The sequence below is a fragment of the Dermacentor silvarum genome, chromosome 3 (genome assembly GCF_013339745.2).
Source record: "Dermacentor silvarum isolate Dsil-2018 chromosome 3, BIME_Dsil_1.4, whole genome shotgun sequence".
NCBI classification, from domain to species: Eukaryota; Metazoa; Arthropoda; class Arachnida; order Ixodida; family Ixodidae; genus Dermacentor; species Dermacentor silvarum.
This window is the reverse complement of record NC_051156.1, coordinates 78,643,700-78,787,878: the sequence shown is the minus strand read 5'-3', so window position 1 is coordinate 78,787,878 and position 144,179 is coordinate 78,643,700. Positions and strand designations below refer to the sequence as shown.

Sequence of the window (144,179 nt, the reverse complement as noted above, 5' to 3'; positions counted from 1 at the left end):
TTCCGCGGTTCGCCATGTGAAGACGCCGAAAGCTGGCTGGAGGCATACGACCGGGTCGCTACGTTCAACAAGTGGGACTGCGACGAAAAGCTGCGCCATGTTTACTTCTCTCTTGAAGATGGCGCCAGAACCTGGTTCGAGAATAGGGAACGTTCACTAACAACCTGGGACCTCTTCCGAGCCGCCTTCCTGGACACCTTCACGAGCGTCGTCCGTAAAGAAAGAGCTGCAGCCTTGCTGGAAAACCGTGTACAGCTCCCGAATGAGGGCATCGGTATCTACACTGAAGAAATGACTCGATTGTTCCGGCACGCCGATCCAGCTATGCCCGAAGACAAGTTCGCTTGCTCATGCGGGGAGTTAAGCAGGAGCTATTCGCCGGACTGGTACGGAATCCACCAACAACAGTCCAAGACTTTCTCTCGGAGGCTACGACGATCGAGAAAGCACTGGACATGCGCAACCGGCAATACAATCGCCGTTCGACGCCACACTACGCCGAAGTCCAAGGACTTTCCGACGACCTACGAGACACCATCAGGGCGATAGTACGCGAAGAGCTGCGGAAGTTGCTACCGTCGTCGCAGCCTCAAGTTCCTTCCATCGCCGATATCGTGCGGGAGGAAATCCAGCAATCGCTAGGACTTCCCGAATCGCCGCAACCCCAGCCGGAAGTGATGACATACGCCGCCGTCGCCCGTCGTCAAGGCCCCCCTCCGCGCTCGCGCCAGGGCCCCGTAACGCCGCAATTCCGTCGCCCAGCGCCGCCGCCGCAGCCAGCACGCCCGCCCGTCGCCCAGCGCAGCTACCCGAGAAAAACGGACATTTGGCGCGCCCCCGACCACCGCCCGCTCTGCTATCACTGCGGGGAAGCCGGCCATGTCTACCGCCGATGCCCATACCGCGAGATGGGCCTACGAGGGATTGCCGTCAACGCGCCACGTCCACAGCTTGGCAAGCTACCACGTGACATCGCCGACTACCTCGCCGGAGCTCAGTGGCAACCACGACGACCCTCACGCTCGCCGTCACCAGGCCGCTACATCTCGCCCCATCGCCGTCATTAGACCGGTCCCACTCGGGGCCGATCTCCCAGTCCTTACCCGGGAAACTGAAGGCAGCAACCGATGGAGGTGCGGTTGCTGTACGACGCAATACCGAAGATCCTCCGCCGCCGACGAAGAAGATTCGCGAATCACCACGACGAGGTATCAGCACACCGCCTGGCAAGAGCCCTAACGACAACACTTCGCCGCCGAAGAAGACCTACCGACGCGACGTAGCAGCAGCGGAGCAAGCCGACGCAGCCGTGATCCGACGCCACGACTTAACCGCAACGCCAGACGACGGTCTACCGACTTAGACGTGCTAATCGATGGTCATCACGTCACTGCTCTCGTCGACACTGGAGCCGACTATTCCGTCTTCAGTGGCCCGTTCGCCGCCAAGTTGAAGAAGGTGAAGACTGCCTGGCAAGGACCCGATATCCGTACAGCGGGAGGCCACCTAATAACGCCGGCTGGAATCTGCACAGCACGAGTCACTGTGAACAACCGCACTTACCCGGCGAGCTTCGTAATCCTGCAGCACTGCTCCAGGGATGTCATCCTAGGCATGGACTTTCTAAACCAACACGGTGCAGTCATCGACTTAAGGTCCAAGTCGGTAACGCTTTCAACGCACAACGCGATACCACCGGATACAGACATCAGTTACCATGCCTTGAATGTGCTAGAAGAACAAGTCACCGTTCCGCCTCGCTCCAGCGTAATGATTTCCGTCGGTACCGAAGTGCCTGCAGACATGGAGGGCGTCATCGAGGGCGATCATCACTTACTGCTCGACCGTGAAATTTGCGTCGCTAGAGGCATAGCTGAGCTACGTGCAGGGAAAGCAAGGGTGATGCTCACGAACTTCAGCCCCGAATACAAGCACATTAACAAAGGCACCACGGTCGCCTACATCGACGAAATAGTACAAGCCAGCAGTGCTTTCGCCTTCACAGATTCCAGTGCACCTGCAACGACGACTATAGTACCTGAACCAACTTTCGACGTCAATCAGAACCTTCCCAGGCATAGGAAAGAACAACTAAAAGCTCTGCTCCTGCAATACAAGGACTGCTTCTCGTCGTCAAAAGTTCGACAAACCCCTGTCGCCAAGCACCGCATCATAACCGACGAAAATGTCCGCCCACTCCGTCAGAGCCCGTACCGAGTTTCGGCGCGCGAACGCGAGGCCATAAGGCAACAAGTCGACGAAATGCTACGCGACGACATCATCCAGCCGTCCAAGAGTCCGTGGGCGTCCCCCGTAGTGTTAGTGAAGAAGAAGGATGGAACCCTACGTTTCTGCGTCGATTATCGTCGCCTCAACAAGATCACGAAGAAGGACGTATACCCCCTCCCACGGATTGACGACGCCTTGGATCGACTCTACAACGCAAAGTATTTTTCGTCGATGGACCTCAAAACCGGCTACTGGCAAATCGAAGTCGACGAGAGGGACCGGGAGAAGACTGCCTTTATAACATCAAACGGACTGTTCGAGTTCAAGGTCATGCCGTTTGGTCTTTGCTCGGCACCTGCGACTTTCCAACGCGTCATGGATACAGTACTGGCAGGCTTGAAGTGGCAGACTTGCCTCGTGTATTTGGACGACGTCGTTGTGTTTGCCTCAAGCTTCGAAGAACACCTGCGGCGCCTTGAAACAGTTCTTCAAGCTATCAAGACCTCCGGACTCACGTTGAAGCCAGAAAAGTGCCGCTTCGCATACGAGGAGCTCTTGTTTTTGGGCCATGTCATCAACAAGTCTGGAGTGTGCCCTGACCCACAGAAAACGGCGGCCATCACTGACTTTCCTCCGCCCGCCGACAAGAAGGCAGTGCGTAGATTTCTTGGCCTGTGCGCCTATTACAGGCGCTTCGTCAAGGATTTTTCACGGATCGCCGAGCCACTGACGTACCTCACGAAGGCCGACGTCGAGTTCAAGTGGGAGACGCCGCAAATCGAAGCATTTGAAGAACTGAAGCGACGCCTACAATCGCCGCCCATCCTTGCGCATTTCGACGAAAACGCCGATACCGAAGTCCACACCGACGCAAGCAGCGTAGGACTCGGCGCCGTGCTTGTGCAGAGGACTGACGGACTAGAAAGGGTTGTAAGTTACGCTAGCCGGTCGCTATCGAAGGCGGAATCAAATTATTCCACAACAGAAAAGGAGTGCCTCGCCATCATCTGGGCTACATCAAAGTTTCGCCCCTACCTCTATGGCAGGCCCTTCAAAGTTGTGAGCGACCACCACGCCTTGTGTTGGCTAGCTAACTTGAAGGATCCTTCAGGTCGCCTCGCACGATGGAGTCTGAGACTTCAAGCATTCGACATCACCGTCGTTTACAAGTCCGGGCGAAAGCACTCTGACGCCGACTGCTTGTCTCGCGCCCCCGTCGAACCGCCGCCACAGGATGACCAGGATGACGACACTTTCTTGGGACCCATCAGTGCCGACGAATTCGCCGAACAACAGCGAGCCGACCCGGAACTAAGGAACCTTGTAGATTACCTGGAAGGCAAGACCGTCACTGTGCCGAAGGTGTTCAGGCGAGGATTGGCGTCGTTTTTCTTGCAAAACGACATTCTCCTAAAGAAGAACTTCTCGCCTCTCCGAGCAAACTACCTCCTCGTGGTACCCTCAGCATTGCGTCCAGAGGTTCTGCAAGCTCTCCATGACGACCCAACGGCTGGACACCTCGGTTTTTCCCGCACGCTCGCGAGGATACAAGAAAAATACTACTGGCCTCGCCTCTCTGCCGACGTCGCCCATTACGTAAGGACATGCCGAGACTGTCAGCGACGCAAAACACCGCCGACAAGGCCAGCCGGACTTCTACAGCCGATCGAGCCACCTCGCCGACCGTTCCAGCAGATTGGGATGGACTTACTGGGGCCTTTTCCGACGTCGACGTCCGGGAATAAATTGATCGTCGTAGCTACGGACTACCTCACCCGCTACGCCGAAACAAAAGCCTTGCCCAAAGGCAGTGCTGCCGAGGTAGCCCGATTCTTCGTTGAGAACATCCTCCTGCGTCACGGTGCCCCAGAAGTCCTCATCACCGACAGAGGTACTGCCTTTACGGCAGAACTAACTCAAGCAATCCTGCGATACAGCCACACAAGCCATCGCCGGACCACCGCCTACCACCCGCAGACGAATGGCCTCACCGAGCGCCTAAATAAGACCATCGCCGACATGCTGGCAATGTACGTCGACGTCGAACACAAGACGTGGGATGCCATCCTTCCGTACGTGACCTTCGCATACAACACGGCCGTGCAAGAAACAACGCACATGGCGCCGTTCAACCTGGTCTACGGAAGGAACCCGGCAACGACGCTTGACGCCATGCTACCGGACGTCACCGACGAAGAAAATCTCGACGTTGCCACCTATTTGCAGCGTGCCGAAGAAGGTCGACAGCTCGCCCGACTGCGCATCAAGAACCAGCAGAGGACCGACAGCCGACACTACAACCTTCGACGACGCTACGTCGAGTACCAGCCCGGTGACCGTGTTTGGGTCTGGACTCCGATACGCCGACGAGGACTTAGCGAGAAGCTGTTACGTCGCTATTTCGGACCATATAAGATCACCCGACGTATTGGCGCACTGGACTATGAGGTCGTGCCAGACGGCATTTCGCAATCACAGCGGCGCCGGGCACGACCTGAAGTCATCCACGTGGTGCGTCTTAAGCCTTTCTACGCCCGCTGACAAACTTAGGTACTTTGTTACTTTGTTATTGTTATTTTGTTTATTACGCATGGTTTTGTTTTCGCTTTCGTGTTTGTTTGTAGCATCGGGACGATGCTTTTTAAGGGGAGGGTATTGACACGTACACATGTTTATCTTTCACCGGTGGCCGCTTTCAACATTGGCTGACAAATGTTAAACGTTATCGCTCGGCGCAGGACGCGCCTGCATTGGAAGCTTCTCGGACGTTATCAATGCTTCTATCCGTCGTCTGTGGTCACCGACGCCCATGTAATCTGATTGTATGAGCGACGCGAATTGTCTAGAACTTTCTGGAAGACACGCGGGCATCAGGGATTAATCTGGAACCTTCGATGACTCGGGTATAAAATCCGACGCGTTTCGCCGCTGATCAGATTTCGACGATCGCCGACTGTGTTCACCGCTATCGTTGTGCTTCAAGTGTAACTTGCTTTTGTGGGCACAGGTTCGCCCAATAAAGAATCAGTTTCGTCATTCACAGTTTTACGACTGTTTGCTTCATCGTCACTACTACGTGACAATATTCTAGTACACTCTAGTTCCAACGCGTACGTCTGGTTGGGGCTTTAGGCATGCTTGCAAGGACTGCGGGCCCCGCCGTCCTCCAAACTGGCACCCAACATGGGGCCCCTGCTACGTCCCGGGACAGGCCATGACCGGCGGGAGGGCGTAGATTCCGTTCGATAGCAGGTAACTACTGCTTGCTGCCCCTGCCTGCAGGATGAGCTCTTTGTTGCGACCTACACGTCTAGCTTGTGACGAGGTTCTCATTATCCTGGGCCTCCTCCTCCGCCGTCATCTGGTGTGGCGCGGGACCCGTGGGCGCCGCCTGCAATGCGCTGGTGCGGCTTCTGGCGCCGCCATAGGAAGAAGTGTGCTACCGGCGCGCAATAAGTCACCGACGCGATGGGGCAACTCTACGGTGCAGACTTCCGTATAATAATGGACTGGGGTGTATTGTAGTACCTGGCGACGTATTCTCGGACGATCACTTTCGGCGACACTATCGCCTTGGCGTGCCTTAGTGTTCAACCAGCCAATCAGCGGTTTTGCTCAACCAGCCAATCATCCGGTTTTGCTCAACCAGCCAATCAGCGCGCTCTTGATGACCGAGGTGATAATGTCGCCCAAAGTGATTATCCGAGAATACGACCCCAGGTGAGCGGTGTTGAGTGTTTCTGCGAGCTCCAGCTTCGAGAGCTCAAGAGGTAATGGTCAGTGGCAGAGGTGGTGGCAAGGTATTGTTTTACCCACGGGCGCTGGCCAACTTTGTATCCTTGCAACGTCACTCCAACGAACCTTTGCTCTCGAGATGAAATGCGTGTGCAGGCGAGGATCGCCTGCACACTTCCCTTTGGTGACTAGTTGGCTAACCGCTCTTGTGGTGGCATGTAAAAAAGTAGGGGGCTGCACCTACCGGCTACTTGCTACGTGCATTCTATAGAACGAAGTTGGGGAGGGAGACCAGGTGCACGTCCAGTAAGCCAGCCAGGTTTAGGAGTTTCAGGCTCCTGGAAGACCTTGGCGACTCGGACATTACATGCTTCGTGGCATCCACGTTCGGTGCGTCAGTACGCAAGGTTTAACCCGCCAGCGGGGTGCCGCACCGTCGCTGCAATCCACCATCGGGCAGTGCTATCGTTGGAGGGGCGGTGTAGGAACTGCCGCCGTGCTATTCCACATCGAGGCTAGTGCTAAACGAGAATTGAATAGAAACACGCGAGCGGTGGCAAGGAGCGTAGCTGGACGCTGCTGCCTGGGAGTGCTGGGCCGTGCCATCCCCAGGTAAACTCGCAGAAACCAATTAGCTAAGGATAAGAGCAGGTCAAATTTCATATTGAAAAATACCAGGTCGCAGCTGTTGCGTCCCGAATCGGCCGGGCGCATTCTTTGATTGTTTCCCATCTAGACAGGCCAACAACTGAGTAGTTTGAAAAATCGACCATGGCAGCAAGCACAATTCAGATCCTTGAGGTAATATATATTACACGACGAGCTTCAAACGAAGTCGAAACTCGTAATAGACTAATAACGAAAACCTGCTGTTTATATTTTACGCTAATTTCTCTACGGTACAGGTTGCAATTTACGAATTGTAACCTGTGCACTCTGAAGCCGTGTCCACATCATACGGATTCTGAGGACGACACGAGTTTCGAGATAAGTGCTCTCACTATGTGGGACGAAATACATGGGCGTAGCAGATATTAATATGCTTCAATGCTGAACGCTGTGGTTTGATGAAAAAACGTAACTGAGTCAACAGGGCATTTTTATCGGTACTATTGTGCTATTGTGACCATAGAGCAGCAGAAAAAAAACTTGCATGCTTGCGATATCAACTGGGTCGTAGACCGCAAATGTTTGTCCCACAATTCAGGTAGCTTACTTGCGCACGAACAAGCAATGTGCAATTAATCACTATTTGCCACATCCGATCGCAACTGACAGCGCCAATCAAAATATCGGTGGTTGCTGACAAAAGCCTTCACAAGTCTGTGTTCGCTTCAAGGCATTGTTCGAATCGGTGCCTTGATACCACATCCACTCGACATGCACAGACCATTGAGACCACGAGTGGCCACATTGTACAGCCACTTAAACAACGGGACAATGCCGAGCCAGACAAAAGCCGAGTATTCGCCCATCACTAATGTAATGAGCCGACAGATTCTAGTAGCGTTTCCCTCGTTTGATTTCACTGCCTTTCATTTTTTTTCACTTTATATTGCGTTGCACGCTTCTTAACTCGTCTTTATGGGGCCGCGTGCTTCCACCTAAACCACGCTTCTCAGATTGCGGGTCATAACCCCCAAATGGGTTACGAGCCTCTTTCTGGGGGTCATTGAGGGCCCAACTATATGCGAATTCTGCTTGCCAGAACAGGGATTAATTTTCAGTCGCGGTGACCATACTCTTCCCACGCTCTTTTCTTTAAGAATGATATCAGTATTATCTCTCTTGAAATTGTGTATTTCGCAAAGCGTAATATTTGTTTGGCCTTACGGTGGACGGCGAAGCGACAAGACAAACGATGATATAAACCTTCGGTCGCAGCTGTTCCGTCCCGAATCGGCCGGGCGCATTCTTTGATTGTTTCCTATCTAGACAGGCCATTTCATGAGCGTCGTCCAGACGGCGACGGTGCCAGACACCGACGAGACGGGCAAACAAGCGCCCCAACTCGGCAGTGCCCATTCTTTGGGTGCTTTCCCCGATGCCACCCCTTTCATCAGCGTCGTCCAGACGCTCACTTAGAAGCGACCGACCACAACCGCCACCCTTCGTCAGACGCGGGGTAATGTGCAAAGGCCATTCTCCCGACCCTGGCAAGATGACCGTCGGAGGGCAAGAAACAGGTCACCGACTATCGTGGAAGGAGTGTCAATCCCCTGTTTTCAGATTGCCTCGTCCTTGCTTCGAAGGTGCAATATTAGAGGTGGAGTTCAGCGAACAAGACGGCCTTTCTGATTGGCCGCATCAAGGTCATCTGATTCCCTAGTCGAGTCAACTAGGTAAGACCGATGTTTTATAAGGAGACACCTTGCGTGCAGTGGTGTGTCCTGACCTGTTCTGATATGTGCTCAGACATGTAGTGAGCTGAGACTCACAAAGTGCTCCCCCCATGGAGTGGGCTTCCATATTTGGAGCTACTGTAGATACTGTAGAATAAACCCCATTTTTCTCTCGCTCTTACTCCCGGACGTACTCATCCCTTTGGCTGAAGGATCACCGGCCTAAACGCTACCCGAGTCTCAACAAACTGGCAGCAGCGGCGGGATAATCTCCAACCCGACCCGCAACAACTGGATGGCAGCGCTGAGATGAATCCTAACCCCGAGCCGCGAGCAACTGGATGACCGTGGTGAGATCGACCCTTCAGTCAACGTCAGTCGCCGGCATCTCGTTCGCGACCAACTGGATGGCCGTGGTGAGATGGACGCTGCAGCCGACGCCAGTCACCCAACAACTGATTCACGAGCGACAGGATGACAGCGGCAAGATGGAACCTGCAGCCAACGCCAATCGCCAACTGGTTCGCGAGCGGCTGGATGAATGCAGCACATCATGACTGCACGGTACAGGGTGAGTGCCTGGCTTTGCGCTTGAGTCATCGGATCTTTTAGCCTAGACTTTCTAAAAACCGATGAAGCGTGTACAACTGCCCATTTGATACTGTGATTGTTGCGCATCCAAGCAGAAAGCAGCTTTCAGCATAGATCCGAACCAGGTACTAAAGCCAGACCTCATTCTTGTGTGGGAGTAATTGGGAAGTGGAGAAATACCGTAATTCTTATCATTTAAAGGCGGCCCAGGCTTTTCGTCTTCTTTGAATTGATTCGATGCGGTGGAGCAGTACTTGGGGACTTGGTACTACTTCTGTGCGTAGGCGTTTGGTTTATGCTATATTTTCCAGGCTTCAAGTTCTCTTGGGAAAACAGAACTGAACCGCTGGTAGTTTTTTTTTTACTTGCATTGTGATTTGTGCGGGTTTTGCAGCAAGTATTGTCAAATAGCTGAGAATAAGCCTAAAGTAGTGACCATGGAACTCATAAGTTTGACGAGAGCTAGCTTGTTGCGGTTCTGTGAAAAGCTCGGCGTAGAAATAGAGGATGATAAATCAAAAGCCGAAATTAGAGCAATTTTAGAAAGCAACAGTGATCAGGAATACTTTGAATACTTCGGCAACTCAATTCTAAAAGAGCAGGACCAGGAAGCAATTGAGAATGAGTTGAAAAGACAGGATTGGATTAGGCAACAACACGAAGAGATAGAAGCTCTCAGTCAAGGGGTTGGAAGATTGGAACAGGGTTTTGAAGTGGAGTAACAGAAATGTCAGGCACCCGTAAAAGTAGAGCACGGAAAGTGCAAACAAGTAGCACGCACGGTTCTACCGATGGTAGAAAGCAAGGCTGATGCCCGTGAGCCTAAAGGTATGTTCACAGGTGTGGACAGATCCGTAGACCGTGGCGTAGTTCTTGAGAAGCCCGTTAATGGGGACCGTATTGAGCGCGACGAGATACTGTGCCAATGGAATACTAGAGAAGCAGCGAGGCCAGCTGTGGACGATTTGACACAGTTATCCAGGGAGTACGTCGCGAAGGTAGCTCATGCAGAAGCCCGAAGTGGCCCCGAGTCGTCAGACAAGAGCACCTGTGCAGAGTCCAATCGGTCAGGAAAGTGCGCAAAAGCACAATGTAGGCAGGGCACTGCAGTTGGGGTCAGCTCCCAACTATGCGAGCTAAGTTGCGAAAAGGGAAATAGCTGCATTGTTCCTCAGTGTTTGAAGCTCTCCGCCAGTCGAGGTAGCATTGAAAATAATGATTTACCCGCAAATCATTCAGACTGTGCGGTTGAGATGGAAATAAAGACCGATGAAATAAGTGCCGGTCAGCGCGAGATTCAAGCGGAAGGCTTGAAAATGAGCACTAGTAAACTTCCTAGGATGAAACGGCGTCGCAAAGTCGGGAATGCGGCAGACAGGGCAACGCGGCCGAACAAAGGCGCTAAACCCAGTGGGGAGCGCAGTCAAAGAGTTCGAACGGCGCGTTTGTTCCTTGGAATGTTTCCAGATCCGTCCGATCCGCCGGGCGAGAAAGAAAAGAAAGGGCCGTTCGGCACGAAAGTTGACAAAAGCGAAGGTGGTGCGAAGGGGGCAATTATGTTCCCCCTCGATCGGTTCTTTTCGAAGTGTGTTAGGCATGACACTGGAGAGCGAGCCGCTACGGCGACGCGAATCGGTCACGCGCGGCAGCGGAGACGTCGCACGGCGCTCAGAAGGCATGATGCCTGCTTGTGCAGTGTCGAGGGTAGGCAGTGAGGAGATTAACCTAAGTGCCCTTTGTACAACCTCGTTAACACGAAGAGCCCTCAGACCGCGCCCACCTAGAGTACGGCTTAAAATTAGGTCGCAGCCGTAGGCTATTCGGAACGAAAAGCGGCGATACAGGTTTTGTGGAAACATCATTTTGTTTGTTTGTTTCTTTATTTTTAGTGTTTGGTTATACGTTTTGAGATCTCCGAAACTAGAGATCATTTCGATTTGCACGTCTCGAGCTTTGTTTAAATTGTTTGTTTTATAAGCTCATCGATACTCTGAAAGAGATGGCTCGCGCGCCTAAATGTTTGTGAAACTTTTTTTACAACGTGTCATGCCTTTCCAAGCAGATAGGCTTCTTTTTTGTAGGAAATACGCTTGCAGTGTCAAGTACAGGCTATTTGTTGAAGCATGTAGTGGCACGCTTGATTATCACTTCACTTTTTAGAAATGTTCGCGAGCCTTGTAGTGTTAGCGTGTAATTTACGCATGACTTTTGTTGTTGTTTCTTTAGTGTATATCCTATATGGACAAGAAAAAGATTTTTAGTGCGTGATTCGCACGTATTACATGTGAGTTTGTCCGCAAAGTTAAAGCGACTCTTACAGTACATCCATGATGCAAATGGGGCTCGAAATGGCACTATAGCATGTGCGACACTAGCGGATGTAACACTCTTCATCGCGTTTGTGCTGCGTATGATATTTCATTTATCAGTTATTTAGAGCATTTTCGAGTATTATACCTTTGCTCTCTGCAGCACGACGATCTGGTTTTGGTGAACTCCAAGGTTCATGAAAGCTCGCTTTGGCGGCACAAAATTTTGGTTCCAAATTTATTGGTTCAAGCGAAGCCTGGTGGATTTAACGGATTTCGGGCGCTTGAGCGCTATGTGGTGCTTTGTCACCAGGACTGCTCTTCTGTGTCGGAGGTTGCGAGAAGATTGTGAATTCTGGTCTAATCTTAATATTGTGGGCTTCAGCGAAAGTTTGGTGATTTGATGGCTGCTTTGGTGGTATTATTAGATAAGGACAGGTGCGTTGATTTTTTTGCTAGACCCGATGGCTCTCAGTGCGAGCAAGGCGGTTTCCTGTGCCCTGTGGTTCGTGTGTGTGCTTGTGTATTACCAGGGGGAAAGCCACAATGAGGTTAATGCTGGGACCTCATGCTCGAGTGCGTCATCGGCCACCATTTCAAGAAGAAACCCCGAGCTCTCGACCGACCACCGACGCTTCGGCAACCTGACAGCTGGTCACCCTCAGGTCGGATCTTCCGGCGGGGGAGGAGTCTGTTGCGTCCCGAATCGGCCGGGCGCATTCTTTGATTGTTTCCCATCGAGGCAGGCCCTTTCATGAGCGTCGTCCAGACGGCGACAGTGCCAGACACCGACGAGACGGGCAAACAAGCGCCCCAACTCGGCAGTGCCCATTCTTTGGGTGCTTTCCCCGATGCCACCCCTTTCATCAGCGTCGTCCAGACGCTCACTTAGAAGCGACCGACCACAACCGCCACCCTTCGTCAGACGCGGGGTAATGTGCAAAGGCCATTCTCCCGACCCTGGCAAGATGACCGTCGAAGGGCAAGAAACAGGTCACCGACTTTCGTGGAAGGAGTGTCAACCCCCTATTTCCGGATTGCCTCGTCCTTGCTTCGAAGGTGCAATATTAGAGGCGGAGTTCAGCGAACAAGACGGCCTTTCTTATTGGCCGCATCAAGGTCATCGGATTCCCTAGTCGGGTCAACTAGGGAAGACCGATGTTTTATAAGGAGACACCTTGCGTGCAGTGGTGTGTCCTGACCTGTTCTGATATGTGCTCAGACATGTAGTGAGCTGAGACTTTCAAAGTGCTCCCCCCATGGAGTGGGCTTCCATATTTGGAGCTACTGTAAATACTGTAGAATAAACCCTTTTTTCTCTCGCCCTTACTCCCGGACGTACTCATCCCTTTGGCTGAAGGATCACCGGCCTAAACGCTACCCAAGTCTCAACAAACTGGCAGCAGCCGCGGGATAATCTCCAACCCGACCCGCAATACAACAAAGAAAACTTCACCTAACACGGCGTCCCGACCGCAGCCAGTGTGTCACCGAACCTTTAGAATTAGGGTTCATCAGGTAACGTTGTATGAAGAAAGCTAATGCATATCCTTCTCAATAAAGTACATGATTAAATCAATCCTTGTTTAAAAAGTCACATCATCTCACACTACGGGCAATCCATGGTGGGATGCGAAAGCATCGCGGGGTGTGCGCATCGAGTTTCCGTTTCGTTTCACTTGGCAACACAACCCAATGAAAGTTAGAGTGAGAGAATGTATTAAGAATAGAGGAGACGTTTGTACGCGGGTTGTTGCGTCTTTATTTAGAGATCGTACTTGATTACTAGCGTCGATGCGCGCGGTATATTGAACACGATGGCTTTGTGGTCGGTGAAGTGTAGCGTCAATGGGTCTTGCTGCAGAGGGTCAAGTTTGAAATTTGCGAAGACGAGGTGTATGCACGTTCCGCTGATAGTGGTGGGTTGATTGTGATCTTGGGAAATGCATCGCAAAGAGTATACGTCCTTATGTGCTGCACCAGCCAATCGGTTGTCAGTATGTCTACGTTGAAGTCCCCTGCGAGTATGAAGGGCGCGTGTCTGTAGGTCTTGGTGTACTCTACCATGCGCCTTGCGAGGTAAAGTTCGACGATTTCTCTTTAGATGTTGGGTTTCAGATACAGCGATGACGATGTTGTTGTCACCGTGGAAGGATAGTCGGACGGCCGAGTGCTCTCCGTTGTGCCTTTGAGTGGTGACCGGTATGTCTAGGTCCTTTGCATTTGCGTTGAGAGTGCGTTTCACGTATACGGTGACACCACCGACTCGGCTTGATAAGGCTGACGTTCCACTTCGGCGTGCCGAGCCCGTGTTGCTTCCGTAGAAGTTTTCTGCCGACGTTGACGTTTACATTCGGGTTCCCTGGCCCGAAGTTCGGGGTCCGCTTGCCGACGCTGACGTTTACGTTCGGCTTCCCGAGCCTTCCTCTACTCGGCGGCGGTGGCGCTGCCGCTGCAACTAGCTCCTGACGTTGACGTTGTTCATGGCGTTTCGCACATCGTTGCCCAGAGAGAGAATGACGGGAGCACAGCGAACGCGCGCTTTATACTGCGCCGCGACACTTGCGCCGCCTACCGGCGTATCCTTAGAGAGAGAGGGAGAGAGTGAGAGAGAGAGTTATATGCAATGATTTGCTGCGCCTCACCTGTGGCGGAGAAGGGGAGAGGGGAAGAGAGAGCGCACACCTGCGTAGGAGAGCAGAATGAGGGAGAGTTGCGCATGCGCCGTATAGGTGCGGACGCCGCAGAACGGACACTGCCCCGAGCAAAAGATGCTCTCGCATCTAAAACAACAAGTATTTTTGGTAGATGTGTCTGTTGTAGGTAATGTCTGTTAAATAAATAAAATGCAGATATATCTATGTCATAAAGGTATGCTTGTGGGGATGGAGGGTGGGAGCCGTGGTAGGTTTGGTATTGCTAAAAGCGGTCATATACTGGAAACATTTGAGAAACACTTACCTGAGCGTTGCTTTCTACAGAGTCCTTTTCTTTCCTTACGCCTGTTCACTATTAATGAGTCGGCTCCTTCTTTTCCACCTTTGTTATACATGACCGTTGATGAAGGAAATAACTAGGAGGAAAGATTGCGCAACACAATTGAAGCCAAGACAGTCGGCCCAACATGAGTTCGTGTCGCCGTAAGTTTAAGAATCTTCTAGCGCCGCGCTAACCGCTCTGGACAAGCGCGGGTGCAACGACATGTGGCTGCCTCAATCGCGCGTTGCAACGAAGACCATAAATATACGCGTTGCGATAAGCGACTGTAGCTGCACAAGCATATTTGGAGACAACGTGAAGCAGTGCGATTCGCGAAGAACTTGAACAAGTGGGCGTCAAATAAAACTTACCTGGGACGAAACACACTGGGCCGAATGCGCCGAGCAGAGGGGCCCGGGTATGGCTGACTTTTTGGGAGAGAAAAGGCGAAGTGGATGGCATCATGGAGAGTGGGCTTGTGAAGACTGGCTCCATGTCGTAATACTTCATCTTAGTTTATTTACTTTTCCCATGTACTACAAATAACCTAGCGCCCACACAACACACATTGTAATGTGTGTACGCCAATATGAAATATGTGAAGCTAAACAGCTACAATACCAACATGTCTTACGCTGCTCTCTTCATTCGTTCCGTTTTGACTCATGTGGAAAAAAGGCATAACTAATATTGTTTAATACGATACAAGCGGTTTTCTGCATCGCAGAATGAACCATAAATCAAATAATGGAAATGAACGTTTTTGTGACATAGTGGGTAACTTGGGCAATTATGATATGATAGTCATTATCGTCCGTCAGTGCCCGCTGTCTTCGCACATGTCAGTGCTCGAAAGCGAGAATATAAATTCTCTGATTCTGTCCCTTGAAAACCAGGCTCAGGAAGACCTCCAGCGGCTGTCCAGCACATATACAGTGAGCTGGTGGTGGCACACACGGATGTAGCTGTAGTTGTAGATATGCATGTTGCTTGCCAACAGTTTGTCCTTTAGACCCCCCCAGGTGGTAGCTAACAATATTGTTTCACGAGCTGATAACCATTTGCTCCCTTTACATACCAGCCCAATTATCAGCTCTGTAAAACAATTGTACAGCATCATTGACCTGCTCCCAGAGCCTTAGAGTATCACCGGCGACTTTAGCGCGCATAAAAGCTTCTGGGAGATTCCCGGTGTGACAAGAGAAGCCGAATGATTGGAAACTTTCTTGTAATCTCACGCTCGTACCTCTTTAATAAGTGAGAGCCTACTTACTACAGAGTCTAGCATACTTCATATTATTCAACTAAATTAGCATTTCCTTCTGCGGTCTTCCTAGCCTTCTTAGGAAACAGCGCAATAATAGAGACTAAGAAAGAATAAGAAATTTTTGTAACGTCAAATTGAATACGAATGCCCTCCAAATGCGCCTCGATGGAAACTTGCCTCCGCCGATAGGGAACATTTTATCCAGTCTACTTACTTACCGCGATATTTTATTACCGATTTTAATATACGTGCCGCTATAGTGCATTTTACTGGTTTTATCATCAACGCAGTAAACGCACATCAAAAACACGTGGCAACTCATGCAAAAGACGAGTTCGTTGGTATAATCACGACTGCAAGAAGACGCGAAAGAAACAAAATAATGCACGGGGCATACACCGACGATCCCAAACCACAGAACATCGGATCGAATGCAAACATTAAATCACAGCCCTGAAGTTGGACAAGACGACTAGATAGGAGGGCAAGCTGCAAGAGGTTATATCGTGCATTAGCTCGTCCACACAGGGAGAGAAAGTATGGAATGGGCTAAGGAATCTTAAGGGGCAGCAAATCCACCAGTTGGCCCTAGTGGATTGACGAAGGAAACAAGTTGGTAGACCAGGCCGATGCTTTCGAGCGTGCGTGTAGCTCGATCACTATTCGCAGTCACTTCTGAAATACAAAGCAATAGCGTAAATTAAGCTAGCTAATTGTATTTGTAGCCTAAATGAACCTTATAACCGGTATTTCAGCGTTGCTGAGCTGAAAGCTTTAATGATCACATGTCAGAGCCCTGCACCGGCTCCTGACAGAGTTATGTACGATATGATTAAATACCTTCAGACAGACACGCATATCACTTTACTCGCACTTTTTATAAGTATCTGAGCCGCTGGGCATCTTACATACACATGGAACGACGCGATTGTCGCTCCGGTTTTGAAACTGCGTAAAGATACTGCCCCAGTAACAAGCTATCACCCGATAGCGCTAACAAGTTGCCTCTGAAAGTGGTTTAAAAAAATGATAAATTGTCACTTTTACCTTTTCTTGAATCCTACAAAATGCTTGATCCATACATTGTGGATTTAGCGAAGGCCGGCCGGTAACCTCGTGCTTGTCGACGCTGAAATTCGTGATTTTTTTCATAAACAATTAATTTTATAGTTATTTCTTAACATCGGAAGGGGCCTGACACTACGCGGCACTGTGGAATTCTTTGAAACCTCTGAAGAATAGGTATTCGAGGAAACATGCTAAGTATTATCGAGAGTTACTTATCCAAACGAACTTTCCGCAGTAAAATTAGATAACGCATTCTCACGTCCTTGTGCGCTGGAAATCAGGGTACTTGCAGGAATGCGTGCTCAGCTCTACGCTTTTCATTGTGAAAAGGAACACGCTCCGGTTTCTCATCCCCTCCAGCCATTGTCTATTTTATCTACGCAGACAATGTACAGATAGGTTTAAAATCATGTAACATTGCAGTCGTTGAGAGCAAGTTTAGCTTGGGCTGAAGAAAGTGTCCAAAGGGGCAGAAAATAATGGGTTCAAGCTCCATCCCCATAAAAGGTCCTGTCTCCTCTTTAAAGGCACGAGTTGCAAGGACAGCACATTCTAGTGCAACAAAAAAAAACTACTACTTTTGGGCATCATACTCTATTCACAACTAAGCTTCATCCTCCACATTAAATACCTCACGACCAACTGCTTAAAAACAATGAACATTCTGAAAGTTCTGTCGCAATTGGGCAGTGCCAGAAGATGCGAATGAATCTGTGCTCGAGTCTTAAGCGAGCGGGTTAAGACTACTGTGCTGCGGTGTATTAGTCTGCTACACATAGCACGCTAAAGATGCTCGACCTTGTCCTCTAGTCCGCCGTTTAGACATCCGAGTTGCCACAGGAGCCTTAAGAACAGTCCCCGTAGTAAGTCTTTATGTCGAATCCAATGAGTAGTCACTCCATCTGCAAAGGTGGCACTCTAGTTTTACTTCTTCTTTTCTGAAAGTACACTCCAACCCTGAACATCCTTCTTACCCAAGTATAAAAGATTTGACATATTCCACACTCTTTCATAACCGACCTGCAGTAAGAGAGCGCTTCTCTTTTCCCGTGAGGAAACTCGGTGCAGAAATGGGTTGCTCACTCCTTCCACAAGGTAGGATGGCCCCAGAGAAGCTGTTACCTCCATGGCAATGGCAGGTCATAGAATGTGACACATCTTTTGTAGAAATCACAAATACGCTCATGAGATGCACCTCTGTATGCACTTCCTGGAAAGCAAGGAAATGTACTCTTGCCCTGAACTTTATACCGACGCATCGAAGTCACATGCCGGCGCATTTTATGCAGCAGTAAGGTCCGTCCTCGGTGCTCTGCGTCTGGAAACAAGTACCTTTACGGCTGAGGCCTATGCACTACTGTCGGCTCGGAAGCACATCAAGCAAATAAAAATAAAACAGGCGACTATATTTTCTAACTGTTGTCAAATCGTTCATGTCTCTGCGATAGCAGAGGAATCCTGTGGTCAATGAACTATTTTCAATCGTGTGCGCTATGTATGCATCTAAGCAGCCTGTCGTAAAATGTTGGCGTCCAAGGCACAGAGGCATAGTGGGTAACATGCTTGAAGACAAACTTGCTACATCCATAGCAACTTTGAGCCTGTAGCTTTACCGTAGCTATTTCTCTCACAGTATTGAAGCCTTTCTTGTGGCAGAACCTGCGAAAGTACGTAGAAATAAGGTTGGACACTCAAATATCAAGTAAACATAATTTAATCAATCCCCATCTAGCTAACTGGGCGTCGAAAACAGAAGTGCGACGAACTGATATCCAGTCCTGTCGACTGAGAATAGGGCAAACATATGGTACCCATTCTTGCATCTTGCCTTGCAGTGAACTTCCCATCAGTGGTAGATGTAGTGAGAGACTGACGGTACTTTTCGTCATCGTGGAGTGTCAGGAAGCGGGAGATCAAACGAAAAAGGCACTTTCCTCTCGCGTACCACCAGCACATTCCCCTCCATCCGGAAATGTTCTTGGGTCAGAAGCGTCTTTGGAAACCGAATAACTAATGAAGTGGTGCTACCTGTAATTAGACCGAAACATTCATAGCACATCCTCTCACCAGAGGACTCCACTGAAAAACCGTTTTGCGGAGCACGTACCCCTAAGGAGGCTTTGCGTTTAAGGGACATGGTGAGGCAAGTGTGCTACTGACGTTGATAATTTTTATAATATATTGGCATTCAATACATATCCTTTTCGCACCCATATAAGTCATTTTCATTGTTTTAACATGTATATATGTTTGAAGAACTTATACAGAAACCGATTTTAGGCCCATAGAGGGTCACTTTACATTTACTCTTTGTCATGGACCACACAATTACTAGTTAGCTCATGGCGCACATTTCAAAATATCATTTATCACGCACGCACACACACACATGCGCGCGCGCGCGCGCGCTGCGCTCTCCCTATTGGATCACTCTCTACCAGCTCGGTCTCCAGAACCTCCAAAGCCTACCGGCCAGGAATGTCGAATCGCGTGTTGAAGGGATGGGGACGCTCTAGGACGGGATTAACTTCAGTTTTATTCTACACGTTTGCATTATCTGAGAAGAGACAAACATGAAAAGAAACATGAATTCATCTCGAAGGAGCTACGGCAGCAAAACGGCCACTACTCTCGAAGTCAGGAATCCTCTCAAACATCGGCACTGCTGCTTTTAAACACTTTTTCCCACGTGGAGGAAAAAGGTGCTGGAAAAAATGAGGAGGACGCTTAAGCTTCGCCGTTAAGAGCGGAACGCGATAGCATTCGAAGATACCCGCCGTGGTTGCTCAGTGGCTATGGTGTTGCGCTGCAGAGCACGAGGTCGCGGGATCGAATCCCGACCACGGCGGCCGCATTTCGATGGGATCGAAATGCGGAAACACCTGTGTACTTAGATTTAGGTGCGCGTTAAAGAACCCGAGGTGGTCCAAATTTTAGGGAGTCCCCCACCACGGCGTGCCTCATAATCAGTTCTTGGTTTTGGCACGTAAAACCCCATAATTTAATTAAATTTTAGCATTCGAAGATTCCTGACTCTTTGTCAGGTATTCGCAGTGAAATTTGTAGCGCGCACAATAGACCGCCCATAGTATGAAATTTGTATACGCGCACTTAGGAAGAAGAAGAACAAGTAGTTTATTGATTTGAAAATGTAGAGAGGTCGGCCGGAATATAGAGCATCTGGCCTGCTACTCTACGTAAGGGAAGGGGGAAGAGGGGAAGAAAGAGGGTCACAATGGGGGATGATAATGGGAGGAACTAGGTGAAAGGACACATTGCATAAATGATTATCACAAGCGTGAGTCCAGGCCCGTGTCGCTTTAGAAACGTGAAAAAGCACGCATCGCCTCTATTGTCTGCCAACTCTGTGGCCCTGCGCCTAGCAAGAGGTCCTCCGACAGTGCTCTATTATATAAGCCTCAAGGTGGCTGCCAGTGTGAGTCTTTCGCGCACATACTCAGGGCACACCACGAGAACATGGTCTATTGTCTCCATAACACCACACATTGAACATTCCGGGGACGCACATAGGAATCGCGTCGATGAACTTGCTGAGAAGCACAGCGGTGTATTGTCAACGTTTGGATCGCTTATAAAACGGCAAGCACACTTCGCGGGACGAGAAGACGATAAGCCACACCCCCTCATATTTCGTGCATACGTGCACAGGTTGCTTGAAGGCCAATGGTACGCAGTTTGACCTCGTTAGGTCAACACTCCCCGCCATCTAGCACAAGAGCTTTGCAGCGTGTGTGTGATGGCGAGTGATTTCTTGTATGTAGCCGCCGCAGCAGGCGCTTGGCTGGCCCTTTGTAGCACACGCACGCACGCACGCACGCACGCACGCACGCACGCACGCACGCACACACACACACACACACACACACACACACACACACACACACACACACACACACACACACACACACACACACACACACACACACACACACACACACACACACACACACACACACACACACACACGCGCGCGCGCGCGCGCGCGCGCGAGCTCTTAGGACCGGCGGCACGCTATGCTGAGTGGTGCGCTATAAGAAAGGTGATGACGTTGCCACTGGGCTCATATGATAGCGCTGTAATCACTGCGCACAGACCTGTCATCAACATCAGCCTATACTATGTCCACTGCAGGATGAAGGCCTTTTCCTCTGATCTCCAATTACCCTTGCCTTGCGCTAGCTGATTCCAACTTGCGGTTGCAAAATTCCTAACTTCATCACCCCACCTAGTTTTCTGCCGTCCTCTACTACGCTTCCCTTCTCTTGGTATACATTGTGTAACTCTAATGGTCCACCGGTTATCCATCCTACGCATTACATAGCCTGCCCTGCGCCATTTCTTCTGCCTAATTTCAACTAGAATATCGGATATCCCTGTTTGTTCTCTGATCCACACCGCTACCTTCCTGTCTCTTGACGTTAGGCCTAACACTTTCGTTCCATCGCTCTTTGTGCGGTCCTTCATTTGTTCTCGAGCTTCTTTGTTAACCTCCAAGTTTCTGCACCGTATGTTAGTACCGGTAGAAAACAATGATTGTACACTTTTCTTTTCAACAACCGTGGTAAGCTCCCAGTCGAGATTTGGTTAATGCCTGCCGTATGCACTCCAACCCAATTTTATCCTTCTGTAAATTTCTTTCTCATGATCAGGGTCCCCTGTGAGTAATTGACCTAGATAAACGTACTCCTTTACAGACTCTAGAGGCTGGCTAGCGATCCTGAATTCTTGTTCCCTTGACAGACTATTGAACATTACCTTTGTCTTCTGCATGTTAATATTCAACCCCACTCTCACACTTTCTCGATTAAGGTCCTCAATCGTTTGCTGTAATTCGTCCCCATTTTACCTGCACAGACCGGTACTCACGTATTATTTGATAATACTTCGCAGGCTGTCTTTTACACGCGGTAAAAAAGAGCCACGCAGAACAAAGTCAGAGGTACTTAGGTGTCCCTACGTGGATGAATGCGAAAACATTGCGACGGCCTCGTTCGCGTATTTGCGCGGACGTCCAAAGCAGCCGGGCGCAGCTACTGACTGAAATATCGAAGGTTCGGAGCGCATGACAGAACTCACCAAAATCGCTGCACCGACTGGCAGCGCAGCGATGCGCGAGGCTATACAGGGTGTCCCAGCTATCACGCAGCACAACTTAAAAAAAGAGGAACGGCGTTACGCGAAGCCAAGCTAGTGCGCATTGTTTCCAGTACAGTGGAGTAGCCGCCAGTAATTTTTTCGTTACTGAGATTTAATTAGTGTCTTGTAATTAATTTTCTAACTCGAGAAATAACGTTCTAATTATCAAAGTGTCAATGACAAAGTTGTAGAGCAACATGAAAAACTCCCGATACAGCTTTCTGTTGCTCAATACGTGCTACATAAATGTGTTTTTCTGAGTGCGAAATGAGCCGCGCGAATACACGCAGAATTGCCGCGCGACTGGCCGCTCGAGGCGCTTTGCGTGTATTCGCAGGCATCTTTCACGCTCAGAAAAACACATTTATGTAGCACATATTGAGCAACAGAACGCTGTATCGGGAGTTTCATGTTGCTCTACAATTTTCTCATTGACACTTTGATAATTAGAACATTACTTCTCGAGTTAGATAATTAATTACAATTAACTAATTAAATCTCAGTGACGAAAAAATTACTGGCTGCTTCTCCACTGCACTGGAAACAATACGCACGAGGTTTGCTTCGCGTAACGCCGTTCCTCTTCTTTTAAATCGTGCTGCGTGATAGCTGGGACACCCTGTATATTCTTGACACAGGCCGGTCCCCGGCCATAATCTCCTATACTTGTTTGTCACCATGAAGTCCTCTTTCTCCCTGTCTGTATATATATTCATGGCGACAATATATATATTTATATATATATATATATATATATATATATATATATATATATATATATATATATATATGTTGTGTGTTTGTGTTTCTCTGTGTTTATTGTACGCCGGAACTAGGGGTGGCAACTTCACAGGCTGAAAAAAAAAAATCGCCGCCCCTTCCACTCCGTGAAGATGACCGAACAGCAAAGTTGTTCATTCGCGCGGGCGCTTGGCTCCATCGTGCGAAGACCGCGCTGCAGACACCTTATACTGCTTAACTCCCGAGGAAGAAGCCGCCCGACGTGAGCGCCAGGAAAAGCTTGCTCACGTCGTGAGGAACGCGTTAGGAACGCCATCACCCGTGGACGACTTCAAACCCTAGCGCCTCTCCTCCTTCTCCACGGCGTGCGCTCCAATTCGTCGGCTCCTCTCTTCCCGGCGAGCGGGTCACGTGAGCTTTACAGCGATGCTCCTGCATGACAGCGGCCGTCATCGCCGGCGCATGCTAGACTAAGAACAGCTCCGCTGTTAAAAGCAATCCACTAGCACACAAAAGGGGTGACCAAGCAGGCAGTGCAGTTAATCAATCTGCATGGACGAGCCAGTCCGTGCAGTACGTGCGTGAGTGCTCTCCTCATGAACTTATTAACTACTGTGGCTCTGTGTTTATTATTTGTTAGCGGTGCTTACATAGCGGTAAACGATTTTATAATGCTTGTCGCGCTAACGACTGGCAGATTTTCTTTAATCTGCAAAAAACACCGCTGAACATGCATACAACCGACAATCCTTATTAGACTAAATATATCCAGACTGTCGAGTCATCCCAGCACGAGCGTGGAGTACTTACAATGACGGGGTTGCCCATCTTTCAAAGAACACTACAGTGAAGAGAATACCGCCGATAGCGGGACCGGCTCAGAATCTTTCGTCATATTGTTGTTACAGAGTGGCGCATTTCCTTCCGAACCGGTTGAATCCGCACTGAAGAGACCGAGCTACAGGTGCTCAAATCGCCAGAGAGCTCTCGTGCCATACGGCGTCGATAACACGGCTCCGTTGTTTCTTAGCGGCCGGGAATTGTAAGATCATCGCTTGGCGGAGAAGCACGTGTCTCTGTTACTGTATATCTCGCACGGCGATTTAAAGGAAATAATCTTCCTCGCACTTGGTGCTGGCGCTACCGAAAGAGGCGAAGAGAGGAGGGTCGCATCGATGAAACGGGAGACGCTCCGTATCTTGTTACGCTTACGTGTTTGGCAGAGGGAGCTTCCGATCGAAAGAAGGATCGAGGGTGGGGGGGATCAATTGCACAATACGGAGAGCATGCAATGGGGCAGCAATTCAGCTTGTCAGTCAAACTGCGATCGCCTCTACTCTGGGACGTGCGAAAACGTTTTGCACGGGAACACGGGACGGCTGACGCAGGAACTTGAAGAATGCGAACGAAAAGTTGGACTCCGGTAAGCGGCCTGCACACTCGGCATTTCTATTGGGGTCGGCTTTCTCACTGCACATTCTTTAATTCGGATGGCCGGTCTGTAGCAGAAAATATTCCAGGTAGGCTAGAAAATTTTTCACAGCAGTTACGAAGCCGGAACGATTCGCGCTTTTACATAAAACACTTCTCAAGAGGCGCCGCCAAAGGAGGTATTATCTCCTCTTCCATATGTGGTAAAAACGATGGAAGAGACAAGTGTTTTCCTTTATGTATTACACTGTTTGTACGAATGCAACAGTCTACACTAAAATTTTCCTAATATTGCGTTGGGTTTCAGTATGGCTTTGAATATCTGAACTTGTATGTTATGTTCTCGAATCCAGACACATAATACTCATTGACAATGCATGTGCCCAACAAAATCGAGATTTACGCTTAGGAAGATACCAATAAACAAAGCTCTATTCATAAAAACATTCTTATTTTACAAATGTCCCTTTGTGAGCAAAGGCCGCTGGCAAAAAGCTCTTAAAAATGAAAACATTGTGTATTTAGTCTTGGCATATTGACCAGCTGACGTGTTTTGTGTCCAACTGTGTCGAAATTTAGTGTCATTTGTGTAGGATACAGACCACGAAAGAAATGTGGCGCTTACTGCATTTGAAGTTTCTTCGAAGCTATCTTTCTCTGGAATTTTTCAGGAAGAAAGGATTGACACCTAAATTGGCAGATTTAATTATGACTAAAGCTTTAGCCGCTGCTGCCTCGGAAAAGTTCACAGATATTTGTTTTATGAATTGGAATCGAGCGTTTTACGAAAAGAAATTCTTCGTGTCCGTACCCGTATATCCTTAATGGTCACTTCCGTGATTCAAGAATACTGCGGTGAATTGCGCGAAGCAGGCAGAAATCACACCAATGAATCAATTTATCTCTCAGCAGCGGAAGTGTTTTTTTAGAGGTTACTTCATGCAAATGAGTAATGTGCATTTTGGCGTCGACCTCTACGTCGCATGGGACGCATGTACACTGTCCAACTCAAATACAATTTGCAGAGATGAGCTATTGAATTAGGTTTGCTTACTTCCTTGACGTCAAGCGATTTGGCCTGTTTAATGCGGTGTCATGCGGGTATGGAATAAAAACTATGGAGATCCGACGCACAGATTGCAATCGATGTGAAGCGGAGATTTCGTGAATGGGTAGATAAACGGTCGTACAATTATTCTTTATTCGCATCGTATGCGCCGTCTGATTATTTGCAATGTTTATATTTATGCTCCGCACTGGCAGAGTTTTAATGTCATACAATGTTTATTTATGCTGGATGTTTCTACGAAAAGTTTAAGTAATATTTGAAAACAGCCATTCGTAAATAGGACGGTTCCGATGGAGACATTGTGTGAGCAGTGGTGACCATTGATTGGTCGCTCATTAACAAAATCAAGTAATTTACTTTTCAAGTTTTAATTTCAGCGAACGCATCGTACAAGCCATATGTCGAACTTTTGGATCGGGGAAAATGCGATTGCCTGCGGAACTGTGGCACGACAAACTACGAAAGCGCCCGAAACAGAAACTGCCAGGTTGCAGCGCGCTCGTACCACTCTGCACCCAGCGGCGAGAAACCAGCGCGCTGCGACAGCCTGGAGCACGGAGCCGTAGCGTGCTCGCTGCCCGACGCTGGGTGACGTAAACAGAAAGTCAACCCGATGGGCGAAGCTGGCCACGAGAATGGCGATGAAATAGACGAGATGTGCAGTTGTCTTACTTTTTGTGCCAGATAAGTGGTGGGTACCTGCTGGGCTACCTTCAGGAACTCTCCGTTATCGATGTGATAAGGTTACGTAAAGGTTGGATTCAAGTATAAGGTTTATGAAACGCTTTAAGGCGCTGAGAAGGTAAGGAGGGCGAAATATAAGTACACAATTGGTTTGTGATTACAGCCCTAAGAAACACTGTCTTTTGAATGTATTTTTCGCTTTCATAAGGCAGTCAGTAATAAGAACTGACTTGAAAAACGATTATGCATCTTAGAGTTTTTCAGTTCTCAGCAAGATCTGCGTAGTAACCAACGTGCGATGACTTGCTCGGCAACCAATGCAACAGTGAGAAGACGAACAAAAGTATAGCCACCACTGGGATTCGAACAAATGACCATCCGGCACAGGGCACTTGAGTGGTGGGCGCGCTGACCACGGTGGTATCGCACAGCTATGGTGAATGACAATTTGTGGGCCTTATTCCGTGCTACAGAGACAATAAGAGTGGACGTGTCTTTGAGTGTGTTTGAGGGACCAAAACAGGCAATACTGTGGCGTACGAGTATGGCTGTGAGCGTATCGAGAAGATATGTTCATTAGAAGATGGTGGTGTTGGCAAAGTCGGTAGTGCCCGCTGTGAGTTCAACTGAGCGGGGATTGTCGCTGAAGTCATCGGATCGCTTTTATCTTTCACTTATTCACGATGCATGATATTGAATGCTTTTGATGGTTTTGCGGATGAACAGTCGGAAGCAGAGTGACGACCGCCATATTCGACCTGTATACTTCAAGGTGCTATACTAGATGCGGAGGCACTACTTCGATGATGCCCTCCAGTACAGCTGCGTGATGCGTACACTTCTAAGACGCCTGACTAACACTGAATATGTCGGTCCCTGAGCGCACATGAATCTGGTTATTCCAGGCCTAGACACAGTGAACTCCCGTTCAATGCGAAATACATTTTTATAATCAGACAAATTTACACTTACGGGACTTCAGCGATTTGTAGGCTTTCATTTCTGCGAGGGTGACAGTGTTCGCGGGCAACACAACATAGCTAACGATGTCGTCACGAATAATCGCCAGAAAGACGCTGGCATAGGCAGTCGTGCCCGCTGCAGGTATCAAATTTGCTGATCAATGTTGTCGCTGTGCCGCGTTTTTCCCTCGTCGTGGGAACGCGTTGTTACGATCAGCTGTGAGCAGTATAGCGCATGGAAACATTGCTTACTCGAAGTTGGCGGCATTCTGAGCGAAAGGCTGGGACGCTGGTGTCATACGAACACTGCCATTTTACCGCTGCCGTCCCGGTCCGAGCCGTTACAGGGGTTCATAAAAATGGCTGCTGCATGAACAAGCCGGTGCATGTAACGTCGCATGCATGCCATATATAGCGGGTCAGCACTTTGATTCAAGGCGACCGCTCAGTTCTCATTTCTGTCTTCCGTGGCTCCGCATGCCTCCCCACGCTTCCATTTTCAACGCCTAACCTGAAGTCAGCGTTTGTTTTCTGTGGCTTTCATTGGTCGCAGGAGCCCCGGGATGAGCCCTTGAAGCCCGTGGCCAAGAGCGATGAGTCGGCGGAGAAAAAGGAAGAGGCAGCGGATGCTGGAAGTCCTCGGCATGCCACGCCATCTTCCGGCCCCGACGGTTGCCTAAGCTGGTTCATCGCTGCGCTCTGCTTCCTGCTAAACCTGCTCTTCTCCTCCTTGTTCCGCTGCGGCGGACTCTTCTTCACCTCGATCATGAGCACGTACGAGGCAACACGCGGCTATGCCTCCCTTCCGTTGAGCATGTACAGCGGATTCACCAACCTATCCGGTGAGACAGAGCCCTGGACGCATTATAGAGCTGCCAAGTGTAGGTTCTCTCTGATTAACACCTCTCTCTCTCTCTTTCTGTGTCTCTGTTCTTCCGTTATGTCTGTTTGCCTAGAGGGTCAAAAGTGATTTCAGGGGTCACTGTGCACTATAGCTGCAAGAAAGCGATTGTCACGGCCTAGCATAACATGCGTTTCGATTGGTTGGGTAACAAGGCTGCTGAGCGTTAGTGATGGTGGTGTAGTGTGTTGTTTTCCTCTGATACGAAGCCACGCGCATAAGACCTACGTTTAGAATAGAAAGGCACAAGGATGTGCTGGCGCTATTGCTGGCACTAAAGCTGTATTAGCCGACGTCAACTGGTGCCTATGTTCGGCCGTGCGGAGCATGCAGAAATATATGGCAGCAAACCTCCCGCACATGACGTCATCGTGATTTATATCACCCTAACATATATTGTTAAATTGTTGCAGCTAGGCAACACTCGTGAAGCCACGGCTTCTGCGCCGTTCGCAATCGGTGGTATTGTCAAGGATGGAGGTCTGTCAAAATTTCGAGGAAAAAAAATCGAAAGAAACTGTGAAAATATAAGCTTAGTGGTGCGCTTTCCAAAGTTGAATGTTGGTCTAATTCTCTAACCAGTTCAATTTGCTTTCAAAAATTTTGACAGAACAATACGCCACGCGAAATGCCTAAGCACAAACACGAAAACTGCACGTATATAAGTATGGTTGTGTGGGCTTCACTCAAAATGAATGGCCTGCACATGTGACCGTTGTTTTGTTTGCGCAAGTGGCATACACTTACGATGGATTCTACCAAGAGGTACTTGGACAAAATTCGTTTAAGAGAATAACAATAAAGGCAAACTGATGTACTGATCGAGTAAAGGCGTATTATTGAACAGTGCATCTTCAGATGTGCTACTGCCGGCGAACTCAAAAATATTAGATATAAAAATGAGGTGTCAAATAAAATTGCTTTTTTAAAGAGTGGTGATGCGAGCCAGGAATTAAATATTCCATAGCCTTACAAAACATTCCGACGGCTCTTCGCCAAGGTGTCAGCTCCAAAGGAAAGGCGGTGAAGAATTAACACATGAACTCTGCGCTTGTGTTTTGTCCCACATTCACAGCCTTCGTTCTCTGGCGCTGTTTTATGTTTTATGAACATGAACGAAATATAACCCAAGCTGCCAACCTGCCGTACACTCAGCACTACTGGAAAAATGACAACTTGTAAAAATGGGCAAGTTGGTAAACCTTATTGATGTGATTGGAGAGCAGAAACGAAGGACGAATAACAGAGGTGCTTGCATTTCATAATGTTATTCTTCCTTTGTCAGTTCCTGCGCAGTAGTCACTTCAATACGGGAAAAACGATCGATGCATCGGCTCGCCTTACCCTTACTTATTGAGCCTGCCAACAGAGTTACTTCCCCGGTGCACCAAGGCTGCACCGCTGTTGCATTCTGTACACCGCTCTCAGGGCGCTTCACGGCACCCGGTGTATACTCCCTTGCTAGCGTAAGAGGGACAGTGGTAGAATCGAAAGCTGGGCGAGTTGGTAACTGTTGGTAACTATACTGTACCGTGCACAAACGACGAGTGCAGAGGCTGGTTAAGAGGGCCTGTTTGTTAACGTGCCCCTGTCATCGCCTTCAGTGCGTACTGCAGCGTAATAAGGAGCTTCAGTGGTGGTACCGACCGCGTTGCAGGACACAGAAACCGGACGCGATAATTCGGGCGCTCGTGGCGCGCCTTCACGGCTGTCATTTGTATCGCAGGTCTCGTTGCGGGACCACTAATCCACTGGTTTGGCGTGCGCGTGGCGGCAGTGCTCGGCGGCCTACTGATGGCCACGGGCTGCATGATTTCCTACTTTGCCACCGGTGTACCCTTCCTCGTCGGTTCCCTGGGAGTCCTTGCTGGTGAGAACGCTTTCATTCGAGCACGTCAAAACAACATTTTCGCTTTGTTCAGGGGCCTTCGACGTTTTACCAATACTTACTAATGTTCGGATACATCGCTGTCACGCGCAGGTCGAGCGCTTGGTAGGAAACAGATAAAGGTCTGTTTAGACAGCAGCTTTCGTTCATAAAAATGCATATTACTATTATTGTTCTTTAGTAACATGAGCGGACTTCGCGAGGAAAGTAATTGATGAACAGTGCTCCCAGACCACTTTCTGCTGCCGCAGAAATGTAAAATAATGTAAAATAATGTACACTTGGTCATGTACAACGTGTCATGTGCAATGTACAATGTGTCATGGCTTGTGGGTTCTGTAAATAGGAGCTTGCTTTCATTTGGTTGCGCAGGCCGAGCTGGAGGCTAGCTCGTTGTCATTTTAAGCCAGTGTTAAATGCTGACTCACGAAGACGTTGACTTGCCAACTTGACCGAAAACGGCGCTACAATATTTCAGAAAGTGATGTGAACAAAGTGTTGACTCGTATCAAGTACCGTTCAGTACACGCATGTTGTCATGTTCTGGAACAACATGCATGCATGCATTCGAGTTCTGTATGGTCGTCTAACATAAAATAATTCCGTTTTGATTTTATTCCAATCTCCTGACGTAGAATATATGAACCGTCGACGCAAGCATAGGACGGTGACCCGGAGCGTTGCTTCAACAGCCCAGTCAAAAGCTCTACTCGTTTTTAGAAGCGTGCGGGCACCAGCGATTACGCTGGAAGCTTCGACGGCTCATGCATAAAAGCTGACGCGCTTGACCCGCTGATGAGATTTCGGCGATCCCCGACTGTGTTTGCCGCTATCGTTATGCTTTGAACGTCACTTGCCTTTAAACAGTTAGTTAGTCATTCACAGTTTTGCTACTCTGTTCTTGACCGTCACTACAACGTAAAAATATGAGCAGTTTAGAATAGATTTGCGTAATGGTTCCTCTAGTCGCACAAACTTGTTTGTTAGCAGAAGTACGACTTGGCTGAATTTCTAGGTCCATCTAAACAAAAAACGTTACATAGACACGAAGTGTTGCCAGAATTCTACATAAACGACTGTTGTCCTAACATATACTAAATATAATAAATATGTAATAAACCTAACATATAATAAATATTGTAGATGGGCGCCTGAGCGATTTTGAGCATTGAAGTTTCTCTAAACTGTGACAGAATCTGAGTATTGAAGTGCTCTCCCGCTGTTCCGTCGCCGACATTCGCCTGCTCTCGTTTGGCTCTAGCCGAAAATATAACGCCCACAATCAGAATGTCATGGCCCTCCAAGAACGGCTCACACTATGAAAAAATGTAGCAGATCGAATGTGTCCTGTTGGAATCTATATACAGCGAATATAACGAGGCAGAGTTCCTGCGCAACTTCTCCTCTGGTTAAAGGATGCCCCGAACGAGGAGCTCTGCAATGCACTGCATCTTTGAATGCAACCAGTGTTATCGAAGTTGAAAGAGGCGCATGGGTTGGGCCTCGTTTAAAGTCAGAGAAGCGCAGAGCAAAATAAGTTTTCAGGCAAAACTCGGGAACATGGATCAAAATATGTGGTCGGCTGAAGTGCACAAGCATGTCTGCCTAAATAGCGTGGACACAGAATAGAGAAAGGTAAAGAAATTTGGCACCAAGTGCAGGGTAATTGAAACTGTAACTAGACAACCACGATTATTCAGAAAGAAAATGAGAGAAACAGACACAGCGAATTGGATGGAAAGAATGGAAAAATAAGGACCGCGGAGATTTACACGAATGAGAAAGAAATGATAAAAGAAGAAGCTTTAAGGGAAAATCTGTAAGATAGCACGAAGGGAAGGGCTTTGCTATTTGAGGCTCGAGCTGGTTGCCTACGGAAAAAAAAACATAATGGAGCCGATATTCGCAATTAGATGAGGCATGTCCATACGGCAGCAAAAATCCGGAGACCACTCAGCACATCGTAGTGGAATGCGAAGGGATTCACCCAGCGAGATCTGTACGTAACGCACAACCTCAGAAGCGCTTGGAGACGGAAGAATTGCAAGTGTCTCAAGAGAAACAGAAGCAGTGCTACAACCTCCGTCACCATGATGTCTATTTTGCGCCCGGCACCCTAGTGTCGCTTTGGTGACCATCTCGTAAAGTTAGGCTTTGTGAAAAACTGCTCTCCTGTTACACAGAACCATATCGCGTCCTCCCGCCAAGTGGCCGATGTCACCTATGAAATCATTCTAACCAAGCCCACTACATCCTCCGTTGTGACAACCAGTGACATTGTCCACGTCGCCAGACTCAAGCGCTACAGCTGTCCACGCGTCAGAGATATAACAGCACCGGGACGGCGCTTTTGCCGCCGTGGGGTAGTATTACCATACCATCGATAGATGCTCGAGACGACCCGCCGCAAGAAAGAAATCTCTTTGGTGTGTGTCTTTCCACACGTAACAGTATCAACCGGTCAACAGTCGGGATAAGCTAGTGACGTTTAGAGTATTGGATGAAAAAAAGCAGGGGAGAGACTGATACGACCGGATCCATTAAAGCCATTGGCAATGGTACAGGGTAGATAAAGAAGATTAAAGAGATGTATACAGGTATGCTAGAAGAAAAAGAATTGATATCATACCTGAGTAAGTCAAGCAGGCTAGGTGACTATTTGTCCCCACACCGTTACAAAGGGGATATGCGTAAATCATCATCCTTATCACGTGAGGGCATTTCCTCCGGTGCCCTCACTCCCGTCTCATCGCGCCCGTCGCCCTATCCACCAGCGGCCAACGACCCGCATGCGCAGCCCGGCTTCCCCCCTTTTCCTTCCACTGCTGCGGGCGAAGTAGTGGGAGCGATCGCTCCTATACGGCGCCGCTGTCCCGCAGCCGAGCGTGAGCTATTCGCCGAGAACAAACGAGCAGCAGCCAGCAGCAGCAGGAGGCGGCAGCCACTTTCAGGAAAGTCAGGGATGGTTTGCAAAAAAAAGAGAGAGAGATAAATGAGATGCAAAAGGCAGGGAGGTTAACCAGGAGATAAAGATCCACTTTGCTACCCTACATTGGGGAAGGGGTAAGGGGAGATAGAAAGATAAAGAAAAATTCCCACACATAGAAAGAGCGGGAGATAAAAAAGAACAAAAAAGCGCTTAACCTTGCATTCGGCCGCAGAACGCTTGAAACAGCGAAGCTGGGCGATCGTAGCCTAGCATTTTCCGGAAGGGTGCACGAACTTTTCATCTTATTACTCATGATGATGATAATTTCTTTTCGCGCGTCTCGGACTTAGGCCGTCACTGCGCGTTGCAAAGCGCAGCCTGCAACACCGACACCGCGTTCCGATGCCGACACCGCTTTCCAGGAGACCGCCTCCGTTAATGCGTCTCTCTCTCGCTCTCATAGCGCGCAAAACCTCTTCACCTCGCAGAGCACGAGCGTACGGACGCGCCAGCTGTGGACGAAGACGACGACGCTCGACAATCACATGGTTCGCATAAATGCACTGTCTGCAAGCGTGGCTCTATAGCCTTGTAGCATACTGGAAACGTGTGACGCTGATTTTAGGAAAGTCGCTATGTTACAAATTGATTTAGAAAAGGCATTTGACAGAGTATGTCATGATCTCCTATTTTCAATTCTTGATTATGTAGGTGTTGGATCATTGATAACAGAGGGAGTTAAAATGGCATATAACAATTGCACAACGAACCTCATTATCAACCATGAGCTAACTGAAAGGATTGAAGTGCGTTCATCTGTGCGTCAGGGGCGCCCCCTGTCACCTCTTTTGTTCGCGTTATACCTAGAGGCTCTATGTAAAAAAATTATTGATAGTCCGGATGTGCGTGGTTTCAGCCTAGAAGGATGTGAAGTGCGTTTATTAGCTTACGCTGATGATGTCGTTGTTTTCTGCACTGATAAGGAGAGTGTTCGAACTTCTATGAAAATTATGCGTGAGTTTTGTGACATGACAGGTAGTAATATAAACCTGAATAAATGTGTTGGTTTGTGGCATGGCCAGTGGCAGACAACGCCACGTGTTTTTGAAGGTATGCAGTGGACGCTCACTAGAGCACTGCACGGGCCGATTTTTGCGTTTTTACATTGGGCGGCCCGCCCGAGCCCGATCAAAACTTTTATGGCGAGACCCGGGCCAGGCCCGGGCCCGACTCGAAACCGGCCCGAACCCGGCCCGAGACCGAAAAATACATGTTTTTCAGAGTTGAGAAGCCCGAGAATAACTCGCAGAAAGCCCGAGCCCGGCCCGGGCCCGCGTCAGAAAACCCGAGCCCGGCCCGAGCCCGGGTCAAAAAGCCCACCTGGGATTTACCTTGGTGTACCGTTAGGGACTCATCGAGACACCAAAGATTTGTGGAATGGAAAAGTGCAGGAATTGAAAGCTCAAACTGACAAGTGGGCCGGGCGTGACCTCTCAATATTTGCACGTGAAGCAATTTGCAGAATCTTCTTAGGGAGCAAGCTGTGGTATCTCATGCAAGTTCTGAGCTGTTCCCGATTCAATTTTAAGAAATTTCATAGAGCATTCGCGGTGTTTGTGTGGCAGTCAGAATATGAAAGAACAAGCAGAAACAACTTGTTTCGCAAGTTAGGTCAGGGAGGCTTGTCATTACCAAACTTATTCTTAAAGCAACTGGTTTCTAGATTCTTGTTCTTGCGAGACACGACAAATCCTTTCTTGCGAACAGTTATTCAAGTCCGATTGAGCAATGCTTTACCTAACTTTGTTGTCTCGATGAGGGAGGGTGGGTGTTACGCAAAGAGTAAATTTCTACGTGAAGTGGTCGTGGCGTTTAGATTTTTAAACCACAACTTTTTTACTGAATATTTGGCTACTGTAACACGTAAGCGTATAAGCGCTGATTTAATAGACATTATGTTCCCAGAACCATTGTATCGATTATTGTACCGTGAAGGCCAAGGAAAAGATGTGCTAAAACGTGTGAAACGAATGATGGTTCCAGGGGGAGTGAAAACGTTCTTTTTTAAACTACATACTAATACCGTGCCTGTAAAAACATGACTAGAAGAAAAAGGGCATTATTTACCATGGGGTACTAACTACTTAATTTGCAAGAAACCAGAATCTATAAAACATGTGTTTCTAGATTGTTGGAGTGCGGTCTTCTTCTGGGAGATTATGCAAAGAACTATTAAAAAAGAATTACCGTTAACACCCCATGGTATTCGATACTTAACTACTGGGCAAGGCAGTATACCTTATGACACGTTCTTTCTCCTCGGCCTTCACACCATCTGGAGAAACCGCATGGCTGTAAGGAATTGTGACATTAATCCGAGAACAGTAAACTCTTACTTTACTGAAAATGTGAGTAAACTTCGTGAAGTGTTTAAGAAATTAGGTTATGAAGATGAACTATTGTTCTTGATGGATGCTCTTGTCAAAATGAAAGTTTTGTAATCTCAACCGCAAGTGAAACATCAGCGGTGGGAAAGTGAATATTGTCAGCTGATGCAGTAGTTTGTATTATTGTTTTTGCCGAATGTCCGGAAATAAAGAAAAAAAAAGTGGCTCTGTAGCCTAGTAGTTACGACGCTCGGTTTGGGACTGGGGGTACGCGGGCTCGAATCCCGCCTCGGCAAGAAAATTTATTTTCTTGCTTGGTTAGTGTTTTGCTACGCACCACGAATTACGGCTGGCTTAAACAGCTTCGCTGTTAAAAGAAAACACAGACACAAAGAAACTCAGGAGTGTCACAGGCGTTCAAACAGGGTGCTTGACCGTACTTCAATTCAACTTCAGTAGCGCCTTCTTCGACTTTTGGTGTGAAGACCGGATCAGCCGGCAAACCAAAGAAACCTTCGCTTTAATATACAGTGTGTCGCAACTATGAAGCACCAAGATTTTAAAATATTCAAATGCCGCGTAGCTGCACAGAACCAAGGTAATGTTGTTTGCCGTCGCTTGTGGATTCTCATATTATGTTTTAATTCCGCTTAATAAGTGGGAAAGAAGCCCACGAATAAACGCAAAGTGCCTCGTGCGGCCAGTCGCGCGGCAATTTTGCCTGTATTCGTGGGCTTCTTTAACGCCCAGAAACACACTTTTATGTAGCACGTATTGAGCACCAGAAAGCTGTATTGGGAGCTTTGCATGTTGCTCTACGATTGTCTCATTGGGATTTTTCATCTAAGTAAACTATTTAAGAAGTTGATTCATTAATTAAGAATAATTATGTAATTATTAGAGCAGCCGCCGCAGACAGACATCCGCTCATGCAGCGCTTTGTTTTGACGCGCTCGCCGCATGCCTTATCGATAGCATCATCGGTGAACAGGGCCGTTATTTTGTAGCGATGCCTTATGAATTATTCTATACTAGTCTTATCATCCACTGCTCACGGCCGGCTGATCCCCTTGGTAATGCCAGCGGACCGTCGCTCTGACCACTGACAAAGCGCGATTAGCGCGAAAAGGCATTAGCACCGGGAAGGCATCGCTACAAAATACCGGCTCAGACGACGCGCGCTACTCTGATGCTATCTCGGAGCGATAGTCGCCGCAGAAAGCCCCGTACACACTAGCGTTAAATGCATGCGGCGCGCCGCCAGCTTTAAAACGCAGCTGCGGCAGAACGGCCACACCAACTGGCGGCGAGCCGCAGCTGCAGTCACGTGAAACCATGAAAATCTGGCCTCCTCTCTGTAGGTGCGAGATGTCGCGTGCTTTTTCCTTCGTCTGCTGACAGGTCGGCAATGTGTTTGCGTTCTTCGTCATTCGTTGTTACGCGAGTCATGTCTTAGAAGATGAGTTACACGTCGTTGCCACTAATCATGTTGGTGTGCTCCCTTCTGTTGCGGCGTCGCCGCGTTCCGAACTCAAGGAGAATGAGGTACTGGCTATCGCCTCCGCGGCCTTTTATTCAGGGTGTCTTTTATCGTACAGAATTAATTCAATTAGTAAGTACAAGTAATTTCCTCTATGTTGTCCTTGGTGTATTTGTTTGTTGGCTTCTTATGATATGAATAATATTAATCGGGCCCCTCGGTTCCCTTTCTTCTCGTTCATTAGATAACGAGGGCTCGAATCCGGCAACATTGATGCCTTCAGGTAGCATATGTGGGTTTATTGACCAGTTGTCATCACCCCAAAAAAGATCACGTGCTCGTGAAGCCTGCGGCAGAAAGAATGTTCCACATCCGCCACCATGGTTTGTGAGTGGTGGCGCTTGCTAACACTCCCAGGGTTGGTTCTAGTTGTAAAACATAAATACCCCAGAAAGTGGACGGGAAAACGGCTCCGTGGTAGCTCAATGGTAAGAGCATCGCACGCGTAATGCGAAGGCGTGGGTTCGTTCCCCACCTGCGGACAGTTGTTTCTTAATCCATTTTTATTCCCATTAATTTATCATTTCTTTATTTCAATTAGTAAGTACAAGTAATTCCCCCTATGTTGTCCTTGGTGTAATTGTGTGTTGGCTTCTTATGATAGAATAGAATAAGGCACACTGTCTCCAAAAACCTTTCCATCAGGACAACCCGGTTTCTGACTCAATATTGTAAAAAAGCACCAACAAACCATGACAATCGCAACAAGCGCGAACAAGAGCTGACGCGAGGAGACGATAGTACGAAACGAGCGGTCTTGCTGAGACCAGGGGCGCTATAACCTAAAATGATTCCAAACTGTTTTGATTGCAATTTCTGCAATCCGCCTCCACGATTGGTCATAACATTTTTGGGCCACTCCCAACTTCACCTGTCTGTCACGCGACGTCACGAAAACCGCGATAGCTCCCCATCTGGTATAACGTGTACACATTGATTATGCATGATTAAACCGCACAAAAGAAAAATAATCATTCCTGATTCGACGCCTTTTCACCATTAGCCCTCTGCTGTTGGTCCAATGTTTTCTGGCTACGCCCAATTCGCCTGTCTGTCACGCGACCTCACAAAACCGCGAAAACTCACCACGTCAAAGTGACGTGTACGCGAAAAAAATGCATCAATATGCCGAACAAAACTGAAACTTTTTCTGAATAGCCACAGACTTCCCCGTTCCTAACGGAATAAAAGATGGCTGCCCGCCGATCGCCCAGGCCCTCGTTACTCGCACCTGCCGGTGAGCATGTATTTATTTGCGCATGATAAACCATTTTGCGTGGCAGTAAAACGTTATCGAGCCCTTTCACCATGCATACGACAACGCTCTGCCAACTCTTCCTTGATGAGGATCCGTTTTTGCGGCATTCTTCTCCTTCCGTTGTACACTGCCGCGATTTTCGACCAGCCACCGCAAGCTAAGTTAGGCGAAGCGGACCAATCGGAGAAGCCGGCTCCACCCTCTTCATGCGGTTATCTATTTTCACTGTGCTGGCTCGGCCCGATCGAAACCCTCTCCACTAGAACCTGCTCCTCGCCTCTTGTCAGCCAATTAGACAAGAAAAACCGCTGAATGTAGACAATGCTATTGGTTTTGAAAGCGAAGAAAGGTGACCTCCTATAAACGAGGAGAGTGTTTGATTAGGTTGTTCAGACAACTCTCCGGGTCACCACCCGATGCTTGCGTCGGTTATTACGTAAATTTGACGTCAGGAATTTGGAATCAAAACAGTTTGGAATCATTTTACGTTATAGCGCCTCAGATAGGAGTAGGCATCGAGCGGTCGGGTGGGTTCGTATGACCCAGCTTCCCGCGCGCACGTCACTGAAGGGGCCGCTATGATTGGCCTCCGCCGTTCGCTGCTCGCGTCTTTCATCTCCCGTAAGGCGTTCGCTCTTTGATCTTTCGCTGTGCGTGCTTTCGCTCTTTCATTTTTTCCTGCGTTTTTCGACGAAGGAGCGGGCGTCTAATAGCTGTGTTCTAAACTTATCTGAGTATCTCCAAGCGACGTAAACAACATTACCTTGGTTCTGTCCTGCTACGTGGCATTTGCATATTTTTAAATGTTTGTGCATGATAGTTGGGACACGCTGTATATTACATCCGTGCCATAAAGACTCAGGACACACGAAACCAGCTTGGCACGCCCTACTCACACAGGCTGATCAAATGCTTAAATTATCTGATGCTAACATGGGATAAACACCGAAGCGGCTGCCATCAATGACGTGGCTGATTCAAACGCTGGTCCACATCGAGGTATCAAGTATGTATACGCATTTGGAATAACACTGCAGTGGATTCATGGTCACGTGCTCTAAATTATTCTCGTATTTGAAAAAAAATGGTACACATTATTTCCTACCTTGAAAGAGAAGCACAAGATGGCAAAAAAATGACGACCTAACTTACGTCAGTTGCGAAATTTTGAGGGTATGCCGGACTAGACGTACAGTGCAGCAACATGATGCAGACGAAGCAGAGCTCAGAGTGCTGCTCCTGACCGTTTCCTGTTTCTGCGCTATGCGTCTAATGATGAATCACCAAATCCACCTATTCACTGTATAAGGAAAATGTCTTGCGAAATATTTGCCTGACTGTGTAGAATGTGTTCGCTTGACGGAACCACACTATCAAGCGACAGGAGCTTGCGACACGAGTGTGCTTCCTGTGGCAATCTACAGCTTCTATTTGACAAAGGTATGCTTGTTTTATGCATCTCCTGTTTAGGCTCCGGTCATGGAATACTCTTCAGTTGCGTCATCGTGGCCATCAACGAGTACTTCGACAAACGCCGGGGTGTAGCCTTGGGCATCAACCTGACTGGTGCAACGGCAGCGTCATTTGTCTTCGCAAGTATTTTCGACCTGCTCCTGGCGGAGTATGGCTTGCACAGAACTCTGGCTATTACAGGAGCCCTGCTACTCAACATTTCGGTGCTAGGCTTCCTTTTCCGGAAACCGCCATGGCAGGAATCACCGATTGAGACAAGCGAGGCAGTTGAAAAGTGTGCGCAGAAATTTACCGTTGAACAGATCACATGTTCTGTCAAGAACCTCCACGCTGACGATGGAAGGCCGTCCACAGTGGCCGCCCGTCACACTATCTCATTCAACCGCAGAGGAACACACGTGACCGTACCGAACGAAGAGGCAATAATTCAGAATAGACTTACCTTAAATAGTCAGCCAGAAGGTTTACCTAAGGAAAACCCCATGGTCGAAGGCGGCCTACATGGCACAACTGCCGAAGATGAAATAAACTTGGCGTGGTCGAGGAGAGGGACGCTTTTGAGCGTTGCTGGGTCTTTGATTGACGAGGAGAAAACATTGTCTTCTTCGAGGCGAGGAACAGTTATAAGCCTAACACAAAAGGGTTCTACCATCGGCGAGCTGGACCTTAGAAAAATCGCCCTTCTTCAAGAGGCGGTAGAACGCTTGACTACTGTGAACGCACCTCCAGCAGTCTGCGAGGAAAACTCAGCATTCCTCGGAAGCGCGGAGACCACAGAAGAGAGATCGAGGGTTGGAAGCGAGCTGAGTTTTGTGGGACGCTATGATGGTGCCAGTAGTCACGCCGTCGCTTCAAGGCGGAGCACGGTCACTAGCCTGGCATCTCGATGCCAGATAGAACTGCCCTGCAAGACGGACCAGCCTATCCGCATACTCATCCAAGAAGAGCAAGACCGCTCATCGGATTCGGCTCTCAATAGCGCCAAAGAAGTCCTGCGACTACCACGCTTCTACTGCCACATGTTGAGCTATTTCTCCTACGTCTTCTTCCTGGACACATTCCTCGCCGTCGCAGTGGACTATGCTGTCGACGTCGGTATTGACAGTGCGAGTGCCGTGTTCGTGCTCACTTTCTTTTCGGTGACGGACACCGTCGGCCGGCTATTGGTTCCCTTGCTCACGGACTATAAGCTTGTGTCGCCGCTTACCCTCATGTGCCTATCGTACCTAGCGATGGCTGTCATAGCGCACTCAATGCCGTACGCGCAGAACCTCGTCCCATTCTGGGCATGCATGATTACGCTGGGATTGCCCGTCGGCTACATACTGGTGGCTGTCTCCGAATCGATTGCCGTGGAAGTTGGCCTTCGCAACTTGCCCATCGCTTATGGCTTTGTGGCTGGGTTGACTGCTGTCGGAGCCTTCTTGAGGCCAGTGATCATAGGTGAGTCTTTGACAAAAAAGAATTACTGTCATGAAACGCATGATTCCCGTGCGTGTGCTTACAGCGAATGATCAGTAAACTTTCGCTTCAACAGGCGTTTTTACCTTAAAATAGTCAGTGAGAGAGATGAGTGTCAGTACGAAGTAACTGAAGGGGCCATGACTCGGTCCTCCACCGATTCTCAGTTTACCTTGGTAACTGAGACTTGACGGGCCAATAAGGTAATCCAGTACACAAGAAACTGGGCTTTCAGAGCACAAATTATCTCGAAATTTCAATTTCAAATGACTGCCTCTAACCCTATACTAGCGACAGCGACTGCTGTTTTGGCATGTACTGCGTGCCATCAGGAAGTGTGAGTCATCACGGTATCGACTGATTTGAAATATTCCAAAACCACATGAGGCGTCCTGCTCCGTACTTGCTGGAACCAAATTGCAGAGCAAGGACTTCGCCATTGCGTTGTGCCCTGAATTCTTTCACTCGCGCGATAAAAGCTGGATAAACCAGAAAACGCCTGCAGAAATTGTCTCGGTCTGCCCGGCGAGGCGCACATGCGAAAGCAAAGCAACGCATGGCGACAACGACGTATTTCCGGTTTTCGCAATCAATTGCGGTGCTTGCATGCACCGGAAGCGGCGTTAGAGATCGGCTTATGTTACACCGAGAGAGCTGTAGCTAAGTGTGCTATTCCTCTATTCACCGGTTAGTGTGACAGTTTGCTGTATGGTTGAACCACGATATAAACAAATTCAAGTACAAATTTTCTATTTCTCTGAATGTGCTCACATACTACCAGCTTGCTCTGGCACGTGCATGGTTTACCATGACGTTTGTACTTCAAGCTCCAAAATCTGGTGTCCTGGCCTGCCGGACACCAACGGACTGCCGCTTTAGGCCTGTAAGACTTCTCACACAATACCCTAATATTAACTCCTGTGCCTATATGCCATACGCGTTTTCAGATATGAAGAAGCTCAGGTGTAGAAAGACGGCGTATGTGGCTAATATTATCGGCACTCCTTGGTTCCGGGGAGTGACTCTCCTGCGTCATGAGAAAAGGAACTAAATGATAGTACAACGGGTAATTATGTTCAGGTAATCTGACTTGAAAATGACGCTGTTTGGAACAATAATATAACACAAAACAGCCGTGGTACCGTTCTGCAGCTGCCGCTAGAATTGAAGCACACGAAAAAAAATAATTTCTATTTTTGCTAGAATACTTGTTGTTAGCACTGTTGTCTTCCCATGCGGTTTTTTCTAGCGGAGATCACGAATAATACTTTGTGCTACGTCTAGCTGAAAATGTTTTATCAGTAACAAACAGTTGATGAGTGCTTAATACCTAACGTTTTTTGCGCAGCGTGATTCAGAAAAAGTTGACCAGTTTGTCCACACTGTAACTAAGCAAAAATGACTTTTAGGCTATGTGTTCTTGTCATGGCTATCCTCATGATAATTTAAAGGACACGCGCCTATTGTCCATCTAATTAATTATTAGTGGCTAAATAACTCAAAAGTGTCAAAGTGAAATTGTACAGCAGCATAAAAAACTCCCTATACAGCTTTCTGTTGTTCCATACATGCTACATAAATATGTTTTTTCAAGCGTGAAAGAAGCCAGCGAATACCGCAATGTTCCTCGAGCGGCCAGTCGCGCGGCAATTTTGCGTGTAGTTGTGGGCTTTTTTCAAGCTCGACAAAACTCTTTTATGTAGCACGTATATTCAGCAACAGAAAGCTGTATCGGGAGTTTTGCATGGTGCTTTACAATTTTCTCATTCACACTTTCAGCTAATTTTAAAATTGAAGAAGTTGAATAATTAATTAAGAAGGATTATGTAATTAGGCAGAATGCGAAAAATAATCTCGGTATCTCCAAGCGATGACAAAGAACATTACCTTGGTTCTGGCCAGCTACGTGGCATTTGCATATTTTGAAGTTAGGCAAAATTTACGTGGCACACCCTGTATACATAGAATTATTATAGCCAACTCTAGAGGAAAAGCTCCCCTTAACGCTCATGCCTTGAAATCGGTCATCGCAAGGACACCGTCATGTTACTCCCCTATGCAGGCGCGCAGGCGCAGATGACGAATTGCGATTGCGACGAGACGCACAATCAACGCGATCCCGAGCCTCCCTCAGTATGATGGCGCCATCTAGTTCAGGCAGCTGCAAACGCATGTTTAAAGTGATCCCAAGTTTTGCATACAAATTTTATATATAGCCACCCTATCTATCTGAAAAATGTGCGAAATCAACTTTAGACGTTGTAAATGCTTGTTATTATGATATTATTTTGAATATTGCTAGTGCTACAAAAATTTGTCGTAGCAACATGGCGGTGCCATTGCGGTCATAGAGTTAGTATACTCTCTAGAGGAAAAGCTGGGCGAAAAAAGCGGGAACCGCAAAGGCGCCGCCATGTTGCTACGACTCATTTTTGAAGCACTAAATATAATTAAAATATTATGCAAAAGAAAACACTTGCACGTAACACGTAGTCACAGACAACGCTGTGCCTACAAGTTCATTCCGTGTATTTTTCAGAAATATTGGATGGTCTATATAGAAATTTTTGATGTAAACTTGACGGCGTCTAAAAGGCTGCGTTTGCAGGCGCCTTAACTAGATGGCGCTACCATACTGACGGATGCTCGGGATCGCGTTGATTGCGCGCCTCATCTGAATCACATCTCCTCGTCTGCGCCTGCGCGCCTGCACAGGGTAGCAACATGGCAGTGCCCTTGCGGTTCCCGATTGCAAAACATTAGCGGTTACATCAACCCTAGGATTGCGGTGGCAACATTTTCGGCAAGCTGTTCCTCTAGAGTGTGGATACTAACTCTCTCGTTCTCTCTCTTGCTGTATATATATATATATATATATATATATATATATATATATATATAGAAACCCAACAGCTGCGATCGGTGGACAGCTGCGGTCGGTGTACCAACCTTTTGGGCAGTTCCAGCTTTCTAAATACGCTTGGCCCATTTCGAAATCCCGTTACTTTATATATATATATATATATATATATATATATATATACATTACAATGCAATACATATATAGCTAGTTGAAACACAAGTCCTGTTTATATTGCTAACGTCGCATCAAAGTGGCAACTTATTGTTACGCGTGTATAAAACACCCGTCTTCAGTGCCGCTTGATATTATAAAAAAGTTGTGCTTCGACAGTTTATCACCTCTTAAGTGTATTCGATGTCAGAATGCTCGCTTACGTTTATACAGTAACGGTTGTTTATAAACCCTGACATAATATTATCGATACGTGTTTCAAAGTATCATGCTATTTCTATTTCCTTGGGAATGGTTGCTGCTGAGATCTCGCAACATTTTCACTGTTCTTGCGCACGAACTGGGATTGCTGAGAAGGTAGCTATACACTTAGAACCTAATCAGTGTTGCAAAACGTGAAGTGGCTTGCTTAGGATGCCTTTCCAGATTAGACTTTCTGGTTGTGTCAGCCCAGTTTTATCAAATAAGAATGGTACAAAGTAACTAACAAGCAAAAATACGATAACAAGAGTAGACAAGTAATGCAATAGTTCATGGCTTACTGACCTCTCCAGAAGGATGGCAATAGATCATCGCTTCTGTTGCCCGCTTTTTATCGGCCAGAACTGCTCGCGCACACACTGCGTGCTGCTCGAGCGACTATCGCTGGAACACACTCGAATTGTGGAGTGGACGCATGCTGATAAGTGCAATGCAGAACAATATCAGCCTGTAAGTTGCTGCCACGTGTCCAGATAAATGCCGATCCCGCGGTTTCTTTCGTGTTTATTGTGATCAGGACTTGTAATAAAGCGTAATGTTTTGGTATGTATTGTTATTTTTATCGCTCGTTTATTTTGATAGTGTTCTTTCTGTAACCTCTTTTCATTCATTATCTTTTTTTCGTTAGCTAAGTCTTAAGATAACCCGCTCATAGACTGGCCAAACATCCCGCCTTTCATAGGAAATAAAGTCAAGTGGGCGTAGTGCAGATTCTTCTTCAAGCTGCTGTCGAGTGTGAGCGGACGTTCTCAAACGGATTGCTATTGCTATGACGGAATAGCGTAACTTCAATAAATATGCGAGATTGATATTGCTGACTACCGAAGTTCCCGCGAGTCGTCACACAAGTCCCATACCGTGTATTACGGAACCCACACCGTATGGAATCGCCGCTATGCGAATCGTTGTGAAACACCTTCGAGCCGTCACACATGCCTCAAGTGGCATTTATTACTACATGGGCACTTGAGGCTCGTTTGCGTCGCCGCCGCCGTGCTGTCTCGGCATCGACGGTGCAAACCTGTAGGGTTAGGAGGTCTCTAGAGGCGCCAGAGAAGCTCTTCGCTGTTTGCCTGCGAAAAGAACAAAGCCAACAACAAACAACATCAAAGCCAACACAGCACCCTCATGCTTCGCTGAAGTGGCAGTGCAGCGGAGCCAGGGGGGCACCGTTCTGCCTTCCGCTGTTCGCAGGAATGTTGTACGCCCAAACACTGGCGTTTTCACTGTGTAGGTACATGCACACTACACTGCGGTGCGTGCAGTGGACTGAGCAGAACAGAAAGTACAATTCCAGCGAGAAACGCTTAAGGTTTTCCTTCTCGTGCAACATTGCGGAGCGACGCCTGCAACGCCGGTGGTGGCGCTTCTCATCACGCCATCTTTGTGAGACGGCTTATGGGTGCGCTGTTTCTGCTACGCAGAAGCAGTTGTCCCCACATGCTTTACTGCACCAGCATACCTCCCCTGCGTATTCAAAAACAGCGTATGAGGAGGTTCGGCGCAGCGCCAAACCTTGCCTTCGCATTCGGTGCTAAGCGGCCCAATTTTGCTTTCAGTTAGTCTCGGTGCCAGTTTTAATAGATGTGCGCGACTCTCACACGTCCCTTGATCTTGTTTTCCCCGCATGGTTCCCGTCTCCTGTAATCCGGCTTCGCTGCGTGTATTTACGGCGGCGGCGGCGGTCGGTGTGGTGGCGGCGTATTATCAGAGATGGCGTGATGTTGCGCTGATCAACGCCACCTAACGGCGAGAGAGCGGGCTCTTCCTCTTTGGCGTGGGGTTGCCGGGCAAGCCGGGCCTTTCGCGTGTGCGCCGACCCGCTTTGCGGGGCCGTCCCGGGAAGGCCTCGAAGCGGGGCACCGGAATGGAAGAACACGATCATCGTTCGAACGCGCCACCATTGGCGTGACCGTACAAGCGAACGACCAGGCGTTGGTTTCCAGCATGCATGGAGCGAACATATTCGCTTGCTATCCGGTCGCGGTGAGTCGGACCTCCTCGATTTGTCGCGCTCTCATCGGCGTAGTAATTCGGCTAGCAGGCATTAGTGTATGAAAGATGCAATAAATGCCCATTTAATTGTTTGCACTACTCTGTTGTCGTGCTATTGTCCCACTAACACCTGTGAGACCCCACAGCCTTTCATGGTGTTTTCTATTTCCTTTTTAACAATTCACTTGTCCTTTATTTATCGAGTCTCGTACGTTTGGACTGTAGTACGTTTTAACCTTTTTGGAATGTTTCAGTCACGTTTTACGGCCCGCTACGCTCAGCCGCTGAGGGGGAGCACTTGCGGCCTCCGCTTAGCCGTAACCGGGCTAGCGGAGCGCTAACCGCTAAGGCAGCGTACAAGCTGCCTTAGAGGAGCGTCGCCGCTGTCTTCCGATTGCGTTTTCGATCCAATACGGCTGCCTTCAGTGCGACCATGCCTTCGACTACTTTGAGCACAGCTTGGTTTTCTACTACACAGCGCGCACCTAGAAACCAGTTTCGCATAGACGAGGGCCCACCTCTGGTGCGAGATGTTGTGATGCTAACCCATTGGAACACCCGAAGCGCGGGATGAATCCTTGCAGAATGTGATGCGCACATTGTGGCTTCGCTTGCCGTGCGAGTGCGAATCAGTGCAACCAAATGTCACCCCTAGAACGAAAAAAAAAGAAAAATGTGGGCAGCTTGCACTAGTGGTACAAGGCTGGAGTAAACAGCGGAGCTGGTGATCGACCTAACTTCTTCCAGGTTTTGCTAGGCTTGGCTAAGTTTTGCTAGGAAATGAAGAGTGCTGCTTGGCACGGCATTACGAATCGGCTCGCCTCGGACGTGCAGATTCTCGCTTGGCCGCGCGACGGGCTTCAGATGAGCGGCTTCTTCTTCGGGTGTCCGGATCTGCCGCCGGGTTCTGCCGCCGTCGTGCTTTATCTCCCCGGTGACGTGACGGCCAAGCTGACCTCCACACTTGCCGGGGAGTGGCTGGTCGAGACCTGCCGAGCCACCGCCAGCGCCGCCGGCTGCAGTCACGGACACCGCGTGTGTTCGGCGCGAACGCGGGAACACGGGGAAATGCGGACGACATCGGCAGCAGCTGTGCGCGTTGCCCCGTTGGTGATGCCACATTTTCTTTCTCTCTCTTTCTCTCTCCCCAGCATAGCACGCGCCACGCGCATGCTCTCCTTCGCTCTCCTTAACGTCCCATGTCAAGGGAACATGTGCACGGCACGGAGAGGATGCAAAGCATACGCCGCTCCGCGATGTAGTTACTAGACCACGCGCAGTGTCGCCTTCGCTAGGCGAGTTTTTTGTTAACGCGTTACGGACTGACGGTCGGCTTAAACAGCTCCGCCGTTAAAAACAAGCAAAGGAAACGCAGAACATTTCTTTGGAACGTGCCGCCACGGGCAATGGACTTGCGCTTGGCAATTGGATGCGGTGTTGCTTACATGTTCTCACTGCCACGTTTTCTTTCATTGCGCTCAGGTTTCTTCCGAGACAGCTACGGATCGTATGACGGCCTTTTCCGAACGATGGGATCGATGGTGCTGTGCTCTTTCCTGCTCACTGCTGGACTCTGGGTCCTGGATCGGCGGAGGACATCGCTTCCAGCCACCAGCAAAGCTGACGACATCGTCACTGATGTTGGCTCCTCTGCACCTGCCGACGACCATTCGTAACGAGGGAACCCTAATTGCGCATGAATAACGACGATTGTGCACGGGGCATAATGCCTTGCGAAATACAAGCGTATTCGAGCGCGGCAGACAGGGGCTACAAAATGGGGTGTACGCGGGGGCAGTGGGTGGAAACGACCCCACCGGCACCATTGAAATGAGGCGGAAAACAACTCATCCCTATGCCCACCATGCTCTGAGTGAAGAACCCCTTCTTCTAATATAGCAAATTATAACAAGACTGATCTTCACATTAACAAAAAAAGTATTTGTAGCCGAAATAAATGCCAGCTCATAGTACCTCCCCCCCCCCCCCCCCCCGCTACTTAAGATACACATCAGGACCGCTGGCTGCTGACCGTTTTTAGCACAAGATGCCTATCACTGGTCACATGAGTGTTTTGCCACTCGCTCCATCTGGCCGAAAGAAGTAAGGCGGATAATCGGTGACCGTTTAACAGGCGGAATGTTCCAAGTTATCGAAGCATGCTTCCTTATTTATGACTCGCTTTGTGCGGCCTTGTCCCAGCTATATATATAATATTGCCAAAGGGGATCACCTCCTGGGGTTCGCGACATAGGCACTACGCCACTACTGACAGTGAGGATATCCGGTTGGAGTGTCCTGCTTTCATTTAGCACATTGAAATAAATGAGACCAACACGAGTCCTATTGAATTCCTAATTATACGGAGCAGTTATGAAGTGCGCAATGCGTATTTCGGTATAAAATTGCTCGCACATCTCAGAAGCCCGCGCAAATCTGTGCAGCTGTATGACGAACCACGCATGCATTTAAGCCACAGCTCTCGTTGCGGTAGTAATACCATCAGTGGACCCAACTCATTGGAACGGAAGTTTACCCCTAGTTTAATTCAACACTGGCCAATTATGCACGTATTTCGTGAAGAGCTAGCACATGTTGTGACAACCTGTGCAAAGCTACCAACTCAGCAAATTTGAGAAAATAACAGGAACCAGTAGTACAATATGCTTAGTACGAGCTGGGGACATATCATTGCCGCATACTACCTAGCGGTACCAGAAGGTGTGGCAAAACACGAACAATTGCCTCAAATTTGAAGTATTTTATTTGTAGAGCGCAATATTACGCGAAGACACTGCGCTTTTCACCGACGCGTCGGCAGATTAATCATTTAAATCTTGTTCTAGTACATTTACGGTGTGTAGATGTTCTTCATGAAGATTAACACTACGCACAACAACACCATAGCGCACTCAGCAAATGAACACTACACATTATAGAGCAACAGCAATGTCGGCAATATTGGTACTGCAACAAATTGGGAAGGTAAATGCAGCGCTTTTGATCTCTCGTATGCAGTATTCAGCGATGACAAAGTGCAAATAGTAAATACGACAGAAGAAACAAAAATGAAACGACACTGCATATATGTAAAGACCACTGGTTGGACACGGACGCAAAGACGTTCAGTTCTTCGACGCTGATGAACAGTGAAAGCGGCGATCATATATAGATGACAAACACGGACTGAGCTGTTTGTCTGAATTCCGCATCAATGAAGCCATTTTGCAACAACATTATCTGAATTCCAACCTATCGGATGCAAACTTGCTGGAATTTAAAAAATGATTGGCAATATGTGTTGTTTTTATACAATCATCTTCTCACTAACCCCTTCCACTCTTGTTTCCCTCCCACAGTAGAAGGCTACAACATAGCAGTTCAGGTCGACTTCCCAGCGTTTTTGTCGTTATATATATATATATATATATATATATATATATATATATTGTTACGAAGCACTTGGGGAAGTCAGCGTGCGCGACTAGCACGATAAAGTAGCGAGAGGTAGCACAGCCGATCGAGCACGACACAAGACTTATCTCTCTCGTCGTTCTCTCTCACAGACACATCCCCACTGCTCCTTATTTCACAGTACAGTTATCTCCCCCACGAAAAAAGAAGCCGTCCCGGTGACCTAGGGGTAGGACAAGACAGGCGGATCATAGTACGGCTTGAGACGCTGGACATGCACAATGTCCCGTCCTCGACGGCGATGATCGAAAGATAGCTCGAGCGGTTCCACGATATAGTTGACTGGAGACGTTTGCTCGATCACGCGGTAGGGGCCCTGGTACTTCGACGCGAGTTTCGGTGACAGTCCAGGGGTAGGGGCTGGAACCCAAAGCCACACTAGCGAGCCAGGAGCATAGGATGCAGGAGCATGTGAAGTTTCTCGATGGTGCTTCTGGCATTGCTGGTCTTCTGACGTAAATATACGGCATAGCTTGCGACACTCTTCAGCGTGTGCAGCAGCATCAGACAAGGTAGTGGTTTCTGTGTTGTCAGGGCGGTACGGAAGGATAGTGTCCATTGTGGAAAAAGGTTTGCGTCCGTACAGGAGAAAGAAGGGCGAAAATCCCGTGGTCGTCTGCGTGGCGGTATTATAAGCGTAAGTCAGAAATGGTAGAACATGGTCCCATTTGGTTGGGTCGGACGCAACGTACATGGCCAGCATGTCACCCAGAGTGCGATTAAAGCGCTCGGTCATGCCATTGGTCTGCGGATGGTATGCAGTAGTGGTGCGATGAATGATGCGGCATTCTTTGAGGAGAGCCTCGATGGCGTCGGAGAGGAAGACGCGGCCTCTGCCCTGGGAGCTCCGTGGCGAAGGATGATGCGGCGCAGGAGAAACCAGGCGACGTCACGTGCAGAAGCGCTGGGCAAAGGGGAAGTTTCCACATAGCGCGTAAGATGGTCGATGGCCACGATTACCCAGCGGTTGCCGTCGGATGTGAGTGGCAGAGGTCCATAAATGTCGATGCCGACGCGATCAAAAGCACGTGCTGGGCAAAGCAAAGGCTGCAATGGAGCGGTTGAACGACGAGGGGGATCTTTGCGGCGTTGGCAAACGAGACAGGAGCGGACATAATGACGGATGAATCGGTACATCCCTCGCCAGTAGTAACGAAGGCGTAGACGCGCGTATGTCTTTAGCACACCTGCATGTGCGCACTGGGGATCGTCGTGGAACGCTGCACAAATATCCGAACGTAGATGTCGAGGGATGACAAGCAACCATTTGCGGCCGTCCGGGAGGTAGTTACGACGGTATAAGAGCCCGTCGCGAATGGAGAAGTGATGGACTTGGCGACGTAAGGCGCGATTGGTAGAGGTTGTCGATGCGGTGGACAAGAAACTGAGCATTGACACAATCCAAGGGTCTTTCTTCTGCTCCAGAAGGATATCCGTGGCAGCAAGGGAAGACTCGGACAATGGGGCCTTCGGGGAGGTAACCTCGTCTGTCAGTGGCGAACAAAACAAGGCATCCGCATCCGAGTGTTTTCGGCCAGAACGGTACAGCACTTGAATGTCGTACTCCTGCATCAAATGGGCAGCCATAGAGATACGGGCGGAATTTGGTTATGGCCCAGATTATAGCCAGGCACTCTTTTTCAGTTACTGAATAGTTCAATTCAGGTTTAGTTAGTGCACGAATGCTGAAGGCGACGACGTACTCATCGAAGCCAACCTTTCTCTGAGCAAGAACGGCACCAAGGCCGACGCCACTGGCATCCGTGTGGATTTCTGTTGGAGCGCTAGGGTCGAAATGGCGCAGGATTGGGGGAGACGTCAAAAGACGACGCAGCTTCGTGAATGCCGCATCGCAATCTGGTGACCAGGTCGACAAGTTGTGGTCACCACCAAGAAGCTGCGTCAAAGGTGCTATTATGGCGGCGAAATTGTGGATGAAACGGCGGAAGTATGACGCTAACCCAATGAAGCTGCGCAGGTCTTTCAAGGTCTTTGGTCGCGGAAACTGGGCAACAGCTTGTAGTTTCGCCGGATCAGGGAGTACACCTTCTTTCGACGCGACATGGCCGAGGATGACCAGCTGCCGGGCGGCGAAGCGACACTTCTTCAAGTTAAGCTGGAGGCCAGCATCGGCTACGCATGTGAGGACGCGTTCAAGTCGAAGTAAGTGGGAAGGAAAGTCCGGTGAAAAGATAACGATGTCGTCCAGGTAACACAGGCATAACTGCCATTTGAGGCCGCGCAAGATGTTGTCCATCATTCTTTCAAATGTGGCAGGCGCATTACACAGGCTAAATGGCATCACGGTGAATTCAAATAAACCGTCGGGTGTGATGAAAGCCGTTTTTGGGCGGTCTGACTCAGCCACAGGGACTTGCCAATACCCGGATCGCAAGTCTAAAGATGAGAAGAATTCGGCTCCTTGGAGGCAGTCTAGCGCGTCGTCAATGCGAGGTAGTGGATAAACGTCCTTGCGGGTGATCTTATTGAGGCGCCTGTAGTCCACGCAAAAGCGAATTGTGCCATCTTTCTTTTTGACAAGCACAACAGGAGAAGCCCAGGGACCGTGCGAATGTTGTATGACACCGCGTTGGAGCATGTCTCCAACGTGCTCAGCGATGACGTCACGCTCCGTGGCGGATACACGATACGGCCTCTGGCGTAAAGGCGCATGGTTGCCGGTGTCGATGTGATGGACAACAGTGGAAGTGCGACCTAAGCGAGATGGTTGGAAGTCGAATGAAGTGGGAAAGCGGTCAAGGATATTGGCGATCTGGGCGTGCTGACTTGGAGTGAGGTTGGGATCAATACATCGGGAAAATGTTGGGTCACATTGCGGCGTCGGAGGAGAAACTTGAAGGGCCATAGCGTCAACCTGAGGAGAATCCGGGTCGTCAGGCACATCATAGAGGAAGCTCGGCTCGATTGCATCAGCATAACCAAGACACTCATCGTGGAGCAGTCTAGCAGTGCAAGGAAACCGGTTCGATACATAAAGTGCGCTGGAACCTTGTCGAATGGCAAGAAGGGCAAAAGGAAGCAAGAAGGGATGACGGCGAGCAACAAGTTTAGACGGCGTGAAAAGAACTGTGGAGTCTGAAAACCCGACGCAGGATACGGGCACAAGTGCGGCAGAGTATGGAGGAATCTCGGTGTCGGCGGTGACGAGCACACGACCGGAAGCGTCATCAGTGTCTTCAAAAATGTTGGGGCCGAATGGCGACAGAGCGAGTTCAGCACGGGCACAATCTATAACGGCACGATGAGATGAAAGAAAGTCCCATCCTAAAATCATGGCATGGGAGCAGCGGGGCAGAATAGCAAACTCAACACGGTATAAAGTGCCGCTTATAAGAACACGCACGGTACACTTCCCTAAGGGTTCAATCGGCGCCGCGCTTGCTGTGCGTAAGGAAACAGCAGAATATGGCGTCGCGACTTTTCTGAGTTGAAGACGAAGCTGATTCGAAATCACTGATATTGCTGCTCCCGTGTCTACAAGTGCATGGACGACAATGTCTTCGGCATAAACTTCAAGGACGTTCGCAGGAAAAAAATTAGGTCTTGAGCAGTTCGTTGAGATCGCAGTTCTTGCCTCCGGAACTGCGTTGCTTAGTTTTCTGCTCGGAGAGCTTCAGGGCGGCGCACAAGCGGCGACAGAAAACGCCGACGGGGTGACGGAGACCGACGGGTATTGAAGGTTCGGGAAGCAGGAGGTGAGGCTTCGAATTGCTGAGCGGCAGAAGCGGAACGGAACGGAGAGTCGCCGTTGCTTGGTGCCATCGGAGAATCCGAAGGATACCAGCCGCGCCGGCGGCAAAACCGTGCTACATGCCCAGGCAGGCCGCAAAAATAACAGATAGGGCGGTTGTCATGAGTGCGCCATGGATTGAGAACAGCGGGCTGAGACTGATGGATATATTGGCGAGGTGGGCGCACGGGCTGCTGTGGCGGCCAGTAGCTGCTTGGAGGCGCATATGTTGCAGCCACTTGCGGAGGTGAGGGAAAAGCGCTGGTAAGTCTGGATTGAATAGATGCAGACGGAGGCCTTGGATTTGCGACAACGGCAGCGTAGGTAAGTGGAACAGGCGTAGGAGGCGGTTGATGAGCAAGTGGCACGGCGCTAGCAACTTGGTCTTGTATCACCTGACGGAGATCAGGAGACAAGGGTGACTCCGACACCTGACTGGCGGGCAGAAGAGAGAGCTGGCGGGCCACTTCTTCTTGCACAAATTGCTTGATTTGGTCGAAGATTGCTGTACTGGAAGAAGTAGCACTGGCACCGTCACCCAGAGCTGAAAGCGCGACGTGCGGAGCGGAAGCTCGGCGCGTAGAAAGCCGTTGTTTGCGTAGCTCTTCATAGCTCTGGCAAAGCGAGGTGAGGTCGTTGACCGTCTGAGGATTCTTTGCCAAGAGCATTTGGAAGGCATCATCGTCTATGCCTTTCAATATGTTCTTAATTTTGTCATCTTTGGACATATCTGGGTTGATACGCCGGCAATTGTCAACTACATCTTCAATGTAGCAGGTAAAGCTTTCGCCCGTTTGTTGGGCACGACAGCGAAGCTGTTGCTCAGCCCGAAGTTTACGCACAGCAGGGCGACCGAATACTTCTTGAAGTTTCGTTCTGAATGCTGTCCAGGTAGAAAAGTCAGCCTCATGGTTGCGGAACCAAAGATGGGCGACCCCGGACAGGTAGAACGGTACGTAACCAAGCTTGTCAGTGTTATTCCATTTGTTGTGGGCACTCACTCGGTCGTACGATGACAGCCAGTCCTATACGTCATGATCGTCAGTGCCATTGAATACGGGAGGATCCCGTTGGCGTGGCGCACCAGGACAGACGACCGAAGGCGGTGCCGGGGGTGGATCGGTAGAACGAGTCTCCTCAGGCATGGGAGATGTGACAGGGATTGTCCGGCTGCGGAGATCCAGGTTTGCAACAGGCCCAGCACCTTCCACCAAATGTTACGAAGCACTTGGGGAAGTCAGCGTTCGCGACTAGCACGATAATGTAGCGAGAGGTACGACACAAGACTTATCTCTCTCGTCGTTCTCTCTCACAGACACATCCCCACTGCTCCTTATTTCACAGTACAATATATATATATATATATATATATATATATATATATATATATCTGCATCACTGAATCAGGTCTACGAAGTTTATGTATGGTGGGGGTTTGAACTGATGTGAACTCCTTATTAGTTTAATGATATATTTCTTTATTTCTTGCTCTATAACGCAGAGAAATGGAGTAGCTAAAGTACTGACTCTCTCAATCTCTCCAAAGCAGAACAGGACAAAACCAGAATGCTGAATAGCGGTGTAACAAGAGATGACATTGTAGAGAACGTTTCGATAAGGGGTCTTTTCTTCGTAAGAGCAACAAGTGAGTGGACTAGATTTATTGAATAGGCACATTGTGCGACACTTCAGTGCCTTCGTGCCATCCCTCTCCGCACAACCTCCGCGTATAAATTGTCCGCCCGACTGACCGACCGATCGACTGACTTTCTGAAGAAAGCAGTGACACTAAAACACTCTGTCAAGGAGCTAAACACACACCTTGCCTACCCTAGCCTGTTGCGTGAGTTTGACGTGGTGCTTATCTTGGCGTGTCGGCATTAAATTACTGCCACGTCCTAATTTGCCTGTCACACGCGCAAAGGTTATTTTGTCGGCTGCAGCCATATGGTCGTTACGCGCAAACTCCGCTCAATGTATATTGCCAGTTTTTGGGCTAATTGGCCGATACTGAGCAAAGAGGTCGCGGGTTCAATTCGAGCCGCTGTGCTTCCTATTGCGCGGGCGGATTCTAAAAACGCTCGCGTGCATTGGGTGCAGGTTAAATAACCTGAGGTGGTCAGAATGAATGCGGAGTCCACCACGACGGCGTGCATCATGATCAGATAGTGTTTTTGACTCGTAAGAGCCAAGAGTTTCAAGTATTTAATTTTGGCTAGTTTGTTCATATTTTAGTGATCGAGATTAACGAGCACGAAATAAAAAGCAGCGCCCACGTTCAAATAAGTAAGCGTAAAAGTTCTCAGGGATAACAAAAGGGTGGAACAACACAAGCGAAGGTACGAAAGTTATACGTGCCATTTATGTTATCTATGGCAAGAATGTATCTTGCACCACCTGTTCCTCCTGTTCTTTCTTTTTTTCAGTTCGAATAAATTTTTCAACTGTATCGCCTGTGAGAGAGAGAATAATTCGGCTTAATCATTTAAACTATGTTCTTTATTGCAATAAATTGAAACCTGAACAGGTGAACGTTACTTGCACGATAAATGCCAAAGTCCGTGTGACTAATTCACCATATTCACTAATTACCATTTTATTATTCGCTCCAGATCACATATATTTCACCCGCCGTGGTGGCTTAGCGTCTATGGTGTTCCGCTGCTCAGCATGAGGTCGCGAGATCGAATCCCGGCCGCGGCAGCAGCATTTAGATGAGGGCGAAATGCAAAAACGCCCGTGTCCCGTGCATTGGGAGCAAGTTAAAGAACCCCTGGTGGTCAAAGTTAATCCGGAGTGCCCCACTCTGGCGGGCCTGATACTCAAATCGTGGTTTTGGAACGTAAGACCCCAGAAATCCATTCCAGACCACATATACTTGAATAGCGTATTCGAAGCCAAGCGTTATTGAAGTCGAGTTTCCCTAGCAGAATTCGTAGGTCTAGCATCACTTTCGAGATATCCGGCGTTGAAGTGTGGTCCGAAATACGTTGTCGTTAGAATTGACGGTTTACCAAAAGGGCGCGTCAACCAATTCTGGATAATCGTAAATGTAACACTGATTCATTCGTTTAGCAGAATTCCGGGACGATATCTCCATAGTGCCGTTAGTTTTATGATTTCTGTCACGCAGGCATGACTTCACTACTGCTCGTCTTCAAATTCGCAGTCGTAACGTGTGTCCCCAAATCAATAATTGAAAAGCAAATCGATGGATCGTTTTTAATTGCACCCTTGCACATTTCGGTTTGTCACGCCAGTAACGCCCGCCTCTTCAGATAATCCTGAACCTTACGAATTACGCTATGTGCTACATTCAATTTCTTCGACATCTGATCCAACCAGAAAAATATAAAGCATAGCACATGGGCATAAACAGGTGATGTCAGCAGCTTTCTGAACATTACAAGCGAAAGACGATTTCGATTACAACTTGTGAAGACGGGCAGAAAGGCAAGGCCAAATAAAAGCACAAATACATAATGTCAATAAAGTTAACTTCCTTTGTTGCCTGGTTTACAAGGACACGTTATTTTTTTTCGAGCTCTATCGCAATGTCAGTCAGAAGTTTCGACAGTGCGCTTACACACTCGTCGGTATACAGTTGGCAGTTTCCGCTTTCATACCATATCGTTTGTGTCTTTCCATCCCATTACCTTCCATATGACACGGAGCGCAAGACAGCTCTAAACGTGACCGACGATAAACCCTTTTGTGACGCTGCCGAAACACGATAGTGTCCTGCTTACTTATTTCTGCCTTGGTGCCCACCTTCATTTGTCGCTAATAAAATTAGTAAAATAGTTGTTTGATGCTTACAACGTACCTACAAGAAGTGACATGTCAACAGCCTATGTGGCTGTTGTCAAGTATGTTGCTGTTGGCCAGATACGTTGTATGTTTCGAGTTGGTTGCAACGCGTGATTGGAAGAGTATTCCAGCATGCATTGTGCTGTTAGACTTTTTGGTGAAAGCTGTCCATCACTGGAATGATCGTTCCACCGACGCCGGGCACATTATTTCAAGGCTGCCGTACAGTCCACACTTCACTGCAGTAATTACCCATCCGTCATGTAATACCCTACACCGGGTCCTTTGAAGTAGTGATAAATAAATTGATAATAAATAAACAAGTGGAAGCACTCGCGAACATTTCCCTGCTTTCTGAGTATTTGCGATCGTAAAATGTACGGCTAGAGTGCTTCTTTTTTTCCTCTTGTTCTATTGACTCTGTATTGTATATTTCGTGATCACTCTTTTGCCACTCCTATGTTGTTCCTGATCTTGACGAACAATACCTGTAAATAAATAATAAAAAAACTGCTTCTGCTACATGCATCTGAGGTTGATGGCCCGATTTCAAATAAAATGGAGGCCTTACATGTCATGTTATTTCTTTCCTAGCTATTTTGAGTGTATTTCGCGCCAAGGAATTAGCTTTCCGACCCCCCTTAGCGCATTCGAAGGTCCTACATCGTGAGGAGACTTCGTATATTGTGTGAGTTGCGTACATTTGATAAGTAGTAGCAAGGCGGATATTAAAGTCACTCAGACTACTTACTAAAACTGGCCGCTTCCGTGATGTTGCGTACGTTGTGTCAAAGTAAATGTCATGCGCGTTACCACATTTACGTCGGAGTGCGGGTGACGCTCGCGGTAGCAGGATGTTCGTACATCATGAATGTTGTGGCTACATTTAGATGCAAGAGGCCGTCCTATCAGAGAGTTACCCGGTCTGCCAGGTGGCCAGCACCCCTCACTACTACGCTACACGTTATGAGCTAGAAGGAACAATATTCAGTCGATTCGGCAGAAGGTCTTGCGCATTGAGTATTCGTCCCGTGTGATTTCTTCAGTAATTGAGCTTGCGTGGAAGTATGATGCGTGCTAAAGTTAATTTCTACTGGCAATGTGTGCCGTGTATCTCACGCTAACTGATGTGAAGTTTCGTTCATTTCTATTACCACCGAAATTAGTGCCTGCTATCTCGAGGATCTTTGCATGAATGCAACTCCGCAAAGCTCGTGCTTAGCGTCCTTACCGCGTGTTGTTCTGTGGAGTGTCAGCGACCTCCTCCTCCTCGCTCACCGGCAGAGATGAGGCACGTGGCAGCGGTCGCTGAGCCGGACGCTTGTCCACATAACCGGCGTTTGCAATCGGGCATCCGTCATGCACGCCGGCCCAGGAAAGCCCCGGCGCGAGGAGATATTACAATGGCGAGCGCTTCCGAAGGCGAACCGACTTCCGTGTGCATGAATGCGATATTCGCTGTGAAACCCGGTGGCGGTGGTTTGCCTCGGCTCGTGCAACCTGCCCGCTCGTCTCGGATGTCTCGCCGAGGTGGGCGCGGCTGCCGATGAGGCAAACAGCCCGAGATCATTCGGGGCATAAATAGCGGAGCGCTGCGGCACCTTGGATCGTCGTCCGCATCTGCCATTTCATTGCCGCTTGTGTTGCTTTAACGGCGTCCACTGATCAAGCATCGGAGATGTCTCGCCTTTGTCTCGTGCTCTTGGTCGTCTTTGTCGGTAAGTGTGCAACTCAGCTTTTTCTGGCATCACTTTTGTAGCACACCTGCGCCGAGCCGAGAAATTTGGTTCGGAACGGTTGAACTGTTCGTCGGGGTAACGTTGAGTTATTGAAATGAAAGCACTGCCAGGCAAACATTTGGCCAAGGGGTTGCGGTGATATGTAACCCGCTTGTGTGGATCCTCAGCGGTTATGAGGATGCGTTTCTGAGCACGAGGTTTCGGGTTCGATTCCCGACCACGACAGTTCTCCGAAGAATATAGAAAGCTACAGCAAGAACGGTGCGGACAGCTGAGTGTTGCTGAAGATTGTATGAAAAAGACACAACGGGAAATTTCTTTTTTTTTTGTGAGATGCATAAGGCAAGATTTCAGCAAAAGATTGCATACAATGGCAACGTATCATTGGTTTGCTTTATGGACACTTAAATAACAATACGGGTTGCAGTGCCTATTCACATATGCATTAAGTTTAATATAAAGGCCGCTTTTTTATTTTTATTTATTTATTCTTTATTTGAAGTGAATACACACTCCAAGAAGGAGGCCAAAAGGCACAATGCCTGACGAGGGCCTTCTCCCCATTTTCGTGGATGAAGGTCGAAAAAGACTTCTCTATGGAAGATAATGTGTGTGGGTGTGTTGTGTTAAGTATTTCCCGCGCTAGCGGTACTTGATAGCAACCTCGCATAGATCACCGCTGTCAGCAATAAACGCGCTAATGTTCATTATCCCGATATACGTTCTTATGAATTTCATTATGTGCTAAATGTAATAGTTGAACAAAACCATCTTAAGAAAAGCCCCCGCACACGTCATCCAGTAATAGTTGTTTCAGCATGTAATTTAGAATGGTTACTGAGCGCCACCAATGGAACTGCACATAAAAGGAACATTTTTTGCATCAACAACAAAGCAGGAGGATGCAACAATACGTTTATTAGAAAAGTAAGCTTCATAACTGAATCGGGATTTCGTATGCGAAGGCTGCTTAAAACTTCGTAGCCCCCTTCAGCAACAAAGCTTGCCAGCTGTAATAAACTAGAAAATACGACGGCTGAGGAAACGTTGCATCAAGACAGTGTTTTAGATGTCAGCCATGCCAGTCCTGTCTATTTTTCCTTCGTGATGCGCGATGATATATGCATTCTGAAAAACTGCAGTTTCCCAACAGCGCATTCGGGCTGTCGCTTGGGAGACAAACACTGCTTTCGCGAAACCATCTGCCCTGCGAATTCCGCGAAAACTCATTTCGCCAAAGAAGCGAGATCAAAGAAAAAGAAAAACAGAAAAAAAATGAAAGGTTAACCCGAGGACGTCGTCAGCAATCACTGGCTGCCACGCCCCGGTATGCGTAAGGGGATCCTCGCCACGTGTCGAGGAAGCCGTGCAGACACTGGCGAGGCATCATTTTCTCTTTTGCTCACCGCTTCGCTCGTGCGGCGTGTCGCCATTCACTCACGGCGGCTCCGGCGATCCGTCCAGACGGCGTCATTGGTGCTGACTGCGCCGCAACATCAACAACCTGCCATCGGCACTCGGCCATAATATTCTCGTCTGTCTGATGCACCGCTCAGAAGATCGTAATTACAAAATTTGTTGTTAGGCGCTTGATTGGGGGCGTAGCTGTTGCGGGGCCGCCTTATATTGGGCAGAGTGACCCGACGCCACACGCTGGCATTCAGATGACCATGTGTTCACCTCAATGCCTGCAGCCTCAAGAGCGTCCTTGAGTAAAGCGTGAGCTTGGATTTATTCGCCTGTTTTTCCTATCCGTGCCGATGACAGAGAACCTCCAGCGTAAGCGCGCGAACGTGCTTTCCTGCGGGGCTCGTTCGGCTGCCTTAGGCAACTTTGTTTTTTGTCATACCTTTGCATCGCTCTAAGAGTTGAAGGCGCAAAATCTGCGGAACGTCGGGCGACGTTAAAGGTCGTGAAGCGGCACTTTAGTATTTACATGCGCGTGCATATACCGCGTTCACGGAGCAAGCGCTATGTCTCACCGGAGGAGTATAAAGATAAGAAATTAGTTGCTCTAAGCTTTAGTGGCAGGTGTTTTTCTCGTATACTTTTTTTGTATTTCAGCATGGGCTGGCATGTGCCAGCACACGCTGGCACATGCCAGCCCACGATGCTTCCATATGCACGTTTTTTTTTCTATTTTCTGTATGTAAAACAAAAATAGTTGTGTCCGTTTTCCAATAGAAGACACAAAGTGATTTCCACTTTCTTGCTTTGCTTGGGGGAGCGATTTCATCATATTTGTCCTGATCGATCCCTGACACACTTTTATTTTTTCTTTACAGCTGCGGTGGTCGTCAGCGCAGATGTAAGTGCTATACGAGGATTCTTTTTCTTTCTGTCATCGTTCAGACAGTGTACCTAGTAATTGCTACTCTTGATGGTGCCATTGAACTTTTGCGCAGATTGCGAGAACAGTTGATCGAGCTCTATTCTCAATATTATTTCTGTTGCAAAATGTTTTCCTACCAGCAAGTAATAATATACGCATGCTTCCAAGTCTTCCTGAACTGCATATTTCGCTTTATTAGTCCCTCTGTGTAGTAGCCATAGTAGTTTTTGTTGTTGTACTACTACTGCTACTAATAACAACAATAACAACAGCCACAATAATAATAACAATAACAATAATAATCTGCAGTACACATGCAATTACTACAGATATGGTTGCTAGGCCTGCCGAGACCTTCCATGGGCTTGTATGGCAGCCTGGCAATAATAACAATAAGTCGTTGCTGTGTTAGCAACGACTGTTCACCCAACCTATGGCTTCTTCTGTAGCCTTTCCTAGCTATCACTGTTGTATAGCGGCAGGGGGGGGGGGGGTCCGGCAAGTGAGAGCACCATGTCGACGGTTATATAAATCTCGGGACATGTGCCACTTGGATATTCACACTTAAAACTTGCCTTACCTAAAATTTCAGTCAGGCTACAGGACTGCATGTCCATTGAAGCAATACTACACCACAGGTTACGTTAAGAAAAATATGGATGCCAGTATTTTTTTAAACATGAGTAGCAACCGAATCTAATATTAAACGTCGTTCCTCGCTCGCTCTTTGCTAACTGCGGTTTAAATTTTTGCAAGGATGCAAGCATCCAGGTAATTTTTACTTGTGGCATGTCGGCATGTGATTGGAGAATGAGAAAAGCAAAAAATGAGAGGATGCTTAAGCTTCGCCTTTAATAAGGGTGGAACTCGATAGCATTCAAAGAACCCTCACTGCTTCGCAGGCTTCCCGGCAACTCCAGCTTCTGTAACTGTAATGTCTACCGGAAAACGCTGGCGGCAAACGCTACGCACGAAGGCGAGCTTTCTGGTAGAAACGCGGTCTCTTGCATGGGCCCATCCCGGAGGTAGTGCACAGTCATGCCAAAAACATTACATCATTTTCAGATTTCTATCATTCTTTCGCACTTTTTATATTCCAGGATTGAATATTAAAGACATGCGCTGTCGGTGTTTTGTTTCATCATGTGTGTTTGTGGGCGGTCATTCTGAAAATTCCAAGCAATAACTCTGTCATGAATGTAAGACAAGTTGTGAATCGTTCCTTTAGTGATGTAATGGTATGACAATATAACCCGCATTTACCGCATGTCATATAGCTAGGCGTGGCATATATATATACCTAAATATATACGCAAATTATCTGTAACGGCCAACGCCGCCTGGCGCCGACAGCGGATTTTCTGCGACAAGGGGCCCTTAACGCTATCGCGTTAACTTAAGAGCTTGATGGCGGGCACGAACGTCTGCGTTTTAATTGGCAGCGTCACTAGGTGGCGGCAGATAAGGGTGACGGCGACGAGTAATCTGCCTAGCCGATGGTATTTCCTATCATAAAAAAACAAAGAAAACACAGTTCAGTGCCTTCGGTGGTGTTCTATTGTTTTGCATGTAAGCCCCTCTTCCAGTTTCATGGCCAATACAGTTTATGTGCTTATTTCCAGTAAATGCGTATTTGCCCCGAAAAGAAATATTAAGTAAATTAATAAAAAGGAGACGTGATAAAAAAAGCCAGCATATGAAGTTTACTGTGTCCTTGGTGTGCGGCTAGTGGAAATTTGACCGCTAAGAAGCATAGCCAAGAAATCATTGAGAAATAAAAAGACGGCGACTTATGCGTACATCGAAAATGTTTTGAATCTCTGTACTAACTCTAAGAAAAGGAAATTCTATCTAGGTGTCATCACTGAAGGAAATTCTGAGGTTTTGACTCTATTTATACACGCTGTGGTTTTCAGCACTGGTATTTCCTGCCTGCGAAACAGGGTTGGCTAGCACTGATTTTACACAGAAAAAAAAAGTGTACAATGAGGCTATGTGCTAGCGTCATTCATGGATAAATTATTTAAAGTTCTTACAACTGTGCCCAGAAAGTGAAAGCGTCGGGGATGGGGCATATTTCCGAATAGTAATATTTAGGTGTTCTTAGCCATGCGTTGCTCATTGATCCCTTTTGTTCTGGCTTCCAGAGGCCCAAGTTCAACTTCAGACCGCGGCCCAGCCGTGTAAGTACTTGCTTTTATTCGCAATAAGATCCCCGTCAATTAGAAAACTTTTTGGGGTAAGAACGAATGGATACTTTGATTTGATCCTGTAAAAAAAAGCGCATCAATCTCATCACCAAAAATGTCGAAATTCGCAAGACAGGTGAATTTTTATTTCCGTGCTATTTCTTATCAGCCGTATCGGTACTGGTCTAGATAAAGGCACCACGTTGACATGTCTGCCTTCTCATAAATAGCGAAAGTCTCTCAAAGTACCAAGGCTATTTCATATATTATTATGGCGACGGAACCCAGCTCCCATAAGATGCTTATTGCAGCAAATAAAAGGACGATGCATTAGGGTTTATTTGAAATTCTGCAAATGCACTTCCCTGCAGAACTAGCTTGACTCACACAAGATGGCGGACATCGCTATAGAAGTTGTGATAATGCAGAAGCGCACGGGCAGATGCTGCTATCCTTACCACCCTCTCTTCCTTACTATATCCTGGCTGTTTGCTAGCCTACGCTGGGCTCATTGGCGTCATAAGCCGGCCATCTTGTGTAGGGCAGCCTAATTACTCTACTCTCTCACTCTATCCTTCGCTCATGGGGCCTTCCGCGGAAGTTATTTCCGCAAATTGCGACTTTACGGGACCGCGCCTATGGATAAATGCGCAGGGAACCGTTTGTACATACAGCTGAAAGGGCTGGAAAACAAGAAGAGATAGCATGACTAATGCGAAAAGCAGGAATGAGAGAAGCCCGCGTAAATAATTCACAGGCGTGGTGACAAATGCGTTGTTGACTTTTATATGAGAAAGGCTGCCGATAGATGTGCAACAGTGCCCTCTCTGATGTTCTCAGAAAAATAAATCGCCTTTTTGCATGATGGACTATAATTAGTCAAGTATATGAATTTGTGTAGGGATGCCTTTACTGGGCTGGATATATAAAGGCTGGTGTTCTTCAAATAAAAGTTCAGTTCGCAGTCAGTGCTTCTTATGTGGTATCTGTTTGTATGTGTGTCCTTATCTCAGTCGCGCTGTTTGAGCATATTTATACCCATAACATCGTCATCCCTTATTCTTTTGATCATGTAGTGTTGACGAAAGTAGTTGAAATAAGCTACCTCGGTGTGCTTTTTGATGGCACGTTAAGCTTCTACAACCGTACGCTAAGCGCGTAGCATCGCGAGGCATTCGCGTGCCCCGTTTGGTCTGCAGACTTACAAGAGATTTCCGTGCCTGAATTCCCTTCCTCAAGTTGTTTACATCCATCTGTCTCCTATTACTTGAATATGCCTCAGTGATTTAGAATGGCACAAACAATTAAAATCGCTTTCTGACATCACGCACCCCCCAACAACATCTCAAGTCACTTAGCTGCAGCCGTAGTCGTATAGACGTCCTCTTTTTAAGCAATATCATTCATGGAATTATTACATGCAGGCGTCCACCACCTTCTTTCACTGCACGCTTACGTAGAACGCTGCCAGGCAACATAGACCCTTACACGTTCCTTCCTTATTTTGCATGACACCTTTGCACATAATGCGAGCTTTATACAACGGTCATTTCCTCCACCTTGATATCTCTCAAAGCGTATTTTCTTCCTGTTACGATCTTCACACTGTCTCTTGAGCCTTCTGTACACCGACAGCTCTCTCCTGTCTTCTCGTAATTTTTCTGTCCGTCCGTGTATGTTTCCCGTCTCTGTCTTGTGTTATTGCTGTATTGTTGCTAAATGTGTGTTTCTCCGCTTTTCCCCCTTTCAATTCTACTTTTTATCCCGTAACTTTTAGTCGTAGCTGTCTTACCTTTTCTTTTTCTTTTTTTACCTGTGCGCCCATACGTAGACCTCCGGTTCTTCGAGGGAACATCAAATAATCATTGATTGATTGATTGATTGATTGATTGATTATAACTTCTACCCTATGTCGCAAGCGGAAGAACTATGGTCCTTTCTATAACCTTTTTGTATGTTTTATTGCAGTTCCGCTATGAAGTCAATGCGCAAGCCGGAGGTCGCAATCCGCACAACTTCCAGGGTGGCGCCGAGGTGCGTGGAGAGTACGACGTCTACCGTGCCAACAACGGTGCCAAAGTGGTTCTGGGCGGCGGCGTCTCCCAGGATGTGCTTCGGCACGAAGGAAAGACGTACAAGGGCAAGCCGGAGGCCAACGTCGGCGTCGGAGTGGAGATACCCATTGGGAAATGAAACACTGGGTCTTTAGCTATCTTGATTAAGTAAGAAATAGCACCGCCGTGCCAAAGATATTGCTCACTCAGCGAGATATTTTGATTGTACATGTTGTATAATATGACACAAGAATAAAATACATGCCCAAACAAAACGCGTGTGCTGCAGATTGTTATCTCTTAAAGCGAAGCTTTATATGGCTAGGAGGAACGAAAAAGAGTCTGTCTGTCGCCTGTGTACAGAAAACTATCATCATCAGCATTGGCTCGAGCGTCGTCGTCTACTTCCGCAGCTGGCTCGCTGGCGCCCCTCGGGTTGCGCTCGTGCTGCGCACGCGCTCGTGCCACTGCTCCCGCGTTCGTCGTCGTTGTCTTCATCCACAGCTGGCTGCGTTGCCGCTCATCGTTCCAGCGTAGAATTTCACTTCTCTTCTGTCGTCGTAATGGGGATGCCGTGTTTACGGGGGTATCAGCAATTTATTGTCTCACGTGAAGGATGGATTTAACTTTGAAGCAATTTAATTTCGAAGAACCGCAAGCAGCAATGGTGGGCGAATGCTGCTGACCTAGGCCGCCGAGCAAACTCGAGACATCGAACGCAAGCCACAACGGCGCACTGTGGGGATACCGTCAGTGACGTCGTTCTCTATGTTGCAGCCGAACGTGTATGTAACCTGTAACACAAAGACGTAACCAATAATTGAGAAATGTTTTAATGAACCGTCGGGATTAACCCAGTCGTAAACATCGGGGCCGCACGTTTCAGCTTAAGTGGTTAACCATCTGAATGGAATGCTTGGGCGGGTATTTTTATAATATAATATTAGGATTATTAACTTCCTAAAAATTCGAAGAAAAAGGACAGCGACACTGCAAGGAGCGCATATCAATACCTGTACATATAGAAAGAGAGACAGCGAGAAAAAGCCGTTCGCCCCTACATCCGCAGTGTAGCAGCTAATAATATCACGTTAACTCTTGAATCACTTTCGTAAAAAAAAAATATTGCAAAAATGTCTGTTTAAAGATGCTTGATGCCATCGGCACTATAAACAAATGCTGCAAATACAATCAAAACATTTGAGCGAAGCGGGGTAGCCATGGCCTGCAAACGTTCGGAGCTGGGGAAAAAAGAGCCGTGAAGAATGCATTGATAATAATGGTGGTGAAGTAAAAAGGAGTATATTCGCGTATACGAATACACAACGTTACGGTATCAATACACCAGCGTGTCTAGTGCGGTTTCATTTAAGAAGTTTGAAACGGCCTAATTATTACTTTACAACACATCCAGGTTAAGTCGAGGACCTCTGCTGAGCGCGAGGTCGCAGGGTTTGATTCCCAGCCGCTTACGCAGACGAGCGAAATGGGCGCTTGCAGTACGCAGAGGCCGTAATGCAAGAACGCTTGTGTAACGTGCAGGCCCGTAGCCAGGATTTTCTTTTTTTTTCGGGGGGGCACTTGCTGAAGGCTCACACTATTTGAGCTAAGCACCTATTTTTCCGTAATTATTTTTGCTAAAGATCGATGTATGTATATTATGGGACTTTTTTTTGAAATTCAATACTAGAAGAAAGGTAGGGCGGGCAGGGGGGGGGGGGGGGCAGATGGGTCGGAGTGGCGGCAAAGTCGGGAGCGCAGCCGCCCCTCTCTGTTTACCGGGTGCCGACTGTCGTGTGCGGCGGGCTGCTTACGCGGTGACCCGTTCGGTCGATGTACTCAGCGCCGTAGTACATGGGCACGGAAAGATCTGCGAAGTCTTGCACATCGTGAGCAGCTGTTAACCTTTTTTTCCGCAGCGGGGTGGCGGGAGCCCTGCCGGAGAACACTCCCCTCCCCCTCCCCCTTCAAAATTCAGGAGGGGAGGGGGGAGGGAGCACATCTTTCGCACTCGCGTAGACGCTTTCATTCGCCACGTGGAAAGTTAGTCGTTTGCTTGCGTTTTTCGAGCACGGGAATTGCGGCAATGACCTCCTTCGCGTTGCTGCGCAAGATGTCTCCGTTTTACGTGTCACCTGGTTCCATGCACCATCTTCCTCCGGGCGTGAGATTTAACAGGGTAGGCATACATACTGTTACGCGAAGGACGAATCAATTGGACTAGCAACTATGTACAGGTTATACTTACAACAGAGGTTGCAGCGCTGACCGGTAAGATTCACCGCGCGAGCCCAGCTCGTTTTTCCTCCACTTTTCTCGAGTGATGGCGCCCGCGGGCCTCGTTCAAACAACCAAACACAACACGCGTGTAGCATAATCCCCCGGCGGCAAAAGCGACGTCTCGGAGCGTCTAAATGTCATCACTGGAAGGGTGATACTGCTTCAGTCGTGTAACATGCACGATACCACTGGACTGGGAACAGATGGGGCGTTAGGGGCGATCTCGTAGGTGACGGGAGTCACGACACGAAGCACTCGGTATGGGCCTGTGTAGGGAGAAAGCAGTTTTTTCTGACAGGCCGACTTGACGCGACGGAGACCACGGAAGCACCAACGAACCAGGCGGAAAGTGCACGTCTCGGTGTCGCCGGTCGTACAAAAGCCGTTAACTTTCTTGGGAGTTCAGAAGGCGGTCACGGGCAATTTGCGCGGGCGATGGGGTCAAGTGCACATTCACTGGTCGGTGCCGTGTGAACAGGGAGGGTTGTGTCGAGGCGCAGTGCTGGTTCTCGGCGGAACAGAACGAAAAATGGGGAATAACCGGCTGTGTCGTGGCACTAGGAATTATAAGCAAACGTGACAAAAGGTAGAGCGAGGTCCCAGTCAGTATGGTCTGAAGAGACATACTTGGTGAGCATGTCTGCGACAGTGCGATTGAGACGCTCCGTGAGGCCATTTGTTTGCGAATAGTATGACGTGGATAGCTTGTGCTCGTTGCACAGGGCTGCAGGATGTCTGCGATAACTTTTGTTAGGAATGTCCGACCACGGTCTGTGAGAAGTGGTTGTGGAGCTGCATGTAATAAAATCACGCCGCATAGAAGAAAATCGCAACATCAGTGGCGCAGCTGGTAGGAAGCGCTCGGGTGATGGCGTAGCGCGTTGTGTAATCCATGGCCACAGCGATCCACCTGTTGCCCTAGGTAGATAGAGGAAAAGGGCCAGGTATGTCCAAATCAACCCGAAAAAATGGCTCCTTATCTTATCTCCCATTTCTCTTATCCGTTATAGAGTTACTCCGTAAGTCTTATCTCCCATTAATTTAATTTCTATTTTTATTGTTTCAATCTTTTATGGCTCGGGTATATACAAAGGTACACGTACATACGTTAGTCCTATACCAATTACGTTTTTTGTCGTCTTCGTCGACACCCAGCATGCTCTCCTCCCTGTTCGCCCCTCCTTCTGGCAAGAACATAAAGGCTGCGAAGGTATGCGCAACCCGCCTTCTCTGTGATGACCTCTCCTCGAGCTACGCTTCCCCCCCCCCCCCCCCCCCCCCCCCTTAAATTGCTTCCTCGACTGGACCGGATGACCTTGGCGGAGGACTGCCTAGCGTGCGCTTGCAAGGAGCTCCAGGGCATCCCTCACCACGGCGACGCGGAGAAATGCCTCGGCGGAGGCTGAGGACAGCGCTATTTCAGCCAGAGGGTCACCTGAGTCGTGAAGTGGAAGTCGGCGCTCTCCCGCCGCTGTTACTCCGAGAGTGTCGGGGTTGCCTGCCGCGATCCAAGAGCAGGCCGCCTAAGACGCCGGTGGACGGGTTGCGCTCGTGATGCCCAGCGGCGAATAATAGAGGGAGAGGGTGAGGTGGCAGCCTCCTCTCTCTCTCTCGCTGGTTTTATCATTTCTTTTCTCGTCTCCGCCTGTACGAAATCGGGCAACCCCATCGCTCCTATAGGGTTCACCACCAACTCGCGAGGCCTGCTCTGAAACCCATCGTCCTTTGTCTGTTGCTCGTGCTCCATGGAAAGCTCTTTGCAAAGCATGTGGTCCGTGTTCCCTCACTGGATACGTACCGTTTACACCATCCGCATCCAAAACAGCAGCACTCCAATCAAGCCCGCCCGAAGGAACATCGTCACCGGAAATTAAAGGTCTGCTTTAGAAATATCCTATTGCCTTGTTACCCTTGTTTATGTCCTACCTGCCGTGCACTACCTGCCGTGGTGAGTGGACTACCTGCTTTGGCATTGCGCTGGAAATCCCGGGAGCAAATCTCAGCCGCGGCGGCCGCTTTTCGACGGGAGCGAAATGCAAGAAATACCCCTGCACCGTGCGTTGGCTGCAAGTTAAATAACCCCAGTTTGTCGAACCTAATCTAGAGTCCCCATTATGGCGTGCCTCATAAACTTGTCGTGATATTGGCACGTAAAACCCCCCAAAACTTTTTTAAAGAGTTGGAGTCATTATCTCAGCAATCCATCTATTGACGTTTACGAGAGAGCTAAAAATTGACAAAGTAGTGTATGCAATGCATCCAGGTAAACGAAGTGCTCGTATTAAATACTATTGTGTTATACAGCCTTACTTTGCTCGCAGTATGTGTCTCACCGTACCTTTTCTTTTTCGGCCATAATCGAGCTGTGGAATGCGTTGCCAAGCTCTAGGGGCAGGCGAATATTCGAAACTTTCGAATAACGAATCAAAACTAATTCGTTATTCTATTCGGTCCTCGAATCGACTAACCGCTATTCGAAAATCTGATTATTTTTCGAATATTTCACGTATTCGACTGTGCACGATCAAACATGATATTGAAGCAAGACATACGATAACGTGTATTCCTTGGACAGCAGACATAATGTACCAGAGCACGCTGTCACTCAGGGAGCCGGGCTTATCCGGGAAAACCATGACCGAACCCCATAAAAGTTTCTTTAGGTACGACATTCGGCAATGGGTATTGTTTGGATACTATTTATAGATATGCGTTATCCCGTCGTATGTGAAGTCTTTTCACTGCAACATATTTCAGACAATAGTGGCACAGTCCGCAGTGACCATTCGTAACACATAAAAAAACGTGTTTTTTTTTGTCCTGCCATTGCGGCAGATGACCTGCATTTATGACGCGAAGGTACACATAAATGCTATTTGTGCCTCAGGGCTGCCTTTCTGAACCTAGTGTGATAATGCATGACCGCGTATGCTCAGAAGAGCACTGAATTTGCGAACAAACTGTGTAGTTATTCTTACGGCTCCCTTTATGCTTTTATAAAAGGGCACGCTTTTTAATGACAGAAACTTTCTAGTGTCCAGAATACCACGAGGAGCAAATTGTTTGCTATTGCTCGTGAGAAGGCTGTATATATCGTTCGCAAACTATTAAAAATATTGGATATTCGATTGCATTTGCTTCTGCACTATTAGATTCGTATTCGATGCGGTCTCAAAAAGTACTATTCGCACAAGCCTACCAAGCTTCGTAGCGAATACAAGCAATATTCCTGTATTTTAACACTCCTTAGCTGTGGGCTTGAAAGATTACGCGGCATATATTTATTTATTTATTTATTCATTTATTTATTTCAAAATACTGCAGGCAGCAATGCTGCTCAAGTAGGAGAGGTTTACATCAAGTGCAATGACAAATATTTCACAAAGGAATTTACATTTGTACGCTCAACAACAGACGCTGGCAGAAAATTCCACTCTTCAATTGTGAGCGCAAAAAAAAAAAGACTTCTGAAGCATCTTCGTCCTCGCAAACTACGGGCGGATAACATTCGAGTGATTAATTCTAGAATACCTGCGTTCTGCGCAGGAAAGATAAGTTTCGCGCGGCAGACCAATTCTGTGCTGATAGATCAAATAAAGCATTTTCAGACTCGCAATCTTTCGTCGGACACGGAGGGGTTCCAGATTCGGTCGCTGCAACATGTTGGTAACAGATGAAGAAGATCGATGGTCAGATACAATAAGTCTAGCAGCGAGTCTTTCTTCTTCTTCTTTCTGGGGTTTTACGTGCCAAAACCAGTTCTGATTATGAGGCACGCCGTAGTGGAGGGCTCCGGATTAATTTTGACCACCTGGGGTTCTTTAACGTGCACTACAACGCAAGCACACGGGCGTTTTTGCATTTCGCCTCCATCGAAATGCGGCCGCCGGGGCCGGGATTCGATCCCGCGACCTCGTGCTCAGCAGCGCAACGCCTTAGCTGACTGAGCCACCCCGGCGGGTCTAGCAGCGAGTCGCTGAATTCGTTCTACTTGTACAATATATTTAACGGCATCTTCATGTCTCTGTGCCCCTAGAATGCACGTTTCACATTTCTTTTTCCTTGTTTACCCTCCTTGTAAGAACCCTGCTGGGAGGGTTGCCACTATGAACAATAAAGAAATAAGATAAATAAATAAGAGAGAGAAAGCATTTTTTTTTTGACGCTCACGTGCGCTCTTGTTTCATGTATATTTATATTTATTTAGTCACGCATGCCGTTGAATAAACGCTCCGTTTAGCGCTTGTCCTTCGTACCCTTCCGTGTTATTGTATTCATCTTGGGCTACGTTGTGTTACAAGTATGCCTCGTACCGTTGGCGTCTTCCTTCGCTTTAAAACGGCTTTTAGTCCTACCCGACGTCTCTGGCACACTTCTACTCGTGCGACGTGGTTGGAAAATTCCCTGAATATGCTGAGTTATGAAAATAGATGAAATATGCAACATTTAAATATATCAATAGATATATAAAATCACCACCGAAACTCTCCGTAGAGATGCTTAACCAACGAAGCTGAAACGTGCGGCCTCGCGGTGTATACCAGTGGGCTAATCCCGATGGATCATTAAAGTATTTCTCAATTATGATGTATGTAAGTTATGCACAATGTTATATGCATCTGTGCTATACATCTGTATTTACTTGGAACTTGGAACTTTTCGTGGACGGCCAGAGACACTGAAGTCGTTTAGGGTTTGACGAAAACTCGTCTGGCGAGGAAAGAACATGGCTGAATAAACGTGCACTTGCCAACTGAAAAAACACAAAACAACAGATTGACGTATCGGCGTCCAATACGGGTGCCTTGTTCACAATGAATGAATGCATGATGGTCTTCCCACCACCATGCTTTCGTTGTCAACAAGGCATTGGGTGCCGGAACGTCAATCTGTTGTTTCTTGTTTTTTCAGTTGGCGAGTGTATGTTTATTCAGCCAGATACTGAAGACGCATGCAAGCATGTTTTTTTTTTCAGCTTAGATGCAACCAGCGCATATCCGCTTTTGAAGGCTAAATCAACGCCACCGTTAATGTTTTCCGTCTTACTGCGGGTACTAAGTGGGGTGGAAGATCTGTGTCACTATTGCACGTCCGCTGCCAAAACATCAGACAAAAAAATTGATGATGATGATGATTATCTGTGAGTTTTATCGGCGCAAGGGCCAGGTATGGCCAAAGAGCGCCAGGCAAAACCAATGAATTAATTCTCAAACGTAAAACATGACAAATGTGAGGTTTGTGAATCTGAGTGGCGAATGGCAGATGCGATTTGGCTGTAGAGAGGCCTAAAAATTAGTCGCTGTAAAGTGCGTAAAATATACAGGTGTTAAAATATTGACAATGACTACTTATGTATACTATGAGCGTAAAAGTTCCATTACAAAGAGATGAATAATCAAACGTATGAGTAAAAATAGAACTCGTACCTCACCAGTGGGCCCTTGAACACAAGGGCTGGGAGGCACGTTCTTTAGAGAAATGCAATCGCAGCAGCAGCCTCTAGTGAGAGGATGTGCTACGTATACCTTGGGCTGATAACATGCAGTGTTCCAATCTCTCGTAAAAACATTAAACCTTATTGTTGAAGAGTGGCTCAACGCCGAGAAACATTGCCAGGTGGAGGGGAATGTGTTGTCTATGTGCCATGGCAAAGCACCTTTTTCTTTGAACTTCTCTTTCCCGACACTCCAAGAAGACGTGAAGGACCGCAAGCGTCTCGGCACATTTATTACATATAGGAGACAAAAAAAATCCCGATCCAATGCCACTTCTGCACAACATCTACCATTCTACTCTTCATCAACATCAGCTGCTACAAGCACGCAGCCTGAGACTATGACTGGCATTTCCACAAGCAACATCAAGTTCACTGACACTAGGAGAGGCATGAGAACCTCGCTTTAGTGTTATTTGGAACGTGAAGACTGGCAAATTAGTTCTGCAGAGGCCCAAAAGGTGGAGGAAGGTTCTTGAAAGGAAAAAAAAGTACTGTCATCCACGCAAATGTGGCACGAAGCTACAGAGAAAACCAGTACAGGTTTATCTGAAAGAAAGCTTCGCAGTTGAGGAAGAACATTGCTATACCGAATAAAAAATATATTAGTTTATGACCATCGCATAAATTATTTTGTTATATTACATGTCAGAGAACAAATTGGCACCTGCAAAGTATTTGGAACAAACTTTCTTTAGCATGCCATGTCGTACCTTTCAGCGCACTGGGGCGTGATTGAAGTGGTCAGCAATAAGGCGGTGCAGCTCAGTTTCAGTAGACCACGTATATGATTTTTGAATGGCCGCTGAAATAGATATTAAATGGAATTTTCTACCGCGCACGACAACAAGAAATGCATGCATTTAAACAAAGGGCACATGTGACCAATATATATATATATATATATATATATTATATAACCTGAGAACTAGTGCAGGCTAGGAAAAGTTTATAAGTAAGGTCTTCGCAGGTAATGCTGCCATTTGTGGCCTTAGACTCACTGGAAAACTTCCATAAGTGTTAAGGTACTGTGACACAAAATGCATGTAATAATCGCGCAACAGATCTTGAATAAACACCATACTCTATATCACTCAGATTATCTCTGTTTTATACACCTGCCATAATGCTGAGTGCATATTGTGTGTAAAATGTTGGACATTTCAAATTGCATGATGCGCAGAAATTGAAAATGGATATATCTTGCGGCATGTCTTCTTTACTATATGCTATGAACAGCATTATTCTATTGTTTCTTATGTTAATTCATTTCTGTGAACACATGCTGACTGTGAATTCGGATTAGCTGTGCTTGGCCAAAATGGTCAAGGTTGACGAGCAATGAATATGTGTAATTTGACTTGAAAGACCTTTGTACTTTCAGTAATGTCCCTCATTTTTTGCATAAGGATTGAACGTGCTTTGCGCTGGGTCTTGACCAATGAAAAATTAATTTGTTAGTAACACCTCTGCCAACTGTCTCCTATTTTTCTGCTCGTTATTATTATCATTTGTTTACTTTTGTGAGCTTGTGCTTACAATAATCAGCATCTGGCTACCTTGTATTTGGCTTTCCGTGCTAATGATAGGAGAGCCACTGGCCTTCTATAGAGGTCCTGAACCACGCCCTGGATATGATGAAAAAACAGTCCACTGATAGCATACGCGCCTGTGAAGATCTGCGCCAAATTTTGCAGTCGCGCGATGCGCGTGGCCTTTACAAGCGTAGCGGGAAACGGCCTTTTTCTCACTCTCGCTTTTCAAACGAGACCTTCTCCTCACACGTTTAGAAGCTGCCGGCAGCTTGCACACCGTGTCATATGCAACATTCACATAGACGGCTGCTATTGGCTCATAGCTCACATCACTCAAGAAGTGTATTTGAATCAATGTGCTTCTTTCTACTGTTACTGTGTATATTTATTGACGCAGTTTAATAAAAAGCCTGGAGTAAGCGACAGTCTGCATTTCGAATTTTGATAAGAATTACGCATTTGCGGAAGAAGCCGACAATTGTCTGTTCACGCTCGGCCGAGTCTGCCCGCGTAGGAAGTAAACATTGACCACACTGCTTCAGTGTCGCAGCTGTTGGATCTCGCTAATTTCGATAATTTTGAACACCCACCATACCTCGAACCCCACGAAACTTAAGGTCAGACCACACGCACACTTGCCAGCGCGCGCTCACTCCAGGCCACTCCTGGCTAGACGCCTTGGCGGACATTGCTTCGTATTAGGCTATTGACAACGCTTCAACATGCGCAAGTTTGGTGTGGATACTATCCATCCGTTGGTGAAGCTGGTGCAAAACAAAGCCGGTCCGCACCACGTAGCGTGGCCAGATTGGAGCACTTGAGCTCGAGCGTGCACTCCAACCATATTGTGCACATAGCAAGCGCTGCGCATGCGCACTACTGTTGCATGTATAGTTGCGTCTGCTACATGGCTTAGATACCGCGACCGCCACGGGGCGCCCGTCGAGCCCGCTCGCTGAGCTCATTGCGGCTCGCAGAAGACAACCTTGTTTAATTGGCATTTGGCGCGTTGTAGGTGCCAACATCGGAAGTAGTGGCGTCTATGTGAACGCCCAGAATAATTGAAAAAACACAGCGCAAAAAAAGACACGGGCACGAGAGAGCGACACGCACACAGCGCTGACTTGCAACAGTTTATTCATGAGGACATGAAGGAAGAAATGTATATGGCACTACCATGCGCAACATGTTAATAATTAGCAAAACACTGGAGCATCATTTCGAATGATGATAATGATAGCCACATGCTGACAATGCACACTGCCTATTTGTCATTCAAATGTTGTTAAGATATGCGATTTCCCGAGATGAAAGTGCAATCAAAGGTGAACTTTTCCAGTCGGTCTCTCGTGTCCGTGTCTTTTTTGTGCTGTGTTTTTTCCAATGAATAACCAACACGCCCAAGCTTTCACGCTAAATCACCCCCCCCCCCCCCAAGAAAAAAAAAATTGGGGCAGATTTACACTAGGTGGTGCGAAGACTGGGCAAACAGCGAAGCTGGTGGCCCTTCCCTAGCTTTAACATTTATTTCCATCTTTAACTTGGTTTTGCTTGGCTGATTCTTCGCTTTACCTTTGCTTAACTTGCTTTGGTTTGGCTGGTTCTTAGCTTTGTGTTTGCTTTCCTTTGCTTAACTTGGTTTGGCTTGGCTGTTTCTTAGCCAAACATGCTCGCAGTCTTCTAAGAGCCACTTCATAGTCCGACGTAGTGTTGATGCGCGAGAGCGCTTTGCACGGGGACGCCACGCCTACGAAAGCGCAGCACTCTATAGTCCGGCGCGAGGCGTGGCCGACGAACACCGGATACGTCGGCCGCGCCACGCGCTGTGACCAGGGTAACCTATAGAAGAGGGTGGTAACCCCGCCGAGCGATGACATCACGTGCGTCGCGTAGCAACGCCTCGCGCCAGCTCTGCGAGGCGTTGCTAGGCAACGTGTGGTGGCGTCGTCGCCAGGCTAGTTTTCGCTAACGCAGCACGGCCGAACGAAAAGCTTAAACAGCTCCGCTGTTAAAATTTCAACTACGCGCCACGGTGACGCTCAGTAGGTGGAGGGCTGTGGGCACGCCAAACCATGCCGTAGCCTTCGCATTGCAAGAGAATGAAGGAGGAGCCGGAGCACTTCGAAGGGGATCAAAGGTGATCTTTGACTGCCAATAAGTCCGCCTCTGCTCAATGCATTGAAGTACTTTTTGCTACGAAGTATTCCTGAAATAGACAATTTGAACTTCAAATACATTTCTCGACTTCGATAAAAAGTGGTTCATGGCCCTTTTAAGGCATCTTGATTAGTAACATATTACACTTATGTGCCAAACTGCCACATGCGTTATTTAATGGTTTCTAGTAAAAGTAAAATTTGAATAATAGATTGGAAAGCAGCTCACAAAAAAAGAACCCGGACACAGTACAGATGACATGCTTTGTGGTACTAACAAATTAACCATTGTAGTGAGGCTTTACAGCTAGGCTGAGCTATAGTGAACATAACTGCATAACACGCTTCGTGTCCTGAAGCCACACAAGGAAACGCCTTTATACTCCGAGCAAACATATTACTACTGCCACAAGAAAAATGAAAAAGCACAACTTTATTCTGCAAGAAGCAAGCCTTGCCTACTAATTACAATGGTACAAAATCTCATTTCGGAAAGCAACAAAACTAGTACATGTGAAGCTTTGAGGCTTCATTTTACACCACAAACTTACTTTTTAAAGCCGCTACTTGCGTAAAATTAACGTGAAGCGCATAGTCGAATGTAGAGTTCGCACTGTTTGCCAATTATTGTTGCACATTGCCGTACACAACTAGTTCGGCTTCTGGAAGCGAAAATGCCCACCGATTGAAAAATATATTGACGTCTCTTTTCTCTGAAGCTTGTTCACTCGTTTCCCACCAAAACATCTCATCAAGCAATACTGTTACGCTACACCAACAGTGCCAAGTGGAAAGACTGCGTGATGATCACATCAATAGTAAATGTAAGAAAATTAGTGTAACAGAAAACAGAAGTGCTTTAAGCACCCTCGTTAGGTGTGCATCGTCATTTCCACAAACAAACTGGAATAGCACACCGGTATCCAACAGTGACTTGCAGGCATCGCGTACGTGCCCTGCTGTTTGCATTTGATTTGACAATGGTAGCTATAATGCAGTGGCTTCTTGTATGCCATTGGTTCTCGCGACTAGATCGATGCAGCAGTTGAATTGGCTTGCAATAATAAACTCCAGCTCATGTAAAAAATGAATAATTTAGCTGGGACTGAAGCATTCCTTTGCTACTCTGATTAGAGCCGTACAATCTATATACCAGGTGTTCAAAATTAATATTTACGGAATTTTAAACATCTCCTGGGGCAGGTAGCATAATCCTTATCATTCAGCTGGGCAATTGGAACATTAGTCGCACGAGAAAACGACACACATATTGAACCAATAAACAAAAATTGAGTAATGAACTTCTTAGTTACTTACGTTATGACACATATTGCAATTTACAAATTGTAGCCGGTGACTTGCAAGACGAATCCACTTGAAAGGAATTTCCAGGATGACACCCGTTTCGAGTTAATATTTGCCAAAGTGTGGGACGAAATACATGGGCGTTCCAGTTACTCTTGTGCTTCAATGTACAAAACAACATTTTGGTAAAAAAGTAAGTAGAACAACAATTTATTTTTATGGCGAGTTTGATGGCACATATCTCCCAACTGGTGTCATTCCGGAAATTCATTCCAAGTGGATACGCCTAACGAGCTCAGCGGCTACGATTCGTCAATTGCAATATGTGTCGTAAAGTAATTATCTGTAAAGTTAATTAGTGAATTTTTGCCAATTAGTTGAATATGTGTTTCGATTTCTCGTGCTACTAATGCCCACCTTTTCGAATAACCCAGCTCAACAATAAGCATTATGCTACCTGCCACAGGTGATTTTTGAAAATTCCGTAAAACTTAAGTTTGAGCACCCGCTATAATTTTCACAGACAAGCTTTTAAGAATTAACTAAGGAGCCCCTAGGATCATCTATAGATATGTATATACCGGCAGTTTATTTTCATATAATGGTTACCTATAGATGCATTCTGCAGATAGCGCAATTAAGGCGACCAAAAGAATGACCAAATTTATAGCTAGCTATGTACGGTTCATCACTGCTGCATTTTCACAATTGCAGTTAAGCAGCAATTTATGTCTATTCTGAGAATGGCACAACTTAATTACGAGACATGTGTTCTCAAAACCTGCCGTGAGGTAGACTGGTATGTCTCAAGTGCAGGGCAGGCTTTTTAGGAAAATAATTTCAGCCTGCAATGTATGTTGTAGCACACATTGGAGACAGACACCTTGAATGTGGTTTTATTCTCAAATTTAACATAATTGCTACGTCACTTCAATTCTGCAAGATTGATATGCCCATGTAGTGGACAGTGTGCGTTACGTCCGCAAAAGAAGACAAGGCTCGACATCATGGCCGCAACATCAGCTTAGTTGTCCGCCGAATGCTTGTTCCCAGTCTTCTGTTCCCACAAGTTGGTGACCTCGGACGCTTCCTGCATCGCAACTATTCGTCTCGCTGCTTCTCTTCGACGCCATGGAATCGAACTCCCAAGACAATGCCACACCTTCCATCGCCACACTCAAGCTTCCCGAGTTCTGGCCCGCAGCTCTGGTTTCTCCACATCGAAGCGCAGTTCTGCCGTCACCGCATCGCATCGCAGACGGCCAAGTACGACTATGCCGTGAGTGCGCTCCGTGAGCCCGACCACCTAAGCTTTGATCCGCGACGTTTTGCTCACTCCCCCACCCGACAACCCCTACGATATCCTGAAACGGGAGTTACTACGACTTACGACCAACTCCGAGTCGCGACGCATTCAACAGCTTCTATCATCGGAGGAACTTGGCGACCGAAAGCTGACCGAGCTGCTTCGCCGCATGCCCTGCTACTCGGAGGCAATCCATGTTCAACGGACTCAAAAATCGTCCGCGAGCTCCTCCTTCAGCGTCTACCGAATCAGGTACGGATGATTTTATGTGCCTCACCTGCGGCAACGTCCATTGAAGACTTAGCAGCAACGGCAGACCAGATCATGGATACTTCCCATGCTTTCGTATCTGCCATCGACCGTTGTCAGACGCCAATCTCGAGTCTGTTACAGTTAGAGCAGCGCTTTGACGAACTCAGCGCCTCAAACTCACAGCTTGCTTCGCAAGTGCATCAACTAGCTACTGAGCTAGCTACCTCGCGTTTCTCTGCGGGTAGACACCAGTTACGTCATCGCACGCCCAACCAAAGCAACTCCCGCTATTCCAATGCGGCTATTTGTTGGTACCATACCCGATACGGCACTCGTGCACGCCAGTGCCGTCCACCGTGTAACTTTTCGAGAAACGATCGGGCCAGTCACTGATGACGGCAAGCGCTACCGGCCTTAAGTCAAGCCGTCTTTTCTATGCCACCGACCGTGTAACGAAAGTTCGCTACCTTGTAGACACTGGCGCAGACATTTGTGTGCTTCCGCCTACCTTTCACGACCGAAGACGACATCGCCGCGACACGTCCTTTCTCCCTGCGGTCAACGGTTCTAATATTAGAACGTACGGCCAGAAATCAGTGACTCTTCATCTCGGACTGCAGCGTCCCTTTCGATGGCTATTCACTGTCGCTGACTTCCGCGGTTACATCATCGGTGCCGATTTTTTGTGGAAGTTCAACTTGGTTGTCGATCTACGGCTATGCCGCCTGCTGGACTCCACGACAAACCTGCCGGTACAAGGCATCACCACAACTGCACCGCCCTTGCGTCTCCTACAAGCACACACCCAGATATCGACACCTTGGTCCACCATCCTACAAGAATTTCCAGAGTAATTTCAACCCCCCTCACCTGATCGCCCAATCTTGCACAAGGTCACGCACCACATTGTAACGATGCCACTCGCACTCCACCTACAAGCACCTTACGAGGGTCCTTTTAAAGTCCTCAAGCGCGATCCTAAGTACTTGACTCTCCTTGTTAACGGACGCGAAGAGACGATATCTATGGACCGTTTGAAGCCAGCTCACATGGACGATGGCAACGCCACCTCAAGCCGAACAACCGCTCGACGGCAATGCCTTCATCGCTAGAGGGGGGGGGGGGGGGGGGGCGAGCCATGCAGTGGACAGTGTGCTTCGCGTCCGCAACAGAAGAAAAGGCTCGACATCAAGGCCGCAACATCCGCTTAGTTGCCCGCGAAATGCATATTTGCTTGTTCCGAGTCTTCTCTTCCCACACCCATCACTATTTATTTGTAAATACCAGATATTGTTACTGGGATAAGATGTGATTTCCAACATTCAGTCTAGTCTTGCAATGCCATACACAGCGAATTTTTTTCATGCCCACATAAAATAAATGAGCAGCCTGGCTACAGATTATATACGCCTTAGTTAATTAACCAATCACTGTACAACCAAACTGATACAGACCAATAATGATGTAGAGGAGTCCTAATTCACTGAAGGCTGTTCTCCCTTTCGACCAGTAAGACAAAATGCCTCCGCAAGCTCATCGGCCATGCATCTTTTCGTGACCCTTCATACGCAGTCTTTGGGACATGATCCTGCAATAAGTTCCGAGTGGTGAATCTAAAAAGAAACATTACAATGAGGCTTTAGTGTTTTGCGGTGTTTAAGAAAGCATCACAATGGTGTCATCATGCATGCAATAAACAGCTGTCGGAGAATGTTCACATTGTTTTTCATATTAAAGGATTTAAGCAAAGGATAGCAAGAACATTTGCCAAGGCTCTTCTGTTAGTTTTGTTTGTAAGAAAATCTTCCAAGGAGGACACTGCGGCATCGTTTGAAAACGGGAGTGCAAGTATTTTTTTCTTTAGCTGCACGGAGTCTATGATTCTGTTATGCTTGCCAGGGCAGCCTCAATCCTTTTGAGTGCGTTGCATTGGTGATCTAATTTTTCTTCTATACCTATGACTTTGGTCAGTAGGCTATTCAGCAGTGCTGCAAATGAAAATAAAACGAATGCTTGTCTTTAAGCTCTTTATCTATAGGCTACCAACATTACATTCATGCACAAGAACTGCTCAATGTAGCGGTACATGTAATTCCATATACAGGGTGTCTCAGTTTTATATATTGCACCTAAAAGACGACAAATTTTTCTAGTCGTTTCATATCAAGTGCGTCAGTAATTTTAGTTCCCGACTCCCAAGAAGTAATTCGCTAATTGTCTATTTGTTTAGCTAATCGTCAAGATGTCAATGCGTGGGTCATAAAGAATTGTAAGAGACAGAAATAAAGTGTTTCTAGCAAGGTATACAGTTTGAGTTTACTTTTTCGGGGAGACAGAAAGCTTGCAAAATATGAAAAATACCATGTGACTGCCCACCTGCGAGCACATCATAGCAGCACCATCAAAGAGTCTCAATGGCAAAGCGATAAGCTGTTCATCTATAGCTCACTGCTCAAATAGCTAGGGCAGTATGCTTCTTTGATTTTTTTCACACAATATTTTCTGGGCTCTTTTGGCATGTCGATTGTCGCCACTCAGCTGGCAAATGACAGATGATGAGCTTTTTAGCTTCTCCGTTCAGAATGTTTGATGGCACTGCTATCTCAATCACGCCAGTGCACAGTCGCAAGGTGTTTTTCGAATTTCGCAGCTTTTTGTAGCAGACAAAGTAAACATAGAATGTATACCTTAATTGCTGGAAGCAGGACAGCCTGTTTCTTGCATTCGTCCCACCCTTTGCTCATACATAAATTGCGATAGAGAAATCTGGGGACTTGCTGTTGGGGACCATTGGCTTCTTAAAATTTTATTTGCCTAGGTACTATGGAGTACGATGCGATTTGTTCCCGTTTAACCGCCGCTTACACTTCCGTTGAAACGACACCGTAGCGTCTGATAAAGGGTCCGTAAAGGAAGCCGGAGCTCTTTATCGCCAGTGGCTGGCCCGAGTAAGTGGGGCGCGTGTAACATGAAGTGTGCAGCTTCGCGTTGCACTTTCGGTACTCTTACAGTTTTGCCATCTTCACTAGTGCAAGTGCTAGGGTCACTGGCGACGGTCGCGTTAACCATGCCTCTGCGTTTGAAAACAGAACTACAGCGCCTACAACATTATAGGTGAAACCGAGGCGAAATTTTACAATGCAGCAATATTCCAAAGTAAATAAAAGGTGTATCGAACATCCAAGTCAAACCAACAACCTCGCAGTCATGAACTTCACTGCGGTGCCACAAAACACGAATGCATTCAATTTAGGAAGTATTTATCCTCGTTCGCGTATTGCTCATAGCTCTTCTAGGGACAAACGGAGCAAAGCGCATGCTCCTCCATAGTACCTAAGCAAAGGCAGATTTCGAGAAGCAATACTCCTCAGATTTCTCTCTCACAAATCACGCAGGCCCACAAGGGTCGGGTAAACGTGAGAAATAGGCTTTCATGACAGAAACACTTTATTTCGAAGTCTCTTGCGCTTCTATATAATCCCCTAATTCACATTTTGAGAATTAGGAGAAGAATTGAAAAGTTGCACTTTATTATGCCTAAAGGTGGGTTTCCAAAAGTTGCCTAATTACTCTGATTAACTAATTGGATGTCAGGGACCAAATGTTACTGGCGGTTTCATGACAAGATTCTAAGCAACATGCACTTCGTCTTGCATTTGTGTAGCATAATCAGTCTTTCTCTAAACTTGGTGCACGATAGCTGGGATATCCTTAATGTATGCAATAAACACGGCACACAAACTTTTTTCTGTATTTTATTCCAAATGTATCTGACTAGGCCGCAAAGTTTCACAAAAAACGGGATAAATTGTGTTTTACTTTCTCATAGATGGACCAAGTAGGCCACCTGATACTTCTTCGGGTATCAACATTGATGGCGTGCCTGTTTTTAGAAGTTCACCAAATCATTGATGGCCAGTGGTTGTGCGAGCAGAACAGAGTTCCCGACGTGAACCTTTTCTTACGGCCTTGTACTTCGGAAACTCAAAACCCCAAGATATTGTAGCACTTTTCAACGAAACCCACTAAACAAACCGGGTTATTGTGGGCGATCTTATGCCCGGAAACTCAAGACTAAAATAGTTTCAAACAATTTGCAAGCTGAGTTAACTGGAGCCTACTCTACAGTCAACGTCTCTAACCGAACACCTTTTCACGCGCCCCAATGGCCAGGAGCCACGCTTTGACTTCTCATTGGACGGGGAACTAGGGCGCTGTCACGTACGCGTGCACGAGACACGCGCTGTCTTGTCATGCGCAATGCTGGCGCTCTTCTATTGGCTATGCGATGAGGTGCTTGGAAGGATACCTTTCGAGAGTGGTCGTTCACTTGGCTATTTGCATGGTCAGCAATATTCCTCTTGATTACATGCACTTGGTCTGCCTTGGTGTTAAGAAAAAGCTACTATCAGCCAATGGTTATGGTCTACCACACCAGCTTCAATATTGCCACTGAAATCTCGGAACGAGGTTTCTCGAAAACTGGTATTTCTTGTAGTTAACAGCCCAAAAGCGTTGAAGCGTGTCCCAAGATCTCTACAAACTCTTGAATACTGGAACGCTTCAGAACATCACAACTTCCCAATCTATTTCGGCCCGGCTCTCTGAAAGAACGACCTGCCCCGGCAATTCTAGGAGCACTTCCTAAAGCTAAGTTGCGCCATCACTATACATTTAGTCACCAAACCTGTGTGCTGACCGCTGTGACAAAACAAATGAGCTTCTGCAGAGCTTTGTTTGTGATGCAGGAAGCCTCTATCGGGTCGGTCAACATTCATAGACTCATGCACTTGGCAAAAGATGCACGACAGTTTGTCCAGCTCGCTCTATTTTCTTGCTTCCCATTTCAACGTTTTCTGGGGAAGCTTAAATGCTTCTCAGAGCACATTCCGTTCCAACTGAACCGCTGTTCACGAGAAATTCGGAGCTCAAGCTGAAGCCCAGGTGCCATCGGCAGCCAGAGGACACGGAAGGAAAGTTATGGCACATGCATGAGAGTGGACTAGCTACTCCCTTCTTCGGCCAGCAATATAAGTTCATTTTTTTGTAAAATGGCGCTCTCAAAAAAAAAAAAAACCTGGGAATTCCTGTTTGAAGTTAAAAGATGGCAACATTGTCCTAATAAGTAACTATCTGTCTTCAGCTGGAGACATCCTCATTTGTGGGCAGTTCTTTGGTTCTACCAGAAATTTCTATGATGCTTACACACCTTCCACACACTTGGGAGTATACAAGGGTGGAGAACCTTCAACCAGCCTTTCTCTTTGGAGCGCTCCAGAAATTCTTGTGAATTGAATTTGTGTCCATTTTAAGCATGGTACATGCATTATTTTTCCGGTGTTCACATTGTGAACTTTCAACATTTTGTATAAGCATATGTATCACAAGAAAACGATTATTTCTGCTTCTTTGTTTTTGTTCAGAAACTGTACCTGTGCTCTGAGTGGTACTGTGATGGAGGGCTCCGTAACTGATGCGTGTTAGCCTAAATCACTTACATGCGCAACACTACGAGGCAGTACGCCACAAGGCACTCTCGCGTTTCCTCTTCTATATGCCCATTTGACTTGCAGCTTCCTTGATACTATTCATTTATAATAAATGTCTTGCTTGCCCAATTGCACAAGAGGCCTGTCACATTGGCCGTCTCCCCACTCAGGTATCCCAAGAGCAATGCAACACCAACTGTGTCAGCCAACATTATCAAACATCAGCATGCTTTGTACTTAGAGTGACAATGTGGGAACTTAGGGTGACAATGTTTTTTGCGACGCCACTCCAAAAGCATAGCTTAAGGTATTTGCAGAAGCAAGAACTTCGGCATCAACTTCATTCTGACAGCATGCTGAGAAAAAGTGGGTGTACTGGCAGGTACATGAGCATTAAAGGACGTGCATGCGCAGTGACATCTCGGAACCAGGCACTTCCGATCGTCAGCGGGTGAAACAAAGCAATTTGGCTCGCGCTCGCAGATCCCGCATTATTTTGTCCTTGCCTGTACATTTGCTCACTTATATAGGCAGAACTTGTTGCTTACGGGTGAAAAATCCCAGTGACACTAGCACGAGCTGCACTTATGTATGGCTGTGGTTTAAAGGCGGTGTGTATTGTTGTGCCTGGCGGTCCTTCGGGACAAAGGATGCCTCACCGGCAGACGTGCAGCTGTATAGTGCTGTTCACGCTTCATAATTTCTCGAGGCCGGGAGCGTCAACGTCAATCGGGACTAGTGGAGCAGCAATTAGAACCCAGTATGCAATGAGAAATCGGCCTTGTGCATCGCTAAAACGGCGACGTCGCTCTTGGTGTGTTTCAGTGAACCACCTGCACCCGCCCGTATTACGACGGGCTCTGCGGTAGCTTCCGCGAAGGCCAGTCTCATGACTGACAAGCTGACCGCCACGGAGAGGCCACTAATCCTCGAAAGGCACCAAAGTCAGGCATTTCCGCGTGAACAGCTTCGACGTTTGGTTCCCAAGTTGCCACAGGTTGTCTGGCATGCGGGGTGAATGAGAAACATTGGACGCGGAGCCAGGTGGAACGGTGCCACATCATGGGCGGGATATTGCGAACTGGCCGAAGATGGTGATCGGCCGAGAAGAACTACAGCGAATTCCCTCAACGAGTGAATGGGAGAAATGAACTGATAAAAAGAGGGGCTTGAGTGTTGCGTGGACGCTCGGAGATGTAAACGCTAGTACATGCAAAAACGTTAGCATGTAGACAGCTCCAAGAATCATGGAGCCCTTCGTGTAAAATACCATGTACAGTTGTATATAAAGCCCTTTTTCTGAGCTCCCTGGACGTCTCCTTCTCCCGGTACCTAGCACGTCACCAGACATAGAATCTTCGTGCCCACTCGGGCCCTCGGATTTCGCAACAGTGTAAACTACTTTAATCAACTATAAATGTAACTTGTCTTCTATAATTATTTTGGAAAGTTCTCTTTAATGACGTGTCTATGTGTAGCATCACTACTGCGTGGTACTTACTTACGGGTGCATGCATGTATATTCTGCAAGTGTACATGCATGCAAGTACAGATCGGGACGCATCTTCATGGAAAACCGCTATGTTCCTTCAATTGAAAATGCTCCCATTTCATTAAATGTAGGGCATGTATAACAGCACGCAATACGAGATGCTTCATTATCAATGTTGGATCAAAATATACATACCAGGCCAAAATGACATGAATAACGTTAATGGACGTTGCATAGACGATATATTCTTGATGTCTAATGTTGATGCAATGTAAACAATTGGATGTTGCTCCAGCGTATCAACATGAAATTCTTGCAGCGTGCAACCAGTAACGTATATGCAACGTTATCTTCTTGCTATTGAACGTTGCTTGACATTTGTTACGAGCATTCAACGTTCACACAACGTTCAGCCTTGCAGGGTAAGCACCATACATTATGCGTTAAGGATGTTCTCATCGAATTAACAAATAAGAGTAGTGCCACTGCCTGCACAGGTAGCGCCCGATCGTCAAGTCGCCGCAATCTGTTAAAGAGTGTTCGTATATGGGGGTTGAAATGAAAGACCGTGACACAATAAATGCCGAACGTTATCTTCGGAACTGCAGGCATCTCACGCAGTATTGTCGGCCATTCTAAATAGTTCAGTGTAAGGCTTCGTGAACGGAATTCCCAACCACTGCTGATACAGAAGGAATGCCTCATGTGGCTAAAGTCCGGGTGGAGACCAGAATTGCAGCGTTGGGTTCGTGTAGTCTGGTACGCCTTAAATTTGGGTTGTTTAACTTTAAATTTAGTCTGTGCTCTAAGTGGTGAAGCGTCTGTCTAGAAGAGTGGAATGGGATCAGTGTGGTCTTTGATGCTTGAGCAGCCTTGCCCGCGTAGTCATTCCCACTGATTCCAATTTTAAATTTCCACTAATCCCAATTTTAAGTTACTTATTGCGAATACGTAACCAACTATACCTCCAGTCCCGGCCATGAGTATTAAGGCCGATGTTGTCTTTACAGCACGAATGAAGGGATTTAATATTTTGCGATGCTCTGATAACTAATTCTGTTAAAACTATCTTGTGAACTAAGAGACTGAGGCTAGAACACATCTTTTACGTTTCTTTATACAGAAGATCGTGGGCGATCTTGAAGGTATAGAGGGCCCGCATCAAAGGCAATGAAATATTGCATTCGAAACAACGAACCATATATATATATATATATATATATATACACCTAGGCCATGGGTTGTTCTTTCCTGGCTGCTTTTTTTCTCTTTCTTTCCGTATTTTTTTGGTTGCTAGATCCTGCGGCGCATTATAGCTATACAGAATAAAAAAAATATGTCAATAGGGGTAAGGAAAGACTTTCTATTACGCCACCGTACCTGTAGAAGTTAATAGCTCGAAAACAAGTTATTCTTGCTCGCCCGTTGTTTACTTTACTCGACGATGACGGCTGCCGTCATTATCGTTATAGGCCATCTCGTCATCCGGTCTGACCTCCTCGCCGGAAAGCAGCCGCCGCCACTGCGTTTCGGACTCACGCTTCTGTGGCGATTCATTGTTTGGAACTGAAAATATTCTCCATTGCGGTGTCAGTAATGGTAGTTGCTTAGTAATTTGTGCGGTGTCTCGCGCGCCGCGCTTGTTCTGAAAGCGGGGTGTCTGTACATGTACACGCTTCAGCGGATACAAAAAAAAAGCAATACTGTAGCGCACTACGATCAATTGTGCATTGGAAAAGAAGCAGTTGTTCTTCAGAAGATGGCACTGTCTGCTATAGCACACTGCTGGGACGCGATTTCGTAGCTATGCCTTCCGCTCGATTCTATGCTACTCTAATCATCCAACTTCACGGCCGACTGACCTCAGAACGCGGGTGGAGGGTCGCTATGACCGCTGACGAAGCACGAAAAGTAATAGCATCAAAAAGCATCACTACCAAATTGCAGCCCTGTAAATGAATTTAGATCTGGGGGAAGCGGTGAAGTCTGCAAGTTTTTCAGCTTCATTTATCCTTCGCTCAACTTGAATGATCCTTGTAACCCGCTAGGCGCGCATCTCCTTGGGGTGCTGGAAATTCAGCAGCTCCCAAATCCTCTCAAAGCGCTTTTATCTTTGGTGGTTGGGTAGTGATGTCACTACAGACGTGGTTAGCCTAGCAGAACTGGCCGGCAATCGCGACTACAAGATGTGCGATGCCCTCGCTGGACGGCTGTCGCTTCTTCGAGCGACAAGCGTCTCCCACGGCAGGGCACTGTTGATTTGCGTAGTTACAGCTGCAACGTCAAATAGATAGCCATGCTCACGACTATTTAGGGTGGAGGTTTGCAAACGAGTGTTGTCGCATTGTAAAAAATTAACACGAATTACGGAACATTAAAGAGACCGACAATCGTCCGGAATGTGTCTCGAAGCTACCGTGCCGATGGAAAGATCGTGACCCACAGTGATAGAAACAAGCGTATTTTTCTACCTTAAATAAGGAAATATTTTTCAGAACTGGCACGGAAACTCAAGCATTCCGGAGGGGAAATGCTCATTACGTTCTCGAAAAATGTACCCATTTCGACGTAAATATACAGACATGTAGTCACTTCAAATACTATATATAAAAAAAATAACAAAAATGTTTATTTTCTAATATAGAAAATTATGTGAATTTATCTACGTAATTGTAACCTGCAAATTGTTGCAATGAAAAGTGGCATTGCCTGGGCGCTAGAAAGCGGCACAGTTAATGCTCAATGCATTGACGGAACGCCGCCGCCTCGCAAGCAATGCCGGCAAGCTTCGACAAGCTTCTCGCAACTATACAAAACCAACCACCGTTCTGTACCGACTGTGCCGCAACAGAATGCAGCTGCCCCCCTCCCCCCCCTTCCCTTTTCATGGATACCCCAACGTTGCCCTCTGCGAGGCATCCTTACGTGCGTTAACGTAGAACGTAATCAGGAAAAACCGTACTCGTTTATATGTTACTTACTTATCGTAAGAATATTTGACGAACGACATTTTATTTCGCTGAATAAAGACGTTCGCGTTAGACTTTTGACAAAAATCCCCGTACCCAGACACCTGGAATTCCTTCCTTACCTAACGATACGGTTCTTTTCGTGAGGACAGGTAAATGGAGGTTTCAGCTAGACTGCACGTACTTCCTCCATGCAACCTTCGCGGTGAGAAAGCATGAAGGGCTCCTAGCGTAAGGTTAGGAAGTGGTCCAAGGGAAGGAACGTTTCATAATTTCGCTCGAGAGCTTTCATTGAGCAAGGAGCGTTAAGTTAAATTCGGAGGTTTTGCTTGCCAAAACCCGATCTGGCGATGAAGCACGCACTCTGGATTATTTTTGACCACCGGAGGTTCTCTAACGTTTACCTAAATCTAAGTACACAAGCGCTTTTGCATTCAATCTCCATCGGCCGCCGCGACCGGGATCGAAGCCGCGACCTCGAGCTCAGCAGCACAATGACTTCGCCACTAAGCGGCCGTGGCGGATTTGTGCGCGTGCTTGCCCGCCTGCATATTAAGTGGCTGTTCGTTTAGAGATTGCATGCTTCCTCACTCTCTTTTCATGCATCAAAGAACAAACATTCATTCGCAGTGGCGCAGTTGGCTGGAGCGCAAATACTCTTAGAGGAATATTTGAAGCCTCATGGGGCGTTTTATTCATAGAACTATTATATCCAATTTTATTATAACGTGAGTATGATGATAATTATTTACCATGGCGGACTGCACAGCGGAGGATGCGCTGCAAATACATGTCAAGGTCGCCCACCGGGCGCTCAAGGAAGTAAGATGGAAACACCAAAGCATTCACTTTAAAAAGACATCACGCGTTACCTCAAAAGGAGGATGCAGGAAAGAGGCATTGGAAAGCGCCTAAATATGGCCGTTGGAATTCAAATGCAAAGTTGGACGCGCAGTGCTGCCGCACGGTAAGGTGTCAGGAGAGTGAGAAATTTGTCAGTGTTCACCACATTTTTAGAGCAAACATTTTTTGCTATCGGTTTAATGAAATTTTTACTTATCAGATTATAAAGATATGACTCGTTAGCATTGCATATCTTGCGCCTAAGGTATATATTTACGTGGTAGAGTTCAAGCATGTCATTGTGCGAGGCATCCAATATCATAAAATTTGTGTTGGCTAACTGCGTGTAAGAGATATTCACTACATACGTAAAAGATATTCACTGAAAGATAGACACTACACCAGCCTAATTAGAAAAACACACTTCGTGCATATCGTCGGAACCACGTGTCGTGATAGCGTAATATTGATCTGCTGGCGCATCGCGTGTTATCGCCATGTAGCACACTTGGACGGTTGCGAGCAAGTCGCGCATTCAATAGTCCTGGATTTCCCACACTTCAATCAAATCGCGGAGGTACACTGGGGCACTGCTCGAGCTTTCGCAGCATGTCGAGTGACAACTTAAATCAGAATGTGATTGATTTAGTGCCAGACAAAAACAAACATTGCATGCAGTGGCATTGGAGGATGACACGACTTAATGCTACTAATAAATACATGTTGAAAAGACAATAAATACATTGGTGACACTCAGTTATCAGCTTGACAACTGTTATCTGTCGTGAGAGTTGTGCCCTCCAGTCTATTCCTCCCTGCGGCGCAGATGAAAGCGTGCTACCTGATAAATAAATAGTAAATGAGAGTGGTACCTTTTTGGAATTACCTTTGTGTTATGCATGGCTATACGTTAGCGGTACGGTTATTTTCCGATGTATTTCTCCTTTTAGATGCGAAACTTTTTTCCAGCTATATTATATTCTCGTATTTCCTGTGGTTTCTTTTGACTTATAATTAATCATGTGACAGATATTAGGAGCTTTTGAGCCGACACTGCGGAGTCACGACCACAACTCACAGTGCTTACGCGGACTTGAATTATAATATTAATAATACCGTAACTCATGAAAACAAGTGATACAAAGTGCCAAGGCATTAGGAAAAAGTTGCTAAAACAAGCAACTTGACTGGTCCTAATAACCAGAAGGTCCAAAAGGCGGTAGATGGCATGGATCCAACAGATGAAACAGATGAACAGGGAAAAAAAGGAGAAAACGAAAAACAAAAGAAAGACAGAGCACATAGATCTCATTTCAACAAATTTGCTGCATACATCAAACAATTCGGGAAAAAGAAACAATATGAATATATATATATATATATATATATATATATATAACTTGTGTATATTTATGGGAGCCGTAGTAAATATTCTGTGCAGTGCCATTAGACCGGCGATATTAAAAACATATTGTATGACTTGTATGAATTGTATGTATATTGCATGAACTGATTTACCTGGTTGTCTAGCAGTAACTGAGGCCTTTTTTTACGCCGCCGACCACACATTACTTGCAACCGATCGTTCACTAACGTCTCTGACTACTAAGATAAATGCTGATCTGAGCAGTATTTTAATGTGTTGCCATCTTAACTTGCTAAAAATAAATCCTACCGCAACGTCTTTGTGCTTTTTCATTCAAATCATAGGACACCTTAATTCATTCCCACTGTCAACCTTAACTCTCTTGTCATCAGTGCAGTAAATGAATGCTCATTTCTTGGTAAAATTATAGACTCTAAGTAAAATTTACAAGGTATGTCGCCTATTTGAAATGCAAACTTCCTCCCGGTATTAGAATTTCACTTAAAACTAGGTAGCATTTTAGCAAAGCAACATTACTAACTCTGGATTATTAATTTATTCACAGCTATGTCAATTATTGCATTACATCGTGGGGTAACACATAACCAACACATATAGCACCGCTACTGCATTTGCAGAATCAGGCCATCCGAATATTATCGTTCAGCTCATTCTACTGCAGTGCTTCTGATATGCTTCACAACCACAGTACACATTCAATAAACAAACGTAATAAATATAACTTGGCCGTTATGTTATTTAAAGTAATATGTAGTCCTCCATCAGTAAATATATATTCTGAGGTTTCCTTGGTAAATTTAAACTGCACAAGATTCGCAGCTAACAACCATTTCCTATTGCCACTAATACTGTACATGCTAATTTTGGAAAACAATCTAGATATTTCACAGCATTGTCTACTTGGAAGAGCCTCCCACTAGATGTCAAGCGCTCTTCTTCATTATGTCTCTTCAAGCAAACTTTTCTACTTTTCTTTTCAAACTTTTTTACTAGAGCCAAGATTGCAAACTTTTCTACTACAGAACCTAAATTGTTCACTTATCCTGTCTAATCACTTCACTCCGGCTCGTTTCTTTTTCGTTTCTTTTTCCTTTATATGTTTTACATGCAATTATGCACATAACAAACTATTTTCGTGTGTTTTGTTGTGAATGCTTTGGCTACTGTCCTAATTGCATTAATAGTTCTTGACTTTGTATTATTTGCAGTTTCTGCTCATTTATTTTGCCTAATATTCTTCCTGCATGACCACGCACCATGTAACACTGCTCGTGAACCACTGCAGCACCTTCATGACTGTGGCCGTTGAGCTTCTGCGACATCCGCCATATTACCCTGACTTCGTCCCTGCAGTTACCATACGTTCCCTGATATAAAGGCGCCCCTAAAAGACAGGCATTTCCCTAGTTATGACGCTGTAAGGGATTCTGTCTCCTAGTGTATGAACATCCACGTACAATCACTTTTTTAGAGTGGGATAGACAAGTTGGAGCACCACTGGGAAACGTGTATTGAAATGTCTGGTGACTATGTTGAAAGCACAAAATTTCAGCCCGATACCACATCTCCTTCCTTGTCAAGCCAGAAACTTTCCAGCCGGCCCTCGTGTAACTGGTGTAATGTTTACTCCTATCGGAACCTGGAGGTCACTTTAACACGCGTCTACGTTGTGCTTTGGCCCGGCGTCAAGGTTCGTCAATCATCATTCTCCTGTAGAATAGTACAAAACTAAAAGCGCATGCAGAACAAGCGAGGAAAACACAGAACCAGAACGAGTCCTCGGCCTTGTCTCGCTTACTTTTCGTCGCTTGTGTTTCCTGTTGAAGCTTAGAAAATGGTTATCGCTACCTCGAGATGGAGGAGGTAAGCTTACGTTCATGCCCTCTGAGCCGGTTGCCAATGATCTGGTGTTACGCTTCAACGTTGCGCACCTTTACATTAAAGCCTCTCCCCCTCATTATGCTCGCCGCGCGGCATGAGACGGGTGCTTTTAGTCACCCGGCAGTGGCGAAATGTTTTCTTCACTTCCATCGCAGCCTGCGAACGTAGACGCCATAAAGTACACGCGATACGAACAGCTGTGCTCAGAATTTGCTGGTCACGTAGTGGATGTATCATGAGCGTGAAATGGTTAACATACATGATACGTGTGCCAATTAGTGCCACCTGGAGTTAAACTCGCGGAAGGTGCCCAGTGCTCACTAAAAGGATACCTGTCTATGAGACTATCATGTTGAGAGGTGAGCACATACCACCCACCCCTCTCGCACTCGGAAATATATGTTGTATTAATGAACGACATGATCAATTAACGTTGAATGTTGGCTGCTTCTCGGGCATATTCTATGCGCTGCAAGAAAGCGACATTAGTAGTGTATCAACTAATCATTTCACTTATCCAAGAATAACTCCGTGGTTTTATGTGTCAAAACCACGATGTGATTATGCGGAACGCCGTAGTTAATAATCAACGGGTTTTGGCACGTAAAACCCCAGAAAGAAGAAGGAACGCCGTAGTGGTAGTTGGGGGTTCTGATATAATTTTAACCACCTGAGGTTTTTTAACGTGAACCCAATGCACGGTACACGAGCGTTATTGCATTCCGTCCCCATCGGAATGCGGCCGTCACGACGGGATTTAATCCGCGACCTCGAGCACAGCAGCGCACGCATTATCCACTGGGCTACCGCGGCGTGCAGTAACCAATAAAGTTCTGGGAGCTGTTTCGTACATGTTTCGAAACCTAATGCGCGCTCTCCACCAAAGAACATGAATATTATGTGCAAATAACACGCCAATAATAAGGGAAACTCCAAATGTAAAGTATAAATTGTCGTAATTTGCAATGAAGCATATTTCGTTGTTCACAAGGAGTTTATACGCACATTCTTCTTACGCTGCCAGCTGGGTGATAGTGTTTCCGGACGCAATAATTCAGGAAATGTTTGATTTTAAGTAACTCAATATTTATTACGATTACGTGTGGATAACTTTAGTCTATTTTGAGCCAAATATAACCTAGAATTTCAACAGAGTTGCGACAAATCTGTTAACTTGAGCGACCAGCACAATCAATAGATTAGTGTTCGCGCGCACAGTGTAAAACTATTGTGCAAATAACGTGCTGAGAAATTGGCATCTGTATCTTGTGTAAATGGACTTTTAGCGACACGTTCAAGCTAATAATGCATTTTCAAGTGCAGCATATCACTACCTGCAAATGAGAGCTTCCCATCCGGCTGGAGTATAACCTAGCTGCGGTTCCTTTGCTATCAGAAGGTGGAATAAGGTCATCAATGGATGAGTTCACATATATTGCGTGAACATTGGTCTGAACAGTGTCTTTCTTCTAGAAAGAGGTCTTTTGTAAAGAAAGATAGTCGATAAATGTTGTGGATGGCGCAATAACCATAAAGCAGTAAATGTGCGAGGAGCAAACAAACGCAAAATCGCACAGTGATACGCAAACACACACAGCGGGCACGCACTGAAGTGACCAACCGATGACGGCGATGGAGCAGCCGAAAGTGTATGTTACCACAGTCCACAGGATGAAAGGTGTGATAGCACATGTGCTGCTACACGACGGTTGATGGACAAAGGTCGTTAGATAGGAAAGCAGCATGCTATGGTATGGGTACTTTGTATTAAGTTTCTTTCTGTGGGTTGATTCCTGAACGCTCCGCCTAACTGGGTATGAGCAACAGTTGAGCATCATCATCGCCATTCTCAAGTATTCATAATTTTGTTGTATAGCACTTCACCACTCCACATAGGATACGAAATGGGCACTAGACCGCCACAATTTCTTCCCTTTCATTTCTTTCAGCTGAGTAAATTTTTCCCAAAATGCAAAACGCAAGAGATGAGGTGCTTGGTTCCCGAAATGTGCGACTTTCTCAAAAATTATTCTCTGAGGATGACAGACGCTTTCTTGTTTTCGTCCGTGAGCCCATCCCACTGGGAATTATAGTGGTTATTGGAAAGTTGATGCACCGGATATAAATGTACAAGTTGACGGTTGCTTTAGAAAACAAGTAAAGCTGCAATTGGAGCCAGATGATTATCCAATGCCTTGAAAAAACACGGTGTCATGCACAGGAACAGAAACGAATGGAGCAAACACTATGCACAGCGCAAACTAGCAACTGTGTCAGACGATTTGTTGGAACATGTGTATACACACGTGTTAACAACATGATCGCGCGAAGACAGACAAAGGTACAAGTACAGTGCTCATTCGCGTTCATTCGCGCGCACATATGCGCACACTCGCGTACATGCGCGTTCTGTTTGCCTCCCCAAGACCTATCAGAAAAATGATGAGCACTTTGTTTTTCTACGTTTTCAGCATCAACTGAGTTTTCTTTTTGTATAATGAAGCAGTTGATGGCGCGCTAACACATTGCCCTGCACCTGCGTTTCTCATGGCATGTGTCTTACCTATACTGCTCTGCATTCCGTCGTTCACGTTTCACAATAATATAGTTTTCTCGACCTGTGGCGTACACTTCCATTCTGCCACATAGAATGCTAGGATACCTGGACACCTTTTTTCCGCAATTAATTATATGTTATCGTAGCCTTGTGTCAACACGTCTTTTGGTCTGCCCAACGAACCTTTCTCGGCAGATCAAAGGAATATTGTAAATTACTTCTTTTTTTTGCAATCTACAAACTTCTCAATATGGTTTACACCAAAAATATTATTTTTACGACGTTGTGCGTTGTAACAATTCACTCTTTCACACATTCTAATCTGCTCATATCAGCAGAGAACATCGACTTCTTGCGTTTTGGCTATCTGTTTTTTATATGTTGTGCAATCTTTAGGTATGTACCGCAGTACTATAGGCCTTCCCCTGTCTTTATTTGAATCATTACCTTCCCCATTTTCTTGCCATTCATTCTCCTTAACATTTTAACAGCTATTGACGCAATCAGGCTCTCCGCAATCTGACTATTTTTTCTGTCTTCTTACCTGGATGTTTAAGCTTTGCGCAGCTTTATGAAAACCAGATTGGTTTATACATAGGCCTGACAGAATAAATTGCTGCATATCTTTAAACTAGCTTCGAGCACGCGGAATTGTATCTCGTGATTGCTATTGCACCTTTAGAAAGACACATCCAACAGGCGTGCTCAAAATTTATGCAGATCCTTACGTCTAAAAACTTTGAACACTTGGCACTTGGTAGTTCGTGCGTGAGATCTATCCCGGCCAAAAACATAATTGAAATGCTGCAAAACTCGTATCCCATTAACATACGTCGCTTTTTCATTTTCGATATACCTAAAGTAAGCCTTTACATGCAACTCATGCAGCAGTGGCATTAAAAGACGGTCACCCTTCGCCATGTAAGATTACATAGTAATTGAGCTAAGCAAGATCCAATAAAAGTTCTGTCTCCTCGTGCATACGCAACATTTCCCTATACTACAAACAATGACTTTAAAAAAATTCGTAGCAATTCCAGAGAAACATGCGCACTAGTACCACATTGTCTCTCGCACTTTCTTTCACCAAATATCTCAAGCTGTTCGTATACAGCTGCTATGCTAGCTGCTTCAACATCGTCAGTGCTTCGTCAAATTTTTTAAACCCATCCTCTCAAATAAAATGTTGCTAGTTAGCCCTCTGCGTGAAGTGTGTTCCAGCTAATTCTATCCCTGTGCATACCAGCACGTTTTTCCAAGGCAATGTGTAAACGCCTGGCCCAAATTGCAGCTTCACTTACAATAATTTCTGTTTCATCGGGCTTCCTTGGACCTGACCTTCCGCCACTACACGTGTGCATTTCATCGAATGCATCGGAGAAGAAATATCGAGAACGAGCACACTTACATATGCAATGAACCAAGGGCTGACGTCGTCGGTGATTACGGCAATGCTAGAAAGAATGTCACCGACCAGAAAACACGCGGTAGGTTGTGCAAGATTCTTCGGGAAGAAAGCCGGAAGGCGACACCACACTATATGGACAATGCATTCGAGTCGTCTGCGCCCACGTTTTGGAAACAAATACGTCGCAAGATTTTTGGCCCCTCATTTTTGTGAGATGGCGGAAACACTTGGGGAACAACGACTGGAAAACGAACGAAGAAGGAAAAGGCTCAAGAAGGATAAGGCCACATTAACCTCTCGTATTCACGGCTGCCCTCTAAAGTAAAACCCACACTCATAAAGGGACCAAATTTCGCTGCGAAACCTTATGCCACACCAGTGAAGCTAATAGGAATCTCTCTTTTAGCGGTCGCTTTCCCGAGCAGCAAAGAGAAACCGCGATCTCGGCGGGCCTGGAGTCATGGACTGCCTCGTGCAGTCCATGACTGCGAGGGGTCGCAGATTGCAGAACAGTGTTTCTCTTGTTATTCGTTTGAAGTTACTGCTACTTTTTGATACCACGAACACGGTCAATACTCCGCTAGCTGGTTATACGACACCTATACTGTGACCTCCACTAACCTCTGAGTCCCGTGAATGGCATCTCATTGCACTCTTTGTACAGGTGGTATCTCTTGTGTTTGCGGGCAAACAGCTTTTTTATACAAAGTCTATGCGTGTGTGAAAAATGAAATTAAAGACAAATGAAAAATTATATGACGAAGGGAAAGTAATACAAAGCAACATAACAGAGCGGCGAGAGGAATCTCTAATAAATGAGGCGCAAATATACATAAAGCTTCAAAAACATGCTATCAATCATACACCATATTTAACCGATAGTAAATGCATAAAAAAGACAGGAAAATATTCATTGGTGACGAACATATCTAAAATCTTAGAAACATATCTCTTCCTAGTTAGGCATACACGTCAGCATACCTATGTTTTAGTTAAATCTCCAAGAAAGTGTGCTGAACTTGGGCATTATAAATGGCTCGCAAGCTCCCCTGTCACAGTGAGCGCAGAAACCGGATTTCAAAATAGACCCCTGAAATTTTTCGAAAAGGTGGCCTAGTGTGTTCACATATTTGGATAAGCGGAGCTGCGGTACAGCTTTTACATGTGATTTTTATTAATAGACCGTAGCCTAGAAGGGGTTTCCGTTTGTCCGATGCATTGTGCGTAGGAAATTGGTGCATTCGAGGATATATACAACGTTACAAGTTCCGCAGTTGTAATCACCTTGGATTTTGAATGAAAATGAGGACGCGGTGCTCTTGGCAACATTAGCGGTACTCGTCATGGAGCAGAGTTTTCGGCATGTTTCGCAGCCTTTGAAGTTGAGCTCATTTTGGAGGACGTGACATCTCTGAGGCTAGTGGCCCGTCTGTATACCTGCTGGTAAAAACGTATCTGCAGTTAATAATTGAATCCTGCACTATCATTTCCCCGTGTTTATGATTTTTTTAATCAATTAAGACCTGCAGATAATTTTTGCGTATGTGTCCTTGGTGTCATTGTTTGTTGGCTTCTTATGATCTGACTAATGAAAATCGGTCCCTTTATTTCCTTTCTTCTCGTTCATTTTGACATAGCGAGGTTCTTCAATCCGACGACTTTGATGCCTTCAGGTTGCATGTGTGGGTTCATTGACCAGTTTCCTTCACCGAAAAAGGTCACGTAAACGTGACGCCTGTGGCAGAAAGGATGTTCCACATCCGCTGCTAAGGTTTGTGAGTGTTGGAGCTGGCGAACACTCCCAGGTTTAGTTCTAGTTGATAAACATAAATACCACTGAAAGTGGATGGGAAAATGGCGCCGCGGTAGCTGAATTGGTAAAGGAATCGTACGCATATTGCAAAGACGTGGGTTCGTATCTCACCCGCGGCCAGTTTTTTCACCCGCTTTCATTTCCGCGTATTGCTCATTGCTTTAATTCAATTAGGAACTGCGCGCAATTTGCCCGCTATGGTGTCCTTGGTGTCATTGCTTGTTTGCGCCTTATGATTTCACTATATATATATATATATATACATATATATATATATATATATATATATATATATATATACTCCGAACGTCACGGCGACCAGTGGTCGCAGTAGCAAATATCAGGCCACATTTTTGGCTGCAATATCTCCAGAATCGCCCCAAAATAAGAGGCTAGAACCATATCCGATGCGGAAAAGTGGTGGCAACTCGCTAAAAAAGACGTTGTCATTAAAAGTACGTCGGGCTGATCGAAAGGTGTTTTAATGCAAGACTATGAGAAGATGCAATAAAACGACAGACACTGACGAGAAGAAAGATCTTAAAAATGAATAAATGACCATTGTGGACAATGCTTCCCTAGAGAAGCCGAAACGTCTTTTATTCATGCTTTTTTTTGAGCTTTTTCTTTTGGTAGGTGTCTGTCGTTTTATTGCTTCATGTTTCATCCACACCAGACGGTGTTCCATCGAATCATCGATTTCACTTCAAGGCTATGAGAACATGAAAATAATTCAGATCATTAAAATAAGCATCTTCACAGTGAAAGTGTACACGGCTTCAGAACTGGCGCAACAAGGAAGACGAAAAGACGAAAGATCACACGAACACAAGCGCCGACTCACAACTAAAGTTTATTCCATATCACACATAGTTTTTTCGCACATTTCTCAGCACTGCCAGAAGTGCCGCTGCGCGCCTCAGTTTAGCCGCACAATCATAATTTCAAGGCATCATGATAACACGACTCCGGAAGTAATCGAAGCATGGAACATTCAAAATAAAAAAAAAACAGTCTTGTATCAGCTGTCCCTCTATTGCGCTACAGGATAAAGAAATCCTGTACCTGAATGGTTAACGTGTTCTGGATTTTGGTTGTTCTTTTTTGCGTAGTGTGTGGACACGTGTGTGTATAAATCTTCTCTGTGATATGGAATAAACTTTAGTTGTGGGTCGGCGCTTGTGTTCGTGTGATCTTTCGTCTTTTCGTCTTCCTTGTTGCGTCGTTCTGAAGCCATGCATCTGTACCAACTCCCCCAATTGTCAGTGCTACTCAACGTAAGTGTACACCACAGTTCGAGAAAAGTATGTTATACTATATACACAGCATGTAAACCAATTATCGAGGAGGTGCATAGGCCATGGCAAACGCACTTACAGGGGATTATGTGATCACGCCATCAGTAGATTTATCTTCGAAAGAAATTCGGTTGATGCAGGAAAAGTAAAAAAAAAAGATACTCCTCATTTATCTGGCTGCTCTTGGCGATGTAAAGAGAATGCTCATGTGAACTGTACTTGTACCTTTGTCTGTCTACTATGCAAACGTGTTGCTAGAACGTATGTATCAATATGTTACATTATATCGTCGGAAATCAACAGTTTCTTGCTGGCGCTCTGTTGTGGTGGGTGCTCCGCCTAATTATTTCCCTACGCTTAAAAGCGCGTTCTTCCAAGGCAATATAAAAAGTCGACCGCGTGAGCAATTATCAGCCACATAAGTTGGCAAGCACAAGTGGAACACGGTGTTATTCCACGTATCATTACACAAGGGTTCCTTCTTTTCGCTTTAAATGACGCCCCATTAAAGAAAACTTCCTCTGCAGCCAAGTGTGCAGAACTATGCGACGTCCTGTACAGCTGCAGCGCAAGTTCAATGAGCCCGCAAATGCGGAAAAAGGGAATGGCATAGTGGCTTACGGCGCTCCACCATGAACCAGGCATGGCGCTTTGCGTTTTCACGTGTGACCTAAACAGTGCAGCTGTTGTATCTAGGTTTCACTCCCATGATGTGCTGAGAAAGTGAGCATTTTGTTGCAGCTTCTAGAACCGTTGTTCTCTCCGGTACAGAATGCTCTCGGTATATAACCAGTGACACCGTTATATTTTGCAGCCATGTCACTCATAGGAAAGAGCAATGGTTCTGTGGCCCCGGAGACTTCGGTGACCGAAAAGGCGGCGGGAGTAGTCCCGTCACGTAAGGAACGGTCCACCATGCCACGGCACGGCCCGGACAGCGTACACAGTTGGATGACAGCCGGTAAGCTCCCAGGCTTCGCATGCTCGAAAGCGACGCATTTTGAAATGAAATTGGCCAGAAAACCATTATACGGTACATACCAACCAGAAAAGAACGTGGGAGGTTGCGCAGAACCCTTCCTATAGAAAACAGAGGCTTAAAAAGCGGAAAAATGGTACGAAATAGTAACCCCTCGATACAGATATTAATGTGATTTTCTCCCGAAGTGACTCCTGCCTGCTACCTCCGAAAGAATCAGGCAGTTCACCTGCTACACGGGTGATTTTTCGCGTGTTTTGTTTTTTATGGTTTGAATGACCGTGAAATATATTCAGGCATCTAATTTATCTGATAAATAACAAACAGCGCCATTTATTCTTAATAGGTAATGCAATACCGAATGTAGAATTCACGTGTGTAGGGGGGAATTGAGGCCCTCCATAAAGCGCAGAAAGTGTCGCAACAGCTCAGGTTGAGTTAAGTAAGCGACCACTGATTGCGTGCCCTCGCACTTTTTCTTATTGCGCAATTTTGAAACAAACAATGCCTGAGTCAATCTCACGAGGATTCCCCGTTGTGCGCAATTATTCGTGGTGAGACGTGGACGTAACAGATTGGTTGCACAAGTTTACACGAACTCACCTTTTGTGTTGCAAAGGTGACAAATCACTTTGCTCCATGGTGCTTTGCCTGAGTAGAAGCGTCAACCATCTACAAGCTGCGATGGCACTTCGCTGAAGGAGATCACTTGTGGAATGCACTTTTAGCGAGCAAGCACCTGTTGTTCGCGGCGAAAACGTTTATTGAAAATGAACATTAAATACGCGAGCGGTGCAGCCAGCTAAGCAGCGTGGCCCGCTGGTGGTCGGGCTCTTTAGTCAACCAGCATGTCGCGTCTTGAGCACTGCACGAGCCGAGTTTTCTAGCTCGTCCCGAAAGGTGTGCTCGGCCCGGGCTCAGCCGAGCACGAAAGTGGCATGCACGTATGGCGAAACTGTGATCTTTTGAGGAATAGCCGGAGACTGCCCCGTTCGGAAAGGAATAGAAGAAGCCTTCCCGCCGATCTCTCTGGCACTGGCTACTAGGAGGTGCCGCGGATAATTTCGTTGCTTATAATAACATTCAGTTTCTGTCATAAGGAATAGCAATGAATGCGATAGCAGCATGTTAGAATATTAAACGATGTGTAAGACTTCTAAGTCTAGTGTCAGTATGAATCGCAGTCCGCGTAAGCTATGTGCACACGCGTGGTAGGGTGTACGTGCACACATGAACAGAGAAACCTCGCTGACCGCAAGCAGCATCGATAAGAACTACAGCGTCTTGTCGGCGTTGTCGCCTTGTGTTGACCTCGCGTTCCCGTATGACGGGCACGATATCTGCGACCACTTCGTGATTTTGAATTGCGGGGCTTGGTCGACGCTCTCGCTGAGCCTCGGCCTCCTGTTCCCACAGCGCCACGCCAGAGCGCATCCGGGGTGGAGCTGCGGCGTGTGCCGCTACGCAGCAGCACATTGCTTCTGCATCTGAACTAATGGGGTGGTCTTGGCGCAATATGCGAAACCGCGTTGCGTCACTGCGATTAGCGTTTCGCTGGAGCTTCTCGGTCGACGTTGTGACAACACGCGGGGGCATGTTTGCGTGATAAGAGGGACGCGGTGCTTCGCCGAGGAAACCATGCACCAGCAGGTACTATTCTAGCCACCGTACTTTGGCTACTACGTGTGGGGAGACGATCACACAAGTCGACAAGGACTGCATGGTCTGCATAGTCGGCGTAGGCATTGTTACAATTCGTTGCACAAGCAATGTTATCCCATCTGGGGTCTTAAAATACAGCTTCTTCTGTGCACCAAGCTTTGCAATTTTAACGCACACACGCGTAGCCACCATTCGTCTCCTAGCGTTCGAATTCTGACGCAAAGGCAAATCCTACTGTTAATGTGAGTACTGTTCCCCAGAAAGCATATTGAAACTAAAGCAGTCAGCATTCGTGTGTGTAATTATTTATGACGGCGAACTACTCGCGCGGAGTGTTCAAAAGAACTTGGATATGCCTAAGCTTCGCCTTTAAGAGTGGAACGCGATAGCATTCAAAGATCTCTGACTGCTCCTCACGCTTCCCGGCAACTGCAGCTTATGTATCCCGTAATGTTTACCGGGAAACGCTGGTGGCGAAAGCTATGCATGAAGGCGCACTTTTTGGTAGAAGCGCGGCCTCTTGCGTGGGCCGATCCCGCAGCTAGTGAAGAGCCGCGCCAAAAAATTGCATTATTTTCAGGTTTCTGTGATTGTTTCGCACTTTTCATATTTCAGTCGGAGATGATTTGACATAAAAGGCATGCGCTGTCGGTGTTTTGTTTCATGATATGTGTTTGTGGGCTGTCATACTCAACATTCCGAGGAATAACTATGTCATGAATCTAAGACAAGGTTTGCGCAACTTTAGTGATATAACCATAATGGTGTGGCAATATAAAACGCATGTACCGCATGTCATATAGCGAGACGGGACATATACATATGCCTAAATATATATGGAAATTTTCGCTCATGGACGACTTCATCGGCGACGACACGGACACCGGATTTTCTGCGACACGGGGCCCTCGCTATCGCGGGAAAAACACGGAACATGGATGGCGGGGAGTGGAATTGCAGAATTCCATATGTCGTAAAAGAGCTAATCTCGTCGTAATTCCGTACGCGTTCACTCGGTCGCAAGTGACGGAAACCGCACCGCATGCCAAGCATACTCGGCAAGTGGTGCGGTTTCGGTCACATGCGTCCAAGCGAACGTGAACGCACTTACGATTAGATGAACTCTTTTACGCCACATACTGGATAGGTAGTGCGGTTACGGTCATGTGACCTTGTGCCGTAAGGGCACTTCCGCGTCTTGCGGCTGCGGTTGTCGCGTGAACGTCGTAAGTACGCCTGCGCGTTTTTGGCCACCATTTGGTCATTCTTGCGTGGTTTGTCCCGTAATTTCGTTCACCCTATGAAGGATCTGTACGAAACCCTATAAGTCGCACTTTTGATTAATGCTGCAGAGACTCAATTTGTCAATACATGAGTTATTCGATTATATCTATGTCATCGGATATCGTGGCAAGTTCCTGATAGGGGGAGTTTATTGCATCCCGTAGCATATACACAACTTACATAGCCCTAATTGTTCGCGAAGCTTTATTCATTGTACACAATCACATACGGCATTATAAAGCCATATTAAGCGATTGCTCGCACTTTACAAATTATTTCTTTATGTCAACACGTTACGGTCGTATGCAATCACATGCAGGAATATACAATCATTTACCGTTTGTAAGACGGTCTTTGCGGATCACTTCATTTTGAATGTTATTGTTATTTTGTGCATAATTTGAGGTGTGTGTGTGTGTGTGTGTGTGTGTGTGTGTGTGTGTGTGTGTGTGTATTATATATCAAGAAAAAGGGCACGCAGTGCATTACCTTTCCTTCGTTGTCACTGTTTCACAATAATCAGCAGTTTTAAGACGCGGCTATATAAGTGATATTGGTCCTTCTTGGTTGCGGCTTGTGCTGAATGCTGTCTGTACACGCATGCGCCTGGTGTTTACCTCGGCGTAAGTTTTTCTGAAGAAATCCGTTGGAAGTTGCCACTTGTGCCGTCACTTCATATCCATCTATTTTGTGTCGTGTAATAATTAACCTTGAACTATGTACCACTTCGCAAGGCAGAGAGTTTTAATCAATAAAAAACAATTTCTTGCAATAGGCACATGAATCTGTTATATTGCAGAAAAATGTCGCTTCATGCTGCTTTTATTTGATACATGCATTGTCATCTCCACGAAGCTGTTTTACGTGTTCGTGTGCTAGTAACCGGCTGCATCACTGAGCTTCACCGTGTTTTGGGCAAGCCACCTTTGCGTGTCGTCATTTGCATGAATTTCACTCTAGCTTTCGTGCTACAATCTATAACAAACATGAAGCTACAGCCATGCTCTTGCTGGGACATTCAAACAAGTATCTTAATATGCAGCAAGTTGAAAGCAAAAAAAAAATGAATGACATTGCGGACAAAAATATAAATGAAAGCAAACTGCTGCATTGTGCGCCAATAAGTTTACCACTTCCCGCACACTATAGAGCACAGTTAATTTTCTTTCCTTTTCAGCACTTTTCAAGTGTAAGTTGTTGTTTTTTTTCAGAAATGGTGATTTCTTTTTTTCTACCGCTAGTGGTAACGTGATCCGAGGAAGTGACACTCGATGTACCAGTTGCTTCCTGCGTGCGGGTAAGGGGAGTGCCTCCCATAACACATGTTGCAACATAGTGCCACAAATGACCGTCTCTCAAACCATGCTAAACGCATGCTTGGATAGCAACTGGGGTTGATTCTTCATCATTTTTTTTTCGGCGCAGTGGCGCCAGATAGTATAGACATGCATGGGCTGTCCGTGATTCCCACTGTGCTTGAGCGATTGCAGATCGCTCGCGACCCGTCTCCGTTGCCTTTCACGCGGCGATGTGGTGATATGTTTTTCCCCCTACAGGCTTGTTGCCAACCACGAAAACAAGTGACGCGCTGCGTATCATTGATGTAACCGATGCAATAAATCATTGCTTTCGTTCTATACACAAGTTTAGCAATGCCGAAAACAGTGCTGGAAGTGTCTATGAATAATTCTCACTTTGCCGTTATTTTTCTCGATAGTCATGAAAGAGTAGTGTTCTTAGATGTGCACCGGTGCGCGAGAAAAATATAATCCTTGATTCCAAGGCACCATAAATGAACCAACATAATAGGCTGCTGACTTTTGTTCAACCGCCACTAGTTTCCGTGAACTACGCCTGTTCGGCGTACAAAAAAAAAAAAAAAAAAAAAAAAACGGCAAACCTTGCCCTAGGCCGCGCAAAGCTCGAGACACAGTGAAGGTGGCCGCTCGATTGCGTCATAACTTAAAAGATACCGGGCATATCCAAGCTCAACTCAGGCATAGCCAAGGCCGAACGTGGCTGCTACCAAGTTCAACCTAGGTACAACCAAGTTCAACCTCGACATAGCCAAGTTCAAACTAGCTACTACCAGGAGACGCAATCGATGGGCCAGCTTTGTTGTCTCGAGCTTTGCGCGGCGTAGTGCAAGCTTTGCCTCCCAATTACGATGACAGAGGAGAAGTGAAATGGCACGCTGGAATAATTAGCGGCCACGCAGCCAGCTGTGGAAGAGGACGACGACGACGAACGCGGGAGCAGTGGCACGAGCGCGTGCAGAGCACGAGTACGAGCGCTAACCGAGGGGCGTCAACGAGCCTGCTGAGGAAGAAGACTACTCTCGAGCCGATGCTGCTGATGATAATTTCGGGAAACGCGCACTTTTGACGGCTGGCTTAAACAGCTTCGCTGTTAAAGTGGTTTTCAGAATTAAACTGTGCTCGTTTTAGCCACTGAAGCCACAATATGCCGTCATCTTAGCAGGCGAAGTGCCAGCGTTTACACGGGTCTGTTGACTGTAAGAGTGGGCGGAGTTGGCGTAGTCGGTTACTAATCTCATATTGAGCTCAGGAGCTATATGTAGATAACAACACCTGTTACGAAAAAGGAGTGTTGCCAGCTGAATATGCACATGTGCGTCCATGGTTCAACGGACATTCTATGGTTTGAATTACTGCATGTGCCCAATTCCCGACAGCGATGCTGACGTAACAGCTATGTCAGTCCCGCAGCGGTAGGATATTCTGATAAGTGCCGCCGCTTATAGGAGGAGCGTGGAACTGTTGTCTCGTGGGCCCAGTTTTCAGCGCACTTGTTTGTTGTTGCAGATTTAACAATGGCACAATATATTAAAAGAGTGCTTCGCTTGCAGTAATTCTCAGTTGCAACAGTCGCCTTTCCTTTGCGTGTCACCTTGTACTGCGATATGATACACAGGGTGTTTCAGTTAACTTGGACCAAAGCTTTAAAATATGCAAATTCTACGTATCTCAACAGAACCAAGGTAATGTTGTTTGCCTTCTCTTGGAGATACTCAGATTATTTTTTGCATCCCGTTTAATTAGGTAATTAGTCTTAATTATTTCTCAACTTCACAATTATTATACTTCAACTTCACAGTCAATGAGAAAACTGTAGAGCGACATGAGAAACTCCCGATACAGCTTTGTGTTGCTCAGTAAGTGCTACATAAAAGTGTTTTTCCTGGCGTGAAAGACGCCCGCGAATACACGCAAAGTGCCTCGAACGGCCGGTAGCGCAGGAATTTTGCGTGTATTCGCGGGCTTCTTTAAATTACGTTGGTTCTGTACAGCTACGTAACACTTGGATATGTTTAATGTTTGGCTAAAATTAAGTGAAACACCCTATATACAGACTACACAAAAACAAATAATAAGCCAGGCGCATTATTAGAGTTTTAAAGATCCAGTGGAACGCTTTCTTAAACTAGGGGAGCAGTTCGTATGCCGGACGATGCTGGGGTTGCAATGTAAATGAACTCACGCTTGATATATTTATTTCAGGTGCCACGAAAATTATTCTGCTTGTCAAATCCTTGTACCCAAACGCCGGAGAAGTTAATTTGCTTATATCATTGCGTAATATACACAAATTAAGATAAGCTTCCTGAAGAATTGTAGTTAACGAATAAAGCCCAATGGAAAGCGGTAAGAAAAATCCCACGACTGTAATACCTGTGACTTCACAGGACATTGAAACCCGGATGAAGTCCCTATAGAGATGTCGCAGCATTTTGTGTATTGGTAAATTAGAACAATTTTTCGACCTCCATCGTGCGCACCTGAAGCAAGCACGTCAGTAGATTGCGATAACACGCAGATAAAACATCGCTCACGTCATCTAAATAAAGTTTCACCAAGAGATAGCAAAACATTACCGTATAAAGCAGAACTTTTAATATTGATTTTCGCACAAAACACATTATCACAAATCAGAGCGTCGCAGTCGTAGTAATGAGTATAAATAGGGGCTAATTAAAGGAGGTGCGATCACGATGAATAAGTAGAATATTTCTATGAGAGCGTTGAATACGCAATGAGTCAGGTAAGATGCACGTATACTATAGCTATCGGTGACTTCATTGCGAGAGTGTACCTCACTTGGGAGCAATCAATTGGGAAATACGTCATTGACCATAGAAATAGTGGATATTATTATTATTATTATTATTATTATTATTATTATTATTATTATTATTATTATTATTATTATTATTATTATTGTTTGATTTGTAAACTTGTAAACATATACAACGGAAAGAGAAAGCCAGGAGCAAGGCTGGCAACCTGCCACAAGAAAGGGCACAACGCCTGCCTACTCTTCAGAAAGGAGGAGACAAACATAGAAATGAAAGATAGGAAGGAGGGGAGGAAAGAGGAAAGAAAGATTGAGATGACAAATCTCAAAGAAAAAAGCACAACATACAGTAGGACCCGTCCCTGCAGGTCAAGCTACTAAAGAATGTAAAATAAAAGAAATGGTTGCTGGGTTACAAACGTGCCCCTAAGTTCGTTGCTTCGAGAAAAGTAAGAGCGCGATGAGCTTGATCACGTCGAGAAGCACAACCACTGGGGTATAAACATTAGACTAGTGTCGTACACCACAGGCCAAGGAGGTGATAGACCCTCTCTAGCGATATGCGTTGCGCACTGAAAGCGGGACACTCCAATATCAGGTGCTGAAGTGTCTCGCAGTCACCGCAAGACGTATACGAGGGACTGGTCACACGTCCTTGTGTGTATAAACAAACGTTCGCGCACGTTCACACAGCCAACCCTTAGCTTGAGTAGTTGCGCTCTAGCGCGACGAGGCAAGCCTCGACTGCGAACACGCGGCGGGAACGTTCCATTTGCGACGCGCTGGTCTGGACGAATCAGTAGACGAGCGTCATCAAGCTTGCACAAAATTTCAGGGCAAGCACAATCGTTATGAGTGCAAGTTGAAGCCAGTCGATCAGCCTCTTCATTTCCGGCGATCCCTTCGTGCGAAGGTATCCATTGAGCAACGAGACATATCTCACGTGATGAAAGTTTGTAGGCAGAGTCAGTAATGCTGCGCACAATTGGGCAACAACCTGACTGCGTTGTAATCTGCTAAGTGCAGCACGGAAGTCCGTAAATACGACAATCTTCGGTGTGTTTAACGCCCGCCTCGGCTGCGGGAGGCTGTGGGTTCGATTCCCACCGCCGCCGGGCACCCACTGGTTCAAATGGGTACAAGTGTGCCCCGGCCTGGCGTTCGGCTTCCTTCAGGGGTGATACGCTTGGGAAAAGAGCCTGCGCCCTGAATTCCTGTCGAAACCAACGTGAGCACGCAAGCGATTCTGCTGTAATCATAGTTCACGCAGTCGCAATACGGTGCTGTATGCTTTAAATACTGTATAACGATCTGACAATAAACCAGTTGGTAGTTTGTGCTCCCGTGTGTCACTTCGTGTCTGCTTCATTTCAGTGTCTGTTCCATCCCTGTGGCGTCCTACTATACTTAGCGCAAGAAAAAATGAATGCACACCAACTAGCCCAATTCATAGCTCTTCAAAGTGTTTAACTCCTCTTGCACGCATTTCAGTGCAACATAAATTGCTGCTAGCTCCGTAGTTGTTGACGAGGCTGGATGGGGTATGTGAAATATACGTCGTACTTGAGTCGCAGGGCAGAAAAAAGCTGCAGAGCGGCCTTGGCCGTTGCTGTGTACAGATGCATCTGTAAATACTTGAAGGTAATGTAGAAATCTGTCGAACATGTGCGACTGAGCCAATTGTAATATGGCCGAAACAGGCATATGAGACTTTTTGTGTATGTCAGTGATTGTAAGGTAAATGGGCAGTACGTGTTTGGTGATATCTCGCGGAGGCGAAGGCGTAACTGAAGTATCATGTTCAGAAATGTCAGTCATGTTCATCAATAATGCCGCCATTTTTCCAATGCCAGAAAACGGGCGGTAAATCAGACCATCAAGGAGCATTTGAGAATTCGATGCGTGGTGCAGACGCTCAATATGATATAGAGCTCTCTGGTCTGCTTGTAGCCTTAGAGGTAAATGATGTGCTTCAGTGAGTAATGTAACTGATTGCGCCTCACGAGGTAATCGCAGCATTAGTCCAAGGGCAACGTGGTGATCACGTTCCAGTTGGGCCATCAAATTAGGTGGGTTGCTCAGGAATGGTAACGCATACATCATGCCTGAGAGTACAGATGATTGGTACACCTGCAGAGCCGTTATTTGGTCACAGGTAGCACCTCTAGCAGTCAAGGCGGCTACATACTTAAGGATGGATTGCGATTTCTGTCGTACGAATTTAACGGCAGGACGCCAAGAGATGCAAACATCCACAATTAAGCCCAAATAACGGTGTTGTCTCACCCAGCTTATCGTGAAGGTACAGTCGGCTCATTGTTCGACGAGCGCGTTGTTTAGGGTGGTATGTTATTGCAGTCGACTTAGCAGGTGATATCTGCAGGCCAACTTCACTCAAGTACTCCGAAGTCGCGTTCAGAGCTCTTTGCAAGTTATCCACAGAGCAATATCATCTGCATAGATAGCTCTGCTCACAGGGAAATCACTGTCTCGAGGCAAGCCACTTGGAAGCGCGGCGAGTACTGTTTTCAACAGAAGCGGCGATAAAGCGCTGCCCTGTGGGACACCGCACTTAACAGTGCGAGGTTCTCTTGTTATTGCTCCGACACGCAATTTCATCCGGCGCTCCGATAGGAAATTGCACACAAAGCGCAGCAGACGACCCGAAATTCCCGCGGTTGCAAGAGCGAAAATAGTCGCCTGATGTGGAACCGAGTCGAAAGCTTGCTGTACGTCTAGTAAGAGCATGTAGGCGGAGTGCTTGTTTCCTTTAGCACATTCAAGCGCTGAGACAAGGTCTGAAATGCTGTCCAGAGCTGAACGGCGGCAACGAAAACCGCTCATCACAACAGGGAAAAAATGTAGCTTCTCTAGCCTGTCTTCTAGACGAAACAAGACCCTTCGCTCCATTAACTTGATGACATTTGATGTTAGGGATATCGGCCGGTAGGACTTGAGGTGTCGTGCAGGGCGCCCGGGCTTTAAAATAGGTATTACCACGGACCATTTCCACTCAGCAGGGATCATACCAGTTCTCCATACCTCATTATACTCGGCCAGTATATGGTCATGAACACTGTTATCAATGTTCCGTAATGATTGATACGTCACACCGTCTTCACCTGGGGCAGGGCGGCGTTTGGAGAGGCTGAGCGCGTGTAGCAGCTCCTCAACAGTGAAGTCTGTCTCGTCCATCTGGCAGGCTGGACCGTAGAAAGCAGTCATGGTGCTCTTACCTGTCAAAGAAGGAAGGTCGCCATTTCTGGTGTCACTGAACATAAGAGAGACGAAAAGGTATGAAAATGCCTCCGCTAGAACTTTTAGTGAATGGCCAGTTGCTATGCACAAAGCAGCCGTAGGGTTCTTGCAGATCTCGGGAGTGCGGAGAGCCTTCAGTATGTGCCACACATTTCCAAAACCACTTCCATTATGCAGCGAACTACATAAGGCGGCCCAGCTCTTGCGACGAAGCTGTTTTGTATGCTGGCGTATGGCGGCATCAATGCGGTTATACAGAGTCCAGTCGGTGAGTCGTTTAGATCGCTGTGCCCGCCTATAAGCGCGGCGTCGACATGCGCGGAGCCGCAAAGCTTAAGATCGGGGTTTGGTTTGCCGATACTTCGTCGTCGTTGTAGTGTAGCGTGTCGTAAACACTCACTCACCCCTTTGAACAGACTGTCTTGAAATGGTGCCTCTGAGATAAGCTGACGGAACTTATCCCAGTTTGTCACTGTATAGACGGTAGTCTCTCGGCCCGCAGTATGTGTTGGTGTTGACCAAATGGGCAGGTGATCTGAGCCCCACGGGTCAGCTTCGCATGACCAGGCTAAGCACACATCTCTCGTTGAAATTTCAAGGTCTATAGTGGAATGCTCCTTTCCTCTACCTATAAATGTAGGTGAACCGTCATTCAGTAATTGTAGATCCTTCTTGATAATAAGCTCGTTCATTTCTGCGCCACGATTGTCTTGGGGGCGGCTGCACCATCGCGGATGGTGAGCATTAATATCTCCGCATAACACAAACGACGCACCACACCGAGACACTAAGCACTCAAGTAGTGAGGCATCTGAAGAACGTGTAGGCCGGATGTAAACGCTTGCCACCGTCGTAATCGCACCCTTGAGGCTCACAGTAACACCTGTGCACTCAAACTCATCATCACAGATGTCATCAGTGTCAAGAACCGTGAAATCCAAGTCAGCACGTACGTACACTGATGCTTTTGAAGCATTGCGCGTATGCGTCGTGTCCACACACTGGAAAGAGCCACAGGTTGGTTCCGTGCACCGAGTGTTACTGTGGACACCCATGAAGCCTGGCAGTGGATATTCGTCTTTCCTTACGTTAGTTTCCTAAAGCGCTATAACACCTGGTGGAGTCTTCATAGCGATGAGTCGAAGAACTAGATCAGCGTGCTGTGGTCGCAGCGATCTGACATTCCATTGCAGCACAAAGGGGCGATGGAATGTCAGATCGCTGCGACCCCGTCACGCAGGAAGTGCCAACTATCATGCACCAAGATTTAAAAATATGCAAATGCCACGTAGGTGGACTGAACCAAGGTAATGTTTCCCGTCGCTTGGAGATAGATTATTTTCTATATTCCACCTAATTAGATAATTAGTCATTTCATTATTGAACTTCTCAAATATTATACTTAGACGAAAAGTGTCAATGAGAAAATTGTAGAGCAATATAAAATACACGTAAAGTACCTCGAACGGCCAGTCGCACTGCAATATTGCGTGTATTCGCGGGCTTCTTTCACGCTCGGAAAAATACTTTTATGTAGCACGTATTGAGCAACAGAAAGCTGTATCGGGAGATTTTCATGTTGCTCTACAATTTTCTCATTGACACTGTTTATCTCATTATTATGTTTCAGAAGTTGATTTTTAAGACTGCAATTAGGTGGAATGCAAAAAATAATCTGAGTTTCTCCAAGCGACCGCAAATATCTCCTTGGTTCCGTCCAGCTACGTGGCATTCGCATATTTTTAAACCTTGGCACATGATAGTTGGGACGCCCTGTATGAGGAAACGAATAATGTATGAGGAAACGAATAACACTAATCCAAGAGAAGAGCTAGAGAAATAAAATCTCCTTAAAATGCGCGAAAAATAAAGCTGCAAAGAATTAGTTTCCAATGCGTGAGACCAGACCGAATAGGCTGAATTGCCAAAACTTGTAAACACAAAACACGCGACGTTGGAAATTATACTATTGTAATATTTGAGGAAGCAGAATATCAAGAAGAAGGTGGCTTATCACTGGGAGGAACAATGCATCAGCAACAATTTCGACTATTTATAATAAGAACAGTGCATGAATGCTGCACAACACTGTGCAGTACTCCCAACAGCTACTTAGCAGCAATTAGACGTAGGTGCAACGAATAAATGCAAATTCCGCGTGCAACTTGGTATGTGCGGTTAAAGGGTTTTGCGAGGACATGTACCGGACACATGTCGCACATTCTAATTAAACTTTGGGGCATTTGTAATAAAATATTTGTCAAGCAGAATAACTTTTATTGCGCCAAGAAATCATTCCTTCACAGAATTATGTCCATCCGACAACTGATACATCGAAGACAGCGAAGCCGTTTAATCGGGTTCGCACATCCTTCGGAGGCACGAGGGGTCTGCTTGGTGGCTCCCAGCCTTACTGGAACGCAGCAGCAGTGGCTGCTGCATTCGGGCATGGCAGTGACTTGTTCAAAGGAGAAGTTCACTGAATCCTTCATGTTTACAATTTAAGCGCTCTTAATTGTTTCCGAATTTCCATCAAAGTTATACAAAGGGAAACAATCAAGTATAATAATATACAATCATGTAAGTATGTAGCAAACGCATTCTTGGTGACGGCTCCCACGCATGTTGTATTGACACACCACGGCGGTCAGCTCGCACCGCCGCAGCCGTAAGAAGTTTGGCTGACCTCCAGCGGGAAGCCGCCATAACACGATGTAAGGAACAAAAACTACGAATTGCCGTTTAAAAAACCTTCCATATAGGTTCCTGTCTACTCGAATGAGATACAAGCCGAGTAACTAGTGTTTTGTGATCACTGATTGTTGCTGTACACACAGTGGCACAGCAGAAACTCTAGCGGGCTCATGGTGTGTGTAGGCACAATGATCATGCAAGCAGCGGAAGGGAGAACACTGCCCTTGGTCCACCACCGAGGTGGTTGAGCGTAGCGTTGACGGTGCGTCCACTTGGCTTCGACGTTTTTGCAGCCGAACGCACTCTGCCTTTGGCTGCAAAACTCTAACAAGACACTCTAACGATCCGCGCGTGAGCGACGCATGCTTCATCGATAGCGGGAGAGCATGATAACGCCGACACCGACGTTGACACGAACGCTCGTATAGTTTATAGCGCAATAACTGCAAACTAGGAAGTAAGGGCACTCGTACTACTCAAAATGGTTGTAAATTTTTATTGCAATGTCATCATTTAGTTGCAAGGAAAGGTATTGGCAACAGCATGATAGCGTCAGCGCTGATCATTAGGCTCTCTAAGTAATCCAAAGAAACAAACAAAGAAACAAACCAAAGAAACAGACATGTTTGGCGCCCGAATAATGCGGAGTGATGTTGTGCGGGTTGGTAGCACAAAATTAACAAAAATATCATCTTCCAGATGTACTTGAGGACGCCAAACACGCTTCAAAAGTGCGCCGAATCGGACAGACAATGGCATGCATCTTACGGCTACCTCTGTACTATATGGTTTTTATTTTATGGCTTTTATGTGAAAGGGGCCCAGTCTACGATAAGCAAGGGCATGAGGCCCAGGTCCCATACAATTGCCCCATACACACCCTATGCCATATCTAGCTGCACTTTAGGTCACTGAGGCATTTCCTTCACGGAACACAAGCCAAACTTTACAGTTTCTGGTACTAGCAAGTGCAGATTTACCCTAAGGTACTTGTAAGCAATTAATGTTTCGTGGCGTACTCTTTCGCATTATGCATAGCCTTTTTCTTCTCTATTGCATACGCAGCGTCACAGCTCCAGAGCGGCGGCGTTCCGATATGTGGGTAATGAAAAAGAAAAAAAAATATTTATTTGCAGAGTACCTGCACCACCCCGAAGGCATTATCCAAGGAAGGACAGTTAGAGAAAGATGTGTTAAACTGTTCACAGAAATAAGCAATAAATACATGAAGAAAAGTAACACCAAGGTAGAGCATACAATAAGTTAGCATTTTCAAGCGTAACAGAAAATTTAAACAAAATTAAGACTAATAATGCATTGTGATAGACACAGGCGGGAATAAGAATCGTGATTTGCTGAAATTACAAAACAACAGCTCGTCAAAATTAATTCTGAAGGCTGAATTTGTGCAGTTTTCCATATGTCACGTGTCTCTGACCGGTTTGAAAAAAAAACAGCGCTCAGTCAAGTACATGTTGAATGTTCTAATTGGTCAGGTCTCCTATCCTGAGGGCATTGAAGGTCTGAACGTTGATCCCGCATCCACAACCAGTAAATTAAGATGGTGAGTTCCAAGTGAGCAGCTTCACAATGGCAGAGACCATATATGCATAACTATACAGTATGTGCGGCGGCAAAACGTTGCACACAAGCCATTCGCCTCCAATAAAATTTACAATGGGTTCATTATACCCAGCCTATCAAAAAATTTCCTAGGACACATTTTGCATCTTTCTAGATTTGGCGAAACTTTTTTTGATGAAGTTCACGCGTTCTCTTTTAGTTTATAAGTTAGCCCCTTTAAAGATCGACCCAAATGTAGTTAGTTGGATCAGTGCCTTCCTCGATAACCGTGCTCAGCTCATGTTTGCTAGTCTCTTTGACTCTACTGCACAGCCTGTGCTTTCAGGTGTCATGCAATGTTCAGCTTAGGCTCTTTACTGTCATTGATTTATACTAATGATATTATAACTAATTATATTTTAACAATGCTTTTTGGGGCATGATTGTGTCGTTTACCGCAAAAAAATAACGAACCCATAGCGACATTGTTTGTCTCCAGGCTGATCTTGATAACATCTTTATTTGGGGCAAGACATGGCAGGTAGAATTAAACACGCCAAAGTGTAAATCAGGGCGCGTCTACCGTCATGCGGCGACAATCGCACACTACTTAACTGGCAACATGGTTCTTGATGCTATACTTAATCATATCATATCGTATACTTTATGCATATCATCAGGATGATATGCATATCACCCCTGATTTACCTTGGCAAGTTCTGTGTTCAGTCAGTCATCGCAAAAGGGTACGCGTTCGTCACCGAAATCTGCAGTGCGTTTCTTGAATGCGCCATTTTGGGTTGCTGGCTCATGACGTCACACGGATTCTGCAGAATTTTGCTATAGCGGAAGGTGGTTGATGTGGGACTGCTCCACCGCGTGGCCTGCGGGTCGGGACGTCTTCCTTGAAGGACATATGAGCTTGTTTCCGGTATATAGTAAAGAAACGGGTACGGCCATCCTGGAAACTGGCTTCAACACACCTTAACGAAGGAGGACTATGTGTGAAAGCAGATGCCACCTTATTTCCTTTGCTGTGAATTTAATGCGCCTGCGTCTCTACACTTCCTTGTTCCAGTGGCTTGCAGTCTGTCCACTTTCTTCGGCGTCGCCGCCCGCCGGTCAGCTGGCTTCCTCTACGTGGCCATCCTGCACACGTTTCAGGCCAGCCGAAGCGAGGCAGCGTGGGCAGTCATCATCATGACCGGCATCATATCGCTAGCAGGTGAGGGGCCACCCTTATAACACAGCGCCATTGGCAGCGCAACATTGATCAACATTGATTTCAACATTGATCCGCGTTCAACGAATGGAAGGATAACGCACTTATAGTTAGGGTGGTAAGCGAAAAGCCTTCGGTTGGTCTAGGTTGATGTTTCCATCTGACTTTTTAGGGGATTCATATTACCTAGTCATCGAAAATCTCCACCATAAAAAATATGGACATTATTGGTTATCAAGTTTTCATGTGTACTGGTATAATGCACCACCGCTAATGCACCAATACTGCATCGAATTACATGTAAACAATTACTTCTAACTGACAGTATAATTCAGCTACCATGTGCTGTAACCAATTACATCTGATCAGAAACTTTAATGAACAGACAAAGTGCAACAGGCTATGAAGATTCCAGCACTTGAATTTTACCGGAGCTACAGTAGAAAGCCCGTGGTCGTGTCACGCATCAGCGCGGCAGATGCGTGTGTTTATACATGCAAACCATTGCAGCCAGCAGTTGTTTCCTCATCTTAAGAGGAAGCTTCAGATCGGGGCCAACTCCGAAGCCACCTGTTTAAATACACGCAAAACTCAGAAATCCATTCCTGAGAGAACCACTGTACGAATTTAAGCGACATTCGTTGCATTTGCGAGAGGAAGGTGAATCCTAGTGACTATAGTTAGCAGAATGTTGATTTAGCGAAATGAATGTTTTACAGAAATTTGTAAAAATCGGTAAGCTTCACAAATATACAAGCACGAAGTTTAAAAATTCGTAAGACTGCTCGACAAACACATATCGCGCTCTGTACACTGCATTCGTTAGAGCATCTGAAGTACCCGCCGTGGTTGCTCAGTGGCTATGGTGTTGGGCTGCTGTGCACGAGGTCGCGGGATCGAATCCCGGCCACGGCGGCCGCATTTCGATGGGGGCGAAATGCGAAAACACCCGTGTACTTAGATTTAGGTGCACGTTAAAGAACCCCAGGTGGTCCAAATTTCCCGAGTCCCCCACTACGGCGTGCCTCATAATCAGAACTGGTTTTGGCACGTAAAACCCCATAATTTAATTTAATTTTAGCATCTGAAGTTGATGAATTTGATATATGGATTTGCAGCTTACATAAATTTGTGACAATTATCCCGAGGGTTTTGCAAAAGCTCGACCCATAAATTAGTAGTATAGTCTAAAACGCTGCATAGAACATAAATTTTGTCACTTTTAGATGTATTATTAGGTGCAGTGACCGAATTGTGAATGTTTCTAAATTAATTAAATTGTGGGGTCTTAAGTGCCAAAATCACCATCTGGTTATGAGGCTCGCCTGTGGTTCTTTAACCTGCACTTAAATCTAAGTACACGGGTGTTTTCTGCATTTCGTCTCCATCAAAATGCGGCCGCAGTGGCCGAGATTCGATCCCGGGACCTCGTGCTTAGCAGCCCAACACCATAACCACTAAGCAACCACGGCCCGTTTCAATGCTGAGTTACAGCGTTGTAAACTTGATAGTAACGTTCTTGAAAATTTTGAAATTTTCACCAATTCTTGTAACAAAATTGACAACCCAGAGAAAACATCCTTACTGCAGCCACTACAATTTTGCGTTTTTCTTTCCAATGCAACAAACCTTATCAAATACCATGCAGTGGTTGACGAGAAAAACGATTTCTCCGTCCCTATGCATTTAGATAGGGGACCCCGAGCTAAAGTTTCCACCTAAGACTCAACCAGATGCTGGCCTACAAATTGAATCTATGTTCATTTCGGACGTTGACGCCAGATCACATACGCATGATATTTTCAGCTTTTCACGGGCCCTGCCCGGAGCGCCTACCGGGAGGTCGCTGAGCCACTGCGCCTCAGCAATGAAGCACAGTGCTTCATTGCTGGACGTAGGCGTGAGCATGGCACCTCTGCACGGGACTGCAGAGGCTGCACTGCAAGAGCCAAGGCAGCTCGCTAATAAAATCTGGCAGGAAAGTAACGTAGAAGCGATCGATTACTTTTCAGTGATTCGGAAATTACTGTCGTGGCGCAGTAATTAGTCACTTTAATCAATAAGACTTTTGAATAATGTAAATGTAACTGTTATCGGTTACTTTATTCTGTATAGCGCAAAAATATGTGTAGCGTTATGAACATCGTATCTTTATGCAAATTACATAATTTATTCCTAACAAGTCAGGGCTCCGGCTGCGTCTTCGCTAAGCGCTGGGCTGCCGTTATATTTCGATTCTGTCCATCTAAATTGCTAAATTTTTAGAATAAAACATGTACCGGGCCTCGCAGAGCACTGCTTACTATAGGCATTTCATATACTTGATACAATAACTTAATTATAGCTTTTCACGTGCCGAAAATTCGCACTTGGTTGAGAGACGCCGTAGCGGAGGGCTCTGGCTAATTTTGACCATGTGGATGACTTTAACGTGAACCCGAAGCACGGCACCACAACCGTTTTCGCATTCCGCGTAATCCTTTGGAATGCGGCCGCCGCGGCCGGGAAACGAACTCACGACCTCGGGCTCAGAAGCGCGACGCCATAGCCCTTAGAAGCCATGGCGTGCACTTCCTGTGTTACGTGAGCGCTTTCGTTCCGTTGTTTATTGTATAAGTAAGGAAGAATAAGATGTACTGGTTATTTATCATCTAAAGAAGGCAAAGGCGGAACGTAGCACGGTAGTGTTCGCGACCAGCGCACGCTGGATTATTTGATTTTACAATATCAAATAGAAAACGTGCTCGCTTGCTTTGCTTGCTTATAGACCTTAATTTGAGCGCGTACGTTCTTTGGTACCGGCTTACCTTCCTTGATTATTAGTACAAATTGTGGCAGTGCAAAAGCGACTTAAAGACATGAATCAGAGGCAAACAAGGACAGACGCTGAGAAACAATTGACAGTTTTCTAATGTTCATATATGAAGTACAAAAGGCTCATCTACGCGTGCATACACTTCAATCCTAGAATTTTTGGGGAAATCTTTGTCGCACTCAATAAGTGAAATAGAAAGGGCCGATACGCAATCATAAAGTCTTTTTTTAATGCCTACATTGACTTTTCGTATCTTTGCTACGTTCTTAAAAGCATATGTTGTTCAGTGGATGCCCTGTACGTAACGTGCGCCAATGTTGTTATTTTTTTGCAAGCGAAATGAACGCCAGCCAACCAACTCTCGCAAATGTCCACCTTGCTACGTTCTTTGAGCACTCAAGGTTGCCTATCGTGTTTGCATTTTCGCAGGACTGATCTCTGGTCCAATGGCGCACAAATATACCGCCAGGCCCGTAGCCATCACGGGAGGTGTGATAGCGGCCTTGGGACTGATGCTTTGTTTCTTCGCAACACGCATTGAACACCTCATCATGAGCCTCGGAATACTCCACGGTGAGTTGTAGCACTTTGGGCACGTGCTAACATTGCATGCTCGATAGTGGCTCAAATTTAGGCAGCTCTTAGTGCCAGCAACCATCCGTGCAATTTCTCAGCCTTACACAGCACCCTGGAACAAATTTAAAACACACGATGGAAGAAGGAATAATTGAAAAAATGTGGTTGATCCCTCTTATATAGGAATCGGTATAGAACACGAAAGTGAAACGTGTCGTCACAGAAGTAGTGTAATGTTTATTGCACATTGATATATAATGTCTATTGGTGTTTTGTGGCTAAAGCGCCCTTAGGCGTTGATGCACCCACGCTGACGCCTGGTGGCACGTCTCCTCCATCACGACTACCAACGTCGATGACCATGAGCAACCGTCGTGCATATGGAAGCTGCACTACGCTGCACACGCTAGCACAACGCGAAAGACGAAGCACGTAACTGACACACTAATACAACGCGCAAGACAAAGCACGTAACTGAATCGTCACCGAGTCAAATCAGCGCGTACAGCGCGTCGTAATTGCAGCCTCCGCGATCAACTTCAGAAACATTTTCAGAGCTAATTGCGGAGGCCACGCTCCGCTGTGCTGAGTACGGTGAACGCCACCTGGCGTTGGTAGTGCTTCTTGATGCCAGCGTCCCTTCGAATGCTGGCATCGAGGCGTCGTAGTGCTGAGACCACCGAAGCGTTCACTGTCGGTGCGCGTTAGTGTCATAATGCAGTACTTCTCTTTTCTGCTCGTAGGCGGCGGCACCGCCCCGAGCAAGAGCGCGGGTACACGGAGGAGTGTTAGATATATAAGGCGCGTCTGTGTAGCTCTCTGCGATTGCGTTTGTGGCGCAATGGGTTAAACGCTCGGCGATCTATCGTCGCGGACCGAGAGGTCGTGGGTTCGATTTCCAAATTTTGCATGTTTGTGGAACTTTTTCTTCTGGTTTCTTTCTTTGTATTATGTTCGTGTACATTGTAAGCTGACGTATTTCCGTGACGGAAATACGTCAGTGAAGTCTTGGTGGACCCCGGCATAAAACACTTTCGTGTAAAAAAAAATGCAGATCCAATGCACATGTTGGAATCTATGTGAAGCGAAGCTTTAGCAAAGTAGTTAAATAAATGGTTTACAAGTAACGGCGATACGTACAATTTGGTTTACTTTCATCCCATGGAACGAGTAATCTCGTGGAGCGTAGTTCTTTCTCTACAAGGAAGGTCACAACTTAAATGGGGTGCAATTTTTATACTTGTGCATTGCATCGCTTACAGGCTATGCCGAAACGCGAACTCCCATTCAGGCGGTTGCACAGTCTGAGACGTATACGCACCGAAGTCATAATGGCAACGGCGACCTACGAAGCTTGTTTAAGAGAAAAATGGTGATGGCAGGTTCGTGCATAGGAAAGCACGACACGTATCGAGCAACACTTAGGGATTTGTCATAGTGTCACCTCATTTGTCATTGTGGAATATGCCCATTCTGGAGGAGATGCCAAGAATGGGCACATTCCCTGTGGGCCATACCGAATGGCTCGTGACCGCATGCGGCTTTTGGTTGTTTCCGTAAGTCGGAAGACGTCTGAAAGGTACCCAGCTTTAAACCCCAGAAGATATGAAAGGCAAAGCAACGGCTGCCCTAGCAGCACTTCGCGAGGAGGTGCTCGAGGACTTTTAAGAAGTGGAGGGACCGTTAGACTCAGTGTCTGGAGGCAGGAGGTAACTACTTTGAAGGAATTACAAGGGCAGAAATACTTAGTCATCACTTTTTTTTTCTTTTTTTTGCAAGATTGGACAGTTTCAGAGAGGCCTTGTACATACCGCTCTGCTTTTTAGACCCGCCGTGGTTGCTCAGTGGCTGCTGAGCATGAGGTCGCGGGATCGAATCCCGGCCATGGCGGCCGCATTTCGACGAGGGCGAAATGCGAGAACACCCGTGTACTTAGATTTAGGTGCACGTTAAAGAACCGCAGGTGGTCCAAATTTCCGGAGTCCCCCACTACGGCGTGCCTCATAATCAGATCGTGGTTTTGGCGCGTAAAACCCCATAATTTACTTTTTTACTCTGCTTTTGAAAGTGTCACTCTTTGGCTCAAAGTATCCCCTCAAGAACAATATTGAGAAAGGCTGTGGGTATGTCAACAAGGAAGGTTGCAGGCCTTTCATGCAGGCCGCACAGAGAGAGCTGTACATGAATCTATTTCAATGATTAACTGTTCCAGTGTCCTTCTCTGTGCATCATCGAGTCCTCGTGAAAACAGTGTATCGAAAAGCCATACAATGCAGGTAACAATTGGTTAAATAAAAGCACCTGAGCTGGTTGCATGCGTGGTACCTTCATTCACGTAGCCAAGTCACCTAACCAAGCCAAACCATGTGTCGTATGTAGGACATCGGTTAATGGCCAGTGCTAAAGGCAGGAGCGCCTCGCGCGGTTTTTTCTCCGCGCGGTTCGATGTTAGAGACTGTCATTATTCTTACCTAAAGTAAGCAATAAATAAAATTAGTATAACTTGCCGTTAGAAAGTGAACCGCATGATTGGAAAGATGACGGACGAAAAGGCACTAGTTCACAAAACGCCAGACGACTTGTGGTCCATGATTAGTCCTAAATGATACACTAGCGTATCTGATGTGTAGCATGTGGTTCACGTGGACATTTTATGCCTGTGCCGTTTCAGGTGTTCACTTTGATACGAGTAGTGTTCTTCTTAGTTGCCGCATCGCGTATTAATTTGAGTGACAAACACTGGAGTACTTCATGCATAATACAAGGTGGCTAAAGAGAAATACCAAATAAAATTTAAAAGTGGGGCTGTATAAATAAAGAGGTTATCTTTCTCGCAGCACAATAGTAAAAGTGGCGATAATTCACAATTGACATTTTTATACATGTACTTTCAAGAAGGGATGTGGCGGCAGGTTTGACGAAGATTATTGCTACGCATTCACGCTGTGGCTATGTCGTATGGTCCTAACGGACTATAATTCGCCTATGGTTCGCGGCCTATGGTCACGCCCCTACAGGTGCCCTCCTGCAACGACCACGTTTATACAAACTATAGATGTGACAATAGTAGGATGTGTGCAACATTTTTAATACAGTAAAATTTCGTATTTAGCTCTTTATTCAGTTACCTTAGGAACACATGCTGCAACTACTGAATTTAAAGGAGTGCAGTAATTGAACAAAATGCGGTAAAGTTGCGAATGTCACAAATTTCCTGACACTAATGCCCAACGTCACTTGGCAGATGCAATGTTAATAAAATTGCAGGACATAACTACTGCCAAGTACCCAAGGAAAAATTAATGAGAACACAACTAATGACAGGCGAATGCCTATTCATGCAAGCTGATGCATGCATTCATGAAAATATCAAAAGCGGTGCTAGCCTCAGAGTGCAGCTCAAAAGAGTCTACATGTACTCACACAATGAGCAGAAGTACCAGCAAGCATACGGCATAACGCAAGCCGTTATGGACAGCTAGTCGAACGCTGGTCTTGCAGCCGAAAAGAAGGGGAGATGGATTAATGATGACCCTTTAGAATGGTAGTTCTGCTCGTGATGAGGTCACGTGGAGACCGGTGCTCGTTAAAGGCGCTAATGCAAGTTCTTCGCGCTCTTTTCCAAATGACCTACGAGACCAGCAGCCACTGTCAGACATCGCAAATGTTGCCCCCAACGGAAGGATCGATGACTACAGACACGGGTGATTCCGTCTCTGAATGCATTTAGCAATGAATGGTTTTCATTCCGCACTCGTAATGCCCGCCTGACAGTTAGTAATTTTAGATATACCGCACTGGTGATTGCTACTTACGGAAAGAAAAGCAACACGCTTTCTAATGTCACCCTGCACCAATAATAATGCCTCTTCGAAAAGGTAACGTCTCTACGTGCTCTTTAGTATTGAGTAGGGGCTGCTCAAGCCTTAAAGGGACACTAAACAGCAGTGCAAAATCTGTTTGAGCTCGCGAAGTGGGCCCTTAATGCTCTGCTATCGCCATTATCGCGAAGAAAGTTGGTTATTATTAGTAAACGTCAGTGGCGCACCGACGGGGGGGGGGGGGGGGGGTTGGGGGTTGTAACCCTCCCCCCCCCCCGAGGCCGACTTAACCCCCCCCCCTATTTGTTTAACCCTTTTTCTTTCCTTGCACACTTGAGTACTGCAACTGAGGTGTAAGACGCGCAATCGTCTGCACACTCGCAAAAAGCGCATTTTTGACAATTTCCCGTGAAGAAATTGAAATTAGTGCTGTTTGGATGGTATTGGCAAACCGTCAACCCCCCTCCCCCCCTCCCCCCTGGCAGAGAACCTGGGTGCGCTACTGGTAAACGCACACCTGAACTTTCAATTCTTAAGGTTCCGGCACCGAAACGTGGGCATCGGTACATTGCTGTGACGTCTTCAATCTGGTACTACTTGCGCGTACTTGAGTGTATTATCGCAAAAAAATTTTCGCCCACCTCCCAAGGATGAGTCTGATTTTGGCTGAATGCAAGTAGCCTTTGTGGCCAATACATACTGACTATACCTGAGTGAACGCCGGCAATATTCCAACTGCGATTGGTTGTGGGACGTATACAGGGTGGCGTCTCCAGGCGCCTTCCGTAGTTGCATCACTTCTCAGTTTACCAAGCCTCCTCTCATGTTAAGAGTGGCCGTTTTGCTGTTACAAAAACCTGACTTACTACTACAACATAATACAACTCTGTCGGTTGAACATATTCGCTCACTCATCCTACACAGCTATCGCGGTGGGTACTTGTGCGGCTCAGCGTAAATCCCTTATTTGCGGAGTGCAGAAGGTTGGCGTAAGTGCCGCACTTTAGGCATACCTTTTCGTGTTTTTTTGTTCTCTCTCTCTTTCTCTCCGCTTGACCTGACTTCAGCGATTGGGAGCGGCTTGGTGTTCGTGGTAATTCCGACGGTGATCAACGAGCACTTCGTCCGCTACAGGGGTCTGGCCATGGGCATCAACTTCGCTGGCTCCACCATGGCGACGTTCGTCTTCCCCAAGATGCTTGAAGTGCTCACCGACACGTACGGTTTCCGGGCGGCCATGCTGCTGTTCGGTGCCATCAGCCTCAACTCCGTCGCATTCAGCCTGTTCCTGAGGCAGCCGGCGTGGTTAAAGAGGCGTCTGCAGGTTCAAGCGAAAGCAGCAGCCGCAGCAGCCGAGATAGCCGCGGATGCTGAACAAGCGCGGAAGGCTCCCAGTGGCTCGCCAGAAGTCGTCAACGGTGTCTCGTATGTATTTCGCGCACTTGCTTGTCCTTTGAAGCTGATCACGCAGTAACGAGAACATCTGGACAGTCGGTAGAGCATTGCTAAAGCTAAATATAAACGCTAGGAGACAACCTCGTAACACGCTGATTGATACAACCGTTGGATTTTTCTTATTCACCCTTACTGCAAAGAGCACAGGCGCCGTGACAAATGAAGATACTAAATGTCGGTAGACAGGGCATCTGTGATTTCGTTCTGACATCTTGCGGTTTAAACAAGGGCTTCTTCTAAATGCTATGCCCAGAGACAGAAATGGTCAATCTGAGTGCGACTTACTACCGCGAAATGGGTGACATAAGTGAGATGAAACGTCGCAAAATAAGTGAGAGGGAATTCTTTGTGCCTCGCTTCTGGTGTCCTTTTCTCTTTTCCTGGTGCAAAACTTTATGCTTTACTTATGATTAGGTGCTGCACTTTCTCCGGCACGTCTCTGGTTTCTCGTATTCATGGATGGAAGAGAAGCCCAGCTGCGGCTCTTTTTGATGTGTGGCTTTTACTCTAGTGCTTTCATATTGTACTCTTTTTTTATCGCTGTGGAAGATCTAGTGAATGTCTTATTTAGTTGACTATTGGATTAAAAAAAAAACTAGAAAAGGAGAAACCTGCTCAGTTTCGATTGCTTAACGTAAGGTCGTGCCAACGGCCCATGAAAGGTTGTATTTTTGTTTTTGCAGACCAAAGAAGAATATTCGCAACGCACCAGCACCGGGCTCGTTCCGGCACGCGCTGACGGTCTTCTCTTGCCCCATGTTCTACCTGGTCGCCTACTCGTACATCGCGTTCATCTTCGCCTTCGAGTGTTACATCTCGCTTCTGGTGGACTTCGCCACAGACAAGGGCGTCAGCTTTTCCCGGGCCATCACCATGCTCTCCATGAGCTCGGTTGCAGACTTGGTGGGCCGTCTCACGCTGCCTCTGGCAGCAGATAGGTGAGTCTCGCGTACACATTTCCAAGTTACAGTCGAACCCGGATATATCGAATCCACATATAACGAATTACTGGTTATAACGAAGAGCAGTAAAATCCCCTCGAAAGTTTTTGTATAAAATGTTTATTTTATATATAGATTTACCTATATAACAAACTTTCTTGCGATCCCCTTCAGTTTCGATATATCCGGGTTGGACTGTATGGTGTTCCGCACCTTTCCGAAAGTGTTGCTTGAGAGATCCTCGGTCGATAGGAGCAGGGCAATAGCGCACGCTAATGGCAGAGTACATTATTTGAAGAACGACACATAGTAGCCCTTTGCCAACGTAATATTAACAAAGGAAAGCTGGAAGTCTATCTTAGAAAGTTCTCTAACACAAGCCTAGATTTAAGGCAGTGAACTGGCGCTAAACGCAAACATGCATATAGCCGCATCCTACTGTTAGTCATTATCATCACTCTTATCACCCTTCTTTTTTTCTCTCTTCCCCTTCCCTCTGATTAGAGTAGCAGGCTAGCAAAAGAACGACGCCTGTGTGCTTCTAATAAATTCTCTCTCTCCCATATATAGGCTACATGACAGTATTTAAAGCACAACTGAAACGAAATTCTGAACCGCATAAAAACCCCCGTTTCAGATAATGTAGACATAGAGTAGCCTCTGTGGAAGGTTTTGCGCTTGAAATGCGAGTGGATACTTCACAAGACGCTCGCAAAAATTGCTCTTTTTCATATCGGAACTGAAAAATAAAGAAAGAAAAAAACACCGCCATTACCACTCGCCGGAAGTGAAGTACTGTTCAGGTTGTAGAGAACCAGCGCCCAGGTTACCTGCTTCGCTTGCTTGTATACCGTTCCCGTGTATCAGCGAATAGGTCCCGTACGTCTACTAGCCACAGGGTTAATGTATACTCTGGTAGCTGCTTCGTGCGCTTTATCCACGCAATTGCGCGGCCAGGTGTTCCTTCCGAGTCAAGCCGGTTTTGTTTATCTGGTTGTCTACGTTCTACGAGCAGAGCCTCGATGCGTTGTCTGCGCTCGGAGAAGGAGAGCGCAGTGGAGCGGCCAAGCTAAAGCGCAGATATAGTCCTGCGCTACGCGTACGCGATTCATGCGCGGCAGAGTTACGCTACGTTGACGAAAATTAGATGCTCTACAATACCGGGCGTCAAAAATTGTGCTTTATGGTTTTCTTTATATTAAGCACTGGGAGGCACGCGAAGACCACCTGCGCAAATAAAAAATGTATCCAGGGGGACAGAAAGTGAGATGATAATTATCGCTGTCAGCAGCTGAATTAACTGAAATTGAATATAATCAACTTGTTATTGACTGCAGTAAGTGTGTATGTTTGTATACAAAAGTTAGATGCAGTCGTGATTCTACATAGTTTCACTTGGAATTCTTCTATCGTGTCTATGCTCCGAGATATCCGACACGAAATTTTCATTGTCATTCGCATGATAACGCATTCAAGAGTGAGGATCGGCGCAAAGCTCCCTCCTGATGTGATGCTGCTGTTGCGTGTGGCGTTTAGTCTGACAAGGGGGCGGAGGCATTGGCAAAGATGATAACTGTCCCCATTTCCCTCTCGGCTGGTGAAATAAAAAAAATGAAGAACCCGGAATCCGATGTCGTAACACGCGACCGCACAGCCTGTAACGATGGCGGCAGCTGTCATGCCAAGATAATGGCGCGAGCGGAGAAGCCGGAGGGCAGCGCGCGTGCGTAATGGTGACAAGAGGAGCGGGCGTGATCCTTACCTAGGCTACGCATATCATGTGACTGCTGAAGCCAACGACCACGCAATGAACCCAAGAAATGCTGAGCTACCAGATGCGATGGATATGTGATTTGATTGCTTGTTTTGGATTGCATTTCTAGAAAGTTGACGTTGAATGAAGACACATTTCGTAAGTTGCATAGCCTTAATTTAGAACATGTAACCGTTAATTACACGCACCCACTCACACTTTCACCGACTGCATGCCGTTGCCGATACACGGGATCGGCCTTACGGGCACGATCGCGCTCGCGCTTACGTTCGTGTACGGCAGCCTCTTCTGCCGTGCGCTACACCCGCGGCCTACCCATAGTGACGGCCCGGAATGCATTGCGTGACGCGCGTAATGCAAGTGCAGATATATAAAGTTCGTCTGGGTAGTGTGGCGTTGCAGTTCCCATTGTTCTTATCGGCACAACTGCGAATATAAACTGTAGTCTTCTGCGATTGTGAGCGCAGATAGTGGCATTGTGTAAGTTGGCTTTCCTGCAGCGCGTTTTCGGCACTCACGGACGAATCAGTGAGATATAGAAAGCTTATGCAGGGCCTCAGGGTTAAAGATTATGCAGGGCCTCAGGGTTAAAGGTAGTCATATATATGGAAGGCAGCCGCTTAAAATGCCAAGGAGGGCCACAAGCTGTGATCATCATCTAAGCCACAGAAAGATAGTCGATGGAGGGCCTGCTGTCTCTGGATTGGTCGGCGCCTGTGATTCCTATAGAATATGATTTATACGTGTCAATGATTGAATGCTCCATATGAGCCACGTGGGTGGTGGCGCCTCGCAATTATCAGCCTACAGATGGATGGATGCTATGAGCTTCCCCTTTGAAACAGGTCAGTGGGTTGCACTACGTAGTTTTTTCCCTTCAGTTCTGCTGGTTAGTGCCATGTCTAGGTTATTGCGGGTGTTAATGTGGCTTTGATTATCATTGGCCTCAGTGTGATAACTTCTGCTCATATTCATACAGAATTATTTGGTTGCTACCGCTCGAACTAGAATTCGGCATATGCTGTAGAGTTGTACCAATGGACTGCAAGGTAGTGCGCCTAATCCTATTTAAAATGAAATTATGCGCGATGAAGCAAGCACTTCGCTGTCTGCAGAAAGCCTACGGCTGCTCACTGAACTGCGTATCGATGCCTGCACAAAATATATTAGACAGCACAAGTTCCGGAAACCAACCCCCAAACTTAAGTTTACTGTAACAGAAAAAGCTCTTCCCCTGTCGAGAAAATGGGGGTAAACAAAGCTTGTGGAAAGACGACATTGTCGCAGGCGTTCGGCTTCGTTTGCCCTAAACTTAGGGTCGGCGTCTCTTCTCTGACGTTTGGCCTCAACAATGCACTCCCGCAACACGCGGTCCGGGGCTCTTTAACTGACGTTTCGCCTGGGCTTCGGAAGGCCTTACGCTAGAATCGCACAAGCTTCACTTACCCCCATCTTGTCGGTAGTGGAAGTGCTGCTGATTTTGTCTCTTTGGGTCCCTTTTGTGACAAAGGTATTTCAAGGTAGAGAACTGCATGGGCCTATTTTTTCAGCCCAGGCCCGGCCCGGGCCCTGTTTTTACGTTGCGCTGCCTGCCCGAGACCCGGGCCCGGCCCGAGCCCGAAAATAATCTACGTTACCCGCCCGGCCCGGCCCGCCACCCCTTTACCTTAGGCCTGAGCCCAGCCCGAGCCCGGCTCGAAACCGGCCCGAAGCCAGCCCGAGACCGAAAAAGATCACCGAGCGGTATTGAAAGATCAAATAAAGAAGAGAATGAAATTAATTTATTCTTAATTCATAAATACATGTCATATGCAATTATTAACACCATTTGAGTGGTCTGAACGCAAATACCAGCACGCGAAGTAGTACGAATGACCCTGCCGAGCAGTAAGTATAGCCAGCCGCTTCCAACGGCGCGACCTTGAGGCGGCCCAATCAACTTCGATCGCAGCGCCGCCACAGTATATTTCCACGTCGGGCGCCTTACTGCAAAGCATGCGCTGCCTCAGCCGTTCGTCCCACTCAACCGTATTCTAGTACACTATAGCAGAAGCGCAGCCACGACCGGTCGTGAGCGCAGCGCATGGATGGAGTAAATGGAGAAAGAAAGCTTCTCGTTCCGCTTCTGTGCAGCGTAATGCGCTGCTGCTAGGCACCCGGTTGAGAACATGCGTACTATTATGGATGGACGCAGTGCCATATTTCAGCCGCGCGACGAATTATCTTATCTTACCAGTCATCTTTTTACCAATTGGCCTTTGAAGACTCAGCAAGTCGCGAACACGCTTGCACCGCGCTGAAAGCATTAATTACATTGATTTTGGTAAGGGATACAATGGCATCCTTTAGTTTGAGGACACTTCGGTCTTTCTGGACTTTTACATTCCGTTCAAACAGCGCAAAATACGACGGAAGAAGAAAAGGGAAGTACACAGGAGTAGCACTGCTAGCTTCCAGCTGCGCCGGGGCAAGAGGTTTTTCAGAGTCGAGACGCGCGAGGATAACTCGCAGCACGTTACATGCTCACCACCAGAAAGTCCGAGCCCGGCACGGACCCGCGTCAAAATACCCGAGCCCAGCCCGGGCCCGGGTCAAGGTCAAAAAGCACATGCCGTGCCCGAGCCCGTGAAAGAACTGCCTGGCCCGGCCCGGCCCACGGGCCGGGCGGGGCCCGGACTTTCGGGTAAGCCCCAGCCCGTGCAGTGCTCTAGTTCAAGGGCAGTTTACAGGTCCCCGAGCCTACAGGGGGATGTGCCATTGAGCTTGGACTCTTTCTGCACTATCACCCGGATCGGCCCACATGACAGGGGTATGTGTAATTGACCCTGGACCCTTTCTGCACTATCACCAGGATCGGCCCACTTTTCAACGTGACACCACCACCACCACCGCCGACACCTGTGAGCCTATAAAGCTTCGCTTAAAAAAGTCGCAGTTCCGCTCGGAAGGCGAAGCATGAATTACGATAGCAAATTAGTAGAGAGCTATACGGAGTAAGGATAGTAGTTTTATCGGCTGTATAAACTTGGACACATTCGCTTACTAACTGAATTAAGAAGCATGGTGTCAGCGTGCACAAGCGAGCATAAATAGATCACACTCGATAACCGCAGCACAACCGCTGTAAGAACGCTGGCGTGAGCAAGCGCGCAAGCAGAAGCGAGCGAAGGTTCGTGCGGTCTATCGCTTCAACGGAAACTGAGCAGCGAAAACACACCGCATACAAAGGTAGGAGCCTCGTTGCAGATCGCTTTCAAGATACGGTGCGCGCGACCGCCTGCAGCCGTGCAAAGTACAAGTACGCAGTTGCTCGCAGAGCAGAAACCGCATCCCCTCCATCCCGTGCTGCCAGCCCGCTTTCCTCCTTTCGCATGCGAGATTCCAGTTCCCCTTGCGCCCGGTAGCGTGATACCCATTTGGTGCCGCAGCCCAACGTCGCCCCGTTTCCTTCCCTCCCATCCCCCACGACCTTTCGCGCAACGAAATACGTCGCGTTTGCTTTCCGCCGTGCATTCGCTCCCCGTGAAAGCGCGCGTCCATCGCGCGCTTTCACGCGCACATACAGCATATAGCGCGCGGCGACAATTTTATCGCCCTTGAACCTTAACGGAACCTCACGGCACGACGACGGCGATGGCGACGCCGAGTGCGGAACTCCGCTTGGAGTGACCATATAATGGCTATCGCAATAAAAAACAAGGCTGGTATTTTTACGCTCAGAGGCACTGAACGAGGGGGCACGGATCGACTGGACCTGACTTATCCACAGTTCGCGACCCTTCACGGCGGCCATATTCCTAAACTGATCATTTCTATCAACTGCTTCACAGTTCCTAGGTGAACTGATATACTGAGCTTAAAAGTGAACCTTGGAAGATAATTTATTCTCTGTGAGTTCTGCTTGAAGTAAACTGTTGCCCTCCACCCAAAATTCGGAGTATAACGCCAACATTTAGCGCGATGGCGCCTCACGATAGCAAATACTGGCACGACCAGAGGATCGACTCGGTCATGTCACGAAATCGCTGTTCCGCACAGTACTTCCCGGCCGTGGCCGGTCAGTACTGAGCCAATACTGGTAGTCATATGTGTGGTCCTGCAAGTTATAGTAATTTTGCTTCTGAATGCACATATAACATGTATCAGTGTTTGTTCTTTGATCGTTCTTTTTTTTGCTGACTCGCGGTTGAGTGCCAACCATACGGTGTAACAGACATTAAAGCCAGAGAAGACACAGGGGAAGTTCATAGTTATGTTCATTTGAAAAGCAGGAAGAATAGGGTCAAGAGAAATGAAATTGGACTGAGAGCTAACTTGCCGTTGATGTAGGCCGAAGCCCCATTCTCCGCATTACATGCTCGGCGCTTTACCAGTTAAGCTATCGCGGCGCAGTCCTGACGTGCACTCTTTCGAGTATTTGTGTATCCGTGCAAGACTAGCCCTGGAACTCCACCGTGTGAAACTTGAAGTTCATTTTGTGGCGAATCGTAGAACAAATATAACAGTACAAGCTGAAGCTTGCTGTTTTTCCTCATCAGGGGCTACATAAGTCGGCAGACGCTGCTGACTGTCTCGTTCCTGTGCCTCGGGTCGCTGTTCGTGCTGCTTCCCATGGCCTCAAGCTACGTCACCGTGTTTGCCTTCGCAACGGCGATCGCCTTCTGCATTGGCGTTGCAATCTGCCTGTTCTCGGTGCTACTGGCGGAATACGTGGGCCTCGACCGTGTCTCCATGGCCTACGGCATGGTGTCCGGATTCTCCGGTGTCACGTCGCTCTTCAAGCCGCTGATAATCGGTCAGTATTCAAGGCCCTGCTACACACTTTGAACTCCGAAGCATTTCTGTCGTGTGAGCTTGTGCCAAACGCTCATATCCCTTCAAGGCCCACGTCGATTGTGTTTATTTCGCATCTACTCTCCCCTGTTAACTTCTCTCACCTTCCTCTCCCCCCCCCCCCCTCTTTCTCAGGCATTTAATGGCTATGATTACTTCTTCCCTGTGCTTCAAGCTTGATTTTTTTCGTTACATTTGGCCTTTAACAAGTTTATTATGGTTTCTGCCTGAGCCCAACCAACGGTAGCCAAAACCTGCAGCGTAACTTACGGTAACATCTTGCCTACATTTCATTTCTTTTTTTAAGCACTGGAAAACGGAACCTATTGAGAGGGGTAAATAAATTGCCCATGGAGAGCCTAGCTTCTTCGGTTACCTGTATCGGTTCTGAAATCAAATAACGATGCTATATCGTATCGCTGCACTATTTTATTGTGTTATTATTTACAGCATAGTAGGGCTATTTCGGCATGAGCTGTAATGTACATTTGGATCCTAAAGCCTGTATATCAAAATTTGCGAATCTTGTCAAATGCCGCACACTTACTCATCTTGAAATAGGGAAAATGAAAGGTTGCACTTGGTAAAAATGTTTACAATATTTGACACATGCAATGATGTTTATGACGACGTACGTGCAGGCGAATAAGCCGGTCATAAACGACACAACTGAAAAGTAATTGTTTATGGTGCATCATGCAAATCACAGATGACAGAAACGAAGTTCCGTGAAAAAATTATATGAAAAAGTTTATTATTGTAATTATGGCTTAATTATTTAATTAAGCATTTAGATTTCCTGTAGAAGTAACGGAGGCCTCATCGAGTAGTTTAACTCACGGTTTCGAATTGTGCTTTACTGCCACAGGCAACTTCTAAAACTTGGTAGAGCTAAAATGACACCCTATATTGTCACGTAGTAGCGACAGCGAAGAACGCCGCAGCAAATCTGTGAATTATGAAACTAACTTTTTATTGGGCGAAATTGTGCCTACAAAAGCACTTGACATTCAAAGCACAACGTTAACTCCGAGCACAGTCAGTGATCGTCGAAATCTGATCTGCGGCTCAAGCGCGTCAGCTTTTATACATCAGTCGTCAAAAGGTCCAGCGCTATCGCTGTTGCCCACGTGCCTTCCAGAAACTACCGCACAATTCGTGTCGCGCATGCAATCTGATTATACGAGGTTCTGTGGGAACGTACACAACAGATAGAGTCAACGATAACATTCGAGAAAATTCCAAAATCATACAGGCGCGTCTTGCGCTGAGCGATTAAATTGAACATTTGCAAGCCGGTGAAAAGTGGTCACCGGAGAAAGATGAACAAGTACACGTGTCAATATACTGAGACACCTTTGTTTTATTTTATTTTAATTATGGCGTTTTACGTGGCAAAACCACGATCTGATTGCGAGGCACGCCGTAGTGGGGGACTCCGGAAATTTGGACCACCTGGGGTTCTTTAACGTGCACCTAAATCCAAGTACACGAGTGTTTTCGCATTTCGCCCCCATCGAAATGCGGCCGCCGTGGCCGGGATACGATCCCGCGACCTCGTGCTCAGCCGCCCAACACCATAGCCACTGAGCAACCACGGCGGGCGGTAGATCCTGATACCAGTGCGCGACGCCTCTTCACAAACTTTAATACGACAGCTTTACGCAGATGACAGAGGCATTCAGCAATGTTGGAATGTATTTCTACAGCGGAGCAGCTGGTCTAGCGAGAGCGATGGAGCGGAGAACAAGGAGCAGCGAAATGTAACGTAGAGAGACATGTGTACGGTGGATGCACTCAATTGCTCGATGTTCTCCACCTCAGTGCTTGGAGCTGGTTTCAATAAAGCGATGTCAGCAGTTAATCATCGAAGAGTAGAACGACTGGACCTGTGCGTGGGGCTCTCAATTAGTTAGCGATTATAGGGCTTCATGATGTTGGCGCTGCGTTGCACCAGCTGATCACGTGAACACGGAGGGGCGTTGGTGCGATAAAAGTAATACATAGTAGGGTCAGTGTTATACACAGGTCGGTGACGCTTATGGTAACTAAAACTGCGCGTCATTAGATTACTGTCCGCTTATCGAATTGTAGAGGTGCATGAATGCGAATACATTACAATCGCTCAAGTGCAGCTGCTATATGACCTATGGATTTTTATAAATAGCTTTCACTGACAGAACCATTTTATTGCGAATAAATTCTATCACTGTATGGCTAGTATAGAAGAATGCCAAAATACGACATAGTGGCTGTGGTAGGAATGACTACGCGGAAGGTTTGGCGCAAGCGAGAACACCTGGAGATGTATTCCATCGAGTCACAGTGAATTCATGGTATATGTATTGAATTGATTGCGCTTATAATCAGCTCCCACGCACTAAGCACGAAATGACATTTTTCTGTACATTAGAGCATATATAGCAGAAAAATGCAATAAAGGTCCTTCTTTCTTTTCAGGTTATTTTAGGGATGTCGTCGGGGCATACGACAAGCTCTTCATAATCTGCGGATCTGGAGTCGTCCTGGGTGGTCTTATTTGGATCGCTGTTCGCCTGGTAGACACGACCAAACGGTCCAGGCGATGGAATCTCGCCGATCCCGAGAGGAACATCACTGTACAAGCTCCATCCGTTCTGCCAAAGTATATCTGCAATGCAACAGAACTTCCCGCTACGTACTCACTGTGACAAGCTTCACTTCCCGACTGAATGTAGTGCAGAGGCGTGACTTCAATCCGGTGTACACGAAACTCTATGTGTATTTTGTGCCACCCGAGGAGCTTCGTGCCAATGCTTCGCCCTCTTGAAAGCTATGATAACTCTGTACTGAACTAAAGTTGCCACAACCATGCTCATTATACGCTATTTTTTAAGCAATAGCTGTCTTTGGTTTTTACCGTATTTTGCTATTTGTTAATTTCTGGTCCTTTGCGGTCAACTTCAGACACTGCATGTTACTAGGTGCTACTAGGCGCCGAATGAAAGTAGCACTGTACGGGACTATATAACCCTTTTATGTTGACTAATTATGGCGTACCTTAGTTCTGCGCGAGGAAAAAAATAATTCCTACATAAAACCAGAACGTAAAAGGTCGGCTTACAGGCACCTCCAAGGCACAAGGATTGGATAACAGAATGGTGAATTATATTTAACTTACTAGCTGCTTTCACTGATTTCTTATTTATTTAGCTACTCAGTAAGTGCTATTTGGGTGTTAGTTCGTTCTTTAACAATTTTCGTGACTGGGCAAGTCGTACTACAATGCGACAGAAATCTCATAACATTAAACAAACCAGACTGGTCTTAGTCTTCCATAACATAGGCACCACAAATTATCGCGAGTCGCACGCAGATATCGGAAGAAAATTACAGGCAACAAAAAAGAAAGCATGGCCGTTTATTGGAGACCATTGCAAAAAACAATAACCATGTACCTATGTAAATATACGTACTTGTATAGTATATGTGTGTATGTATGCGTTACTCATATCATGTGCTAAGATATGTTTGAAGAGCTATGGCTAACACAGATAACAACACAACTTTGGTTCTACCAGAATGTTCAATTTTTGGCATATGTGTGTATGCAGTCAGCATGTAATCGCGAAGCAAATTTTCGAGTGTATGCAGACGCAGGTGAATAAAGTATGTGTGGGAGTGCGGCATGTGCTTCGGTGGTAGAGCTGTTGTTGGCTTAGTTCTCAGGAAACCACACCACCTCTTTGGACGTAATGTGATGTGGTCCATGTTCTATAAAACCAAAGAATACTATGCCTTATTGTTCACGGTTGCTGTCATGTACTTGGTTTATCGCTATCTACGTATAGAGCAACAGTACTCTATTATTATCATGTTTTTTTTGTAAATCTATGTTGTTGAAATACTGTTTTATGTGGATGAAATGAGAAATTTTGGCTATTATCTTGTCGCGGACTGGCACTGTTGTCTTTCTTGAGGGCGACTGGCCTATGTGAACGTCCTTTGAATTGCTCAGGCCCTCGGCGTGCGTGCGCGAGCTCACCGTGTCCTGCCTCCCCCCTCCTCCTCTCTCTGTCTCATATTTCTATTCCCTCTTTCCCGTCCCCCAGAGTAGGGTAGCCAACCAGACGCATTTCTGGTTAACATCCCTGCCTTCGCTTTCTGTCCTCCTCCTCTACACATAATAAGTTGTTAAATATGTCGTAGTGATATGGAGCAGTAGCAGATATGGCGCATTCCGGAAATAAAGCAGCGCTTCGAAACGAACACTTATAGCCATCCGATAATAAAAAATAGCAACAAATTGCTACATTCTGAAATTTCTGTGATTGCACAAAAATCAATATAGCATCGGCCGTATAACTCCAATAATAAGTAGCTCAAAACGAAGAGTAGGATAGAGCGGCGCAAAAGCGAAAACAAGCCCAAACGAGTCATTTTGAACTTACCGCGCCCTAGCCTCTAACAGCGCCTTGCAAGTAGCGCGATATTGTCCCTACTTGTGTTCCTACACTACGCTTGAGCAGAAAGCTGGTGTAATGGGTGACAGACATTAGAGGGGAAAATGTGGACTGAGCGACTCTGAGTCAGAGGTCCGCCAAACAGGGCCAGAAATTTTCTAATTTATTTTTTCGAACAAGTATGCCGCAGTCTCAGTATTGTCCTCAATCAACAGAAAAATTTATTCGATTTTTTTTCTTTGCGATATACATTTTGGCGAAGTTCTCCTTCGGTTCGTTTGAATAGTCACTTTAGTAATATTATTTGAGCAATATTCTAAGAAAGGAAAAACGCGCCAAAGCGGCCTTCGTGAGTCCTAATATAATCTTGACGTAGCTCATTGTTTGGGGCTACTTCATACATTTCTGTTTTCTTCTCTAGGACGGTATAGGCGTACGAGAGGAAGTCGTCCATTGCTGCTTTCGCCGAAAATTACATGCAATGAGTGCAGAAGCCTTCACCAACAGAACTGCTCTATTGGAACTGCGATAAAGGTTTTTCGTATGCACGTTGAGCGTATTGATTATGATAAAAGATTCCATAAAACTTTTCTAGTGCCAATAATCACAAAGGCAAAGAATGCGGAGGCGAGCACAATTCTCACATTACCTCTCTACAAGGCCACTTTGTTCGCAAATGCTGCCAAAAGGTCAAGAGTCTCGCGCACCCAGAAAACGAGAAACCGAAAAAAGCGAAAGAAAACGACCGCAAGAGCACCTATTCAGTGCACCAACCCTTGAGTAAATAGTGTTCCTCTAGCCACACGACTAGCACCAATGGCTACTGGCAGTGCATGCTATGCAACTTGTGGATGCTCTGTATGAATTCAGTGCACAAGCTGCAACGAGTGCGCCCATGAAGACAGCGCGGGCAAGCTGATTGGGCAAGCTGAAGTGTCTGATTGGCAAGCATTCAATTGTGTTATTTTGTGGGTCGTCTAATTTTTTCTACGCTACTTGTCTCTATTTGCCCCGAGTTGAGGTAAAATAAGACATTTTTCACTTCTAAAAAATATTGTTGAAATGACACTTACGCTGAATGGCACAATAATTTTGGTGACAACGAAGGCAAGGGCCTGAACACCAACTTATTAGCATTGTTATAAGTATCAATTTCAACAAAATATCACCATCAGTTTGAACATTTGTCTAATGTTGCACCACCTTACCCAACACGGAAATGAACAGCACAGAAGGCACCTACACACACACACACACACACACACACACACACACACACACACACACACACACACACACACACACACACACACACACACACACACACACACACACACACACACACACACCTGCAGAATTTTCAGCCATTGATCGGCGCACTCAGGAGTAGACTCATTAGACTCAAAGGAACCCATAAATTTGAGTTTTAGTGAGCCTGAGTGAGTCCCATTGTTGTGAGTGTGAGTCTAAGTAGGCGCGAACATGAATGATTCGGGGTGAGTCGGTTGGGCGTGCATAGGAGAACCATTGAACTGGATCCGGCACAATTATCGTAAATTTAAGTACCTCTGACTCATATGTGATTGCAGGTGCTTCGGAATGCACGAAACTACATGCGAGGATGACTCCACATTATTTTTAGCGTTCCGAGTTTTGTATTAACCAGTGGTGTTCTTTGAGAACTCAGCATGATCAACGACACGCCGACAATGAAATAGTGCATGTTTAACAAATGAAAGTATTGAAATATAAGGTGTCAAGATATACTGTAGTAAATTTGTAATCGACCTTTTGCGAAACAAGAGCTTCGGCTAACGTTTCTAGGTCATATGCTGGTTGGCATCGCAGGCACTCCTTAATTCTATCTCCTGGTTCTTCTTATGCCTAACCTAGATCGGCATGTTCAATCATGCGTATTTATACTCATTTCATAGACATATTGCGAGTGCAAGTGATGAAGGGAGTTGGTGGACGGGAGTACAAACGAAGTTAGTCGGTGAGTGCGCGTGGGTATGAATGTGAGTGATGGTCGGCGAGTGTGAATCGATGCCAGTGTGAACACAAGTGTCGTTCAGAGGACCCGAGTATGAGAACGAGCGAGTGCTGGTGAGTGGACATGAGCCTGAACGTCGGCGAGGTGCATGTTAGATGACGCATAAACGTCAGTCAGTGCCCGTGAATGAGAGTGGACGTGAGCGATGTGTGTGTCCTTGACATCAAAGAAGAAACGTTTGTTTTAGTGGAAGTGAGTGTGAATGCGAGTGCCGATGGAATGAGTGTAATTACACTTGAGTTCGACTCAATGGCGGCGTGTGCGTAACGCGAGTGATTGCCTGTAGACACATTTCACGAACTGTGGTTGGTAGTAGGTTGGCACTGTGGGACTCGCACACGCTTGTTGTTCTGGTGAGCGAGCCAAAGTGAGTTCGAGAGCCCAAGTGCTTGTTGGAGGCCAAGCCGTGCGTGTTTAAGGATGTTCCAGCCCCTTACGGGAGACAGTAGCTAACCCACTTCTATTCTCACTGCTTGGTGTTTATAAATGTTTAGGTGAAACATAAAAATAATGTTGCAGTGAACTTTTATTTCAGCCAAGCGTGTAAGTCCCCTGGTCGAAAGGCTGAACAGTGAGGTTCAAGAGAATGTTCGCACTGCGTAGCCTGTCAAATAATGTTTTGACATGCAGCTCAGTTCGCATGGCTCAGTTCAAAACTGCAAGCCCCTCTACCGACATTCCGGAAGTTTCTAATTGTTAATTCTTGCTGCCTTGCGCTAGGTAGGTTCCTGTCTGGCTCGATTTAAGAAAAATAAAATGATGTATGATGACGCGGGAATTGAACGCCGGTCGTCGAGCACAAAAATTGAGTGCTGTATACATTAGACGACATTTGTCTTGTTCGCGAATATTTTTACAGATCTGTGCCCCGTTTTGTCGACGTGCAGAAGGGGCCGATATATGTATCGGAGTGGGCTCCCAGATTGGAACGTTTATTACCTATGCCGATATACTGATAACATATATACATTCATCAAACAATTGCTAACCATTCACTGTAATATGACCTTAAATTAAATTCTAGAGCTTTGCGTGCCAAATCCACGAGTCGGGACTCCCGAATAATTTTCACCACCCGGGGTTCTTTAACATGCCCCAGTGCACGGTACACGGGTGTTTTTGCATTTCGCCCCCAACGCAATGCGGCCGCTGCGGCCGTGATTCCATCCCGCAACCTCAGGCTTAGCAGCCCAACGCCAAAGCCACTACGCCACCACGGCGGATAATACGATCTTGTTGCATTGCTCTGTTGAGTTTGTAAGTTCTGTGACATGCGGGGCAAAAGAAAAAAAAAACTGGGAGGACGCTTGCAGCGGGGGACTGTAACTTGAACATACGGGAAAACAAAAGCGAAGCTCATGAGCTTCGACTTTGACAACGGAAGTTCATGGCATTCAAAGATCCTTTAATGCTTCTCACGCTTCCCGGCATAACAGCTAATGTAACCGTAATGTTTACCTGCAAACGCTGGCGGCGAACGCTATGCACGAAGGCGAGCTTTCTGGTTCTTTTTTGTCTTTCCCCCGCACGGTAGGATACCCCGCTGCCGCGGATGCGCGGAGGCGATCGCACTCTGGATGGTGTTGCAGGAACCCAGCGGGGCGCGCCGCTCCCACTATAACAGACTTCAAACGGCAGCTGGAAAATTGGTTTGTGTTTGACTTTCAGCGCAACAGAATTATGTTTTCCCGTGTGGTCAAATTACAGTCCGACGCTATCATGTCTGTAGGCTGTGTGTAAGTCGTAGTTTACGAATTTTCTGACGCATTTTCCTTTGAGAAATTAAATGAGATCAGTAACGCCTATGCGCCACGCGGAGGGGCTGCGTGGTTCATACGTTGTTCAGGATGATTATTCTCTAACGGACAACGCCGCCGACGCGAACACCGAGGTTTCTGCGACACGGGGCCTTTAAGGCTATCGCGTTCACAAATTTGACCATCATCGCACGCATGCTCCTCCCGTTCCAAACTTAGTCAGCTTTTTGAAATACTGGGCGCGTACATCCCGTGCCACTTTGCCGTCTTCTTTCCATGTGACACTGCTGTGCACAAATTCATTGAAACATCCGGAAGGTTACGCTGCTAGGGTTACCGACCGTGGGACATGTTGTTTTATTGTTATTTTGTAGTTAAGTTACTCGTTAATTTTTATTTAATTATGGTCGTCTCAAAATCTGTGATATCAGTTGCAAATGCTTCGTTTCGATTGTTCGCCTTTACCCCTACCCCTAATCCATCCTGTGTGGTCAATGCCCCTAGGGGGTACGAGCCATGTTTTGAGGCAACAACAACAGCTCGCGCTTTGAAGCGCCGTGTATTTCTGCACAACCTACAGGATCGGCCACTTTGGTGAGCAGTTTTCCTCGCGTCGCAAACAGACACGCGGGACTCGCAGAAGAGAACTTACTACGCATCTTTCACGCGTTCTTAATGTGCCACGTTCACTACGTTGCATGCGCTCACCCGTAGAGCAAAGGCGATGAAAATAAAATGGACGACCTCATCCGAAAATGCACGAAACGAATACTTGGTCAACCCATGACGGCAAGCACGCAGCGCCTGCTAGGCCTTGGTGTACATAATACGTTTAAAGAAATCACAAAAGCACAAAGAATGTCCCAGCTTATACGCCTGTCCTCGACAGCTGCGGGCCGGGAACTCCTCTAACACATAAGTCTTCCTACCTCAACTCAAGTCAATGATCCAACACCATTACCGCAACACATTCGCGCTAAAATCACAGTGCTACCCTTCCCCAGGAATATGCACCCGCTGCATCATCAGACTCGAAGAAGGGCACGTGCTCAAGCCTTACTAAAAGCGGCCACCCTACACGCTACAGACGTGGCTTTCGTAGATGCCGCTAAATACGTTGACAAACCCTACTTTGCGGCTGCGGTGGTCGTCCCTGATGGGACAGCCCTCAATGCTCTTACCATACATAGAAAGCCTGCGAGGCCGAACAAGTGGCCATTGCCCTTGCTCTAGGCCTCCCTCAGCGCGAGACAATATTTACCGACTCCAAACCCGCTGCACTGGCATACCACCGCGGTACAATATGCCAGGCGGCCTTAAACATTCTAGCGTCCGCTCAAATAAATTCAGACAAGCACATCCACTGGTTCCCGGGGCATGAAGGCCTCAACGTTCAACCAGGGGTCCCCAACGGTAATGAGCTGGCCCATAACCTCGCGCGACATCTTACGCACCGCGCGGGGACGCGGGCCGGCTCACCAGCCGGGAGCCCCAACACGCACCGGGAGCCACTCCTCTCCTATAACGAGATTTGCTCGCACTATAAGTTATCGAGAAAGGAATTCCCCTCACCTCACCCAACACTAAATATAGCACAAGAATTAACGCTTCGATTGCTGCAAACGCACAGTTACCCAACCCCTATGCATATATGCAGCAAATACCTCCCAGATATAAGGCCACAATGCCCTAAATGCCAAAATCCAAAGTGCGACTTAGATCACGTGCTGTGGCAGTGTCCCGCGCTAAACGCTTGCTTCGGGTCTCCTGCCACCGAGGACGACTGGATCAACCACCTCAGGAGCCCCGATAGGGCCCTTGAACACCAGGCCGTTCAGAAGGCCCAAAAGGTGGCTGGCGAGCTCCGACTCCCAGTTCCCACATGGGCGGAGCCACCGGGCAGGCCCTCGTAAGGGGTGCCCAGGCCCCTTCAGGACCTTTAATAAAGTTAATTCTCTCTCTCTCTCTTCCTCGTAGCACCTTACGCTAAATGGAAATTGTGCGACGTTGTGCGGACTTCATGATCGCCCAATTTAATCAAGTTTTAACATTTCTTCGCCCCAGTACAAATGCCATCGTCGTTTTAACATACACAACATGATTACAGCCACATGCAATCCAAGTATGATTATTACGATTAGGTACGCACATGTAGTTGCTGATGAAATCACAATCCGTGTTTTTCTGACTATGCTCGTCATCTGCCTATGCAAAACCAAGCAATCGCCATGTCATAGGCTCGCGTGGAACGGCCGGTGCAGATATCGTGTCATTGCCGTCAGACGATTGTCTACAACATGGATGCCGTCGTGCTGCTGCGGTCACACACGCGTACGCTCGCGGCCCACATACACCACTACTCAATTTACAGGAACACGTTGATCCCTCCTTTTGTCGCTTTTCGGAACCGCAAACAATGCTTGATATCCAGGAACATACTTGCAAAATGC

General features: G+C 46.8%; 3 protein-coding genes across 4 annotated transcripts; all 3 read left to right on the top strand.

Moving 5' to 3' along the window:
• The first annotated feature begins 26,185 nt into the window (after window positions 1-26,185).
• On the top strand, window positions 26,186-47,732 carry LOC119444497 (uncharacterized). The gene is made up of 5 exons (XM_049664621.1): window positions 26,186-26,218; window positions 27,118-27,406; window positions 29,192-29,335; window positions 38,938-40,383; window positions 47,174-47,732. The coding sequence occupies exons 1-5, from the start codon at window positions 26,186-26,188 to the stop codon at window positions 47,365-47,367; spliced, it is 2,106 nt and encodes a 701-aa protein (XP_049520578.1). The 3' UTR covers window positions 47,368-47,732.
• A 10,375-nt stretch (window positions 47,733-58,107) lies between these two features.
• On the top strand, window positions 58,108-65,315 carry LOC119445531 (uncharacterized). Its single transcript, XM_037709797.2, has 4 exons — window positions 58,108-58,444; window positions 60,751-60,773; window positions 62,945-62,980; window positions 64,955-65,315. Exons 1-4 carry the CDS (start codon window positions 58,405-58,407, stop codon window positions 65,177-65,179), a joined length of 324 nt encoding a protein of 107 aa, XP_037565725.1. The 5' UTR covers window positions 58,108-58,404; the 3' UTR covers window positions 65,180-65,315.
• A 3,532-nt stretch (window positions 65,316-68,847) lies between these two features.
• Window positions 68,848-138,403, top strand: LOC119445530 (monocarboxylate transporter 9-like). Of its 2 annotated transcripts, none has more exons than XM_037709795.2 (8): window positions 68,848-69,196; window positions 101,320-101,466; window positions 117,119-117,265; window positions 120,507-120,650; window positions 125,542-125,899; window positions 126,613-126,867; window positions 133,183-133,439; window positions 135,938-138,403. In XM_037709795.2, the coding sequence occupies exons 2-8, from the start codon at window positions 101,322-101,324 to the stop codon at window positions 136,165-136,167; spliced, it is 1,536 nt and encodes a 511-aa protein (XP_037565723.2). In that variant the 5' UTR covers window positions 68,848-69,196; window positions 101,320-101,321; the 3' UTR covers window positions 136,168-138,403. The 2 variants fall into 2 exon arrangements, with proteins under 2 accessions (XP_037565723.2, XP_049519331.1); XM_049663374.1 differs by lacking the exon at window positions 68,848-69,196 and adding an exon at window positions 93,567-93,788.
• The last annotated feature ends 5,776 nt before the right edge of the window (window positions 138,404-144,179 follow it).

Bases quoted from the DNA above. Each gene is read 5' to 3' on its own strand.
- LOC119444497 (XM_049664621.1), top strand. From the start codon at position 26,186: ATGGTGGTGTTGGCAAAGTCGGTAGTGCCCGCT. The intron at 26,219-27,117 runs GTGAGTTCAACT...CATTGGTCGCAG, and splicing joins CAAAGTCGGTAGTGCCCGCT to GAGCCCCGGGATGAGCCCTT. The intron at 29,336-38,937 runs GTGAGAACGCTT...TCTCCTGTTTAG, and splicing joins TTCCCTGGGAGTCCTTGCTG to GCTCCGGTCATGGAATACTC.
- LOC119445531 (XM_037709797.2), top strand. From the start codon at position 58,405: ATGTCTCGCCTTTGTCTCGTGCTCTTGGTCGTCTTTGTCG. The intron at 60,774-62,944 runs GTAAGTGCTATA...TCTGGCTTCCAG, and splicing joins CGGTGGTCGTCAGCGCAGAT to AGGCCCAAGTTCAACTTCAG. The intron at 62,981-64,954 runs GTAAGTACTTGC...GTTTTATTGCAG, and splicing joins TCAGACCGCGGCCCAGCCGT to TTCCGCTATGAAGTCAATGC.
- LOC119445530 (XM_049663374.1), top strand. The intron at 101,467-117,118 runs GTAAGCTCCCAG...TCCTTGTTCCAG, and splicing joins ACACAGTTGGATGACAGCCG to TGGCTTGCAGTCTGTCCACT. The intron at 125,900-126,612 runs GTATGTATTTCG...TTGTTTTTGCAG, and splicing joins GAAGTCGTCAACGGTGTCTC to ACCAAAGAAGAATATTCGCA.